Here is a 144,179-nt window from a genome sequence, read left to right on the forward strand (position 1 = left end):
TACTTCTCACACCAATTAATGAAGCAGTCCAATTATATTGTATTTGTATTATATCATTATTTTTTATTAATTTATTATTATATTGCCTTATAAATTAAATTGGACGCCCTACCTGCTAAACGATGCGCGGCACACTAAACTTTAGTATGTTATAGTATCCAGCGGAGTTATCTGCCCTGAGGTTGTAGCAACATTATCAAACTTTATGGTGTTTTAATGTTATTTAGCCTTCGAGTAGATGAACAAATATTGAATTATCGACGCTAACCACTTTGTTGGGCCGTCTATTCTTGCCGGTTTACTTTTCACCGATAAGCGTTTAAGGTTCAGGTGTAAGTCAGGAAAAAAAAAGAAAATCCATTATTATGGCTCTAGGAGCTATTACTTTAAAAGCAACGGTATACTTTTACTAATGTTTCTTACAATAAGTTTTTTCATTTCAAACTATGCATGACTAATAATAAACTAAAAATAAAACAAAGAATAAAAGCATTTATTATGTATTGTGCAATTTCAATTTACTAAAAATAATAAATAATACACACTTAAATATATAAAAATAAATGAATAAACAATTCTTCTCTAAAAGATAGATAGATAGAGATAGATAGATAGATAAATAGATAGGTAGATAGATATATAGATATATAGATAGATAGATAGACAGATAGACAGACAGACAGACAGACAGATAGACAGACTGACAGACAGACAGATAGAGAGAGAGAGGGGGGGGGAGGGAGAGCGAGTGAGCGAGAGTCAGACAGACGGAGTGAGAGAGGGTGGGAGGAACAAAGAATATTTAAAGGAAAAGTAAATAACTTTAACTATCATCTATAATAGTGGAAAGAGTAAACTTACCATTTAACATACGAAGAAAACTATAAATTAAAAAAAAAGAAGAATCAACAAAAAGCAAGAGTACTGATTATTTGAAAACTATTAAAAACAGAATATTTTTTTAAAAACAGGAGGCGATTTGGCATTTTTGACATAATATATTGGCATATGTTAACGATTTTGCGCGCTTTGATGAGGAGCAAATTTTGGAAAATGGTCGTTTTGTTTTTAAAGGGATAGAGTTAGGTAAACTACTGGAAGAATTAATATGAAGTTCTGAAATGGAAGAAATTAAAAGTCACAGTTTGTAATACAATTTTTTTTTGGAAGGACGTTAATTTACCGATTTGCAAATGGTTGATATGATTGTGTCCGTTTTCTGATCTTATCAGCAATACGGTTTAATTTAGTTATTACCACTACCTACAAAACAGTCTTCTAAATATCCTTACTAATCAATCTAATGTAAATTTCGATGACAGACTTTGAGCAATCCATCTAGATCTGAAGGCCATCAGCAAAGAGTATGTTGTTGCAAAACATTATTTTGTGCGGTAAATCATAAAGGGAGAAACAGAAAGGAAGAGGATCAGGACGGTACCCTGAGATACACCTCAGTTTACTGGCAATCGAGGAGATCTCATTTCAATTATACGAGGAACAGTGAAACCCCATTTATTTCTAAAGTATTGTTAAGAATTTTATAGTTTTGCATTTGGCCAGTATGTTTCTCTAGCTGCCCCGTTTCTTCTGGTTTAATGGCCATCTATTTGATCCAGTTTGTTAAATAAATAAATATTTTTAGTGTGTAAATAGTAATAGTATCATAAAATACGTACATTTCATAAAAAAAGGTTTTATCTCAAAAATCAACCTTTTCTTATTTTTTTGAATAACTTTGAAAGAAGGCGGAATGCATTTTTCACCCCGTTTATTTTTAACAGTCAACGTGAGATAAAATCGCCTAGAAAAATAGATATTAAAAACATTCTCCTTGTCGTCCGCGTCAAAAATAATTAAATGAAAAAAAAAAATGAGGGAGGAAATTCACCGGTTGAAGGGATGCCATACTGCCGGACATATATACAATATAGAATGACGCATAACCCCCGTCCTATATTCAAGATATGAACTCATATCAAAACCCCAGGGGTCGGACGAAAGAAGGGTCCCTCTTTTTTTCTCCTAAAATATCCTTTAGTCAATTCTCAATATCAAATATACGTTGGGGTGCTTTTAACCCTTTTTTGGAGGTCGATTCGTATTTATTGGTTATTCAAGAGGGTCCTGTATTCAATATCCGTAACAGCCGGATACAGAGTTGAGATTTTACCATTACATCAAAATAATTTATTTCTCAAATTGCTTCTCTTGATGCCGCATAAAAATTTTTCTCACAAGGAATTTTTCTGTCGGTCTTACAAATGTTAGAATAGTATTCCGATAATTTAAAATAAAAAAAATTATAAAAATATCGACAATAATTTTATAAAATTGGTTATATATGGTTATAATTAAACTAACCCCAAATCATTTTTAATTACATTTATTTTACAATTACATCTACCAATATTGTATTAGGTAAATATGTTGTTCATACATGTGGAATTTGTCATTTGAGTCTCTTGTCCCTTCACACCGAAACCTTTTCTTCACTCAATGAGAAGGTCTGAATCGTCCTTCAGGATTTTCGGGTAGGGTTGGAAGTGATAACAGTCGTACTTAATATATTATTGTGTGTGTCCAGTGATTGATGAAATTTGGTATAGCGGGTTTATAGCGGTGAGTTCATCTACAAATGGGATGTGTAGGAGAAATGAATGAATGTATGGTGAGTAAAATGAATAGTGTATTTTGAATCATGAAAAAAATATTTATAATTTGACGGAGGATTTTAGGCTGAATTTATTGGAGATGTTAGGAATTGGTACACTTGGTTGAGCCCCACACTCCACAACCCCACGCCTAGAGATGTCTTATGATTACCTTGTAAATTAAAAGTGTTTTCAATAATTGATAACGTCGGTATGTTTTTGGCTTTTCAGGTTTGTATGGGGATTTCAAGGCAAATCACATTTATAAGGTCGTAATGAGTGATGCGAATGTGCGAATTGTCGAAACTTGTTTGACAGCGTTACCAAGCGTGGATTGGCAGGCCAATATAATCGGTAACGACCAAAGTTTAGTCATATTATATACGACAAATTGAAGGGAAAGCTATTATGGGTAGAGCGTACGTATTAAAAATTAGTAAAATGATAAATTTACAAAAGCACCGTGCCATGTTTTTGCGCCATTCGAAATTGAGCTGTTTCTTTGTTATCGTATCAATTAAATAGAATTTATATTGTATTTAAAACTACCAAAATTGTGTGTATAAATTTGGAAAATAATGAAAGTATTATAAAGAGAAAAAGATAAATATAAGTACTCAATACTGTACAATTTTAAATATAAAGAGTGTATCAATTTCTATAGTCAACCATTTAATTCGAAAACGATTACAAAAATGTTCTTATACAACCCTATTTAATTTTGGCTTGGAATCGCGTGGTAGTAAGAGTTTTAACATAACTTTCTCATTGAGCTTGGAAATGACACTGACTTTGTTATTTTTAATTAGAATCCTATATTTTTATAGTACAATTCAATCCAAGAGCTTATTTTTAACCGCTGTATCAACATCTATAATCCACCCATTTAATTCGGAAACGATTAACTTTAGCAAAAAATGGTCTTATGCCGACCCCAAGTTAATTTTCGTTAGAATCGCGTGGTCGTAACAGTTTTAACATAACTTTCTCATCTAGTTAGGAAATGACACAAACTATGTTATTTTAAATTGGAAGCTGATATTTCTGTTGTACAATTCGATTCAAGAGCTTATTTCATGGCACTTTCTCTGGAAGGAAAGGTTTGATAGGATCGACCATTTCTGAGTTATGCTCGACGGAAGAAGCCTGAGGGGGTATTTTTTTTTTTTTTTTGTAAAAAAAGATGACCCACCCCGTTTTATATTTAAAATACGGGGGTTTTATACTGTGCCTTTTTTGCGCAGGGAGCGTATTTGAGCATCTATTATAAACGTAAATAATATAATAAATTTTTGTTTTCGAAATAAACGGGGACATTTTAAGGATATATATTTAAAATGTAGTATAAAAAACATAAATGTATTGGTTAACTTGTTGACGACGCATAATATCATAAAAAGAACTTTGAAATATCATGGTCTATTGTGTAAATTTGAACCCTCAGTGTTTCATGAAACAGGACATGTTAGATACTTTTATTAATTTTTAACATAATTTTTTTTTAATATTTCATTTTTTTGGTATTTTTAAGTCATCACAACTGAAGAGGGGGAGCGGGCAGCACCCCGCAATCAATATTTGTTTTTAAAATATAAAGAGTACTTTGTATGAAAGTGACTTTTCGGTTGTCTCCGTCTGTGGAATAGAGTTGATCAAGATAAAAAAATAAATTTTAATAACAACCTATAGAATAAAATAACAGTGATATTATCGATAGTAGGTAATATAATTTTTTTAAAATCAAAAACAGAATATTTTTCTTGATAATAAACAGTGTATATTTAACTTATACTATGGTTCTTTAAAAAGTTAATAAACGGTTTAAAGTAATTTTATTTAAAAGCCTCCGAAACATGCTAATAATATATACTTAAATAAAATATGAATAATACAACAAAACATTTTTTCTCTTAACTCCCTAACATTAAATTTATTTACATTTTTCATATTCAAATTTAAAAATGGTATTTTTTTATAATTTTATACACAATTATTATAAAAGATCTACATATGATATTTTTAAAAAATGTACAGATGGTACATTTTGTACGGAGGAATATAATAGCAGAATTTATGTTAACAAAACAGTGACAAATTAACATTTTAAAATTTTATAAACGTGATGAACATTAATAAATGTTCTAAAATAAATTTCTTCGTGATGCAATGGAAAATTACGAATGAAACTAATTGACTTTTGCATGCCGAGCGTAAAAAAAATATGTGTCAGAAGTGGGATTCGAACCCACGCCCACAGAGTGGACTGCGACCTGAACGCAGCGCCTTAGACCACTCGGCCATCCTGACTTGCTTTCAGCGTAACTACAAATAATTTACTGAGGGAAGAAATCCAATCTTGTAATAACAATTGAAATGTAACTATTAAAATTTCCTTTAATAAAATACATTCTTAATTATAATATGACCGACAAAATTTAAAAAGCTACCTATCACCCCATTAGACAAATTATAGCGGGAAGGTGAGTCAAAGTTTGGTAATCATTTTGATGTGCCTATCCTCTATCCGCTGATTTTTGTTTTGCTCAGACGCGTTTCGGCATTGCGCCGTTTTCAATATTTGAGAGATTTTTGAGGAATTAAGTATTAATTACGAGTTCGTGGATGGTATTGGGGCTGTTTATTTAATGGATTAAGTAGGGGTCGTAATGACACCGAATAGAAAACCACCACGAACCATCGGCAATACAAACAAATATGAAACTACTACACAACGCACAAAAAAGACAAAAACAGAACTTACTCGAAAACTTACTCGAAATGTATAAACATAACATATTGAACACTTAACAACTCATAAATAACAAATTAACAATCACAAACATCGTCAACCATATAAAACATTGCACGAATTAAATCCCCTACACACACTGAAAAAAAATCGAAATGCCGAAACGCGACCGATCCAACAAAAATCAGCGAGTATAGGCACCAAGATGATAGGTAATTATTAAACAATATGGTGGGCATCACCCCGCAGATCACAAGAAGTTAAACTTACCCTGCCTTTCTGAGGTATTAAACTGCAATTTCAGAAGGGCGACTATTTCAATATCGAAAGTTTATCGAAACACAACCGTTCTATGATTTTTAAATGTAGGGGGAATGAATTTGAATGATAAATCACGGTCATGTTGTGACTCACGAACGGGTCATGTTGTGTTCTTTGTACTTGTAAGTTGATTTTAATGTCTAAATTATTTTTCAGCGTATAGTCAATTCGCCAGACGGACAATAATTAGTCCACGGTTAATTGTTTGTGATATATACAGGAGAATTGAACGATTCTTCCATAATTTAGAGTATCGATAATTTTGATCGATACTATTCTTTCGATAATGTTTATGTAACGATCTTATTTGTTGCTATCATATACCTTGTCATTGCTATTCTTTATGACTGGAGCGACAAGTTTCAACTGATGCATTAATTATGTACTCTAAATATATTATTTTCAAAGCGGTATTTTTTAATTAACATTTATCTGGTACAGTTTTATCAGGACTACTGAAATAAATTTGCCTAATTCATAGTATTTTTTTTCGACTGCAAGTACGCAATAAAACAATCTTTCCGTACTGCGTATGAATCCGTCCGATGTGGTTGTAATATTGAAAATTCTCCGAATCGGGTTAAAAAAAAGAAATTTTTATGAGCGTCATTTATCACGTCGAAAGCTTCCTGTCGTAAACCCTATTATAAAATTACGCAGTAAATGAAGCTGACCAAATTGACACAGGCTGTTAATGAAATTTACAATGTTCCCGTTTTGTGTCTTAAAAAGGGTGAGGTACTTAATATGACCGGAAGAGTATATTTTTTATGGACCGATTAAAATTTCATGGCACGAAGTACTAATCAATTTCAGTAATAGAGTTAAGCCTGTTATTGATGATGTGATAACACTTAAACGACCCCCTTTCAACTAATGAACATGAAAAGGTGTTTGCTACAGTCAACATTTGTTAAAACATTTAACATGCCTCCCTAACAATTTTCGATATACCTTGATAATTCCATCTCGACTTCTTAATTTCAATGTATATTGTATAGTGATCTTAGGCCATTCTGTTACTGTTTTAAATAAATAAAATATTAGTTTAAATATATTGCACGAGATTTAATTTTTCATATTTCAATTTCATTGCACATACATGCACGCACGCGCGCGCTCACACAAACCCGCACGCACAACGCAAAGAGAGAGAGAGTGAGTGAGAGAGTGAGAGAGAGAGTGTGAAAAAAATTCGGGACAGTAATCTAAAGTGGAGTAGAATCCGGTAAACCTCATACTTTCATCTCAATTTGTCTCACATTCTTTTTTACCAAAAGTAAGAAGTTTGTTCTTTTCAAATGTGGTAAATTTTATTGTGAAAACAGTTTGCTAATTAATAATTTACATGCCCGATAAACTTTTGGGCCAAGCTTTTAATTCTCAGGATACATCCCGGACCATGTGTTCCCAACTTCCAACTAAAATTGCCCATCGAAAAATCATAATAATCGATGTTTCGAATAGATCGTTGGAAAGCTCATAAACTGCTAAATGTTTTGGCTGGTTTGACATTTTTAAAATCGTACTATAAGGGAGCTACTGTTAAATAAGTTGATCCGAAATTACCATTTCGCAATTTCATGATGTTTGTGCTGTTATTTTGTAAATATACCGGCAATTTTTCGGTCAAAATTGGACTAATCTGAAAGGAAATTTGGTGCTGAATGTCAATATGGGTCATAAATTGGAAAAAGTTATTAGAATGGAAAAAAATTAGGTTTTATGTAAAGAAATATGTTTTTCTTAAGTAAACAGTAAAAGATCGTATCTTTTGAAGGGATTGGAATAAAACCATCATGTTTACGACATTCTACACCACTTTAGATGTACTGTCACCGAATATTTTTTTAACACTACGAGCTGACCACCTTGTTTATACATATATATATATAAANTATATATATTTTTTTTTTTTTAATTTGTATTAGAAATTTTAATAATCGGAGTAATTATAAGATTGAAAAGTTCGATGTTTACGTTTTTGTAATCAATGCCGACCGCTTTCAGGTAGCGTGGCTGCGTGTGGACACTCAGACTATTCTCACAATCCACGGCCACGTAATAACAAAGAACCACAGGATCGGCGTGACCCACTCGGACCACAGGACATGGCATCTTCACATTAAAGAGATCCGACAGTCGGACCGTGGATGGTACATGTGCCAGATCAACACGGACCCTATGAAGAGCCAAGTCGGCTTCCTCGACGTAGTTGGTATGTTTAACTATTTTTTTTAAATCGAAAATTTTTTATTTTTAAGGAAACTTTGGTTTCAAATTCGCATAGTTATTGTAAAGTCGTCCATTATGTTTTTTTTAATTTTTATTTATTTTGCAACAAGCAGAAATTTTTTTAGTTGTATAATTTTTTTACAAGTGTAATGCATCATTCATTTTTAATTAATTTAATTTAAAACCTTATAAAATTTAGCTGTCAACAGCTAGGTCATTTTAGATCTTAACGCGTGCAGTTTTTAACAAGCGAAAACCTCACACTCTTCTTTCTTATTTTCATCCATGCACACCATAAAGATTTCCCCTATTACCCTTTACCATCGATGGAGAACTCATTATTCCACCACCAGCCCTAGATAGATAGATGGATAGACGCAGTCGGGGGTGCATATTATTCTGTGCCCTTTAAGAGTTTTGGATATACGCTTGAAGCACATCCGTAAGTCCTTGTTCACTAAGGAACCTGATTAGTAGTAGGTTTCAGTGGTTGAATCTCTTCTACGTTTAGGTTGTATGTCCCAAAACACTTCCTCCTGCGGGAAAGTGTAGCACCACTGTTTGTTAGTAAGTGTATTAATGTCTGCTCTGATGTTTTGCAGAACCTGCACGTGCCTCATTGGGTTATGACAATCTTCTTCAAATGTACATTTTGTTTTCTGTGTCCTGTTACGAATCCAGTTAGGATTCGCAGTATTTTTCTGCTTCCTTTAATACATTCTGTTACCACTTTCCTTTATTTGTTAGGAAATTCTTGGAATGTTTGTGTCCATTGAGCGAGTTCCATTGTTCCATCATTTTTTTATTGTTCTGTCTGAGGTGCTCATTCGTAGTGTGTATTCCTATGCTATAGGAGTGCTCGGATCTTATAAGCGGTATGCCATCATTTCTTCTTGTAAGGGCACCATCTTTCTCGTTGCCTTTTACTCCACACTTCCAGGGACTTTGTTTTGCATACCAATTTGCTTAGTTTAGTTTTGCAATTCAGCATCATCTTGGAGGTAATGATGTGTAATAAATTTAACGCTTTGATTGTTGCATGGTTAACTGACATAATAGCTATATTCTTGTTTTTGTAACCTTTGATTCAATTGAATTTGATACATCTTTCAGCTGTATGGACCTCAGATTGGAAATATTTTCTCTCTGAGTATTTGGTTCCAGGATCGAATACTCCAGCTCCCGTACGCTCTAGATCCGTCTGCGACTATTAGTAGGTACCATTCTTAAAGGAGGTGTTTTTCTCTTTTTCCCATTCCCTTTTGGACCACTGATTCTATCATACTATATATTTACTCTAATAAATACATTTATCGTCAATATTTACAAAATGGTACCACAAAATGAAATATCTATAATGCCTTACATAGAATAAAAACGTTTAATGTAACTTGTGATGACCGTTGAATATAATTGTGGTGTTCGTATCAGTGGTGATGGGAATATCGGTCAATGGTTGTTGTGGAAAGAAAACGACTTCGAATCTTTGCCGACGTTTCGATTTTATTCAAATCCTTATCAAGGCATCCTGTACATATATAGTATATTATTACATTATTATTTATTATTACAGAATTACATATATATTATATACAAGAAGGCAAAAAAGCTTAACTTACCGCTTGATCTCTAAGTTTTATCTTTTTTATTTATGTTTTATTTATTTATCAATTGGCAAATGTCCCATGTTATTGTTCTACTTAACTGGTTGCTACCACTAGGGGAACTGCGTCGTCAGGAGCACACTTAACCTCCGTCAGGGTTACCCTCTCACAGTGTCATCGCCTCGTACTTCACAGATTACCCCTATCTTATGTTTACAATTAACTTATTTCTATACATAAGTGTATCTTATCATTGTTGTTTTATGAGGCTGTGGTAGCAATCATTTATGAACTGGGAATCTTGTTTGTAATTGATAGCCCGTGAGTCGCTTTTTATAAAAATGGCCTCTAGGAATTTGCGTTTTTTGTTGTTTTTTTCTTTTTTCATGATTTTTATTCTATCAAAGTTTATTTTATGACCCAAAGTCAAGGCGTGTTGAGACAGGACGGTGTCATTAATTATCTTATTTTTTAAAGCGTATTTATGTTGATAAATTCTCCTCTGTATGTATTGTCCTGTCTCTCCGTAATAAACACCTTCGCAATCATCACAAGGTATTTTATACTTTTTATACTCTACGCCTGATTGGGAGGTTTCTATTATTAGATCTTTTAGATTAGAATAACATGATTTAAGTAAACGTTTATTCCTAAAGGTCACTTTTGTGTGGTTGAATTTGCTGTTTACTAGTTTTTTGATCTTATCTAAGAGTCCTTTTATATAAGGAAGTGTGACATATTTTATGGGGGGTCATCTGTTCATCTTGTAGCTTTGTCTTGAGGAGATCAAGACCTTCATCCTTTGTCATGATTGCAAAGATTCGAAGTCGTTTTCTTTCGAAAACAACCATTAACCGATATTCCAATCACCACCGATACGAACACCACAAAAAAAAAAAAAAAAACGTTTAATTAAGTGAACAGCATCGTGCAACTTTTCTTAACGTGTAATTTAATTCTTACCGATCATCTTGATCAGTCAGACAGGGATTATGACATTGGGCTATCTTCAGTGTAATTTGTGTCAAGTCACGTCTCCTTTGTAATGCCTGGGGGTGGGATAGGTCGGTATTTTCTTCTCTACATGCCAGGCACGGAAGTAAGTTTGTTTGTGTGCCAGTCTCTCATGCTCTATGCTTAATCGGGTCTTCGATTATTCAGGTCCTCCGAGGACACCAATCATATTCTTCATTGAATGTTACCGTCATAAAGGTCGCGATGGCCAAGTCCTATTGTTACTCTTGTTGTAATAGTGTAAAAGTTCTGATGAAGGGTATATATTCTTCAAAAGTTAGATAAAGGAACTAAGCGTGTTCGTTAGGCTTAGTACAGAATTTAATATTAAAATTAGGTGATACTAGTTAGTAAAAAGAATAATATGTCACAAAAACGGGTTTTCTAACTCAAACCGGTGAGATGATTTTTTTGAGGCACAAACAAACACACACACATGCAAACATCCAAAAAAATCGTCGTTACTTATGCATTGTTCATCAATATTGAAGTAAATTTGAGAATACAAGATAAATTTTTTAAAGAATAAGCCATCTACTGAGTCCTTTCAGGCCAAATGAGTACATCAGTAGTACATCAAGCGCAAGATGAGGAAACATGTTAGACAATGACTTTCAGTAGTAGCTGCAGTTGAGGGCTCAGATTAATAAGAACCTATCTGCTTTATTGTATATTGTTTACTTACAAAATAAGGCAATATTTTAAATTTAACTTTTAGTAATGTGTGATGATTAACTTTTAGTATTTAGTTTTACTTGTAATTATGTTTTTGTCATCTATTGGAATTAAATCGTCCCTTTCGCTTAAACCCTTGATTTTTCGGCAGCAAGCTTATCATTTGAAATGAACTGAAGCAGTTTTTGTAAAATTTGCCGTTCATTAGGAGGTTTCGTTAGGCGTAGTGAATTTGTTACATTCAACCAATTCTTTCAATTATATAGGTTTGTGCCTGCAAAATGGCTATCAGTTGGTCTGAAAGGGTTCAATAGATAATATTTCCTTCCGTGATTTAACGTAGATTTTGAGAATAACCCCAATTTTGACGAACAATGCATATGTAAAAAAGAATATTTTTTGTCACAAGTTCTTTTCTTCAAGAAAAAAATAAAAATCGGATCTTTGCGACAGCGTAAACTAGAAAATCCGTTTTGCGGCATTCTATTTCATTTATACTCTACTATCCCCCAACGTTTTACCCACCTCTTAGCGAACCACTCAGCATATAGCTAAGGAATGACCCTCATTAATTAAGTAGGACACTTACCCGGGCTTTGTCGAAAATTTATTATCCGGTGTCAAAATAGCGTAGCCGATTCTGAGGTGGTTTAGGATGATCCGTCTACAGCGATTTAGACTCCTTGAGGGTTTTGGTTCTTCTCAGACGATCCGGTCGACTAACGCAGACTCCTTTTCTTTAACATATTCTTATATTTTTTATTGACCCCGGCCCCATTTATTCTTTATACCTTAAATACACAATAATGAACAATAAATAAAACAACCATAAAAATCAATTTAATAGCATTTTTAATGACAAAGGTCATATTATATGAGTAGGGAGCCGTTTTTAGTTTCTTCTTGTTGATGTTTTCCGAAGGCCTTTTCCCAATTTAATTAATAATGTAACCATTATGTTTTTTACATCGTCGTTAATTCATTAGATTATTCAAAAAGTTTCTAATACTAATTTTAATAAAAATTAATGATTAATTTAGACCCTTGATTGGATGCATACTGAAGTTATTTTTAATTTATTTAGTTCTAATTTGGATTAAGCCTTTGTCAGTGATTATTTAACTTTCGAATTCATTTTGGAGAGCGATTGAACAATATATTATCAAATAATTAAATAGATAATGTCTCATTTTGCATCGGCAGGATTTTTGCCATGTTGCTCTGTCGCCCACTCGGATAGGCTCTGTTATGCAAAACAACCCGAATTAACAACATGCACAATATTTTCTTGACGAATTTACAAGTTATTAAACAAAATTTTGGCCACAGAGGAGCAGATTGTGGGCCGGCGACAGTTTTGCGCTTTTAAAATTGTATATGGTTAATTTTCGACCTATGTGATTCCATTAAAAGCCTTATTTGTGTTGGTTTCACCTGAACAATGTTTGATTCCTAATTAGTACTTCTGTATAACGGAATAGAATCAAATTAACATTAATCCCTAAAGCGTAAAAGAAGTGTAATTGTATAATTATGCTTTGTGATATCGGAGTTTTGCTCGACAGTTAGTTCATCAATCATCGTCTCTCGCCAGTTTATTCTCAGTTCTCAGATTATAATTAAAATGTGAATTACAATGTTAATTAATACTCTTTTTTTTTAAATAATTAATCACTTATTACGAATAAGTTTTTATTAACCGACTGTTCTAACTGTTGTTTTATGTTTAAACATAGTTTTCAGGTGGAGGAAATATATCAAAATAAAATAAACTCACCTAAAAGTTATAATCTGAGTAATTAAATATTTGTTTTTCGTAAATACCATACATTTAGTTATTAAGTTGACAAAAAATTCCAAATATTTTTAATTAAGATCGCACATGTGGTCGCGCACACGCACACCCACATTCGCCACAATTCCTTAATTTAAAAAAAGTTTTATCTTAAAACAAATTAAATAAAAACTAAATTTTAAAAAATTGCACCAATGACATAAATTGTTTTATCCTTGTGTAATCTTTTGAAATAAATATAGAGAGAATGATTAAGTGAGATACAGATGAAGAAAGAAAAAGAGAAACGAGGTGAGAAAGATATGTCGGTACGTACATTTATATTGAAAATAATGAAGTCAATAATTGCGAATCGACAAACGATGAATAATATTGGCTGAACCTATTTAAAGTAATCTAATACTTATTTGGAGATTGTGAGATGCGGTCTGGTGTGACGTAGGTTTTAGAAAAACGTTTTCTCGAAAACGTTTCGAGCTTTATTTGAGATCATCTTCATGGCCTGGAATTTATAAACGTTGTTTAAATTTTACAAATACATGTAGGATGTGAAAAAAATGAGTTTGTACAATGCTAGAAATTTTAAATTCAATCAAAGTATTTTTAATCATTCAAATTGTTTGTTTTCTGTGTAGATGTATCATTCTTGTGTGTCGTGTTAAAAGTGCCAGTGAGATATTTATGTTTTAGTTTTATATACGTTGGATTTTGAAGGGGTCAGGAAGGACGTCGGGATAGAAATACTGTGTTTATCTCAGTTGATGTAAACCATTTCTAAAAAGTTAAGTTTATGTTTGTGTGATATTTTTGGATTGTTGAAGTCGAAATTGTGTTGGTGTTCAAAATGGTGGGTAGCCAGTGCTGTAGGATTTTGTTTGGGTTTCTTGCAATCATAGATATGCTGCTTTACTCTCTTATCCAGATATTGGGATGTAATACCGATGTAAGTTGCCGGACAATTTAAACAATTGATTTTGTAAAAATCTAATACGTTCTAATATGTCTATAATCTACTACGTTCCTGACCTAACACTAAACTAGCCAAGGTCGAATCCTCCTTATCTTAACCTAACCTAAACTAACCAGTGTGAACTCTCTGGTATCGCGAAATCCAAGGCGCAACCTTGACCATACTAAACAATTTTTCAATTCACCCAAAAAATATCCCTGTTAAAATTTTTTTACATGATTTAAACAAATGAAAATGGAATAATATATTTTGATACATTTTGTAGATGTGATGTTAGTGCATTTTTTATTGTTGCTTCTTGTATTTCATCGTTTCTGGAACAGTATTTTTTCTGAATTACTCAGTAATACGTTGTTGAATAAAAATACCAATTCATAATCGTCTTCCGTAATATTCTATCTGTAGAAAAGTTTATAGACGAAAAAAAAGATTTAGTTAACTGTTAAGTAATAACAAATCGCATTGATGGCGGAAAAAAGAGTCAATCTTGCTACAATGAGGCGAGTTGAGCAACCACGGGCAAAAAACTTTTTCTTTTTTTTAACATCAGTGATTGATTAATCGGAGTTCCGGAAATATTGCTACAAAAGGGAATGAGTAAGGTTTGTTTGCTTCCCCATTGTTGACTTTGCACATAGACTTTTATTGTTTACAAGCAGGTTCAGATATAATGATTTTTTGGACATTTTTATCCAAAATAATTTACAACCATTTTCTAAACGATGAATGACTTTTCGTAACGGCAGCCTGTATGCAAAGTTGGAAAGTTGTGGCCAGTAAGCGTTGGACAGGCCGATTACTCCGCGCTTAGGATATACAGTTTGTGTCGAGTCAGAAGCCGTGATGGCTGTGTAAACCCTCTGCGCCGTTCCTCTAACAAATGTCATATTAAAACTTTTCGGATAGGTTTGCGCGCGGATGTGTGTGTGTGTGTGTGTGTGTGTGTGTGTGTGTGTGTGTGTGTGTGTGTGTGTNCTCTCAGTGAATAAGAGAGAGAGAGAGAGAGGAGAGAGAGAGAGAGCGATAGGTCTGCCCTATATTCATTTAAATAGAATATTTTACTGTAAAATTTTTATATTTGATTTTACGTGGTCATCCTCATCCAGCTATTGTCGTTGTTATGCCTTTTGCTTCGATATCTTTCCCTTCCCGGTCGGTTCGAAAAAATTCGATCTGTGTTTTCAAGCTCTGCTAAATTTCGAGCAGCAGAAATCCGAGTAAAACTTTTGGTCAAAACTTTGTCACTTTTGGTATATTTATGCTGTTAAATGTTAATTGAATTTTTTGCTTGTTAGCGCCGGTTGGATATTGTGTTCGTAGGATCCTTTTTTGTCTGTGCCTAGTTTTCATTTGTGTGAATCATTAGAGCATGATGTAGAGCAATTTATTCCTTCTTTTGATTAGTTTTATGCTGATGCACGGATTGTATATTCAAATTAACCAGCCTTTTGTACACTTTTGACCAACTCAAAATCTTTACTTAGTGATTAGTTTCATTTCTTCAATGATTATTAACAAAATTGCATTTCTTTATTATAAAATAAAATTTAAAGAACAACAATGAATAATGAAATTTAATACCACAGATTTCCTTTCTCATAGGATATATTTAATAGCTTCATAAGAAAGGCAAAGCCAACCACCAAAAAAAAAAAAAAAATGTACAGTTATTTGGAGGCCGTGAGATGCCTCTAGTATGACGTAGGTTTTAGAAAAACATTTTCTTTATAGTGCCAACGTTTCGGTCTTTATTGAGATCATCTTCAGGGCTCAAGTGTTTCTTTTCCGTGTAGATGTGTCATTCTTGTCAGTTGTGTTGAGTTTTCTCGCTATCGCACAAGTGTTGAATTTGGTTGTATTCCTCCACGCTTTCATGGAGACAAGGAATGGCATCCTTCCCTTAGGTGGGTCTAATCGAGCAACATACCGGAAACATAGGCGGGCTTTGGCCCCAAAAATAAGTGTCGGGGTAATCTCGTCCTTATATTGAGTGAGACGAATCCGCTTTTGGACAACATAATTGGCAGTTATGTCTTTCTAATAGGCCGTTGCATGAATAAACATTATCTTTAACTTGGTGACAGCGATGAAAGCTATGATTGTTGAGCAAGAGCGCAATTAAAGGAAATGGCTCTTAATGAAATGATACGCTAACGCATTTAGAGCTTGAGAATTCTAGCGTCGCCGTTTGAATCGGAATAGGAACAAGTTTTGAATAGATAAATGAATATGCCGAGAGGGCCAAGAAGTTATACGAAGTCATTAAAGGTCGGATCGTGTGTGCGGTCTTAATTATCATTAGTGTGTAGTCGGTCGGTTGTTAATCCGAGGGGCAGGTCGGTTTTGCCGTCCCAGTTTTCGCCCCGATTCCCCAATATAGAGCTGGAAGAGAAATACAACCGACCATGCTTTTCTTGCTCCTGCCGGTGTTATGCGTTCAGATTACACCGACCTATTAGCTTTTCCTGTAATCATCGTAGTTTAACACATTTTTTACAAGTATGAGAAACTCTTACTCATAACGTTTTTTATTATAAACGAACATCCTACACTCTATCTTTTAACTTATACTCAAATTATACCTAAAGTCCAACATATCCGTATTGTATGTAACACTTGTTTTATCAACCATTTACCCAATTATAGAGATATTTTATTTCATCCAAGTACATTCCTTATACATAAATAGCAATGCTTTTCAATGTATGCCTCCAGAACTTCTTACCTATCTTGCCCTACAGATCTAATTTAGCATTAGCAAGTTAATGTAGGTTAGGACAATAAAATTTGATATACCCTGTATATATATTNCACTGAGTACAAAACAATTCCGAAAAAAAATAAAATTTAATAATAGAGAGAAATTGCCTAAAACGTTTACGTATATATATATATATATATATACTCTGTAATCCTAGTACTATTCCTCCTTGTCGGAATAAACTAGATTAGTGATATGTGCATACTGTCTAGAAGAACGTGTTTCATAAAATCTCGCAATCAAGAAACAAGTGTATGTGATTATGCTTCCAATGTTGCGGACAGAATGCATGTTTCCATCGTGGGAACGAGCCATAATGCTAAGGGCAACGTTTTGTACTACCTGAAGTTTCTCAAAGTTTGTTTTGCACATGCAATATTTCTCCACACCAGGGCACCATAAGTTATCAAGGACCGTATACATTTATACATACAAGTTACGCCTGCACAAAACACTTAGTTCGGCGACAGATGATGTTGCGTCTGTACAGATTCGGAGAATGTTTGTAAGCAATGAACCGTTCCCTGTTCACTATTCACATTACACTTGTAAAGAAAGATTCAGATTAATCATATCCGTGAACAGGAAAGGTTCTACTCAAATTGTAAGTTGTGTTTAACTAATAAAGTTTTTTTTTAACACACTCTCGATTAGTCAACACACGTAACTGGCGCAGTCGGTAGGACATCGCAAATGTTTTCAAGGGAATATTGGAAACCAGTCGTGTGAACGGTGAATTTGCATCGGACCTGATGAACATGATGAAATTTAGTTTGTGAGTAGGAAATTATTGTATTTTATAACAAATTTATTGCTTTTAATTGTTAGCGTTTTGGGTATTGTTATAACTTCATTAAACTTAAACTTATAACTTTAATATAACTATATAATTATAACTTATTTAAATGGCCACTTTTGCCGAATTAAAATTCATCTTGGATGCCATCCCTAGCTTCGATGGCAATCCGAAAACACTGACACAATTTATATTAAAGGTAGAAGAAGCACAAAACATTGTTTTTGTTAGCTTCTCTAACATCTCCTATCACAAACACACACAAATCTATGTCCTTCATACACATCAAAAACAAGCTAACAGCGAACGAAGCCCTAAGGAACATGCAATTTGCAAACTGGGATGAGTTGAAGCAGTTTTTAATCAAAGAGTTTGGTGATAGGAAAGGACCGGCCAGCATTATCCTAGAGATAATGCAGATCGAAATAAAAAACCCTTTCAGATCTTTAAATATAATAAAAGAAAAGTTTGACTTGTTCAGAGCAAAAATACTTATGGAAAAGGGATCAGATGAACAGAAAGCATAATTGATAGAATTTCAAGAAACAATTATAGCTACAAATTTCGACTGTTCATAAAAAGACCCTTTGCGTAATAATCTAGCAACCAGAAACCCACAGACATTAACGGACATAGAAAAACTATTATTAAACGACTTTCAGTACATGCGCGAAAACAACAAAGACACATCGCAAAAATTTCAATCACCATTTAGCAAAGGGGCACTTCATAATTTTCCAAAGAATTTCAAACCTAACTTCCCCCAAACCAATTTTTTAAACCACCAAATCAATACAAACAAAATCAAAACTTTTCTAAACAGAACATTTATACACCAACACCAACGAGTATTTCTACTAGAAATAGTAATGAAACGAACTATCATCCACAACCGCATATGTTCCAGATGGGAACACAGGAACAGGAACCACATAGTGAAATAGAATCCACAGAGAATCATTTTTTAGGGCTAACTCAACTAGGAACAAATTTCAAATTATGAACTTACAATTTTCGGACAATGAACTACCATATTTTATAGATCCAGAGACGAAAACTAGAATATTAATTGACACGGGAAGTACGCGTTCATTTATAAAAAAAATTTATTGGTTTTGAATTATGTAAAAATAATATAAAAAAGGATACTTTCGAAGTGATCACAGCACATCGAACTTCAAAGGAATGCTATAGTACCGAACTATCCATCTTAGATAACAAAAATATAAAAAAATTTTTGTTTGAATTTCATAAGTTTGATTTACTCCTGGGATTAGACAACATTAAGAAATTAAACATACAATTAGATTTTAATTCTAACAAACTTTATTTTAAAGGAAAATACATTCCTATTTTGTAATTTAATACACGTTCCAGTCAAGAGAAGCCTCCAACAGGGAGTACACCGGTTGGATTTTAGATGCCTTGTTCGTTCTGGAGCCCAGAAGCGAAAAAACTTTATTAGTTAAACAGAACGTAGTACAATTCCTGTTCACGAATATGATTAATCTGAATCTTGCTTTACAAGTGTAATGTGAATAGTGAACAGGGAAGTGTTTATTGGTTACAAACATTCTCCGAATCTATACAGACGCAACATCATCTGTCGCTGAACTAAGGGCTTTGTGCAGGCGTAACTTACATATATACAAAATTGATTTGGTGTCAAGACTTAAATTTTTAATAAAAACCTTCCGCAAGGTGCTGATTTATGGCGAACATTTTGCCTTTGAACATTGTTTTTCAACATGCTATCCGAAATTTAATTTCACGTCTAAGTGCACGCCGAGGAACTTAATTGTGTTCATCTAAGGTATAGAGAAATAAGGAAGTAAGGTTAATAAAACTGCTTCGGTTTTGTCGTTTCTTTGTCTGGTTCTCGATTTTAAAATGTAGTACATGTTAACTCATTACTTACTGCGATGACCCTACAAAATGCCTTAAGGATAAGCATTTTCTTGAGGTTTGGCAAGTCGATTATATAAACATAAATAATATTTTTACATGTTATATTATTTATCAAATTATAGCCCAACCAGTGGGCTGAATAAAATCGTATTCGCTCCATTTCTGTAGGCGATTTTCTCGGCTGAATTAACTACTCACACTAACGATTTTAGATGTAGCTTTGCGGATATTCTCATCACTGATAAAGGTACTGTTCTGACCTCAAGTACTCTACAAAATAACTTCCACACCTTTCTCTATCAGTGGAAATCAAGGCTGGCGAATCGAAGCACATAGCATAGCTAATAACATCCTTGGTTATTCCCGATCATTTTATTCTGCCTATCTTCTGTAAAACGACAGCAAACTTCACAGATTTTAAGGAAAAACATCATGACACAGACAACAGATTAATTGGTGACACAATAACACACTAACGATAGTTGACATCAATAGTACATACAACATAAAATCAGACTGGAACACATGGCATCAAAGAATCAATATTGTCGTTAGTTAAGTTCTTTTCTCATAAGTCTAGTAAGCAATTTTTGTGTACTATTAAGTATTAAACTTGTACGGATGTTCGTAGTTTCTTGCTGTTGTCTTATCGGGGGCAAGCGCCCCGTCAACGTCTAAACCGTTGTGGCTAACGACGCCCCTCAATTGAAAGTTTAATATCAATTATTGTATATAGTTGTTTATTTACGATATTTACGTACAATATTACTGTTTTATTCAACGTTAAGTTCATTTCAATGCTCTTGGATAAATTTTTAACGTTTATGATGATTACATTTGGTATATATACTAACAAATCACTTTGGTTTCCAACACGGCAGCAAATAACGAATAATTGGATATATAGCATATCCAAAAAATTTCTACGATTGACCGTGTGATTTGTTAATCGTTATTGAAAAAGCCAGTTTAATTGAAATTGCGATAGTTCGAAAGGAAAAGCATATCTTTTGGTTCCATTGTTATACGTGGTATTAGCATATCCTCTCTTTTAAATTTGCCAATGAAAATTATTGTTTCGATGACATTCTTTAGTAATCTTTTGACTGCTAATCTGATACCATTGCAAAGACTGGGTGACTCAAAATTTCTAAGATGAATGATAGATTCAGATTATTGATGTATGGTGGCAATACAGATAAGTTAATTTAAGAATTTTGTATAATTTACTGCTTCATCGTGTTCTTCAACAGAATCTATTAATTTTTAAGTACCTGTTCCTGGCAACATATATTAGGCTAATATTGACCGTTCACTTAACCACTAACGACTTTCGTAATTTTGATGATTCAGTAGGCCGCGACTGCACCATATGAAATCTATTTCGTTGTGCTGTTTCTTCATCTGTTTCGTTTTGACTTTCTCTTCGTTTTCACTTGGCTGTATTTGTGCGTCAATATTTTGTCATTTGGTATAATTTAAAACAGGAGTTAATGGAATTCCAACACCAATTCTACAACAGCAGAGTCAAAAAGTCAGTATATAAAACATCAAAATTATGTAAACTGTAACAAGATTATGTGCTTAAATTCTACATGTATCTTCTATATGTGTAAGCGTGTCACTTTTGTTTTGGGCCCAACCCTGAATTCGGAGAACCGAAAACGAGGTCCCACAGGTTTTTATGATCGGACCTGACTACAATTATTTAATTTATCGATCAGGCACCTTTTTTTAATACACATCATTCGAACCAAAATAAATACGAGACAAGACATTAATTAAATTTAAATCTTTTATTACAATTTATTTCCAAATAAAATGACAATTTCTTTTATTAATTATTATTTTTAATTTAAAGAATATTTTATTCTATAATAAAACCTATTTCAAAATCTACAAACATTAATTTTAAAATCGAATTTAATTCTCGTTTTATAAAGAAAAGTAAAAATAAAAGAAATTATTATTAACTATTTGACCACCAATTCGAAAATGCAATTAAAATTTTAACACAACTTTTAAAATCAAATGTTCTCTTTTAGTTTTCTTTATAAAAATATATTTTTTGTTACAACCCTTTTTAAATTAAAATACAATTATTATTTTTTGTGTTGACGTTAAAATATAAAATTTACTCACTTGAATTGTGTGCACACCAAATTTTTCATTATTACAAATAAACAGTTCTTAACCCATGGAGGACAGAAAGGTAATTGTTTTTGTTTTTTTGACTTAAAAAAATAGCCCTTTCCTAGCCCCTAATCCCCTCACTGTCAGATGTTTGTGGAGGGGCATGGCGGTAGATTCAAATTTAAACGTGACAATACTCATTCAATTGCCCAAAAGAAAAAGAATATATAGAAAAAATTTCACTTCTGGTGAGTTGGTCATAACTATTTTAGATGCTGCATATCCTTCCTCGTAGGGATAATCGTAGAAATCCAACTGCTTGCAAGTTCAGCTGTGACATTCACAGTTTTTCCACGTTGATGACACTTTATTTCCCATTCTAGATGTGTCATTGCAATCTCCTTGTGATTCTTTTGAATTCTTCTCTCAGGGATTTCCCTGTGTTGAGTTCTTCTTTGTCCAGTATCTTCTTGCTGGATGAAAGCTCTTCCCCTTGACGATAACATTGCTATTGAGAGAGGTTACATCAACTCGTTGTAGGATGTTTCGCAAGGTCTTCGATGGGTGCTGGAGCTGGAGCTTTAATGCTCAATGAATGTGGCGATGAGTTGTGATTGGATTTTGAGATAGGTAGAATTTGCTGTTCAGATGTTCAGGTGTTTTGGGCTATCTTGTCTTCTGCAAGATTTGTAGAACTTGTACTGAACTTCTGGGATCTACTCAGGCGTAGTCATCAATGTTGAAATGAATGTAGGTAGATCGGTGTTCAGATTCTAGATTCTGGGTGATTTGATGGTCTTTGGATGGATTTGATAGGGATCTTTCTCCACACATATTAAACTATTTATATTTTATATTATTCCATTTTGTTAATAATGACTATTTTATGCTTTATAATATGTTAAATTAGTAAAAGATTCTTGAAATTCTTAAAGTTAGGTTATAATAAGATATAAATTTTGTATTTAATTTAATTTTGTGAATTAGGTTTTTTTTGAAAATTATTAATCACATATTTACTTAATTACATTTTACATTATGCTTGACAATATATTAAACTACTAAAAGAAAAAGATTCTTTAAATTTATAAATTTAGGTTATAATAAGTAGGGTTTTAAATTTTGTATTTAATTTGGTTTTGAGAATTGATCAATCAATTTTATATAATGCATTAATAGTAAATTATTTTCAAATTAATTTCCATAATTCTTGTTGAATTTGTTACACCCAAAATTATTTTCGTCGGGAGTGGGGGTAAGACTGGAGGGACAAATTACAAAATTAAATAAACAAAAAAAAAAATAAAATAAATATTAAAGACCAAAGAAATATTGGTGGGTTGGGCGCCACCCCATTTTATGCGTCCAGAGTAATGGGGAACTCCTTAACTAAAAGTATATTCTTGTTTGTACTTTAAATAAATTTGATAAAAATAAATAAAGAAAGAAAGAAATCAATCAATATATGAGAGGAAAGTAGTATAATATTTTCTATAAAAAAATACATGATTTACTTCATTCTATGGCGGGCACTCGCCACGGGGGGGGGGACTCTAGGCAAGGCCACTAGGCTTGGGCCAGGATAAAGCCAGCCTAACACGGCGGGTCCTGATCAGCAACTTTACCTTTTCCTTATCGCATTCTAGTTCCCTCTGCTTAAATGATTATTTATGTATTTACAAGGTACCTGGCCATGCAAAATAATCAAGCAAAACACAACAAACACACAAAAAACAAAAAAAAAGTAGATTAATAACGAGGGAAATAAAAAAAATAAAAATGAGAATTCTCTTAACAATGGGGCGATTTATTATTCCTAAACAGAGTAAAATTAAAATAGGTACTTGTTTCCTTAATAAGCTATAAAATAAACCATAAACCAGATCTGGACTAACTTAAAAAAATTAAAACTTAATAATCTAAATTAACAATAATAAATCGTTAAAACTAAAACAAACAAAAATTCCTTCTTCATGCAGTCTTTTCCGTAAACAAACAATTTTACTTGGGAATCGTTGATCCAGCCACAACCATCCGCCGAGTCCTCCTGGGTCCCAGTCCTGCCGAAATCCGTTCCAAAAAAAGAGAAAATCTCCGGAGAATCGGGGCCGCCTTTATATCCTTTCGGAAAACCACAAACGGACGCTCACAGTCCTCGCTCGTCGCCGTGGTCTGGTGAGGAAGGCGCCCGGTAGAAATTCCAAAAATGGAAATACCCACGTAGAAAAATCCGGACGAGCCGTTTTCCGGAGAATCTCCAGTTGCCAACTCGTAGGTGTTCACCGCACTGTTCTCCTCGGCGACCTCTGTGCTCGGTCCAAGCGATCGCGCTATCGCTTAATCCCCGGCACTAAATACACACTCTTAATAATAACACTCATTGTTGATTTTCACCAATTTCCTACGTACACTGTTTTTTTAATTAATAATAAAAATTTATCCATCTTATAACCTGGTTACATACCTCCTTACAAGAAAAGGAAGCTGATCGAGGCGAGAAAATAAAAATTTGATTTTGGGGCAAAAAAAAACACTTTCCCCTCTTACAATAATGATATTATAAAAACTTAATTTTTTTATGTGCTTTTCTGAGCATTTTATTATTGTTAAGATCTTGTAAAATTTGAGTTGTTTTTAATTTTTATTGTGATCTTCGAATTTGAACGATTATGTTTTATTTTTAATTAACGGTATATTTTTTAAATAACGGTATGTTTAATTTTGTTAAAATAATGCTCGGATCGGTTCGGATAGAATTTGTTTTTGTGATTAACCTCTCTTTGAGAATCGCTAGGCCTAAACCTCGCCGAGTAGTCGCTACCGGTACAATCTGGAAGATAACCCATATCACAAACGCTTTGTTTTATGCAAGAGCAACAATACTTTGTATTATAAGATTTTGGAAAAATCCTGCCGTGGTGTTCAGCATGACGTCTTTGATCCCTAATGCGATTAAAATTTTCTGTCCTATTTAATTTTTATACGAAAGGCCGTCTCTTGTTAGGATAATTCTGATACGCGTTCATATTATTATTGCTCCAATAATTATTATTAAATGGTCGATATGATTGTCTATTTGGTGGATTGTAATTTCTATTTATTTGATTTTGTAAAGCATAATTTCTTCTATAATTATTTTCCCCAAGTTGACTGCCTACTTGTGGTTGTTTATAATAAAAATTTCTATTCCAGGGCTTATCCTTCATCGAATTTTCCGCCATATCTTGTTTTCTAGAGTTCCTGGGTTCCTGAAAATTTCCCTCGTTTTGTAACGATTCTTGTTCTGTGTTAATTTTTCAACCGCGATCCGGCATGTGGTTAATTCCAAGTCCAGCAGACTTTAAATTATGTTTTCCCGCCTTTTTCTTTTTTTTACTGAAGTCTATGAAGCTATCTTCTGAATCCGACGGGAATAAAAAAATTTATTTGCCCTATGGGTTATTTGAAAAAAATTAATTCGACTCTAGAAATCTCCTGGTATAATTCGGGGATGTCATTAATTTCCATTTTAGTTCCGATCAGTAATATACTCCGGGTTAATTCTTTCTAGGATAATTTTTATAATCTCTTTTTCAGGAATATCTCCGAATATCTTTGCATATTGGACGCGTGTGTCGACGAAATTTCTGAGGGACTCGTTCTTGGGGCCTTAATAAAAATTTAGTTTTTAAAAGAATTACTTGTTGGGCTGACACGTGATATTGAAATAGTGAATCACGTAGTAATCGGAAGGTTTGATTGCGGCATTATACAAAAGATGGCTTACAGAACCCGTTGTCATTTTCGCAATAACGAAAAGAATTTCTGACGTTAAACTTTTATAGTGCTGTAGTAAGGGATGTAGCGCGCATAAAAGTTTAAAAATAGATTCTGGATCGTTTAGTAATAACATAAGTAATCGATTAATCCTTGTTAAAAGTGTTTTGTGTAATTTTGACGCCCGGATATATTTTTCTTCAATTTTACCTACCTGGCTTTCTTTCGAATCAGTCGTATTAAATTTAGGGTAAAAGTGGACTCCTAAATTAGTGTTATTTCCCGTTAGGGCCATTGCGTAACTTTTTCTAGGTGTTGGGATTGGTACTTTTCTGACGGATTGTTCCGATTTAACTGATAATTGCTCTTCGTTTTCATTTAAGATTTTGGGTTCCTTTTCGAGTATTATCTGCTCGTTCACGCATTCTTCAAATTTTTATATATTTTTGTGGTCAATTTATCAGTTAATGCTAAACGTTTCTTTTCTTCGAAAATGCAATTAATATTGTAACACAACTCTTAAAATCAAATGTTATCTCTTTTAATTTTCTTTATAAAAATATTTTTTTTACAACCTTTTTAAATTAAAATACAATTATTATTTTTTGTTTTGACGTCAAAATATAAAATTTACTCAATTGAATTGCTCATACAAATCTAAACGTGACATATGTAACTGCCTATATTTTCTTTAGCGAACCAGATTCAGTAGTTCCTACGACTATAGTGTGTTACGTCCTCTATATCGGAATTCATAAGAAGAAAGAGACTTGTAATTACACCGGAACCTGAAGAGGTCGCTGCCTGTCTAGAAAGAAAATAGACAGGATATGATACGAAAAATTCTATATATATTTTAAATTTTGATTTCAGATATAGAGGCGGTAATACACTACATTCGTAAGAACTACTGAATCTTTTTCCTCATAAAAATATAGGAGGATACCTATTTCGATGCTCTCAGTATTTTTATTACTACTGAAACAGCCTACTTAATCAACAAAATTACAAAAGTCATCAGCGTTAAGCCGGGAACACACTTACCCGATGCTACACCATGCGACGCTACCGAATGCTACCCGACGCAAATCCAAACTCCGTTTTTCCATAAGGTTGCATTACCCCCTTGCACATCTGCCCGATGCTATGCTACCCTACGCTCTGCGATCCCCACTGTCCAGATTTTCGTCGGGTAGCATCGAGTACAGTCGAAGACAAAATAACCGGACATTCATACTTTTATTCAAACTACATGTATTATTGCCGTTATATTAATTACAACAAACTTATTTTAATATAAACAAATTAACCGATATCAAAAATTTTATTTTATTTACTAACTAAAACTAATAAATAAACTTATTTATTAACTAGAAATTTTAGTTTTTATTTTGAAAAAATAATTTTAATGGTTTGGTAGAAAGTCAATCCAACCAGAATATCATTTTTTGATATAATGAATTTAACTAACAATTTATTACACGGTTTTGCTCATAAAATTTAACCAGCAATTTTTTCATGGTTTTTTGGTTGGAAAGCCGATGTATAAATCTGTTATAGTAACCCACAGCACCTAAAAATCTTTGTAGTTCTTTTAAATTTTTGGGTGGTGTTATATCCCTTAATGATTGAGCTCGGGCTGGGTCGATTTTTATGTAATTATGTGATATTATATGTCCTATAAATTTTATTTCTTTTTGCACTAATTGAATTTTGCCTGGATTAAAAGTCAATCCGGCATTACGAAGAGTTGATAGTACGTAATTTACATGTTTTAAATGACTAGTAAGATCTGAAGAATATATTAGCAAATCATCAATGAAATTCCACAAAAATTTAAATNGGATAGCCGCTTATCTCCTCCTTTTCCAATGTGTTTGTGATGATCGTCCCCTCTCTTCCACAGTGCAGATTCCTTTCATCCGAACGATCATCACAGTATTGCCATCATACAGCAATAACCTAAATCATCATATATCATTCTTCATAGTAACATTGAGTCAGCTAGTCTTTGCAATTGTATCGATTGGCAGTCAAAACCGTGTCAACGAAGCAACAATTTCCAATAGCAAATTTAACGGAGAGGATGTGCTAATACCACGTATAACAATGGTACTAAAAGATATGCCTTTTCATTTCAAACTATCGCAAATTCCAATTAAACTGGCTTTTGCAATAACGGTAAATAAATCACAAGGTCAATCGTATCAATTGTTTGGATTAATTTTCCAATTATGCGGTATATGCTGCTGTGTTGGCAACGCAAGTGATTTGTTAGTGTATATACCAATTGTAATCGCCATAAACATAGTTTATCCATGAGCATTACATTGAACTTAACGTTGAATACAACAGTAATTTTGCATACGTATATAATACAAATTCAGCCGGCCCATCTAAAGAGGATATCCTGTATACCCGATTTCAAGAATGCATGAATTTTGAACGGTGATGCTTTCGCAAATTTTACCTCTACAACTTTTGTTCCAAGGACTTTTTTCAAAATATAAACAGAGAAGCTACAATTCTTAATTTGATCTTCTGGGATGCGGAATGCTTATGCTGTAGATTTTTAGTTTTTTCTATTATCACGTAAATAACCACGTTTTTTGCCCAAAAATTATGAATAACTCAAAAAACGGTTGAGATAACGGGCAAAGTAAAAGGTGACCAATTAAAAACTTACTAAATTGTCTTATCAATTGCGATAGAGTGCCACTCCAAGGACGATTTCCAGACTCCACAGCTCATTTAAAGTTGTCGTAAAAAGGGAAAAATTAACATGTACCCGAATTTATGAATTCACTGGTGAATGGCTGGAGCTGGGGAAACATTTAAAAAAACCAACTTGTTTAACATAAAATTTTCTAAAAAATGAGACCTAGCGGAGGTCTGTGCATTAAACGGTTGATAAAACGTGCATTTCCAAATTTGGCCATTTTTTCGTGCAAAACCCCAGTGGCCGGTTTGTTTTTGATGAGCAGTATATGTATGTCACAAACAGAGGAAAAAATAGAATAAACGAATTACTTTTAAAATAAGGATTTATTAGAATTCAAGAAAGAAACCAAAACAAATTATTTAAATATTCTCAATTTTGTCTCAAACAGAAGAAAAATAAAATAAACAAATTCCTTTAAAATGAGGGTTTATTATAATTCACGAAGGAAACCAAAACAAATTATTTAAATGTTCTTTTGAAATAATAATATAAAATAAAATAAAATTCTTCTTTCTCTCAAATCCAAAATAAATTGAAAATAACTAATTGTCAAAATACAAAACTAACTATTACTAAAGGTAAATTAAAAAGGAAGGCTCACCTCATGAGGCCTGGAACACTTTTCCTATAAAATAAAGATTCCACTAATTAATTTGAAAAAACACACAGCTTGGCTCTTCTCAATATTATTTTTTCAGTCTGACCGCTGATTCAAGACTCTCCTTGTTTTTAACTCTTACTCCTTTGGCCCCTCCCTCTGTGCACCTTATTGGCATGTAGTAAGGAGAGAATTGATATCTCTTTGTTTATTTTTAATTATTTCCCTTTTTATTCGACAATTTGTAAGGTTCCATCAAATGGTAACGTTACATGTATATGTATATAAACACATTGCCAAAGCATGTTCTCAAGCGTGCTGTCTTTTGCCAATGTTGGGACTGAGTCGGTCATCAAGGAAATTTGAGATCGCCTGTAAAAAACGTAAATATGTCAATCTGTAGACATATTTAAGATAGTTTTGCCCTGATGATGACCTTAAAATAAGTCGTCACCTTGGCAGTAACAAATAAATTCGGTTTCTTCTTTAATATCATAACTTGATCGGGAGTGTTCATGAGAAGCTGTTGGCATGTGCAGTTTTTTTTGACAATTTTGAGAAATTGTATTATCTGAAAATGTTCACGAAGAAAATTTTTATAATCATTCTATTTGATAAAATGACTCATTTCACTAAAACTATACTTAAAAAATAAATGTAACTATCCTGTTCTGCTCATTTACTTTGTTTAATATTTCACTTTTTCTGCTTTTTTTTAGTGCCGCCTGATATTTTGGACTACGGAACGAGCACGGACATGGTCGTCAGGGAAGGGAGCAACGTCAATTTCAGATGTGCTGCATCTGGAGCACCCACACCAAATATCACATGGAGAAGGGAAGGAGGAGAAGCAATTACACTACATAACGGTCAAGAAGGTAATTATTTGCTCAAAAACCGCATCATCTAAATATCATATTATCTACTAGAAACGAAACATTTCTTGTTTATATTTTACATCAGAATATAATATTTCGGTATATTCTTGTCCGTAATAATGAACCTCGGAAATATTCTAAACTGAGTGATTTCTCCCAATATAACCTTCTGTGGGAAATGTGGTCTCATCTGCAGGGACCGCTTCTCAAGGGTAAAATTATGTATTTAGGACCAGGGGTAGGTGAGCCGGGAGGTGGCGGCTCGGAAAATTGTCATCGGTGCGACGCCTCCGCGAGATGACTTTCCCTGAATCTCACAAAGCTGATTGTCGTCTTATCGACGTTTTTTCCTGGAAAAGGACCAAGGAAAAAGACACGAGAATAAAGCGTCTGAATATGCTGATTGAATTTCGGTCAATAACTCTCTCTTTTCAAGAGAACAGAGTATATAATATTTGCCATAAAATCCTTTACTGATTTTAATTGTATTCCGAGCGATCCTCTATCACCAAGGCATTGGTATACAAAATAAAAATGAATGGAGTTCACAAATGTGTTTTTACATGTTAATTTTTTTCAAACACGATAAAACAAAAGGCTTATAACAATGATTTCAACGTACAGAGACCTTGCATTATCCAACGTTTACAATCCTATCAATCTAAAGTACTCAGTTCAATTAGAAATGTTCCGCATTATGCTTCAAATTCTACCCTCTACAAGGGTCTTAAAATCCAATTTATTCACAAATTTATCAGGTTCCACAATAAACCTTTTGATCACCACTATAGTCTTGCCGAAGCCTGGTCCAAAACCCTTTTCTACCATTCCATAAGTGGTCTCAAGCGTAATACGTTGATAATCTGCAGGGTCGTCTCGTGACCCATTCAATTGCATTATCAATCTTGTGGACTGATTAGTAACTTGAGTCATTTTCTTTTGACTAGGTCATTGTAAAGGAGCCTATGTTTCCACGGAGGTTTGTGGCGAACAGGATGGCTTTTATGATCTAACTTTTAACTTTCTCAGTCTTTTTTCTAACAGTTGAACAGCAATCGCAATCCGGATTGCTTGTATTTGTTGCATAAATTTGATCGCTTCGAGGGTCACTTAGTCATTATGTACCTTTTAATTGTAATGGCGATTCGCGACGTTCTTCAACAAGAATGGTATTTTTGACTGGTTTATTGCTGATTAATAGATTCATTATGACATAAACAATATTAATAGAATAAAGAAACTAGAGAAAAATTGTTACCCAGATCTAACAAAAGGCAAAATCTGACTGAAAGGAACATTGAAATGAACCAAGGAAAACGTGGGACCTTCGTTGGTCGGAAAACAGTAATTAATAATGATTTAATTACTCCCCGAAAATTTCTTGAGAAAAAATGTTATCACTGCTGTAACTGTGATACATGTTATTATTTTTCAAAAATTCGGATTAAGGTTAAAAACTAAAAAATACGAGCCGTACAGATTTTTTTTGCCGGTGTTTTTAAAAAAAGCCCATTTGTAAGGAAATGTAGGTCTTGTTTTTATTTATTTATTTATTTTAAACGAGGGTTTGCAACAGCACAGGTTATATCAATCCTCGGGGTGCCGGTGTTTTTGAAAAAAAAAAAAAAACGATTGCAGGGCCGTTGGATTCGAACCCTGGACCTTTACCTTACCGCGATGAGCGCCGTGTCACCGACGCCCTCGCTTACAGATATTGTGCTATTTTTGATAGAGAGCTTAGAATTTGAACAATATGTTTTATCTAATTTTACTCCTCTCCCTTTATTTTCATATGAAACAGTTAATATCATTAACGAAAGTTCGGTTAATATTGTTTGAAATTTCAACATGGGCTATGACTTTTATCAATTGTAATGTGATGATTGTACAATTTTAATAGTAAGAGGAAATTTAGTAATAAATGTTTAGTATTTAGTGACCTTTAATTAATCATGATTTTGAGATCGTGAGATGCGGTCTAGTGTGATTTGGTTAAGAAAAACATTTTCTTCAAGGCCTGGGATTAAAAAACATTGTATAATCCAAACAATGTTTGTAAATCCCAGGGCCTGAAGATGATTGAAATAAAGGTCGAAACGATGGCACAACAAATAAAATGTTTTTCCAAACGGACACCACACCCCATCTCACATTCTCCAAATATTTTTTTTTTAATTTAGTCTATCAGATATTAGGGTGATAGTCAAGTAACAGATCTTATATCTAAACATATTTTGACAAAAATTATTTTTGAAATCGAAAGAGATAGTTGCTAGTAGTGCAATCGCTTTTGCCAATATTAGCATAATTGTTTTGTACATATTCACTCTTAAATTAAATGCGGAAAGGTGGCCATAAAACATTTCCATGCTTGGAGGTTCTTTGCGATGAAGTTCATTTTCTACACATTTTATTTTCCATTGTTGAAAGGACGGTCCGTTTGTTTGGAGGGGAAGACTCAATTTTCCACCGAAGGGGCGAGAGGTGCCTGAAAAGAAAATTGAAGTCGAGTTTATAGCCAGTTATCAGAACAGGTCAGTAATCTCGCGCCGAGGGTTGGACGCTTTGTGTCTCCAAGAAGATATTGACCTTTGTCTGCGGGCTTTGTCCGCCCGAAACGCCCCCGCTGGACACTCGATGTCGCACGTGGTGGGACGAAGAAAAAAAACACGGTTTCGCTGTGGAAATGCTGAGCTGGGAAAATTGAAAACACGACTGCAAACAAGGACGTACAAAAGGTCAAAACGTGACTTACTATCGACTGGATATTATATTTTCTTTTCTTTGTCCATTACTGTAGATGATTCGAACAATATGACGTCGTCGCTTGGACATACAACAAAAAATTTTGATTAACTTTTTCAAAAATATGTTTAAATAATTGTTACTTTTACATTTTAACTTGATAGTAAATAAAACTGCTGTCAATGAAATTATTACTACAGATATTCACTTTCCTACAGTCAATAGACTGATTACATTATTAATGTTCATATTGTCTAAATATGATTTTTATTGAAATCGTAAGTAAAGCCAGTTCGACAAAACAAAAATCCCTTGTTCTTTTCGATCTTGAGAAGTGATGGGGTAAATTTAAAAAAATGTATAAAAATGCAAAGGTACTTTAATTATTTCGTACTTATCTTGAAACCCATACTTGCAAACTGTTACAGATAGTAGATCTCGGTGTTATGGATTTAAAATCAATATTTTTGCCGTACAGTAGTTAAGAACAGTATTAAAAAATTGAAAAGATACAGGAGATAAACCATAAATTGGTAAATGATTAGTAAATTAAAGCACTATCAATGGAAACCCAAATAGAATTGCCTAAGGGGTAAATAATTAATGATAATTAAAATAAGTGGCCCAGTGGAGTACTGATCTGTTAGGTAAAAAATAATGTCATTACTTGAAAAAATTCCGATTCCAAAATAGTTTATCCTAACTTCAGCATACTAAGGAGATTGTACCAGAAAATGCGTTAGATCTTTAGGAAAATTATAATTACAAAGGCAACATCTTTCAGCAACGGAATCTTTTTGGAGCTATGGTTTATAACATCAGTTTCCCTTTATTGTAGATTAAAAGCCAACGAAGATTAAGGAAATTTAGGTCGCCCGTTTTTTCAAAGATGTTTTTATCGGTAATATGTCCTATGAGTGATTTAAACAAGTGATCAGAAACAGAAAATTGTTGCCGAGCTTTTCATAGCTTTGGTATTCCCAGGAAGAAATATCATTCAAAGTCTCAGTAGTACTCTTGTGACAAATAATTGGCTTGAAAGGCTTGAAAGATCAGTTGTTTTAACAAATAATTCCTCAGGCAGAAACGGTGGTCCGGCAACTTTAGCATTTTCAGGCAGTATTTTAAATGAAGCTGGACGTAGACGAAAATAAGAGTTCCAATTCAGTTTCTAAAGCTAGCATATTTATTTTTTGAGGGAGCACCATTGAATTTTGCCCAAAATCTCCTAATGCTGAACTGTCATACACATATGTGACAACTGTCCTAGATACACTTTTATCATCTTTTATTTTGGAGTACCAGGGGACGATTTGTATGATCTAGTAGTTAACTCGATTTTCACACTTTTTGACAACCCACTTTTCATTTCGAATACAGTTGTAAACCCGCAATCAAAAATCCATTAGTTACTGGAATTTCTAATTTCATTACGAATATGTTTAGCTATTTTGTATTGAAGCTGAAATATTTCATTTTTAAAATGTTCAATTTAGATTGAACTAATAAAATTGTTTAGCTTGATTATTAAACGCCTATTAAAGTTATACAAACGGAGAGTCCTTGTTAACTGCTCATGTAACATTGTTGTAATGATAAAGATGAAGAGAGACTCTCACCAACGTACTTGTAACTTCTTAACACCTTGATAAGTCTTCTTTCGTAAGTCCAATTATTATTAACGGCACGTCGCCAACCATTTCGAAAGACTAGTAGTTTGGATATTTTCAAATTTAATCAAAGATTCCACCGATTATATACCATTAATTTTACCATTTACCATTTAGTATATACCATTAATTGATGGCGCTGGATTTGACAATTTATTCGGTATCATGATGATGATCACATCAAGAACCACATGCCCAATGAGTCCTCAAATCCAGTCTGTATCAAAGCAGGTCGGTAATTAAATAACGCCATTAATTGACGAAACAAACGATCAGGAGTGAACCTAACAATGTCTTCTGCATACGCTAGCACGTTAATTTTTACATTATTATCTTAACTAAACTAAATTGTCTTAATTTCTCCTTCTACAAATTCTTTAATGTCATTTATAAACCATGAAAACAACAAGCTCAACATGCAACCCTGTTTTACACCCTTTGTTACTATTTAATATCTTGCGCTTCTGAAGAAGAGCCAATAAGGCATAAGACGTCAGGTTATGAAAAGGATTGTTTTGGCTTTCTTCTCAATCCCACACCTGATCGTCATCAAACCAAAGAAATATACATTAACAGTCATCTTCAACACACTTAAATAATAGAATCATGGACTGTAATAGGTTAACGCCAAAAATCGCAAGCAAATTACTGTAAAAATTAAATAAGAAGTGCATTAATATAATAATTATTTGGAGATCGTGAGATGTAGTCTGGTATAGCGTAGGATTTACAAAAAACATTTTCTTTGTCGTGCCAACATTTCGATCTTTATTCAGATCATCTTGTGGGCTCAAAGTGTTTGTATTCCGTTGACTTTCAGCACAACAGACAGGAATGGCATAGTTACGCAGAAAACAAACTCTCATTAACTAACGGTCACTAAACACCACACAGTAATATAATAATTTAAAAAAATTGTTATTACACCAAAAAAGGTCATATAGACTAATTTATTTTTTGCTACTTTTATGCATTCACTTTGTAATTATAAATAAATAAAACTTGCTCTGATTATAGCACAAGCCTCTATAAATAGTGAAAGTGTTGTTCGTTACTACTAAAGAAAAGTCAAAAATATTGCAACAAAACTATCCAAATATTCCAAAGAAGAAAATGTATAGTCATAATTAATATTATAATTATAAATAGATCTCGGTCAGACGGTTACGTCCGATATTTTGGAATGTAGAATCACAAAAACGTTTGATCCAAATCCGTGATTCACAACTTGGTCGCCTTTGTATGTGCACAATGCCAACAAAGCATTTGAGGGGCAAACTTGGCAACCCTTACACACAAAAAAATTGATAAGGTATTTTCAACTTAAATCCTTTGTTTGAAAAATAAAATAAAATGTACAAGTATTCATGAATTATTTATAAATTAATAACAAAAATGCAAATGTATTATAGTTGTGCAGATTAAATAATAACTCATTACTGTAAGCTTGTCGTTACTGTTTAATAAACATTGAACATGGTTATGTGACACAATGTGCCACTATCCGCAAAAATATAATCTTCTATTTGTGTTGTTTAGTGACCGTTACTTAATGATTATTTGGAGATTGTGAGATGCGGTCTGGTGTGACGTAGGTTTCAGAAAAACCTTTTCTTTATCGTGCCAACGTTTCGATCTATATTGAGCCCTGAAGACGATCTCAATAAAGACCGAAACGTTTCCACGATAAAGAAAATGTTTTCCTAAAACCTACGTTACACCAGACTGCATCTCACGATCTTCAAATAATCATAATCATGTATGTTTTTACAAACGCCATTTAGTTCGACATACCGTTTTGATCTCACGACACTTTTCAGTTACAAAATATTTTGTGCCTTTTTGTTTTGCAAACATAACGAATTTAAAACTTATCAAGAATATCCAAAGTTCATGAAAGTTCACTCGCCAAACAGAATCATGAAGGACGACTGATAAATGTTCCAAAGAACTTTGTCAATCAAGACTGATAAAAAAAGACTTCCATGAAATGAATTAATGGCAATACATTAGTATGGACAAAGAAAGCGAGTTTCCAAGAGAACGAGGCAGCTAATACACGTCCGTTAATGGCCCAGAAAAAGCCGGGAGCGAGCCAATGATAAATTGCAGTATAAACTTCGGACCAAGCGAAGATGGACCTGTAAAAGCTCTTTAAACTTAGAGTAAAAAATAAGCCACGGAAAATCGCCATTACAATTATTTAATTTTTCCACTGTATGAAAAAAGAAATCAGGTAAACGCTTTTAAGATAAATAGCGTATGAAACAAACCTAATCACTACATGAATATTATTCTGACCTTAAAAGAAAATCAGTAGGTTAGATAAAACTTTTTTGGTTCAGTTACAAAAACAATATGTCTTTAGACTCTATTTTGACTCAACATAAATCTGTAATATATACATTTTTAGCAACAAAACAGTTGACCATGTTTCTTCTTTCACAATCACAATGGAACTATTAAACCATGCAGAGATTCAGCTTAATATCTGGGAATGATCTTAGATGCCAAGCTGAGATGGAACGAGCACGTGTTAAGACGCGGTTCCAACCTTACTATACAACATAAATCACTATTATACAAACCTAAAGCCTATTTGAACGTGTTCTATTCATCTATGGGATTATACCAAATACAGGAATTTCAAAATGGTAGGAACGCTCAAAAACAAAATCTTACGTAACGTGGTTAATGCACTTGATACTTAAGGAATAAAGACTTACATAGAGAACATAAAAACCCTTAGTTCACGGCGGAAATACAAAGATTTGCCGCTAAACACGAGTTTCGCCTCAACCAACACGAGAATGTGGAAGCGTCCAAGCTCCAACAGAAACTAACACCGGAGGCGAATATGAGTTGGCCCCCTTTTTTTGCCAACATGTCAACATTTTCGTTGCCTTTATGCCCCGAGTGCCTTCATGCCAGGGTGAGGTCATTAGTGTCGTTGACTTCCATCAGAGCCTCCATGCAGTTCCAAACACTCTTTACCTTCGCTTCGCATGAGCCTAGGGCCGTAACTGTACCTGGCTGTCAGAGAAAATGGCTATCTTCCGGGAATGTATGCTTTGCCTTTTTATTTCTCTGGCGCATTGTTCAATTGCTACGATTTCAGACTGGTTTATCGTCAGTTCGGTCTTTCGGATCAACACGAAGGCTCCAGCTCCCGAATCGGTACCCTTCGGTTTTTCACCAAAAATACATGCCATCAACTCTTGTGCCCAGGAAAATCCTAAACGAGGTTACAATGGTAAAAAAACCTCATAAGATCGGATAGCCAAGCAGCTATTAAAGCATTAGCATGTAAAATAATCACATCAACATTAGTCAGAGAATGCATCCAAAACATGGGGAAACTCAACAACCTGAGGAAACCTTGGTCGTGGCACAGACGAATTTTGGGTAACGAGAAAGCAGACAGACTGGCCAGTGGAGGATCTGCAAGACCATACATAGACCCCGAACCTATACTTGCGATAAAAAAAAAAAAAAATAGAATCCTCCATCGAAGAATGGATCCAAACAAAGAAAAAGAAGAAGTGGATAAACTCTAGCAGCGCTAGACACAGTATACTTATGAGGAAGACTGGCAAAATCACTGCTGCAATTGGAATGGGCAAAACTCAGAGGATAGGACTACTAACCGGTCACTGGCATCTGAGAAAACATTTATGCCATATACAAAGATGAGCCCATTTGCAGATCATGTATTGAGGAATAGAAAACAGCCACCCCTATCATCTTGGAATGCGAAGCAACAGCTCAATGGAAATTTAACCTGACATATCGGAGATTGAAAAGAACATAGGCATATGAACAAAGTAGTTACAAATTTTGTGAACAGTAAAATGTAAATTATTGTACCAATGGGTTTGTAAGACATTAAACATTTATTTAATTTTGTATACACATATATATCATAGTAATGGTTGGTCTAATAAGTCGTTTTAATAAACAAACAAATTCCTCAATCTTTCACTAACGTATATTCAGTGTTTAATAAATATTATAGAAATACGTATAGACAGTTACTGTAAAAACTGCAAAATCCGTAACTTAGACTGAATGATATTTATTCTAATTTTAAGAAACCTTTTTTTTATTTGCAAATAATTTTATCAATATAATTTTGTGCAAACATTATAACAGTATTTCATTGTTGTTACAAGGCTAACAATATTGGCGAGTAACGGAACTAATTTAATTTAATTATCCGCAGTCTTCGAACACATGTTCTGTGTGATCAAGACTAATTAATTAATTGAACAAACTATTTTACTTTGATAAAATTAATGAAGTTTATTAACAACTTCCTAATTCTGAACATAAAACATTGCCAAACGATTATGAATTTTCTGAAACGATGTATTTCCGAAACAATGATTTGATTGATGAAAACAGGTCAAAATTATGAAATCGAAACACTAATGATTTTGTGTTATTTGATAAATTACTTTACTAACAAATAGACTATAGTTTTTTCTATAGTCTATTTCTTTATGAGTCTTTCCAACTCGTTTTCTTCTCACTTTCTCAATAGTATTGTTGGCCACTTCCTGTGCACCAAACTTTGCAGAAATTGAAAGAAGCCAAAAACGCCGTCACGACATTGAAACAAGAATTTGGACTTGATGAACATTCGGCCATATTTACTAGGTTACATTATATTGCAAAATATCAATAATTAAAAACAAGTTATTGATTATATAATCAGATTAACCAGCTGATCGGTCTAGTAATATTGTGTATTAGGTGCTCTCTCAAATTTAGACGATTCAGCCAGAAATCAGAAATATTTCAGGCCTCTCGTCGCCGCTAGCGGCTGAAGGTTGCTCTCCCGGGCAATTTGAGCGTTCAAGCATAATATTTGATTCAGGTGAGTTCCTTTTATTTTATATTCATTGCTTGGCCAATGTCGGCTGTTGCCAGCTCCTCAAGTAGTGAAAACAATTAGTCGGAGGATTAAAAATCCAGAAAGTGTTTGGGCTGGGGGGAAAAATGTCTCTAAGCAAAAGACCTGATACTACGAACGATCTTCCTGCCTCCTCTAAAAAACGAAATGTTGGTAATCATCTTGAAGAAATAATAGACCAATCTGAAATTAGATCACGATCTGCGAGCCGTGAAAATTCAAAAATTGAGACAAATAGCCTATCATTGTCAGCTGTTAATAGTGATCTGGCAAATGTTAATAGAATAGCTTCTAATTCATCCTCCCATTTATTTATTATCTACAACACATACTCCTAATTTTAAATCACCAAATAAATTTGGAGTTCTCGCTGTAGATGACGAGGACGAAATTCAAAACCAACCAAAACAAATATGAACCAAATATGAATGCAAACTCACAAAATAACACCTCCAAACAGCCTCCCCCGATCTTCGTTCGAAACATAGTTAATTTTACCTTATTTTATAAAAGCATAAAAGAAGTTTTTGGGGAAAATTATTTCCAGTGTCAGGCAAGAACTGACTGCACCATTGTTCGCGTGAAAAGTTCCGACGATTATAGGAAACTAATACACATATTTAATGCACAAAAGTGCGACTTCCACACCTATCAATTAAAATAGAACGAACCTTCACCAAATAATCAGGATATATTTATGATTGCCCATCTCTACGGTTGTCGTATACGTGAGGAAGAACCGTTCAAAAATAAGAAAATTTCGCAATGTAAGCGCTGTCAAAATTACGGATATACCAGATCATATTGCAACCATGCACCACGGTGCGTGAAAGGCGCAGGATATCATTGGAGCGAACATTGTACAAAATCAAAAGAAACTACACCTGTTTGTTCGCTTTGTAATGGTAATCACCCAGCCAACTACAGAGGATGCATCACACACAAAGATTTACAACGGCTAAGAAGACAAATTCCTCCGAATCAAGACACCAGTCTAGTACTACACCACCACCACCACCACCACCACAGCAAGTAAGATCTGATTACGCTCGTCGAACCAGCGTTAGCTACGCCCAAACCGTCCAAGGACCATCTCAGTCACAACCACAGCAAACCTATATATTCCTTCTTTCATCTCTCCTCCTCCCACTTTTTCAGACCTAACTTCAATGATGTCCACCTTTATCAACGAATTCCGCTCTCTCATCAGCCCTCTAATCTCTCTTCTTACAACCGTCGTTAGAAGCTTGTCTCACCCGTTTCGCGAACACACCCTTAATGCCATCTCATCACCCTCTAACTCTCCTCTTATGGAATGCAAACGGCTTGAACTCCTGCTTCAACGAACTAGAAATACTTCTACAAGAAAAAAGAATAGACATAGTACTGGTTACGGAGACACACTTTACATCACGATCTAATTTTTACATTCGAAATTTCAGGACTTACAGGACTGACCATCCCATGGATATTGCTTGAGGAGGTACCGCTATCTTAATTCGCTACACGTTAAACCATTATCTAATTCCTAGCCAATCTTCTGTATCTTTACAACACACTGCCATTAAATTGTCCTCCACACCCTTCAACTTTACTATAGCAGCTGTATATTGTCCACCAAATCATAACATTTCACACCAACAGTTTCAATCCTATTGCCAGTGCATTGGCCTACGTTTCCAGTCCGGTGGTGATTATAATGCAAAGCAACCACAGTGGGGCTCCAGGGCAGCTAATCCACGAGGTCGTGTCTTACACAGTGTCCTCTCCGCCCAACGCCTCAACTTCATATCTCCCCCTGATCCTACATATTGGCCCACTGCTACTAACAAACGCCCAGATCTCCTAGACTTCTTCATTACATCCCAACTCTCTTCACTTCACCACCATATTTGTACATTGAATGATCTCTCATCGGATCATAGTCCTGTTCTATCAACTATTGACACCTATCCAATTCCAGCTGCCCCTACAGCTGCATTAATACACGGTCTAGTAGACTGGAAACAATTTGGAATACACTTGGAACATAAAATAAATCTCAAAACCCCTCTTAAAACACACCACGAAATAGATACTGCAATCGAAAAATTCACATAACTGAATCGATCAGTGATTCAACAATTCACACACATCCACAAAACACATATTCTCAGCACATTAACGTACCGCTTTATATTCGCTACCTTATACGATCAAAAAGAAAAGCTCGTAAAGAATGGCAAAGAACACGTTACCCTTCAGATAAACGAAAACTAAATAAACTAACACATCAGCTGACTACGGAATTGCAAGCATATCGCTCGATATCGCATATCGGATATCGCACCGATTCAGACGATTTACTGAATCACTAACAACAGAAAACAAATCTCTCTGGGCGGCAACTAAAAATATTCTATCTTGCCACAAAATATCTACCCCGCTTCGCAAAGTCGACGGCAGGTGGGCCAAGTCAGATGAGGAAAAAGCGAATGCTTTTGCCTCTTACATGAACACAGTGTTCACCCCACATGTCAACATAATAGACCATACTTATTCACAACTTATCAATGAATATTTACATTCCTGATTCCATTATCCCTCCCTCCAAAAGCTTTTTCATCTTCTGACGTTCATTCTACCATACAACACCTAAAATCCAAGAAAGGTCCGTTTTGATCTTATTACCCCACAAATTCTTCAACACCTTCCCAAAAAGGCCATAATATTCATTACATACATATTTAATTCTGTTCTTCGTACAACCTACTTCCCTATAGCAGTGTCACCGCGTGGTAGACATTATTTCATCCTCCCTTCAGATGGGACAGTACTGTTCCGGAGCCTTTCTTGACGTAAGCAAAGCTTTTGATCGAATTTGGCATCCGGGCCTGCTGTTCATGCTCAAGGGCATCCTTCCATCCACCTACTACAGTTACCTCACTCGTATATTCGAATGTTCCCTAAGCCAAAAAAAGCCAACAGATTGTACTACTTCATACAGACCAACAAGTCTACTACCTACTATGGGTAAAATTTTAGAACAACTCCTACTGAAAAGAATTCTTCCGATTCTAAATTCTCAACACATAATCCCAGACCATCAATTTGGTTTTCGCAACAGCCACTCAACTGTCCAGCAGTGTCACCGCGTGGTAGACATTATTTCATCCTCCCTTCAGATGGGACAGTTTTGTTCCGGAGCCTTTCTTGACGTAAGCAGAGCTTTTGATCGAATTTGGCATCCGGGCCTGCTGTTCATGCTCAAGGGCATCCTTCCATCCACCTACTATCTCGTACTACACAGTTACCTCACTGACCGATTCTTCCAAGTCATCGAAGGCCATTCCCTCTCGTCATATTTTCCTATCCACGCTGGCGTTCCTCAGGGTAGCGTTCTGGCCCCTACACTGTACCAGTTTTTCACAGCTGACATGCCATCTCATCCCGAAACCACCACATTCACATTTGCAGACGATAGGGCAATTCTCTCTAGCAACTCCGGCATTGTCATTTCCACTCGAAACCTCCAATAACACCTCATACTATTAGAGTCTTGGTGTAAAAAGTTAAGGATAAAATTTAACATAGACAAATCCACCGACATTACCTTCACTCTTCGGAAAAAGACCTCCCCCCCTGTTTTCTTAAACAATATTCCCCTCCCAACTGCGGACAAGGTGCGGTACCTCGGATTGTACATCGACAAACGCCTGACGTGGAATCCTCACACAAGACTGAAACGTCAGGAGGTTATGACACGATTTAGAGTTCTTGCACGACTTCTTGACAAACGCTCTAATTTACCTCTCAAAAATAAAAGGCTGCTTTACAACACCATAGTTAAGCCGATTTGGACTTACGGACTGGAAGTGTGGGGTTCAGCCAAACATTCCAATATCCACCGCATTCAAACTGCCCAGTCTATAATACTACGAAAAATACTAGATGCTCCATTTTATGTATCGAACCAAACTACACATACAGATTTACATATTCCTTTCGTACAAGATGAAATACGTTTCCGTTACCGTAAATTTCATAAAAACCTCCCAACTAACGTAAACCAACACATCAGAAACCTCGCATCCCGACGAATCCCCTCAAACCCTCCCCGCCGACTGAAGAGACAATGGCCGCGAGATCTCCTAGGAAGTGATGGTGATGACAGTGAAAGTGATAATGACACACGTATCAATTGAACAAACAATATTATTGTAACATTGGAGTAATACCAATGGGTGTTTTCTCCACTCTTGGTTTTAATTTTGTTTTGTTTCAATTACCTTGCTCACAGTTACTTATTACCTACTTTAAGGTAGTTGTAATGTACTACAAATTATAAAAAAAAGAAGAAAGATTATATAATGATCAAAGGATGAAATTAATGTTTAAAAACTCATATCGTGTCTAAATTTTAAATTGAATTCGTATAATAGTTTTATTTAACGTTAATTTAATTTTGTGATAAATTACAATCGGCTGTTAAAGCATCCTCACAATATTGCTTATCACGTCATAAACGTAATAACTTGCCGTAATATGAAAACTGAATCAGCTGGCACAAAATTACATGAAAAAACACTAAAAGTTAAATTTTTCAGTTCTCCTTTTTATGTGTGGCGATAACTGAAAATAAAAATTTTGTTTTATAAATTTATATTATGTTTTTTATCTTTAGCTACAACGGGTTATTGACTATGTTGCTTAGTAATTTTTGTGTTGCCCTCAAATAAAAAATAAATAATTCAAATATGATATTAAATTTTTTTCCTACGACCTAATAACCCTTTAAAACATTTTCAATGGCAATAATCGTTCTGGGGAAAATTATATTATTCCACACCATTATGTAGGATGTATGTGGGTGTACGTGCGTGTGTTATTTATTATTCCTGGAGCGTGTCAAGCCAAAACGTGCAGCAATGAAGGGGCTTCTTGCTTGAATTAACATTTCTATTTGTTACAAGTCAATTTGATTTCATCTAGGGAGTTTGAGTCAGCGGCACTTCTCTGTATGGCCACACTAATAATACAAAGGAAATGTTTTCCACGAAGGCTCAATTAACGTTAATTATTAATTAACTAACTGTATAATCGCGCTTATTTTGTTTTGAATTATGTAAAAACCAACAAAGTGCCAAATGGTGCTGTTACAAATGTATGATCTGAACATTCTCATCAATATGGGTTGTATTTTTAGTTTTTGTTTGCAGAAACAAGTGCTTTTTTATTAACCTCACTTCCTTTTTTGAAAAAATTGAGAAGGATCTCCTTATCAACGGGCAAATTTTGTTAATTCCCTTTAGCTTCATTTCTGATCACATCACTAGTCACCAAACCAATCACATTGTTGAAAACATGCTTCCAGCTTTGAACGCAGTGTCCATGTTTCTTTTTGAATAATTCTCAACATTTGATTTTTTATATGTGCCTTCTGAAGCAACCTCGGAACATGTGTACATCCACCTATATAAAACCCAAGGTTCTTTACATATGCTATTTATCCAATCAACCCTGTTGTTCCTTAAGAAAGTATGCTCTACTCTGCTGACCTTCTTCTTTATCCCTTTGTATTGGATGATAACACGGCTATCGTCTTTACCAAACTATTCCTGTCATAGCTTCTTGCCCCTCTCCAACAACAGCTCCACAGTCTGAACCATGACTAAACAAATCCTACCGTATAATATGGTATACCTTACTTAAATTGAACATAAAAAAACCTTCCCCCAGTCTTCCTCAATAATCTTATTATACTTATGCAAAACTCGTACTTTACTTAAGATTGTTTCTAGCCAAAAAGTTAAAAGGAATCCGACTCGACTAACGTGCAGACTGTAGATACAAGATGATCAAATGTCTAAAACACCGCTATTCTAAACTAAAGTTGCTAAAAAACTGGGCTTTATACAGCACTATTTGTACCCATATATACCTACCACCTATGTACCACCTATAAGGACTTATACGCTATACGTCATCGGAAAACCTGTATTTTTTTACGAAGGTTCGCAACAGCAGAGGTTATATCAACCATCGGGGTGCCGGTGTATTTAAAAAAAGCCCATTTGTAAGTATGTCGAACCCGGGCCTTTACCTTATAGTGATGAGCGCTTAAACCGTTGCGGCCACCGACGCCCCCCATGGGATTATTTAATGATTAAAAAGAGGAAGAACATATTGTTTGACAGGTCTTGTTTTCAACCAGTCTGTTCAACTATTCTGCAATCATTAAAGATGCATTTTTAAAACATCAAACTAGTGTATTGCAAATTAAACCAAACCTTCGAACATTTATTGTAAAAAAAGTTATCCCATTTTTTCACAGATTTTCTTTCAGTTATCTATATTTACTTTATAGGGCTATCCCCAATCACTGTAAACTTTCACCCTCCAGACCAATCACTCCGGGAGAATCGATGTCAATGAACACAAATCCCTCTGAATCGAAGTTACCTAGATTAATTTATGCGGGCATATACACAGATGTAAGATCAAGGTTTTTCTACAAAGTAAACTAAACTAACGTTGCAAAAAAAAATTTTAAACAACACATAATTTGCTTGGCCAATAATCACGGATCAGTTGTTTTCGAAAATTATAAAACTCAAATTTCAATGAACAATTGAAAACAACTCTTGTTAAAAAAACAAATAACTTTTTTCCAATATTTGAGACGTGAAAAAATTTGTTAAAAACACAGAGGGTAGAAAAACGTTGGATGTTTTCTTTATAAAATCGTATGTTTCAAGCAAATTATCCTTTTTCATTAAAATTTTTTAACTCAACATTACACCACACATAATAAACATTTAAAATTTAAGGTAAATATTTTTGTAACTGAAATACGTTGAATTTTGAATGACGGTCACTCATTAGGTTCATTATAATATATATTTTCAGTTTAATAATTATAAATTTTTATTTTTATGTTCTCCTTTAAAGAATTAATTATTAAATTTATTTATGTATAAATAATCTATTAGCACAATGAACAAAGAAATATACAATCGTAAAATAAAATATTTTAGGAGATTTTGAAATTTTTTTCATTTTTATTAGCGTTATTTTAAGATAGTCAACATTTTCTGAATATCTTTTGAAATTAAGCTTTCCAATAGTTCTGATAACTCAGAATTCGGAAAAATTCAGAAAACATTCACATTTTTAACCAGATATTGGTGGAAAAATTTGTACTCAACAATCCCATCTAAAAATTCTTAATATTTTTATTACTATGAAAATTCGTCATCAAGGCTGCGAAAAGGAGTGTTCGACAAAACCGAACAGCCTTCACACAAATAATTTATTTTTTGGCCTGCTATATTAGAAGCGACTTTTGCTAGTTGTAACTTTTCACCTACCTCGGTTTCTAGGCCCGAGAACGTTTAGTCTGTTGCCTAACAATTTTGATCTTGTATTACCAAAAAACGTTTCACATAAAAGTTAACACAGCAGACGAAAAGTTAAACATAACGTAATAGTTATTTGGAGATCGTGAGGTGGGATCTGGTGACGGCACTCTCAACACGACAAACAAGAATGACACATCTACACGGAAAACAAACACTTTGAACCCTGAAGATGATCTCAATAAAGATCGAAACGTTGGCATGATAAAAAAAAATGTTTTTGTAAAATCTACCAGACCGCATCTCAAGATCTCCAAATAATATTGGCTCACGGTCCTTAAACACCACACATAAAATAATAGTGTCAATGCGTCACGTTAACAATATATTTAATATTACATTTTTAGATTTCGACAAGAATAAGTTTTTGAGACAATTTTAATAAAAACTTTAAATGGACTCCAATAACTACTTCAATATTTTTCTTCTGCTAAATAAGATTATCTAAAACCTCAAAACAAATAAAAAATAATTATAGAGTAAAAAAAAGTAGAAGATTGTGAAAACTCGGAAGTAGGAATACTAAATTATCGCTTTTTTAACTTCAATCTCAATATTTTGTCTATCTGGATGAATGCACATTATTATCCTCTTTATTTCCTTTATAGCCCACAACAGATAAAACCCACCCTGTCACTAGCAAGTACTAAATCAAAGAATTCGTTTAGTCATTTATAATTTGACTTGGGTCGAGGTATATAGTTGAAAATTTTCTCGAGATTCATTTCATCATGAGCCACAAGAACAGTTACATTGTGTCAACTGTAATAAAACGCTTGACATAATATAAATATGAATAAGAAGATAAGACAATTGTATCAAAGGAAAAGTGAATACATTTAGCGGTACACTTTTCATTTTTAACGCAATGGCAATACACACGGTATTGCGAAAGTATGCAAAAATGAATGGTAAATTTTAAATGAATCTATTTTTGTCCATTAGATGTTCAGTCTTTTCAATTGATGTAGAAGAATCAACATCATGTTTTGATATACATAACATCTTTTATTTCGTATGACATATTCTGCAGCCTATTGCAATCCTACACAATAGCTCGTAACAACTGGCTGTCGAGGATTGATACAATACAAAGCATTTTTGCGGGACTTGATGGTTTTGCAAATTTTTTGTTACCGATTTTTACTTTTAAAGAAACTTTACTTTTTGAAACTAGATTCCTGGAAACTTAGATCGGTTGCTTGTAAAGTAAAAACAAAACAGGAGGATTTTACCTGTTTCTATTAATTCCCTACTTTCATTAGAATCGCCAATTAAAACTGTTAAATAAATGTCAAAACTTTCATAATACAGAAATATAAAACAAAAATGTGAAATAAATAACACCGCAAAATTTTAATATTAACAAAATTTAAATTGCCACAAAATGTCTTAAAACAGCAATAGTAAGTTGCAATATATTTGTATTTGGCTTTTAAAAATATATGCGAATGAATGAAGAAAAATTTACTCAGCGAAAGTTCATATTGAAAAAACCGTCTTGTTCTAAAACAAATAGATGCTGACTTCCATTCAAGTCAAATAGGACTATACCTTGACAGCAAGCTGGGGTAAAATTTCCACGCAAGTCTTTAAAGATAACAACTTACCATAAGACACGGACAACTTTGAAGACATCTAAGACCGAAATCCGTCTTGAGTCCAAAACTAACCCTACATAGGACTTTACTGCGACCACTTTGGACATATTGATTGAGTGGAAAGAGCCATCCAATATCCAGCACATCCAACCCTACAAATGAAAACTCCTCAGATAAATCGTAAAAGCTCGATACTCCGTTCTAACCTCACTACACAACCTCACCATACCGTTCGTCACCGAACTGATAAGTTCCCGATTCGAAAAGTCTCGCACTAATTTCTCGATACATCCTAACCTAACTGCCCAGTCTCTCTCAACACATTTTTATCCCGAGAACCAGCCAAGTCTGCTGAAGACTTCCTCGCCCCTTAAAGCGGGGAACACACATACCAGATGCAACGGTATGCAACGCTACCCGAAGCTATCCGACGCCTTGTCACGTTTGGTAGGGTATGCACATCTGTGCGACGTCAAGCGCACGCCACGTACTGTCACACAGCGTGTATCACAATAATCACTATCACAATCGCAACGCCCCTTTTGTTCTTAACGCACTATTTTGAGCAAAACCTTGTAATAAATTGTTAGTTAGATTTTATGAGCATAACCATTAATCAATTGATTGTTAAACTTAATTGTTTTAAATGAAGTTATTACGGTGTTTTGATAAATTTTCTTCCTACCATCATAACTAAATAATTTTTAGAAAAACTCAGGAATTTTTGATTCCGTTTAATTTGGTTTACACTAAAATAAGAATGTTGTATTAATATAACGACAAAATTATATATACATATAAGTTATCGGGTATTATCAGATTACAATGCTAAGATGCAGGTGGCATTCTCAGAATTGCAATCAGCACTCTCCCCCACCAGGGAAACGTAATTGTTTATAATTTAAAATGTAAGAACATTCCTTGCCTAGAAACCAGTGAAGTCACATCATTGTAATTGGTAAACTTAATTCATCTTTGTCAATTGTATTTCGCAAATAAAGTTTTTATAAAGGAATCAACCAGCGAAGTTGACTTAATTGGCGCAGTCGGTAGGACAGCACGGTCTTCAAAAGAACATTGAACACCAACGTCTTAACGGTTAAATTGCTGTCAGAACTTCAGGCTACAAGAAGAAGGAAATACTGGAACGTCCAAGGAAGGAAAAGGAAAGGACTACCTTGCTTCAGTGTAAGTCGGAAAATCAATTTATATTTTTACTGTTTTAACAATTTATCAAATAACATTAACATATACTTTGGGCTAGGTATAAACACATGTGTTGGTAAGATTGTTACAATATAAAAACTTTAATATTGTAAAAATTAAAAACATTAACTTAACACTTTGAAGTGCACAAAAAAAATTATTTTACTTGTAAGATGTCTGCAAACAGGATTCAGGAACTTAATTTCGGTTTAAACCAAGTCCCCGTATTCGATGGCAACCCTAACCTCTTGAATCTCAGCAGTAAAGAGATACAAATTCTCTTCAGGGCATTTAATCCCGCACTGACGGAATATGAAAAAGCGGTCTCTTTCTTGGGGATAAAATCGAAAATTATAGGGAAGGCCAGGGAACAAACAAAAAATCAACAATTTAGGATTTGGAATGAGTTAAAACATTACTAGTGACTAGGTTCCACCAAACCGCGAACATAGAAACCGTTATGAATGACATAGCGTATCTCCAAATTAAGAATCCTTACAAACTATTCGAAGTAACACAAGAAAAATTTCTTGAATTTAAGGGTAGGTTGGGACTAGAACCATACAATGACCTACAACAAGACGCAATAAGCGAAATTATTGAAAAATGGGTATCTCATAACTTTATAGGAAAATTAAATGAACCCTTTCGAAGCAATCTGGCAACCAGAAACCCGAAAACTTTACTGAAATCGGAAATCTCTTTCATTATGATTATCAATACTTAAAACAAAATTTCACCACGGCGAATGCACCAAAACCACAAATAATTAATAAAACACCAATGAATCATGAAACGCTAAACGACACACATCCACCTCAAATTCAAAAATATAATTTTCCAAGAGAGCCTATAAGCCTCCAACAAGCCCGCGATCAACAAAACACTTTTGCCCCCAAACAACAAGTAAGCAATGGACAAAACACACGTCCAACGCCTATGAACATATCAACGCGCTTCACGCAACAGAAACCAAACTCGAATCAAAACTTTAAACATTTTAATCAACCTTCACATCAAAGTCACGAATTTGAAGAATAAATAATGCTACAGCTGATGAAAAAATTAAGTTTGAAAAAAGGTCCATTGGCCAGACACAGAAAATATAAAATACAACAATCAACAGGATGATTTTTTAGAGTCAGGAGAGAATTACCTGAGCACCACTTAAATAACCACACTACCTAAAGTAAACTACCGTATATTTTATTTTCACACGGAAATCTAAAAATCCTTATTGATCTGGTAGCACAAAATTTTTCATCAACCCTAAAATTGCAAAGACCCACTTTAAGGCAAGATTTAACTATGAACAATTCAAAATTACAACAGCACATGGATCCTCTTTTGAAAGGTATGGCATTGTTATAAATTGTACTGAACTATTTAATTTGGAAAATCTCTTCTTAAAATTTAATGTCTTTAATTTTCAAAACTACTTCGACATCCTAATTGGACTAGATAATCTTCACAAACCCAATGCTAGCACAGATTTTAAAACGAACACATTAAGTACCCCTTATCAGGAAATTAAAATTTTGTACTATAAAATCCCAAAATCAAATTATGCCGTACAAAATTTTGAAACTCTAGAGTCACTTGTTGAATTAAAAGACTCAGAAACACTGGGAAAAATCAGAACTGATCATATGAACCTAGAGGAAAAGAGGCAACGGAAAAGATTATTAAAGAATTTAAGGAATAATTTTATACAACAAGCGAGACGCCATCTTTCACAAATAACATCAAACATTGTATTAGAACAAAGGATGAAATTCCCATTTACACCAAATCTTACAGATGCCCAGAAATTCACAAAAACGAAATCAACAGGCAAATTACAGAAATGATCAAACAAAAAATAATACGTCACTCATACTCTCCATGGAACTCTCCGGTATGGATTGTACCAAAAAAATTAGACGCATCTGGAGAAAAGAAATGGAGAATGGTTATAGATTACCGGAAACTAAACGAGAAAACCATTGATGATGTATACCCATTACCTAACGTAATTAACCATTACAGAACTGTTAGACAAACTAGGACAGAGACAATATTTTACCGTTCTAGACCTAACATGGGGATTCCATCAGGTAGAACTCGAATCCGATAGTATTCCAAAAACAGCCTTATCCACTGACAATGGTCATTTTGAATTTCTCAGGATGCCGTTCGGTTTAAAAAATAGCCCGCGGACGTTCCAGAGAGTAATGAATAATGTGCATTCCGGCCAAAAAAATTGCCAAGTGTACTTAGACGATGTAATAATTTATAGTACTAGTCTACAGGAACACGTAGATGATATAAGAAAAGTGTTAACACGTTTGAAAGGAGCTAATTTAAAAATCCAAGTGGACAAGAAGGAATTTTTCAAAAAAGAAGTCGCTTACTTGGGCCATATCGTAACCCCAGAGGGTGTAAAACCGAACCCAGATAAAATACAAGCGGTCCAAAAATTTCCAAATCCTAAAACAAACAAACAGTTAAAAGGTTTCTTAGGATTGCTGAGTTATTATCGAAAACTCATATCCAATTTTGCTCAACTCACAAAACCGCTCACACGAAAATTAAAAAAGGGAGCGACCATAAACCCCGAAGAAATCGAGTATAAAGAATGTTTTCAAAAATGCAAAAACATTTTAACAAATGAACCGATTCTAAAGTACCCGGACTTTTCAAAACCGTTTACCCTAACAACGGATGCTAGTAATGTTTCTTTAGGAGCTGTTTTGAGCCAGAATTTCGAAGGTAAAGGTTTACCGATAGCATATGCTAGTCGGACTCTGTGTGAATCCGAAACTAAGCTAGCCACTATAGAGAGAGAATTATTTGCAATAGTTTGGGCGACCAAATATTTTCGGTCCTACATTTTTGGTAGGAAGTTTCAGATTTTAAGTGACCATCGCCCGTTGCAATGGCTCTTTTCGATGAGAGAACCAAATTCGAAATTATTAAGATGGCGATTGAAACTAGGAGAATTCAATTTCGACATCAAATATAAAAAAGGTTCTGAAAATGTAATCGCCGACGCTTTGTCAAGAGTGGAAATAAACGCTAACGAAGCCACAGATATGGACGATTTAAGCGATAAAGATGTAGATGAATTATTAACAAGCTTTTATAATTTATTCCCCGAATTGCAAGAAGAAAGTCTACGCGAATTCGAACTATCAGACGCTGAGTTGGAACAACCAGACGAAATAACTGATAACGAATCGGTAATAATCAATGTTGACCTAGACGAAGTGAACGATCCGATCAACGATGACGCTACTTTCCATTCAAATGTTGAAGGCAATACCGTGATTACAGTACCCATAATAGAGGGACCAATCAATAAAAATGGTAACCAAATCATAATAGACGAAGTAGAATTTGGACCTGCTAAACCCAAATTAATAAAGTTATTCAACAACTCGAAGACACAAATCCTCGTACAGCTCTCGAGAAGTCGATTCGATCAAGATCTGATACATTTTATAAAAACATATATTGTACCAAGGACTAAATACGGCGTATACTTTGAAAAAGATATTTACGAAAAATTTTGTACGACACTGTCCAAATATTTCAAACATTCGGAACTAGATTTTAGTAGATACATGGAAAAATTAATAGACGTGGAAACTGAAGAAGATATTAAAGAAATAATTGCAAACTACCATTTCGGTAAAACTAATCACAGAGGTGTCGATGAGGTACACAATAAAATTAAAACTCTTTACTACTGGCCAAACCAAAGAAAGTCGATTCAAACTTACATAAATCAATGTGAAAATTGTTTAACTAATAAATATGATAGACACCCTTTGCACTTAAAATTCAACATAACACCAACTCCCACAAAACCTTTTGAAATAATTCATGTCGACACCATCACTCTAGAAAATATTAAATTTTTAACTATTATAGATCCATTTTCAAAATATGCAGAAGCATATAAGGTAAAATCAGGTCAAGCTTTAGAAATAGTTAACAAACTCATAAAAAAAATTTCTCGACACAACATCCCAAAACAAATAATCTCGGATAATGGAGTCGAATTTAACAACTCTCTAATCAAAGAACTATTACAACTGCATAAAGTTGAAATTCATTTTATTTCTTCCCTACATCCCGAGTCGAATGGAGCAATCGAACGGTTTCATTCAACTCTTATTGAACATATACGGCTTCTTAATAACAACTCTAACTTTAAAGATAATGGAGATGGGAAGTTGGTGTCCGAGTGGATCGAGGTCACGATAGCTCAAGTGGTAGAGCAGCGGCGTATCTAGCCGAAGATCGTGGGTTCGAATCCCGCTCGTGCCNCTTCAACCAATTCCAACAAAATATGAAAACAAACTTGTCACCATAATCCCTGAAACAAATTATGCTCTAAAATCAAAGAACAATAAAATATTAACTTATAATGGAGATTGTGTAAAGAACAAGGTATACCGATGTCCGAAATCCTTAACACCGAATCATCAAGACTCCTGCATCGAAGGACTATTGTTGAACGGAAATATTTCTACATGCAAGTTCACGGAACTAACGATTGAAGACAACCATCTCACATTTATTCCGGAAATCAACCAATTTCTAGCAGTATTCATAGTACCAGACAAAATCAAGATTCTTCTACACAATTTCATCGAAACGAAGACTTTGGAAGGAATATTCCTGATCAAAGCAAACAATGGAGAACTGGTCTACGAATCAACGACTTATGTGAAACCAACCTTGATACAGGACTTCGATCTAACACTTTCATCGAAGCAGTCTCCGGATATTAATATAAAACTAAAAACTTTCAGTATAAAGAAGATTAACTCGAACAATGTTCATCCGATAAACCAATCTTATAATGTAATAACCTATCCTAACATATGGACACTTATACTATATGTAATACTATTTGTAATCATACTAGTTTGTATTGTTAGCTATAAGAAACTAGAAAAATATGTATTCTCAAACTTAATGAAAAATAATGTAATTAATGAAATAGTTGAACCCTAAGGTTCAATCTGTGAAGGGAGGAGTTATCGGATATTATCAGATTACAATGCTAAGATGCAGGTGGCATTCTCAGAATTGCAATCAGCACTTTCCTCCACCAGGGAAACATAATTGTTTATAATTTAAAATGTAAGAACATTCCTTGCCTAGAAACCAGTGAAGTCACATCATTGTAATTGGTAAACATAATTCATCTTTGTCCATTGTATTTCGCAAATAAAGTTTTTAAAAAGGAATCAACCAGCGAAGTTGACTTAATTTATAGTTTGAAATGAACTGAGTGTCCTCTTCTGACGCCAATCAACGAAAACGGTGTAATTTTATGAGCAAAACCATTAAATAAATTGTTAGTTAAATTTTATGAACAAAACCATGTAATAAATTGTTATTTAAATTCATTATGTCAAAAAATGGTATTCCGGTGTTTTGATCAATTTTCTACCAAACCATTAAAATTAATTTTTTTTAAACTAATGAAATTTTGATCTCGATTAATTTGGTTTATCTTAAATAAGTATGTTGTAATTAATACAACGGCAATAATACATGCAGTTTCAATAAAAATATGAGTTTCCGATTCTTTTGTCTTCGACTGTACTCGATGCGACCAGACGAAAATCTGGACAGTGGGCACCGCAGAGCGTAGAGCTGGGTAGCGTTGCATGGCATCGAGCAGATGTGCATGGGTGTAATACAATCTTATGGAAAATTGGACTTTGGAATTGCGTCGGGTAGCGTCGCATAGCGTTGCATCGGGTAAGTGTGTTCCCCGCTTTATCCATTGTTTGGTTTTTCATGGAATTTGTCCTCGTGTCCAGGGCTGGCATTAGTGTTGCCACTGTGGCTGCGACTGTATACTAATACGTATAGGTTTAAAAAAATAAACAAAAAAACTTCAAAAATCATAGTAAAAAATATATCTAGAACAATTTTTTGTGATTTTACATGATGGATGATAACATTCGAAAATAAGGGTTTGTATTCAAGAGACATTCATTTTACAAACTAATCTTCCATATTATTGCATATATTAGGCTTCGTGGTCCGATTGACCAAATAAATTATTTTCAACTAATTAATCTTTAATTAAGGTTTTGGTTGAGATAAAAAAGTCAGTGTCAAGAGCGGGATTCGAACCCACGAGCTTCGGCTAATAACGCCCCTGCTCTACCACTTAAGCTATCGTGACATACAGCTTCCATATTATTAAAATCAAATGTAATTTTTGTATGGTTTTGGTCCAATGTTTCAATCACTTTATTGCAGTCGCTGGGTGTGATTGAAAAATATGACTTATTTATACTTTTCAAATAGTGTATTACTTTAAAAAAAATCGAACCTAATTAACTAGTAATTAATTTTTTTAATACTGACGAATCAATGTGTTATATAATAATATTATCCATCTTACGGGTTAAAGTGTTTGTGTTCTAGATTTATTTACGTCGGTTTTACTTGTAACTCATGATTCATTTAAAAACAAGAGTTTAATCCAAACAACCACGGGCTGTGTGCGCCAGTTGTTCTCTCATAATTTAGTCTGTTATATCAGTACTTTGGACGTTAATGGCCGAGCTTGTGGGGAAAAGCACAAGGGAGTTCACATCTTGGGCGTACTTCAATCTGTTTGATAGAAATGTGGTCGCTTCCGTTTTCCTAAACTAACATTAGCTATGTCCGTACAAAAGGGATTGCTGAATGAAAGCTCCAAATTAAAACCTGTCAACACGATGAGAAAAAATCAATCGATTTAATTAACCTCGTCCATTACCATCATACCAATCACCGATATTAATTCAATTAATTCGCCCAAGTATTGCTTACTCCGGCTACATTTCACCTGGATTAGAAAGAATATCTCGTTTCAGAGAGTGACGCCCTGGGTGAGTTAGTTGGGAGAAAATTGATAGGCTAGTTTATAAGCGCGAGACGGCTTCCTACGTTGACGGATTATCTTGCAATAAATCTTGAAGGCTTATGTCCGTGAAAGGACTCACGCCTAATATTAGACTTCTCGTCTATTTCAATACTTTCTAATCTCTTGAAGAAAAATCGATTCGTGTCAAAACTTTCGGAGCGCCAATTTTCTTAACGATATCCAATATGACGTTACATCTGTGTCCAATCTCACAGTAACAAAACAGTATGGGGATAAGGTTTTCCAATTATTTTATGTCTAGTTCGTTTCAGTATGATGGGTGTTTGCGTGCTGCTTTATTAATTTCCTACAAACTCTGCTAATAAATAACCAATCTGGCTGAATTTAATTGCTAATAAAAATAGATACAAAGAAACGTGAATAATATAGCCAAAAAATATGGGGAGGAGGTAGAAAGAGATGGATAACAGGGAGAAAGAGAGAGGGAAAGAGAGAGATAGAGATAGAGAGAGAATGATAGGGAGAGAGGGAGAATAAATGAATAATTTATTTATTGATTAAGAAAAATTTCGTCTCAAAAACCGCTCGTTCAATGAACGTGAAAAGAAAGTGAGAAAGAGGAAGAACCCGATCTTTTTCGCAATCTCTCTCTTTCACTTTCTCCCCCACTCATTTGCTTTCTCACTCTTCTTTTGAGATCTCAGATACTATATATTATTCATTGGTTTTAATTCTTTCGTGTTTTTTAATTGATCACGTTAACTTATAAAATGTTATTGATTAGAAAGCGTTATTGAATATTTACCTATTTTGTAGAGTGGTAGAGGAAAAAAAGTGAAAGAGAGTGCGAATGTGTGAGTGTAGATATATTATATATTAATAGAAAGTGAAAGGAAAACTAAGAGAAGCATGTGCAAATAGTACGATTAGTGTTTTATTATGCGTAAGCCTTCATAACCTATTAAAGTGTATATAATATTTGAGATATACTAAAACGGATTCAGAGATAAATAATAATTATAATGGAGAAATGGAGCGAGAGAGAGAAATAGAGAGGGAGAGACAAAATAAAGAAGTATATAATTGAAAAGATACTGTTTTGAGGAGAGAAAGGGTGATGGGGTGGTACAGATTTAGTGTTTATGTCATATTAACTTAAATATATTTGTATACAACATAAGGATCCACTACGTGAAAATGTGTAATACTCCTTAGAGTGAGGTGATACCTTTTGGCGAGCTTTCAGCTGTATTTTACTTATTCTATTTAATAAAGTGCATTTTTTCATTACACGTTACATACATTAAATTATAATGATTATTATCCTACTTACTTTGAAATCCTATTTTTAAAAACTTTATGATTAGACACGTGGTAGGTCAACGCAACCCAGCCCACCGGGAAGTGGTAACCACGTATTTCACACAACGACACCAATGGCTCACAAAATGTCCTTAAGTGACTGTTTTTTTGGTTATAGAACTTTATCGCGGTAAAATTCACAACTAAAACTTTGTAATTTAACAATTAATATTTTTATAAACAATAATATATAAATTACCATTTTTAATAAATAAATAATACAATATAACAACTGTGACAATTTGGGTAAGAATAAAACTATAACTAAATAGAAAATGCGAGAAGGTTTATATGTTAGGCGCCGGCGATGACCCAGTTAGCCGGCAATAAAAAATAAAAAAAATAAAAAATAAAAATAATAAAACTATAAATACTACCCAAATGTAAGATATCCTGTTCTAAAAATTTTTATGCAGAGCATTTCTTTGATTAACTTCCTCCCTAAGTTATGTTTTTATTAGCAATCTCCATTTCCTAAAAATCAATTTTGTGTTTGAATGACACAACAATGTTGGGAAAGAGCAAAACCCTGTATATACTTGTCCTTTCAATCAAATTCATGTCATTCTACATCTGTCTTCGAGTAAGTGGTTAGTTTGTGCATTATCACAATCCCTGCAAAAAGTTTTGAGGCAACATAACTACATAGTTCGGTAGGTGGAAACTCTGTTTTGAGAATCCGTGTTTCTAAGATTGTTGTTATATTTACATGCAAATTTAAACGTCCTATTCTTAACCAAAGATAACAATTTGTTTAAAATTCAACTTACATAAGTAATTGTTTATAGAAATGATGAATGATGGAGTGAGTGCGGTGTTCAATCCTTTTTTAAAAAAGATAGTTCCTACTCACAGTAAGTTGTTTTCCAACGTTCCGGATTTCGATCGGATTTCCTTAGCTCATCATCAGCTTGAAGGATTTCTACAACCACGTCTCTCGACTCTTAGCAAAAGTGAACCCGCCGATACCCCCGCCAACGCGACGTTCCACTGAGAAGCTGGTTTTTTAATGGCGTTCAATTTGAACGTGCGAAAAGCGGGAGTAAGTAAGTAATTACTATAATGAGAGTACTACTATACTATAAGTAGAGTAAGTAAATATTATAATAGTAAATACTGTAAGAAATTAATTATAAATTAGTTATTAAAGATAAAAGATAAAAAAAATTAGAATAATACCTTAATATTATTAAGTTATTATAAAAAAATAATAATTAAATGATTAATTTAAATATTTGGACGTTTGATATTATTTCTGTACACAATTAAAATTGGAATTATGGTAGAAAGCGGAAGATCAAAATCTATTATATTTATTTAATTTATCTCCATGTTCAATTTTACATTTTTTAATTTCAAATTTCTGTTGTATTTAAATTTGAATTGAAATTATGTTTTGTTTCTTTTAGATGGTCCTTAAATTCCGGAAATTTGTTCGATTTAGGCAAATGTTCTTTTACTCTCGTTTTTATTTCTCTACCGCTTTGTCCTATATATTTAATATCACAATCATTACAATTAAGTTGGTAAACCCCGCTTTTTGCTAAGTTGTCTACCTTGTCTTTAGGTTTTGAGAGGATGTTTTTAAGTGGACCCGTACTTCTAAAAGCTATTCTAAATCCTTCCCGTTTAAAAATTTTACTAACTTTTTCCGATAATTCAACAATGTATGGCAAACAACGGAAACCTAATGATTCATTTATGGTGGGGTGGCTGAGTCCTATTGTTGATTCTTTTAAAGTTAATTTTTTATTCTTTTAATTAGCAACCTATCAATAAATATTTCTAGATACCCATTGTCTTTTGCTAAGGTTTTAATAGTTTCTAATTCTTTTTTATTTTAGTTAGCTATTTTAGTTAGCAGGTTTAATGGAAGTTTTAACATACGGTCTATGAGCCAAATGGAACCAGCAGCCTTTTGGGTGGGAAAAATCCGCTGTCACCATAGTGTCTGTAGTTGTGGGTTTTCTATATACGTCTTTTTCTATTAGGTTGTTTATTATGGACAATTTAGGTCTTAAAAGTTCAAACAACCATCTTTGTTAATTTCCAATGTAAAATTTATATTACGGTGTAGAGAATTAATTAGTTGGAGGAATTCTTTGAGATCCTCTAATGTTGCCGACTTATGCATAAAATATCGTCTACATAGCGTTTTTTTTTTTTCATTTTTGGAAACGCTATTCAATCATTTGAGTTCTATCATCAATTTATTTTTTGACCGAAGGTAAAGGATAATTATTGACTAGAATATTGAACAGTATTTTTACCATCAGGATGGAAATAAGCAGCACTTAGTTTGAACACTGACTATTTAGCTATATACCACATTAATTTTTAACATAAAAAATATTATAAAAATCTGTTATCGAGAGTGTAAGAAATGGAAATTGGATAATAATGACAGAAAATATCAAAGTAATGTAATGTAGTAATATCTACCATTTTTTAATGAAGAAATTACTGTTGATTTGAAAAGTAACTATTTGATAACCATGAACTGCAAGTGGTGTAAAGTGATTTTAAAAAATATTGAAAATATATTATTTGTTTTTTATAAAATTATCCAATTGGTTTAAGAACCGTACTATCAGAATATTAATGAAATTTAAAAAAAAGTTATACATACATGGTCATGCCGTACGTCCGCCCACCAACTGAAATAAGTTAATGTTTCCAACCTAATATATTTTAGTCATTTGAATGACATGTCAGTTTGACAATGAACTTTTTTTGTTACAGTTCCGACGATTGAAGGGCCTGAGTTCAACTTGACGAAAGTCAACAGATTGCATATGGGAGCGTATTTGTGCATCGCTTCGAACGGCGTGCCACCGTCAGTGAGCAAACGAATTATGCTAATAGTCCATTGTGAGTTGATTACAAACATTCCCGCCTACCACATTAACAGCGTATTTCTAAGAAACGTCCGTTTTTCAGTCCCGCCGATGATCTGGATCCAGAACCAGTTGGTCGGAGCGATGGAAGGCGAACAAATGACACTGGAATGCAATTCAGAGGCGTACCCCAAGTCGATCAATTACTGGACGAGTGAAAAGGGAGGAATTATCTCTAACGGTATACCATTTATTATCCCGAAAATAGAAGGTAGCAACACTCTAAGCTTCGGCCTCAACTCGTGCCTTCGCTGTCGGATTCCCCCTCACCCATAGAAACTCGACCCAGCTTTCAAGAAATAAAAATAAAGAAACCTTGTATGTCTTTTTTAGAACTTATCAGGGAAGGGGGAGTTGTATAGAGAAAAGCTCGTACAAACTGTTTTCACTCTTGTTCCACTCTATATCCGAAGTTTTCTACTTGGTATCGCATTCTTCCTGCAGTAACATCCGTTATAATACTGTTTCTCTGTTCCGAACTACTTTCGGCGATACCATGTGCTTGTTACATTGAAAAATTTCTACAAATATGATGACCGCGTTTTATACTGATATAAAAAGGTAGAATTCCGTAAAAGGAAATTTCACTCGTACCAATGGAACTTTTCTCGCACCCCACGTCCGATTGGACGTCATGTTCCGTTTGTATTATTGTCCATACATCCTTCTCTGCAGCTAGGTTAAAAATTTATTTTTTTCTAAAGTGCAACCCAGTGAACTGAACACATCGGTGAAAAATGTTGATATTGAATATTACATCACGATTGTCGATTGTTCAGAGCTTTGATAGATAATGTCAAGAAATAATGAGTATTCTACTTTTTTACCATATATTTTTGCTATATTCCTAATAATTTGTAATTTAAGGTAACGTTAATACAATTTTGTAAATCAATGACAAATATTCCATTTCAATTGACACAATTGGTTTTCTCGAAAAAACGAAATGGTAAGAAGAAAGTTAAAACGGTAACCTCCCATAGTTTTTTCTTAACGATCAGAATTAACAGGTTTAATCGTTTTGTTTAATGCCACAGTGATAGGCAGTAGTATAGTAGTATTAGCTTCCTTTTCCAAATGAGCCCAAATTTTGATACATTTTCGAAATCAAATTATTTCTCCACGGTCCTTTTCTCGTGTATGCAAAACGGAAATGAGCAATGCTCTGCTTAGAAGATCGCAATCCCTAGTCAAATAATATTAATTATTATTCACTTGCCCAACTTGAAAACAACGAACTATGAATATGATTTATCTTTTAAAAACTTAAATAGACATACTCACTCCGCTTTCATCTTTTCTGTGTCTTTCTTGTTTTTGTTTTTTTGTATTATTTTAATTATTTTTGATAGAATTTGAACATGTTAATGACTAAATATTTTAAAGAATTGTTAACAGAAAATCAAACTTTTGTCGATTAAAAGTCTATAAATTTTTTTTATAAGAGTGATAACTGAACTTTGAAAAATAAGGTACATGAATTTAATCATTTTTAGTAGATATTTCTGTAAGTGCCAAGAACCAAGAAATCTTACTTAAAATTTAAAAAGAACTGTGGAAACTCGTAAAAGTGTCTTCTTAGCAATTGTTCAAAATTTCAAATAAATAACACAGATGAATATCTTAGGGTGGATAATGCTATTTTTATTAATAAAATATTAAGCTTAACATTTTATAAGATATGGTGAACTTCATTGTATAAAGTTTTGAAATGTTGAAGTTATTTGAAAAGTGAAATATCCCGGATACAAATTGGGATTCAGATATTGTACAATAAGGAATGTTTAGTCCAATTGGATATTTATAATAACCTCCTGAATTCACGGGACAGTCTAAGTATAGAATTTGGGGAATGATTTATTACAAATGTATAATAATAAATGTATAAAAAACTTGCCTTCCGATATATTTTTATTACTAGAATTAAAATGTTATTTTATATTTGATTTGTTATTATGTAATATATTTACCTATCTAAAATGAGGCAGTCAATTAATTTGAATCGGCGGAATACATTCCCATTCTGTCATTCCCACTTATCAGTTAGAAATTGCAAGAAAACCCAATACCAGAGGTAAATTATATTCATTCAAATTCTCCAATTCTGAATCGTTTTCTTGTGAAACTAATTTACTTAGAACTCAGCACAACATTTTGACTATGGATTGCGATCTTCTAAGCATAGCATTGCTCATTTCCGTTTTGCATGAACGACAAAAGGACTCGTGGGGGGGGGGGCTGGCTCGGCTTCATGAAATTGTTCAAGTTCCTCCTTCAGGTGGAACACAATCCATTCCACGCCGTTGGACTTGATTGAAAGACCTTATTTCCGCACGAGTTATGAACTGCTTCTGAGACCCCAGTCGTAAGTACTCGATTGGTCCTTCTCGACCCGATCATCTGAAAAATAATCGCTCAAACACCACGGTAATGCATAATGCCGTTTATTGTGTGCTAAATAGAGATTTTTTAAATTTTGTATATTTTTTATTTCCTAATCTGATGGACGAATCAGCGTTCAAGCTTGTAAACTTTTTCTAGTTTTTATATAATAGGGGTGTATTTGTGTTAACCCTTTTAAGTCTGTTAGGTCCTGGTAGATCTAGAAATATGATGACGTAGACTTGTAAGAATCGGCTAGTTAACATTGCTCAATCTAACAGGCCGGAGCCAATATTAGGTGTTAGTTATTAAATCCATTAGATTTCGTGGTCCGCTAGACCAAATTCCCTCTTTCAATTAATTAATCTTTATGTAAGATATTGGTTGAGACAAAATGTCAGTGTCACGCGCGAGATTCGAACCCACGACCTTCGGCTAAATACGCCGCTGCTTTACCACTTGAGCTGATATTCGGTTCTTACAACTAACACTCTCAAGAAGTGAGCTATTGCAATTCTTGAGTGGCTCAAATTCTCGGTGCTTGATTCGGTATGCTAAAGATGCTTGGAGCTTCAGATACGAATTGATTCAAGAATTTTTTTTTGTATTTTGCATTTTTAGGTATACTTTTTTATTTTTGTATTTTGTATTTTATTTTATTTTGTATTTTTTTATTTTCTTCTCTCTCTTTTTAAACTGCATATAATTTGTAAACCAATGACCTCTGGCAGGCGGATCGGACGATCCATGTCCATAATGCTTTCGTTCTTTAATATAACGAAAAGTTTTAATTTATTATTGTTACCTCTTGAGCTATCGTGACTTCAATCCAAAGTAAGGTCGAAAATGTAGTCACATTGCTAACCGTTAGGGCGTAGGTAACCAACATGGAGCCATGGATTTAACAGCTGTTTTTGTTTACACGTATTCTTATTCTTAGATACGCATTAATTAATTCCGACCAATACATTTCTTTTGTTGGTTTTGACCGGTCCTTATACTTTCATTAATAATAGATACATCCTATATCGTGAATACCCCTATTGCCTCTCGTATTTTATAATCATAAGAAAATTAAATTTTAATTGCTGTCTACACGTTCGAGATTTATTTGTTCTTGTTCACATTTTTCAATGAAGTAAATAGTTTGTGACGTTCATAATAGTTATAGTAAAGTAAACGTAAAGCAATTATTGTCGCAGAAGGGTTAAGGTCCAAGAACACATTGCTCGGGCGTTGGATCAAACCACATTACAATGACGTTAACAGATAATTACCAATTACATTTCTGTGTGCTGTGCTGGGATTCGGACCCAGAACGGCTAGCTAAAAAACACCTAGCGGAAAACATAGTAGGACGAGTTAATCACTCGGCCACTGCGGGCTAAAATATAATTCAGTTTCTTTCTCTCTGCCATCCTATCTTTTCTCATTTACCGTAGTCTTATTCCCACTCCAACTCTTCTCTCTCTCTCTCTCTCTCTCTCTCTCTCTCTCTCTCCCCCTCTCTCCCCCTTTCTCTCTCTTTTTGAATAAATAAATTAATAATACTCTACGGGAAGATCAATCTTGATCAATCTGAGAAAACTCTTTGTGACTGATATAACGGACAGTTAGCCATGCTGACAGATACAATAGCTATTTGAATCGACTTATACTTTTAATTTAGTTCGTCTGTTTCAGTCATTTTATTAAAGTTTTTAATTGCACAATTTAATTTACAAATTGATGGCGGAGAGACGGTAAAACTAAACCGTCGGGTTCTTTTACTTGATTTAGGGCTAATTGTTTATAGCCGGTTCGAACAGGGTAGAGTACTTTTTTTAATACGGATTGGCCGACGCAAAAGTCGCTCTTGGGAAAACTCATTAATTTCCACCGAGATCGGGTGAAAAATCAACTCCACCCCTCGCCTAGCCGTCATTGGCGGACCTCGATTGGATTACTAGAGTAATCGCCGTTATTAAGAGGAATAATCGCATCATTTGCCAATAAAAAAGTTAAAATCTTTTATTACTCCACCTTCCGTTAATGCCCCAGAATTATTCTACACGCAAAATTACAAAAACAAATCATTTGATAAATCGATAAGTTCTTACAATCATTTACTGTAATTATCAATGTCTGTTTCTTTCACTCTAATACTTAGTTTCACCTTTTACTTTCTATTAATCTTTCTATTTATAACTACCTTTTCCAATTACGTACTCTCAATCACGCAATCGATTCACTTACTCGCCTTTGCTTTACACCTAAATGAAAGGTTTTCTCGAAAAATTAATAGAATAAATAGGCAAGCAAGACTCTGCTTTTCAATTCATCCGGCCATTCTTTACTATCCATGTACATTGTACATTTTACAATTTCCACATTATCTCTTTCTCTACATACCATTCACCCTATATGCCGTTTTCTAACTTTCCCTCCGTTAAATTAGAATAAAATCGGGTAGTCGAAATGAGAAGTTTGTGGCATGGGCGATCGAAGTCACGGTAGCTCAAGTGGTAGAGCAGCGGCGTATTGAGCCGAAAGTCGTGGGTTCGAATCCCGCCTGTGACACAAATTTTTCATTTCGAAAAAAGTGTGTATAATTAATTGAGTATTTCCCTCCGTATTAAATCAATTTAGATCACCTAATATTTTCTTGTTTTCCACTTTTCATCCATCTGTAATTATCGTTCTCTTTTCCCTCTTCTCTCTCTCTCTTTCTCTCTCCCTCACTCTCTCTCTCTCTCTTCCTTTTCCTCCACCTCGAAAATATAAATGTCATCTCTCTTATTCTCACGTTCTCTTTTCTCACTTTCTCTCACATGTTTACGTATCATTATTCTCTTCTAGGCATCTATCTTTATATTCCCTTCTCTCATCGCTCTTGTGTCCCTCATCTCCTTTTTTGAACTCCATTTTTTATATCTCACACTCACTAAATCTATGTTCGTTGCTATCTATCTCTCTGTATATCTATTAATCTCTTTATGTTTGTATGTCTATCCATCTGCCTTTCTTTCTCTTCTTTCTCTCTCTCCCTCACTCACTCACTGCCTCTCTTTGTATTTCAATCTTTCTCTCCGTTTCTCTCATTCCCTTGTTCTCTCATTCTCATTCCTTTTTTTGTCACTCTCTTTCTCCATCTATTTTGCTATTTTTCTTTCACGATTTGTTCAGCACATCTTACTTCATCTCTCACTCTCACTGTATCTTTCTTTTCTACTGTCTTTTATCTTCTACAACCTACTCTATTACTAAGAATTTACTTTTTTCTCTCACTGCTCTCACAATCACGCAGTCTCTCGTTCTCTTTTCACTCTCTATCTTTTTCGCCTTCCTCTCACTCTCTCTCTCTCTCTCTCTCTCTTTCTCTCTCTCTCTCTCTCTCTCTCTCTCTCTCTCTCTCTCTCTTTTCTTGTTGCCCATTCGTTGTCTTTCCTTTCAGTCTAGTGTGTGTGTGTGTGTGTGTGTGTGTGTGTGTGTGTGTTCTCCATATAAATATTTGATTATATTCAGAAGTTAGCAGCTGATAGAAAGCATTATTTTATCGTTAACGTAAACATGAACATTTTACAGTATGTATTGCCTATGTACAGATTATATGTAAATAGAAATGAGACCACAACAAATGATATCTCTCAAATTTCATCAAATATAAAATTATAATAAAAATAAAATATATACAAATAACAATTAATTAAGAAAAACAGGAAAACTATTTTAAAATAATTGACCATAGCGATCTATTAAATTATAATGGAATTTTAATTTTATAGGGAACAGGTGGGTGAGGAAAAATTGATTGCGTCGTTATGCTTAGGATGTCATGCCATGTAACTCATTTAAGCATTTATCTTAAAATGCCTTCTTATAGAAACTATAAAATATACTGGGAGGTATGTGAGTACAAATCAAATGTTATCCGATACAAAGTGAGAATTTACGACCGTTAAAATGTAACAGCGTCGATAATTTACGACATGATTGCCACAGGCATAAGGCGGAAAAGATAATCGACGGGTGTTCAACAACAGGCCTCTTCCAATATGGGAAATACGGTTTCTTTCACCAGGGGAAATCAACCCGACGCCTTTTATTAAAGAATTTTTAACCCTAGATAGGCATCGTTTTGCCATGGCAACAGACGTGGGGCGAGCGGTACTCCGCGGACCGCAGCCGGCGTGCGGGTAACACTACTGGAAAAGTAAACAGACAACTTCCACCGCTGGGATTAAGTACGATCGAGTCGACCTTATTTTTCAATCACGGATGGATTTAACGGATTGAGAGGAGTCGAAATTTCAAGGGGAATCAAGTCCGGTTCTACATGTGAAAGTTTACCAGTCTTTATTTGTGAAAATGTATATTTTCTCCGTTAAAGAAATTCCAAGTGACAAAAGATGTCGTGGATAACATAAAACTCACGGAAAGCGAAATGACAAGAACCGAAAACATCTCAGCAAATAAATCTAATTTACATTTTAGTACGAGATTTTATGAATTTCAATGGCCGTACATAAATTTTATTCAAATATTATAACATTTTTGGAGTTTATTTATAAGTATTTTGTACTAATGCTATGACTAATACCTCTATTATCTGCTCCTTAAATATTTGATTTTAATTCGACATTATAAATTGAATCAAGGATGAGATCTTTTATTCATACAGAGGGGGGATAGTTTATGGATGGAGAATCAACAATTTTAATAAAACTTTTTTTTTGTAATACTAGGTCGAAAAATATTAGAGAAGCGTATGAGCGATCTTCTTAATAGGTACAAATAGCCGAGGATTTTTGTAAAGTAGTATAAATAGTGGTTTAATATGTTATTTTTACAAGATGGGTTTCAAAATTATGATTTTTTAAAAGTATTTTATTTGTATACTATTCATATTAAAAATGACGATACAAATTAATACTCTACATATCATAAATGAAATTACAAAACGTTTTTGTCACACTAACACCCTCGGAGGCAACATGACAAGAAAACGACGAGAATCATTGCTGAAAATCGTTGTGAGGTTTGGAGGGATTAGATGCGCTGGATGTTCGATTCGGCAGAAACGCACAATTCTCCTCCTTATGTCCAAAGTAGTGTAGTAAAGTCTTGTACAAACTTAGTTTAGTTTTGACGGTCAAAATGGGTTTCGGTCCTAGAAGTTCTCTTAGTTGTCCAAGTCTTTTGTTAAGTAATTATTCAGAAATCGTGAGAAGCGGTCAGGTGTAATGTAGGTTTCAGAAGAACATTTTCTTTATCGTGCCAACGTTTCGATCTTTATTGAGATCATCTTCAGGGCCTGGGATTTACAAACATTGTTTACATTTAACAAATACATTTAGGATGTGGAAAAGTGAATTTATACAATGCAAAATATATTTTTTATATTCAATGAAAGAATTTCTACTTACTCAAAGTGTTTGTCTTCTGTGTAATTGTGCCATTCTTGCGTGTCGTGTTGAGAGTGCCAGTGAGATTTTGCTGTTTTATGTTTATACGTTGGATTTTGAAGGGGTGGGGAAAGAAGTCGATATAGAAAAGAAATTTTTGTATAAGGCGTCGGCTTCTTTGAGGTGAAAAGAGCCGACGACGAGAAAAAAGTTGGTAATGGTTCGGCCAGATTATCCTTTTAGGATTTTATAGGAAGGGCTAAATAGGAATAGGAGAGCTAAATTTTTGAAAAATTAGACTATGTGAAAAATGTTTAATGTGTGGAATGTGATGTGAAGATAAGTATGTTATCTATATTGAATTTGATTAATGATATTGGCGTAGCTGCGACTGAGTTTACATGTATCTGTTCTGTATTGATGCTGTGTTTATCTCCGTTGATGTAAACCATTTCTATGAAATTACGTTTATGTTTGTTTTGTTCTGTATGTAATATTTTTGGGATTTTTGAAGTCGTAATTCTGTTGGTGTTCAAAATATTGGGTAGCGAGTGCTGTAGGATTTTGCTTGGGTTTTTTGCAATCATAGATATGTTGCTTTACTCTTTTGCCCAGATATTGGGATGTAAGACCGATGTAAGTTGCCGGACAGTTTAAACAGTTGATCTTGTAGATTACGTGAGATTTATTTGTTATCGGTGTGGGATCTTTAATTTTAGAAAAAAGTGTTTGGATTGTTTTATAATTTTTGAAAGCTATTTTGAAGTTATCGGATGAGAGAAATGTGTTTAATTTATGTGATAGGCCTTGTATAAATAGCATGGAAATGTATGCTGGTTTGTTTGTATTTGATAGACTTAATTTACTATTATTAGTATTGGTGGATGGTGTTAGTGTTGAGTTGTAGTTGTTGATTATTGTTTAGGGTAGAGATTGTTATGGAGGATCTGTTTGTATATCTTTATGTTCTTGTGGTGAAATGATTCATGGCTTAGGGTAATCATTCTGTGTAGTAACCCTTTGGCCGTGTTTATTATTGTATGAAGAGGGTGGTGAGATGTAAAGTTGAGGTAGCGATCTGTGTTTCTTGGTTTTTGATACCAATCTGTGATTAATGTGCCATCGGGTTGTTTTATTGTTTTGTTGTTTTCGATTTCACGTGTAAATTGTAGGCGTGGTGAAAGCTATTAAATCTATCTAATGTAGTTTGAATTTGATCTGTTGGAACTGCTGTCAATATATCATCTACGTATTTAGTGAGGAAGGGTAATATGAAAGGAAGTTGTGGTATGACTGTATTTAAGAGATGTGTCATGATTATGTCAGCACGTATCGGGCCTAGGTTACTACCCATGCCTATACCAAATAGTTGTTTGTAAAATTGATTGTCGTATGTAAAGTATCCGTTAACACAGCAGTGTCGGATCATTGTTACGAACGTGTTATTTGATAGACTTGTGTGTGGTGTTATGTTGGGCCTTTTATCTTTAATAATGTTCAGTGTTGTGTCTATTGGAATGTTGGTGAACAATGATGAAACATCTAGGGATATGAGAGAGTAGTGTTAGGGGATGTGGATATTATTAATTTTGTTAATCAAATGAAATGAATCATTTACATTATATGTGTTATCTGTGATGTTGTTGAGTATGTTGGTTAGGTATTTTGTCATATGTGTCATATATTGTTATATGTGGGTGAGTTTACGAATTAAATTATGGGTCTTAGAGGGTGATCGGGTGTATGTGTTTCTAGAGATCCATATAGTTTCGGAGGTGTTGGTGAGGTGTTTTGAAGTGATTTGTAGGTGTACATGTCAATTTCTTTTTGTTTAAGTGTTTCTTGGAGAATTTTGTTTGTCTGTTTGATGAGAGAAGGAGTAGAGTCTGATTTGATTATGCTGTATGTGTTTGTTTCTGTGATAATTTTGTCAATTTTTTCCTTGTACTCTTTTTTGATGATTGCTACTGTTTGTTTGGTATTATCAGCAGAAAGAATGAATATGTCAGGATTATTTTTGAGAAAATTGTTGGCTTTGGTATATGTTTGTTGAGATAGGTTGTGTTGATATGTAGTGATAGTGAGGTGTTGCAAGTTTGTTATTGTGTTATTTTTGTTAAGTTACTGTCTCTTAAGACTTACGTGACGTCTGTCTGCTGTCTGGGTATAGTCATTTGACTTGAATGGAAGTCGGTATATGTTTGTTGTGGGTCATCCAAAAATTGGAGGGAAAGACTTTTTCCAATGTGAACGTACACTGAGTATATATATATATATATTAAATATTCAGTCTTCTCCAATTTTTGGACCAGTTTTCTACAAGCTCAAATTGTTTTTGGTTGTTGGACGTAGTTTGGATAAGATTGGAATTTGAGGACATTTTGGTATGAATTATGAAACGTAACAAAAGTCAAAATGCTCTTCCAATAAATATGGTTAATTTTTTTATGTTTTGTATTGTTTGTTTTTTTTAATTTGGATTAATTTGAAAAGCATTCTTTAAAAACCCATAAATACTATAAATTTTTATTATAAAAAAGAATTATACTTTATACCCAACGCATATTTGTTTCCCAAGGGTATTTGACATAACACAATTCAAATGAGCAAATCTAGCCTTCTATGCTTCGATCTCTAACAGGTATTTTATATTATTTACTGTGGTTATTATATATTATAAATTACATTATTATATATTGTTTACGGTATTAAGTACCGTTTTTAGTATAAAAAATTTATATTCGTGAATTATTTAAAAAGATGGCAGTAAATAATTACAATAAGTTTTTGCTTCGCGTCGATATATTTGTTTTGTCTGGTATTTGTATTGATTGACCGATTGGACGATATTTCGATACCCGTATTTTTCAAGCTTTTATCGATATCCTGTTCGCACAGACATAAATTCGTCATCCATGTCGATTTAAATTTTCAGAAGATTGGCTCAAATGTACTTTTAACGTTCCCTGTCTGTTCAAATAGTTGAGTTAGCCAAACATGGTCTGTACTCGGCCGAAGTTTACCGTTCACCTGATCCATCCATTAAAAGGTGCTCCATCTATTAACAGCATCTTCTGGAATTTATAAAGTTTAATACAAAAAGATTGTATCTTTTTTTAAACTTTTTGGATAATAAATATTAATGGAAAATCAACCCTCGTTTAAAGTTGAAAGCTAAAGGACATTCAGATGAGATGATCAATTTTGTTAATTGAAGACCTCATCAGAATCTCATTTTTGTTTCTCCTATGGATACATTATAAAATTTTACCCGAACGTTATTTTAACAGGGTTTTGTACTTTTGTTTAAATAATATGAACAAGAAGTCTATTCAAGCTTTCATAGAATACAGAAAGAATCAATTGTAAATTCTTTTAGTATAGTTCATAAAAATTCATTTTACTCTATAATTTATGATGATTACCTAGCAAAACTCAAACCTTGTTCACTAAGCAACCTATTTTTCTGCCTTTTAGTACATTCTCTTGCCATTCTTTCATGAAAAATTAGCTTGGGATCATAAAAATATGACGTTTCATTTTTCTTCCTTTGGGGTCGTAGGAGTTTTTCGTATTTACTTTTAAATTTTTTTTATTGTGCCCTCACTTTTCTTAATGATTTTTGTATGCGATTTTCAATTTTTTAATGATGTACTGAATTCTTCTTATTTTATTTATTTGTTGTGCACATTTTTTTTTTTGGGGGGGGGGTGATGCCGAAGAAAGATCTTTCCTCCACTACGACCTAAACAGGTCTATTGTGGACCCCTACAGCTTATTGCCATACCTTGAATATGCGCTATTCGTTATAAAACTGAGCACCTTTCTTCCTTGCCGTCTCTTCGTGGATCTCCTTTCGAAAGAGAATGTCCTACCAAATTGGTTGGTTATACCGTAAACGGGCCAATCCGTCACCATGACAAATGATATGGGTCGATACCTCTGGTTCCTCCTGACAGAGCCACATGCTTTCGCCTTAGCTTTTTTTACAGTTCCAATTTAATCACACACTTCGGAGTGCTTAATTGTGGTTCTGTTATCATGAGTGAGAGGGTTACCCCTTTCATGGTTACTTGATCAGCCTATTTATTCATTCCTATCTATGCCTTGATCATTGAAAATTAGTTCCATGTGGGGCTCTAAACATTTATAGAATGATTCCCTTTTTCCTCCTGTGTTGCACATTGCAGTTGGTGCAGGACTTAGGTAAAGAACATCTGCATACCGGTCTTCATATTCCTCCACCGAGGGCGGAATTATTTGTACGACTTCTACTATTACTTTGAAGTCTTCAGTAAGTTTTTCTGGAATTTACCACGTTTTCCTTCACAACTCGTATAGTTAAATCTGTCTTATTTCTGCGGCTATTAGCCAAGGTTCTTCAAACACCTCTTTAAAAATCTATATTTAAATTTAAAAAATACACTTTCATTATTTATTTCAATCTCCAAGCAGAAAAACGGCTATTTCATGTTAGCTTGTACACGCTACGTGGCATAAAAATTATGTGTGTATTACTATAAGCAAAAAAGTAAAATTATATTCAATTGACTACTTTTCTTACTTTTACGTCACAATTTAAGTCACCTTTGTTCACCTGGCGAAACGTAAAAAAAATGTTTCACAACAAGAGATAAGATTGTGTTTGTTTTGACGGTTTAAAATTCTTGTTAACGAATGAAATTTAAATGTTTCTAACAAACAGTTTCTAAGTTATTCTATCATGTATTCATAAGGTAATATTAAACTAGATAAGCCAGTTCCCGCCTGACGAAAGCTTAAATGATTTAATCAGGGTCTATTGAGCCCACTTTAATTGCCAGAGAACAAACCAGCATTCCGACGTGGGCTCGTGTCCAATCAGCAGATCTAGGGTATATGTGAACACATACTGTTCTAATAATGCAAGTAAAATTTAAAGCGGAAAATCCGTGATAATTCTAGACCGCTGTGAAGCAAGCAGGGCCTAGATAAGGGTGAAATCGTGGGCAATATGTCCTTGTTCTTACCCAAAGACCCAAAGGGAGTATGAATTAAAAAAAAGTTCTTTACAACCACTTCTCTGTTGGAGTTGGCCTTTATTTCCATTTGTCTTTCGGTGCTTTTGTTCATTGTATAATTGACAATTATGAACCAAACCACATTATGTACTTTCCTCAGTCGTTAAATACTTAAAATTCACCTACTCATGTTTTCATTTGTTTCAGCCACTGTAAAATGGCTGAAAACAAATGCAAATTGATACGACTTAACGGACAATCCATGAACTGACGAAACCATCGTTATTTATATAAAAAACATCATGGATAAATAATTTGAGACTTTTGTGAAATTTATTTCCTAATCAGGACTCTGTAAACTAATTTCTTCGAAATTCGAACGGTTTAAACTAATTGTTTTGCGATGGAAAAAGGTATCAGCAGTACTAAGTACAGTAACGGGCAGAGGATGCTACCCTGCGTCCTACTAGAATATTGTTTCAGAATTAGAATATTGACACTTTATCCCTCAAGAACATACTGGATCGAGGTATGGTCGTGAAGAAGAAAACAAATTCACTTGTTACTGCCAAGCTTTCGACATATTTTAGGTCATCATCACAGCAAAACAATCTTAAATATGTGTACAAATTGGCTCATTTAAGATTGTTTTGCCCTGATGATGAATTTAAAATAAGTCAAAAACTTCGCAGTAACAACTGTAAATACATGTACACCGCCCATAAAAAACATGGATTTTTAATTTGTCATGGAAAAGACCGCTCTCTCTCCCTCTCTCTCTCTTTCTCGATTTGCAAATAATGGATAAATTCTGAACTACCATGTTTTAGCAAATTTTACGCTTTACAACTTTTGTTCCGAGGACTTTTTCAAAAAGGTTAAAAAAAACAGGGAAGCAACAATTCTTACTTTGCCCGTTGGGATGACGAATGCTTCTGCTGTCGACAACGACTTTTTTACCTCATCTTGGAAATCCAACATTTTTTCCTATTTTACAAGTTTTATGACAGTTTGGGTTCGAATAACGTATTGAAATGGTTTATGTAAAAGGTTGATGAATGGAAAAATCGAGAGAGAGAGAGAGAGAGAGAGAGAGAGAGAGAGAGACGGTNGAGAGAAGAGAGAAGAGAGAAGAGAGAAGAGAGAAGAGAGAAGAGAGAGAGAGAGAGAGAGAGAGAGAGAGAGAGAGAGAGAGAGAGTGATCGGTTTTTTCCATGAGCTCGTAAAAAGCCACGGTTTTTGCCCAAAAATTTGGAATAACAGGAAAACGGTTGAGAAATCGGCCAACGTGGAAGCTGACCAATTGAAACCTTATTATAATTTTCTATCTTTGCAGAGCCCACTCGAATGACGATTTCCTGGTTCCACAACTAAATCTGATGTTTTCGTAAAAAGTGCAAAAATTCCGCATTTTTGAATTTACTGACGAATGACTGAAGCTAGGAAAACATTAAAGAATTGTTCAGCGCAAAACCGTCTAAAAAATGAGACAGCGCAGGTATGTGATTTAAAAGGCTGAGAAAATATACATTTCCAAATTTGGACATTTTTTCTTTCAAAAACCAGGTTGTCGGTTTTTTATACTATATATCTGAACATAAAATTCAGATAAAAAATGCCTTCTAACGGTGAAATTAAATCTAAAATCCTTTATTTCCATTCGTGGAAACAACCACTGCTCACATCAAATTTCAGTTAAACGAGGCTGCATCGTAATCAGAAACTATTTGCATATATACCAAGTGAAAGTTTACGAAACTTAAACAACAGTCGAGCTCCACTGAGTCCAACCCGCTGAGGTGTGTTCTATAGTACAAAAGGGAACCAAGTCGTTGAAGTAAGCAAGACGCTCCGAACTGAGATACATCTGAGAAAATCTCCGTGAAGATTTTAGAAAAAACAATTCATTTGATAGAATTGAATAACTTTGATAGTAAAGAACGCGGTGTTTTTAGTATTATAATTCATAAAAGCAAAAAAGAAGAGGATACTCATTAGCATTGGAGAAACTGTTATTGCTGTAATTGGAAAACATAATAATGTTCATACTTATTTAACTTTTCACGATGGCTTTTACGAAACATGATACTAAAATTTTCAAAATTGGCCGAACGCTAAATTAAATTAGCAAATGATTTTCTGTGGGATAAACACTTTGGAAGCTAATGCTAAAATATTCATAAATGCCGTATATAACGTTATAGAGATTAAACGGTGGGAGAGTATTGAATACAAATTAACCACGAATAAGGCAGACAGACTAAAAGTATTTAATGAGCAAAGTTTTTCACATTTCCAGTTATACATAAATTTAAAGAAAAGCGCGAGTGGACACCGTGTTGGAAAGGGGTTAACCCCCAAAGAGGAAACAGTTATCCCGCAGGACTACAGAAATGATGGAGAAATTCTTCTCAGAGAAAGTTTTCCCGAGGGGAACTTAAGAGTCTGACACGAACCGTTTAGGAACTATCGGGTTTCCCGAATTTTATAGCCAAATGAATATTTAAAATTATTTATTTCTGTATTTTCATTTTTATTTCCATCGAAATTAATATATCAGTATTTCCGTAATAATAATACGAAAATAGGTATTTTACTAAAATCATTTGAATTATAAACTTTGGATTATGACGACTATTCCAAAACGGCTCCGATCCGAATAAAAAAAGGTTTGTTCACTAGTTAATCATATACGAGCAACCCCATTACTTCAGTGTTAAACAATGTACAACCGATCGGGTGAAGATTGCTCAACACCTGTTTCCTCGGCCTTAAAAAATTGCTTGTCATTTTAAAGCTTGTGACGCCAAAGAAACCGTTTTCAATTTAGTCTGATCCATACCTTTGTTTTTCCGTATCTAGTGACGTGCGATACGAGAAAATATTCGATACAAGTAATCGTTACTGGTATCGAAAAAAATATTCGATACTACTTAAGTATCGACAGACATTATCCGATACTATCGAGTACTTACTCATATGAATAGCTTTTTAGTTTATTCATAAATGATCAACTTACTATTGTGGACATTGTTTAAAATACTCTCATGCGTTAAAATAATCAAGAAATTGCAGTTTTTTAATATTATTTATTTTTTTAATTTAATTTATTTTTTTAATTTAATTTAATTTTTTATGTAAGTAATTTTTCATACAGTGGGTACATAGGTAAGAACAAGGAAAAGCTGCCAAGACATTTCAATTTTATCGTTGTCGACTTTTGAGAAAATTTATCAACGGGTATTTGGTTTCCAAATGTTTGAAAAGATAAAACGTATTCCGTCTGTAATTCCTCAGAGTTTACAAGATACCGACAATTTAGTTTTTTTAGTAAAATAACCTCTTGCCTTAATTTTGGGATGTGACATGGTTAGGTATCTACCTACCTACGAGATGGAAGGCGAACACATTTTAGGGACTTGAAGACAAAAACATTTTATAAGAAATTACTGAAATTGAAAGTGCGAAGCGGGAAAGAATTATGAATTACCAGATTTATCATCAGAGTTACCAACCACCAATTAAAATTCTAGATTAACTTTGTTGACATATGCCGCTAGTAGGCGCTCTTAACAGTAACTAGTCAATTCCCAGTTTGATGAGAGGTAAGTTTCGAACGGTAAATAACAATTCAATATTACTTGAACACTCGACCAAAAATCTATTTGAGCATATTTTCCGATACTACAAAAAGTATTCCATACCAAAGTATTCGGTATCGAAAGAAAATACTCGATAATTTACTCATATCGATTGGTATCGCTCGTTACTATCCGTATCATAATATCATGCACCATTTTGTAAAAAATATGTACATAACATTATAAAATTATAAAACTTTACGTTAATTCTAAACCCAGATGTCCAAGGCCAAATTGGTATAAAAAAATTAAAAATAAAACATTTTCTTCATTAACATTTTTTACTTAATTTTTTTGTTATAAACGAAGCTGTGGTTAGTTCATCACTAACGATGGCGGGAAGACAAGACATATTAATTAAAAACAAGCAAGATTGCAATCTTCTACTAATCCTAACAGCCTTCTGCCTTTGGTATTTAAATTCTTCGAAAGACCTTAAAATCATTCCTCCTCGGTAACCTGTTCCTCAACATTCCACATTCCAATATGAATTCAAAGTGAAAATCATTTCCTCAATTCTAGAGGGTATAATTTGAACCATTTCCTGGGAGACGCCTAGGATTTTGAAAGGGTTTGCATCAGGCAAAAACTACGCAAGCTTTTAGGTCGATTGTGACCGTCAAAACACAACTACCTCAGAATAACTCAATCCAAGACAATCACTTCACACATACGGAATAAAATTGTGGAATTCCGCCAAGCCATCGAATATCCATCCCACCCGATCTTTCTAATTAAAGTCCTTCGATAACCTCATTATCCAACTATTTCAACATTCCATTTGCCAACGAACCTTTCCGACCAAGCTTACAAAGTTCTACATGTACATTTCCATATTTTCATTCCAAACCCTATTACCCAAGGTCACTACCATTTCCTATCGAAATCCCATACGTCACCTTGCACGATGTTTCTGCAACGTAGATGTTTCTGTAATACTGTGCAGGCCAAAATGCCAGTGTTATTACCGGGAGACTTTACGCGAAAATCTGTAATTTGTACAAATAAATCATTATTTTAATAAAAGACAAGACAGACAAGTAAATTTATCAGCGTCAATCAGTTAAGCAAGAGTTCCTTTCCTCTCGCAGACCAACCAATACCACCAAAAACTCTTGATTATTTTAAACCAAATTTTATATGTCAACTGGAAGTATCTTTGGAATTTGTTTACCTACATGACTATCCAGAACCAGCAATTCCATAAAAATTGCTTATTTTGCCTACGACTTGGCAATAACATCAAGACATGAAGTACATTGTATTATAACATCAAACTTGTACGCTGGTAAATCCTGCTATGGTCAACTCGCCTAAATCAAGTCTTGTGTAAGATAAAAATAAATATAATTCCTGCGATTCTTTAATTATGTGTTATTTTTCATGTAGTTTCATAACCACTGCAAAGCACCGCTATCGTTTGTGCACTAAACAAAAACTTGAACGTACTCTCTAACACACCTCTTATTGAGTACTGTTGTGTAAGTAAAAAAAATGTTATACCAAATGTTGATTTCACACGTACGGAAGTATGGATGTTCTATCTAGGGTTACTCTTTTAGAGTAGAAAATACAAATTACGCAAAATAACACAATGGGACAAATAGTAAGAGCACTTTGTCCCGTCCAACGTAAGTAGAAAACTGACAACCCCCGATAACCTAAAGACTACAGCCTGCTCAAAAAAAAAAAAAATAAATAAATAAATTAAAAAAAATAAAGTGTTCACCTTGAACAAGGAAATTCTGGGACTTTATAATTAATTAGATGGACAATTTAGTCATTAGAATTTTAACTGATAGCACGTATCACATTATATTTTTCATGTTTCACAAAAACTTCATAAAACACATTTGATATTGTAGACGAAACGCCCCCAGCAGTTAGCCACTCAATATTCGCAATCCTCAAACCGTTCGAGTTGTTTGAAAAACTAAATGAATGAAGCACTTACGTTATTTAAAATGTCAAAAGCACACCAGACGTGTTCGATGCCCGAAAGTTGAGATAATTTCCTCCACATACGAGTTTATCCGTAACGTTCTTAGACGAGATTTTATCGATGCACTTCCAAATTTTCAGAATTGAGCTAGAGTTAATAGGAGAACTTGGTTATCAGAAAATATCGTCACTGATAAACTTACGTCCAGCATAAATTGCCCATAGCTACAACGCCTATCTGTTTTTATCAATTATTAATGAAGCACGATGTTATCTACGTTTAAAGTTTTGCCTAAAAAGAGTAAAGTAAAATTATCCTGAGAAAACCTTTTAAGATAATAAGTTGTCAAACTTCTCCATAGAATCCATTCCAAATTATAATTTTCCTATAACTTATGAAATAATATATTAGAATTGTTTCAGAACATTTTTTAAAAAAGTTTCTTTTCAGGCGCTAAATACGAGCCCGAGCTGCAAAACAACGCGTACAAAGTATTCATGAAACTGACGATACACTCAGTGACTCCGTCCGACTTTGGCTCTTATAAATGCGTCTCCAAGAATTCACTAGGCGAGACCGACGGAACTATAAAATTGTACCGTAAGTAATAATAAACATTTATTAACTGTTTTAGCCTCTTAAGATATTAAGAGCCCGGAAAAGAAATTTGGGGCAATAAATAAAATACCATTTTCAACGGAAGTTGGTTTGAGGTTTGTCGGTCCTTAAATAATAATTAAAATCCATGTTTAATTTGGTATGAAGATATCGAGTATTACAAAAATTAATTTACTTTTTTATAAAAATCATTGAAAGTAAGTAAGTTTTTGGCACGATTCGTTATCTGAGGGTTGCAATTTTTTAGAAATAGGATTAATAATAATAAGTAATAATAATAAACAGCACAATAAAATAACGTGAATTGCACTTTGGCCAACAAAATATCCGTTGTAAATTAATTTACCCTGTTTATCATTTCTGCGTACGAATTCCTTCACAAGCACTTCAGTTTCTCTGAAATTGATACCCACCAACCTTATAAAGCCGCCCTTTGGCAACTTCCAAAAGCCAAGATATATTGTATGGGGATCGTGAACACATACCGACAAAGTTAATAAATTCAAATTTTATACAAAGCCCGTTAATGACATTGCACGAATTGTTCCCCGACGTAAACAACGAATTCAAACGAATATTGTTAAACAAACCAGGGGAAAGTTTGATTTTAAATTTTTAAAAAAGTTACATTACAAGGCCGGATTATGTTAAATTATAAAATTATTTTTTTCGTTTCTTTATGAATAAATTAAGAAAAATACATTGTCTTTGAATATAATTTTAGTGTATAATAAATATTAAACTGTTCACACAAATGCGTTGATAAAATATATATATTCATTTTGTAAAGTTTCAAAGTAAAGTATTCTGCCCAACTCTTACTCTTCTGAAATTCATTGAATTGTTCATGCAAAATAATTTACCATTAAGGAAAAGTCAAGAAATTAATTTTGTATATTTATTTCTGACCATAACCTGCAAAATCACTTTAAAAATAATTAATAAGTAAAATGTCGAATAGGTATTAATAAATATTAATTTAGTTAAGAACAGTGAATCGCTTTTTATTGGACCAATTCAATTCTAAGTCGTTAACTCGCGACCTGAATATTTCATCTATCAGAACACCAAGCCACGTCGGTCTTCCATTTTTATTTCCTTAGAAATTCATATATCAGCATTTCCGTAAAAATCATATGAAAGTAGGTATTTTATTGAAAACGTTTGAATACATAAACTTTGGATTGTGACGACTATTCCAAAACGGCATCGATCCGAATCACAAAAAGGTTTTTCATTATTTAATTATTTACGAACAAACGCCATTTTTTTTTTTTTTTTTTNCGGACCATGGACAATATGAACTTTTTTGTTCATTTTAGGGTGAAGAATCTACTGGAGAAGTTTGTAGCACGAGTAGCAATTCACCCTGTATATCATGCACCATTTTGTAAAAAATCTGTACGTAACTAATCTATAAGTAAGGTATTGGTAGAGGTAAAAAAGTCAGTGTGACGAGCGGGATTCAAACCCACGACCTTCGGCTAAATACACCGCTGCTCTACCACTTGAGCTGTCGTGACGACGATCCACTCGGAACCAACTTCCCATCTCAACCCACCTTTTGAATTTTCGCTTTTTTGCCATTTTTCAATTTTTTATCTCAACCAATACCTTACATAAAGATTAATTAATTAAAAAGAATTTATTTGATCAATCGGACCACGAAACCGAATCGATTATGTACATAACAAGAAAATTATAAAATTTTACGTTAGTTTTAAACCCAGATGTCTAACGTTACATTGTTTTGTTTTTTCATTACTTTATAAATAAATGCAGAAAAACAAAACCAAAATGTCTTTGACTATACTTTTAAAATGTGTAATATTAAACCGATCACACAAATTCGTTTATAAAACAATATATATTCATTTTGTACAGTTTCAAGGTATAGTATTCTGGCCAACTCTGTTTAAAACTCTTTTAAAATTCATTGAATTGTTCATGCGAAATAAATTACCGTAAAAACGTTAAGAAATTAATTTTGTATATTTATTTCTTAGCATAACATGCAAAATCAATTTAAATAAAATTAATCAGTAAAATTTCAAGTTGTTATTAATAAATATTAATTTAGATAATGAAAGGGAATCGCTTTTTATTGGGCCAACTCAATTCCAAGTGGTTAACTCGCGTCCTGAATACTTCATCTATTAGAACACAAATCCACGTCGGTCTTCGAGTAAAGTAAAACTTTTCTCATTAACAAGACAGTCACCTCCAACACTGGATAACGCCAAAGGGCCGCATTTTACACAATTCTTCGGTGAAACGGTTGAATTTCAGTTCCGACCTGGCTGAAAAGAAATTTTATTCCCTCTCGGGGCCTTCTTAATTACAATACTTGTTGCGATAACTCACTCAGGACTTGCTTGTTTGTTTCCAGGGATTCCGAGTCCATCTACAACTACCACGACCACTGTTACCACAGAGGAAGTGACCACGCCCTCCAAAGGTAAAATCATCATTCCTACAACCCCAGGTAGAGTACACACAATATTTGTTTAAATTATGTATATTAGATATTTATAAAAAACAAGTTTGTCATAATGCATTAGTTAAGTAATTCCCTGTATACGTAGATTATACGGGTTAATTTTTTCACATAATTTGCTTGTTTACGACGAGTATGAATTTATTTAAAAAATATTCAATTTGTAGGTTGGTCATTTCCGATCACTTTGGTATACCTATCCTTTGTCAAAATTGCGAGGAACACCGAAATGATTGGAAACAACCAAAATACACGTTCATCATCGTGCGCCGCAAGAGGAATTTTCTTTAAATTTGTCACCTAATAATAATAATAATAATAATGAAGAAGTAAATTTATTGAACTTTATACATTTTCGTTTTTACTTTTAAATTTACAAAAGACAATGGACATTAGACCGTCTGCCAGGTTGATGAATTTTTTAAATCAAATAATTGTACATATATCGAAAATAAAAACAGAAGGGAATAGTTTAAATTTGTCACATTTACAACAGCATTGATCATAATCTAATTTAATCTTCTACAACGTTTTTACAATTATTTGTGAATATATTTGTGTAAAACATATGTACCGAATTGTGTAAACTATTTGAGTTATAGCTTATCTTTCTATCCATTATTTATACATTACAGTCGGAAAACGTTTCCCCAATAATACAGATAAAATTTAACTATTTCGTCTTGTAAATCAATGAAACCGACATTGAACAGTATTCAACGAATATGTCAAAAACAGAATTGAGTTGTTTGTTGACTTTCTATCTGTGCGGATGTGAGATACGAGAATTCGTCTACCGCTATCAACAAGTGCAGACCATTTGCTAAAATTCAAAACTTTTACAAAAGCGTTTGTGATTTTACTCAGTCTAATTAAAATGGTGTTTCTAATTTCGCTCCTTCTCACTTTCTTTCCCATTAAAGTGCCGGGTCTGAGAGAAGTAGCGGAAAACATCTTGTTCACTAATTTATAACTATGTCGTTCAAGGAGAGTTCTAAAACTTGGCTAATGGCTGAAAACTCAAATCATGCGAACTTCGAATCAAACGGTTCAAATGCGGAAAGGAGGAAAAGGGTTTCTTATTAATTTTCTGTAAGTGTAGCTAAACTACTTGAGGCTAAACTGATAAAGATACTATGGACGAGGATTCTGAACCTCAAGAAACAACAAACAAACCTGTTCCTCTTTTTAAAAACACATGAAAACTGCCTCCTATTATAATCTAAAGCTATATAAAAAGAATGACCCAAGTGCTGAAACGTTTAAGGATTTCTTGGTGTGGCTTTTTTGTCAAATATAGAGGCAACAAATTAACATTTCTAGTTATATGAAAAGAAGATGATGTCACAATTCGCTTTGAAGTCAGCCAGAGTATCCATATCCCTAGACAGAATCAAATAACCAATGTTTCTTGTCACTTTCGGCAATTCCAATAAAATAAAATAAATGAGTGAAAATAACGAAGTTTTTAGTTGCATTGTTGCTCGCGAAAGGCACAAAAACTTTTTTGGACTGACCCAATGTAACAAGTGTCAAGTGTGCATTTAACTTATAGGCAAACATTGTTACCTGAATGCCTGAAATGTGTTGATTCACAATTGTCTAGTCATTGTAATGACGAAAACACCTGTGTAAACTGTGGTGAAGGTCACAGACACTCACAAAACACACAAACCAATCTGACTCCACAAGAATAGCACCACACTTTATGCCCTGAAGATGACCCGGTGACTATTGACACCTCCCACAAATAAGAATATTAATTATAATTGTAGCTCGCTCAACTAAAAGTAGAAGAAAATTAGGCATATCGTATTATAATTTAATCTATTAGTAAAGATTGTTCGGAAATCGTGAGATGCGGTCTGGTGTGATGTAGGTTTCAGAAAAACATTTTCTTTATCATGCCAACGTTTCGATCTTTATTGATATCATCTTCAGGGCTCAAAGTGTTTGTTTTCCGAGTAGATGTGTGGCACTCTCAACACGACAACCTAGAATGACTCATCTACGTGGCAAACAAACACTTTGAGACCTGAAGATGATCTCAATAAAGATCGAAACGTTGGCACGATAAAGAAAATGTTATTCTAAAACCTACGTCACACCAGAACGCATCTCACGATATTCCAATAATCATTGACTAACGGTCACTAAACACCACACAAAACTGTTAGTTAAGGTTTATTTTATTTTCTCTCCAATTGGCTCCAATTTTTTTCCCCAATTTAACTTAGTAAATAATGTCAGCTTAATATCAGAGAGTATCAGCTACAACCTGAAACCTCTCGTTAATTTTGTACGTTTGCATATATAAACAAATATTATGAGTGCAAGTAAGTATTATTATTATTTAAACAGAGTTGATCTATTAATGTAATTTCAAATAAATTGACTTTCGCCTCTATCTCTATCTATCTATTTATCTCTTCCTCTATCCTCCTACGTAATATCTTTCTATCTCTGCACTTTCTTTCTTTCTCACTTTCTCCCACCCTTAACACCCACAATATGTGTGTGCATTGCCGAGCTAAACGGCGCAACAGCTATACAATTCAACACAATCAATGTGCTTTGACGGTTTAGCCTATCGCAAGATTTTAAACGTGCAGTACTAATTAATGATATGTTCCCATTAAATTATAATAATTGAAATAATAAAATATTTTTAACTACGTTATTTAGGGAATTTGTGATACCATTAATTATTATAAATTATAATTATTTTTTAATTTATCTTTTTTAAGTTTTTTTTCAGATCATAAGTACTTATTTTTAGCCTATCTTATCAGTTATGATCATTATTTCGAGAAAAATTTATTAATTGTCTCTAGTTTATAAACATCCGATATAAAAAAAGGCTGTTAATACCAATTGTACATACTTACGTAGAATGTAAAATAATGAAATGCAGAATAAAATAATTTTTGTGTTATTTCAGTTATGAATATTTATTGAAGCATATCCATTCATTTGTTGGTTAATAATGAAATATTATAAAATATTTATAACTGAAGTCGTTTTTGCATTTTGGCCGAACCAATTTCAGTACATTAGTGAAAAAAAGTTCAGTGTCAGTTCAAACTGCGCCTTGCTTATCAGCCAATGATGTGAATATTCCAGTGGTTTAAAGCCAGCACAGGCTCGGCGGAAGGTGAATTATGTATTAAAACATTCACGACTATTTTTCTTTCTTTCCCAGTGGTTCCGGAAGTGAAATCAGAGCGGAAACGGCAAAAAGAGAAAAAGAAACTTGCACAAGTCAACGATATCCCGCCGTTGCCGGATATGAGAGGAGGGGACGCACCAAAGCCAGGTGAGATATAAAAGGAGAGAGCAAACCTCCAATTGAATAAATAGGTGACAACACAACAGGGTTAATTTAGAATTACCAATTATTTTAATTACCTTTCTTTCAATTACTAGAAATAATGGATTGGGTTTTGAGGAAATTAACGTTTGTTTTGTGAAAATAACAATTAATTTAAAGAAACTTGATTTTAATCAGTCTTTTATTTTGTTTNCTAATTTAACGATGTACTCTCGTCAAGTTCTAGGCAGGGAATCGCTATTAAAAAATACAGAATTAAATAAGTAGGTCTCTTGGGAGGGAGAAGGTGCTGACCACAATACTAGGAATGACACCTGCATCGAAGCGTTGTAAACAGATAATTCCACATTACTTATATATATATATATATATATGTAGGATGTTCACCGTCACTACGTCAACGGAGGCCCTACATGGCGGGAACTCTGTCTCTCCCCTCTATCTGGACCCCAGCTGACAGTTTTAGTTGTTACCACCACGCGGTCCTACGAACACGTTTCTTTTTACGCTAATGTATTTTAATGTTAACTAGTTATCCTTTTACTTTTGTTTATGTGTTCTTTACCAATAAACTTTAAATCTTTATCTTTTTATTTGTGGGAGACCTTTAATTCCCTACATATATATATATCTTATATCTTGGAAAAAGCTCCAAAGAGCATACAATAATAAATAAATTTTTGTATTATTTATTCTTAGTAGTACATAAACTTTGTTTTCTTTATAAAGTTATACATAGTTTTAAACGATAATAAACCCTTCGTATCAAATGTAGTAAAATGTATGCTTGTAAGGGGGAAATTCTGCCAAAGCACAATAAACGACGTTTCTTTCTTTCTTTATAATGTTCTATTGTTTGTTTTAAGCATGATAAAACCACTTAGTTTGATTTTAAATTCATCGCTCGTCAAAAAAAAAACTTTCTAATTAATCAAACAAAGGAATTAGGTAGTTTCAATTTTTTTCTTTTTGGGCGAAAAGGATTTCTCGAGTGAGGTCCGTAACTTATCATTCATGATGCCACACGCTTTAAAAATAAAGTAGAAAAAGGGCAAAAGGTCGAGTCGGATGGAGAACTTTCCCGCTTGAACATTTCCAATCAAACTGCAAGTCCTCGTTGAAAAATCTGAGACAGGCCGTCAGTCAGAAAGTGACGAAAACCCATTTCCTAGGGAGGAGAGGTCCAACGGTGCGAAATTAAATGGACATCAATTTGTCTTTGGCAAGAAACTTTCGAAAAATTAATTGAGGGATATCGCACGTTGACGAGATTTATCCCTTCTCGAAGTTTCTCGCGTTGGCATCTAGAAAACTGAAAAAGTTGAATTTTGTTAATCTTGTACATAACGGGTTAAAAGGAAAAAGTATCATATGCCAGAAATATATAAAAGCGGGTAATCTTAGAAGCAAAATCATCCACGTCGATATATTACATTTTATTGTTATTGAGTCAGGTTTTGTGTATGTACCAAATTTCGATGGAACCAAATGTTTTACGTCAAATTTAGTCAAATTAATATCCATTTGTTGTATAATACACCGGCTCTTCCACCTTTATTCTATCGAATAGACGAAATGATCATTTTCAAAAGGTATTCGTACTAATTTGTTGAAATTGGTCAAAATTAAAAGAGGAAAAGACCCGGACTGCGTCCTCGTGAGAATTCCTGCCTTTCTCGTCTCTAAAGGCGCTTAATTAATTCAAGCGCAAAGTAACCGGGAATTTAGCCCTGCCTCCATTAAAACACAATTTGTCTAATTGTAAGATATAACCTCGTGCGAACCTTCCGACCTTTTCCCGCAGGAGTCGAGGAAAGGATAATTCTTTCCCAACTAATTGTAGTTATAACTCCGCGAGGCTCATTTACAACTTTTCGCGTTTTTTCTCTACTTCCCAACTTCCTTTTCTCGTTAAAAACGGCACTCTTCTCTATGGAATAATAAATAGTCGCAGTTGGAAAATTCCGCGAAGGAATGATTTCATTGGAATCAAGATGCGGAAAAGTTAATAATTTATTTGATGCAAATTTCTCCTTAGTAATTGAAAAGAATAGTACAATTTCGTATTCGATATGATTATAAAAAATTCCTTCATTACTAATTTCATCTTATCCCATTATTTTTTCATTATTTGGTAATGATATATAATTATTACTAAGAATCACCCTTGATCGAGTACTAATTCTGATCTCATTTTTCTAACAAAGGATTTTTACATTTATTATTTAATGAACCGCATGACCGGAGACCCGTCTGAGTTTGGTGGATTTCAATAATTATCTTTGAAACAAATGTATAACCGCCGAACCAGCATGACCGATCAACTAAAGGATATAAAACCATCGGTCTGATCATCCGGAGAAATTGGTAAAAAGGAAGTCGAATACTGACCGTCAGGGGATCTACCATACTATTCTGGCTTATAGGTTTCCCCTCACCAAAAAAAAAGGAGATGTGGCGTATAAGTGTCAGTAAACCAGTGCGAGGAATTGCGCTCCCTAGAATAAAGAAAGGGCAGGCACGGTTAAAAATTGTAGAATAACTCGCAGTGAGCAAATATGTTTGTTGCAATATGGAGTATTCAAGACCCACCGAAGTAGCACTAGGTCTTTCAGTATTATAAATATTGACTGCGTGATAAGTGGCAGTCATTGGCAAAATATCAAAACCTTGGTGAATACCCGATTTTTTGAATGTATTTATTTGCGTGAGTGTTTAAGTTTGAATAGACACCGAGAGAATAGAATACCGAGTATTCACGACCTGCCGAACAAATCAAGTTAATTAGGATAGTGAATGCGTGAGTTTTACATTGCTCGAATATTGTTTTGAGTGACACAATTTTATTTGTAGGGGTGGGGTTTCAGCAGTTGAGAACACTTAATTCTTTACCTTCAAATTTAGATTTGCTGATCGTTCGAATAGTATGAATGATTTTAATTGAAAAATTAAACTTTAAAGATAAAGCGGTTAAAAAAATGCAAGATAGAATTTGATGGAGAGGTAATGGCTCCAGCAGGTAGCTAATACTAATTCCTTAATCACAATTCCAAATACTAAATACATTAGAAAACAGGACCAGTCAAACCACTTAGGAGGATATGTTTTGATAGAACTTATTTAACTTTTTAAACACTTGATCTGTGTAATAATTAAATATGCCAAGTGGAAAGTGTCTTCTTGTTACAATTCACACTGCTGGTTTGAATTACGAGCGTATTCATTCCTAGTCTTATTGTTAGTTTGATTATGCTTCAGATATTGTGTGAACCTCTTTGTTTGAGAATGTAGACAAAGGAATGAGGGAAGGATTTATCGAAAGGTCCAAATCAATGAACGCTATCAATATGATTTTATTAAATACCACAGATTTCTCGATAATATGATTAACGGCTGAAAATAGTCGCTCCAGAACACCACCCGGCTTTTCCAAATTTAAATTTTACGAGAGGTCCATATTTTGTGCTATTTTCAAACCCTTAAGTGCGTTCTTCAATATGTTGAATTAATTAAATAGCGGACAAACAAAAAAAAAAAATTCAATAGCAATGCTGAATTAAGTAGAAAGTAGTGGAGATGTGTTATTCCTTTGACGAAAATAGACTTATTTGCATTTTATAATGTATTAATCGATTTGGAATTTAATGGTTCTGACCTGCATCACGGGGCACGTTTCCAAACTCGGGTTGTTAAATTTCTAATGCCGCCGGGGTAAAATAGTTTTATTGACGTATCAGAAACAACAAGTAGCGGTTCTTCGAAAGCACACATTTCTTTCAGATTTATACTTCTTGCGAACTTGGGCTATCCGCCTATCTAATCCATTTCTCTGGCGGTCTTCTAGGGGAAAAACGTGAATTAACTCCATCTGGGGATAATGTATGCGAAACGCTGTAAATTTTCTGTATTCAGCATACTTCAAAATACAGTGGCAATTTCAATAAACAGAGGGCGTCGGTGGCCGCAATGGTTTAGGCGTTAATTCGGCTCTCATCACTGTAAGGTACATGTCCCGGGTTCGAATCCAGTGGCCCTACATTAGGTCACGACATACTTACAATTGGGCTTTTTTCAAAAACACCGGCACCCTGAGGGTTGATATGACTTTTGCTGATGCGAACCCTGGCAGACACCCTGTAGAACTGGAATTACTTTAATTTAATTTGAAAACTTATTTTAAAGGTGATGAAGCAACAATAAGTACCCGTTCGAATACCACATGAATATTTTGGGAGCTAAAATGACAAAGCTGTTCCAATCACAGAATAGATTCATAATAATACCGGGGTGGCCGCAACGGTTTAAGCATTGTAACAGCGTCCCGACATTCTTACATATGGGTATTTTTGTACCAACGGCACCTTGAGGGTTGATATGACCCTCGTTAAAAAAAAAATTGTAAAAATGGGGGGATTGGCCGGTTATGTTATATTTATATAGAGAAAACTCTTTGTTTAAACTAGTTTTCATTTTTTTGGAGCACTTTTCATATATAAATACTTCACATTTGTTAAATCGATACTAGGATAATTTCAAAATTGAAATGTACCAAGTAACAAAGGTGTTGAGTGAATGAATTTCCATTCTCCATAAAGTTTAATTTACTTTTATTACCAGCAATATATACTTTATATTATCTTATGTATCCTATATACATTTTACAAGAGTTCAACGTTTATTCTACTATGTAAAGTAGTCTGAATTGATTTGTTAGTTAAAGTTGAGTAAAATGCTTTTACTTGAGTAAAAAGACTAGTAGAAGTAACAGGCTTGCGTATATGCTGAACTTACAGAAATCATCAACGATAAAAATGCATATTTCAAGTTAGGAAAATTTAAACTTGCTCCTTTACAGCCGACTTTGAATTAACTTTTAAACAAAATAACAGGTATGCGGTAGCGTTCTAAGGGAGAAGCGTAATTTTCTATATGGTTACTTGAACGCAAACATTTGTATTCCGTTGAGATATTCGTTGGAGTTGGTCTTTGGAAACAAAAATCGTTTAAAAAAATGAGCATGCTTCGAAATAAAGGAAAAGAAAGGTTTAAACCTTTCGTTTACTCGTAATTTTTAGTTATGTCTATCAATCAAATAACTGCATGTTGCAATTTGCAAATGCTTCAAATTTCTACTTTTTACTTACGAGTTTATATTAACAAAATATAACAAACGTGAGTCGTTGTCTAATTTTCTATACAGTGAAATATGGCAAGAATTGCAATGTAAACAGACAGAGCAGAATTCAATTAATGCTGTCGGCCAGTTTAAGGCTTTTCCGGAGAAACTTGTTTAATCACGTTTTATTAGTCACTAGATTTATGTTCATTGAAAATTCAAGCCTGCCTCGGTTATTAGAGAACAATTGTTAATTGTACAATGTTTTCTTTTACCGTAAATGACATTAGTACAAGCACGTATTACACATCCCTAACACTAATTGTATCCAAATAGCAACGTAATCCATAAAGATTATTTGAAAATTTATGCAAAATTGTTATAAGTAATAATCAAAAGTAGTAGTAAATTACGTTTATTATTTTTCAAAATAGTTTATATATGTTAACTGTAATAATATTATTTGTACGTTTTGAAAGTTATATATATGATTGAGCGTAGTGAAACAAAGTTATCGTAGGAAACTAGGAAACAAAGAAACAAAGGTGCAGCAGTATCATAAAAATATATACTTTTAGTAGCTGTATTTTACAATATATTTTATAAAAACATTTATGTTGTTATATATTGGTTTTGATAAGGTTTGGTTTCTGCGGATATTAGAAGGTTTGTTTAAAAATGTTTGTTTAAGTAATAATTTTTACAAGATAGTTATAGAGTCTAGGGAAAGTTCAGCTCTGTAGGCTAGAAGTGTTCAAAGAAATCGGTATAGTAATGTTTTCGGGAAAGGGGTAGGTTTTAAATAGATTGAGAGTGAACTGTGGCAACAATGGTTGAAGGTTATAATTGTCATATCAACCCTCGTGGTGTATGTGTTTTTATGGCGGGGGGGAGGGGAAACATTTGTACGTACGGCGGCCCTACTTTCGAACATTCGCTCCTTTATACCATAACCGTGTGCGTTTATATAATATATATGTAAATTATAGCTTTGAATGAATTAATGGCGGCACAGTAATAAATCATTCATTTGCAGTAAAGATAGAATAGATGAAAATTTTATCAGCATTTTTTTTATAGTTAAAAGAAACCGAACTGAAGAATAATCGTAGATTTTATTTTATTTTTTATTTTTTGCGAAAAGGTTTTTTTCTTACATATTCTATATTCACCACGGTTTTTTTCTGCCAAAAATAGTTTTACCATGTTTTTGGTAAGAGTCCAAGTTTGCGCCCGTGTTGGCATTGTGCATTTATTTGGGTTAAACAATTTAGAGAGAATTGTTAATATATTTTTCTGGTGATAATGTTCAGACGTTTTTCACGCTTTAACTGTTCTTTGTGGTAATTCTCTTAATGTTTTATCGCTGTGGATAGTCGACTGACCGAGATCCATTTTCACTTTTACTTGAAATTTAAAATTCCTCTTGACTATATAACCTTACTTATAACTTATTTTATAACGTCTGCATTTTACAATTGAATATTTTTATTAGATATTTTGTAAGGTAAGCAATTTCAAACGACTAAAAGTTGTGGAAACAACAATATGCTTAACTGAATTAATTTTTTGTAATACGTTAGTTTGTGCAACGTTTCCCTATTAGGTTTTAAAAATATTGAACTGTATTTAAAGATTACTGTTTTGTTTTTAATGTTAACTTTCGCTTTTCGACTTGCCTGTATTTTGTACATAGCTCCTCTGATGTGGTATATAATGAATTTGTATATTCTTCCTGAACCACTTCTAAGCGAAAACATAACAAAACCTCACATAAAAACATTGAATCATCGATTTGTAACTTAACCCTGACCATAACTCTAACAAAAATCCAAGCTAACCATATCTGTCCCAAACTTTAACCGTAACCCTAGCAAAACCCTAATTCTTACCATGAATTCTACCTAACCTCACCTATCCCTAACCATGATTCTAACATAATCCTATTTTTAACCCCAAACCCTATATAATTTTCCTAACCAAAACCCAATCCAACCTAACCTAGCTCAAGCGCACTCCCCAATAACGCAGGACCGATGACCCAAAAATGGACACACAAAAAATATTGCTAAACCCAGCACTAAACATACTCATGTTAACATCAACTCTCACTACTTATAATGGTTCCTTTTCGGAACTTGTGCTATAATAATTACCAGTTTTTTATTTATTAGTACAAATTAAATGTATAATAAATGCAATAAAATGAAAAGGTTAAATAATTGTATTTAACATTATACGTTGCTTAGGAATGGGTAGGGTGGTAATGATCAGGTTAGGTGCAATAAAAATTGTAATGAAAATGGCTCAAGTGCCGAAACTTATTCTTCATAATTAGGCAGGGTGTTCTGAATACCTAAAGCAAGCCTCAAAATGTAATAATAAAGCTAAGCAATCAAAGAACGCTAAACAAATATTTATTAATATAAGAATATAATAGTCCTGCAGGTAGCAAAAACCCTCAACTCGTTTGGCAGGAAAAAAAATGTGAAAAAATTAACCGTCGAGTTTTATGCTCCACAGATCGACAAAGGCATTTTAAAAGCAATTGCTTATATGAATGTTTTTATTTTTAAAAATTTGTTTTTAAGGTTTTGCTTGCTAGGAACACAACAACAAAGGTAGAAATGAATCCTGGACAAAAAACAACAAAAACTAGAATTTTGTCAGAAACGAGCGTGAGCAGGCGGAGCGAAATTAGGGCTCATTCATTCATAATATACCAGCTTTTATTTTGCACATGAATTCCAACAGAAAACCGTCAGATGTAGAATGGAAGGATAACAGAAAATTGGACGTATTTCATAACCTTCCGTCAACTTTAATCTATCAAATTTCACCGGATTATACCTGTCCGTGTGATATCGACAGCGCTTATTTGGACGTCCTCGGTTATCGACATGTGTCATCGATATCTGCATTGTCGAAACATCAGGCCGAGGGCTTTGCCAGGAAGATAAGCTGAATTAGTTTTCGGAGCGGCCGACGATCCTATCTCGCCATCGTCTTCCAAGCAGTTGGGGCGGAATTATTTGATTACCGTTTCCGCTATCGGGAAAATCATATAAACAAGCCGTCAATATCATGCAAATGGGAGGGAATTTTTACCGGTGCTTTCCTCTGAATTGGAATAATTTAAAATGGGGTATCTCAAGATTTTGCATATCTCTACATCGCCCTTTATTTCAGAAAATCGGCGTCTTTATGCTTCGACGAGCAATTTTAATTCCGTTCCGGCTCCCTTATTCATGTAAAACCGCAAGCCATTTGCTATAAATGTATAAGACTCCGGGTTACAAAAATATCGGAAAAAGATTGTACCATCATAGCAAAAAAATGTCAGAAGTGAAATAACGTTTTCTAAAATAAACGATATCATTTGAATATTCATGTCGTTTAAGTTAAAGTTATAATTTTTCAAGTAATTGTACATTTTGGCTCAGACGATGCCATCTGATTTCCTTCGTTAGCGTAAGAAAATTAACCAAAGTTAGTACAGAAAAGAACATTTTGTTCATTAAAATAATCTTCATTGGCTTCAATGCTCTCTCCCAACGAGAAGTACGATAATAAATCCTTTAAATGATTCTCGATCGTTTTGCATCAATGTTGTTTTGTACTTTCATCTGATTAGTGCAAATGGTTCTGAAAAGGTTATCTGTTGTCAGTAGGTCCGGCGAGTTTGGAGGAGGATGTCAAAGCTAATTGTCCCTTGTAATTTTTATGGTACGCTGGTGAGCTTTATCACAATAGAGGAATGGGAATTATTTAGGCTAAACAAACTGGGTAGAATTTTTCTAAGTTTTAAAACTCACCGTTCCAAAATGTAACTGGCTTCTGCTGTGATGGTTGGACCAGGTGGCAACAAATCATCGTGCAAGATATCGGTTTTATTTATTGAAATAAACTACATTTCTTACAAATATCCTCTTCAATTGAGAACCATGAGAAATGAATTTTAACAATGGTTATTAACGTCACCTATTCAAAATGTCATTAAACGGGTCTCATGTAATGGTATGACTTGGAGGCAAAACGTCATATTCCACATTGATATTTTATATAAAATTTCGAATAGCCCTAGGTTCTTTAGCAGTGGTAACTTGTAAATCATTATTGTATAGGATTCATTGCTGATCACAATTCATAATTGGTGGGTCTATCTCAAAATAAATTTGCTTTTAGACAAGAAGCTATAGATAAATGAGCAAGATTTTTGATATCAATTAAACTATGCAATGTGTCTGGGTTATCGATGCAGGTAATTCCAAGTTATTAGGACGCTTTCCTGAGCAGGTTTTGTGGAGATAGAATCCAATGTCAGTACAATCATCAAATTTTGAAAATCAAAATCGCCAACCGATCGCAATTTTTTACCAATTATAAATTAGTATTTTCATCCTGATAAACACATTTTTTAATTATATGATTTTTAAAATACTTTTTTGATACATTTTCATGATAAAAACCATTTATGTCATTCTTCTGGGAAGGTAGACATGCGTTTATTAGGCTGTGTCAAACAATTAAGAAAACCCCACTATCATTATGAAGATAAGAAACTTATTTGGCAGTATCAATGCTGCATTATGCCAACCAAAAGATTATCATCAAGAAAAGAGAAGCCACCATATTGTCGCCACCACAAAATCAGTTTTGTAGAAATTTAAATATTCATGTAATATCGAAAAATAAAAAGGTACGTTTTTATTAAAAAGTAAGAAACACAAAACTGTATATCTTCTTTCAAAATAGCCCGTAAAATCCGCTCTATTTGCCAAAACCCTTCCGATTTCTTTTGAAAATAGAAAGATAGTGTTACAAGCAAGAAAATGTCCTAAAATTATGTCTTAAAATTATAAAATGACTTATGTGTAGTGGTCATATTGACCAAATTACTTTTGTCAATTAATCTTCTTTTTTTGTTAGGTCTTGGTTGAAAAGTTAGTTTAACGAGCGGTATTCGAACTCACGATCTTCGGGTAAATACACCGCTGCTCTAAGCACTTCTCTTTTTTTGCCATTTTTCAAAGTTGGTGGCCGAGTGGATCGACGTCACGATAACTCGAGTGGTTAGAGCAGCGGCGTATTTACCGGAAGATCGTGGGTTCGAACCCCGCAAAAGATACTAACTTTTTCATTTTCACCAAGTCCTTACATAAAAAGAATGATATTTTGGCGTAAGATATTTATTTTGGTATATAATAACTGAATGTTGATCGGTTCTCCTGAGTTTTAAAATGTCAATCAGTTACCATTGAAGGAACGCAATATGTAACCCTTGAACATTTTTACGTCCTAGAATTTTACGGTGCATCGTTAACCTGTCTCCAACCTCATGGCTGTTTTCTAACACAATAAGGCCGTCATTAGATAAATAGACGCCATAGATAATAACGCAATAAAGATAAGATGCCTAGTTATCAAGTAATGAGAGGCCGGCTAAACACGCTAATAAAGCAAGTTAAGCCAGTCAGTATTAATTCTGTAACAGTCTGTAACCGATCTCTCACAAGGTCTTGTTTAAATCTTAACATTGTCAGTATTTCAATAAAAACAAATAATTAGTTCATTTGGTATTTTTCTTGTTATTCGTCAAAATAATAATACTGGTTTTGCTTCTTCTATTTAAAATTCTATACATATTAGAACAAAACGTTTTTCAAAATTATTTGAATGACTTCGTGGTCTTCTTTCAATTAAGAAATCTTTATGTAAGTTATTGGTAGAGATAAAAATGTCAGTGTCACGAACGGGGAGATGGGAGGTTGGTCTCCGAGAGGATCGAAGTCACGATAGCTCGAGTGGTAGAGCAGCGGCGTATTTAGCCGAAGACCGTGGGATCGAATCCCGCTCGTGACACTGACTTTTTTATATAATACCTTACAATATATTACGTAAAGATTAATTAATTAAAAAAAGTTATTTGGTCAACCGGACCACGAAATCTAATGGATTTAGTAAGTAAACCGAAGTATAACATGACTAAAGCTCTCCGTGGCCATTTCATTTGTCACCGAGATTCGAATAGCAAATGGCAAATAGAGGGAAAATTCGAAAGGTGGATTGAGATGGGAAGTTGGTGTCCGAGTGGATCGAAGTCACGATAGCTCAAGTGGTAGAGCAGCGGCGTATTTAGCTGGGTTCGAATACTGCTCGTGACAGTGACTTTTTCACTCAACCAATACCTTTCTTGAAAAGTATTTAATTGAAAGAAATTATTTTTGAGATTGTAAATATTTAGTTTAAGCATGTGCAACTCTGTTTTTACTAAAATCGTAAATCTAGCATGCATAAAAATTTTATTATTTTGGTTGTTGTCATAAATTGTAAAGGGACTGTTGTTTCTTCTTTAGAACGGTGTGCTTTTGTTTATTTTCCAACTATAACAACCCAAGACTCAACGAATTCATTCGTTTCGAAAACGCTCCTGCAAATTAAACAAAACGACCACAAAAGGAAACCATTTTAAGCTGTTACAACATGCGGTACGAAACACGGCTCATCCTCCCATGAGAATCCGGTTGCAATTCGTGTATTAAAATTTAAATTACGTCCTCTAGTAATTACAAGCTCACTGAATTCTCGGGTTTTCACACCATTGAAATCTAATAGTGACATTCAACGCCTTTGTTCGACGCGAAAAACCTGCCACAAAAGCCGCCCAGAACTTAGTCGTCTCGGTTCCTAATTAAGGTAGTCGCCTTCTGGAAAGGGTTCACATGAAATCCAATTATACCGGGCAAATTATAAAAAGGTTCAGGCAAAATGCGCTTTTGGTCGTTCGGATTTACAGACATTTTGGGTTGAGTGAACAATTAAGTAATCCTCACGAACCAACAGCTCGCCACATTCGTGTTCAAGGTTTTTTCTTCACCCGAATATACTTTCTTCTTGAATAACGAGGGGATTAACAGTGTCAAAAACACGCAGCTTTCAAAAATGATTCCCGGAAAAGACGGAACAAATATTACAAAGTAAATCAAGATTATCCGAGATGTTTGTAATTGGTTTTTAGAAATTAATTTTATGCCCATCCATCTTGTTGATTTTGTCATTTAACAGCTCCTGTTTTCAAAATTTTAATTAATAAAAGAAATGCAATGTTTGGTATGTTTTTCAAAACTGTAGACCGCTAATAGTTACTTACAAATTTAGTAGTTTGCGATCCTTCTGTTTTCCCATTGAAAACTGTTTTATTCAGATATTGTGTATTATAGTTAATAGTTACATTCGTTGCTATTTCACTTGTATTTTCCATCGTCAAAAAGGAAAATTTCAATGAATTTTAAAGATTGTAATCCCTGCCACCCAGGAAAGGCATCAATCAACCTATTCGTCGTTGCGGACCAGGGATCAGAACTACTAGAAAATATATCTTTAAACTAATCTCAACTAAAATTCGATGGATAGTTCTGACTAAATTGAGCATCATTAAGATAGAATTTTCGACCAAAATATTTTATCCTTTACCCGAAATTTAAACATACCCTTATTTATGCCTTTACCTTAAGTACCGTCCTAAGTATAACATTTAGGATAACATTACATTGTCGAAAGTTTCCAATATACAAACAACCCTACAAATAAATAATTATTCAGTAATCGTGAGATGCGGTCTGGTGTGATATAAGTTTCAGAAAAACATTTTCTTTATCGTGCCAACGTTGTGATCTTAAATGAGATCATCTTCAGGGCCTGGGATTTACAAACATTGTTTAAATTTAACACATACATGTAGGATGCGGAAAAAAGTGAACTTATACAGTGCAAGAAAACATTTTTTTACATTCAAAGTATTTGTATTCACTCCAAGTTTGTCTTCTGTGTAATTGTGCCATTCTTACGTGTCGTGTTGAGAGTGCCAGTGAGATATTGCTGTTCTATGTTTATATATGTTGGATTTTGAAGGGGTGGGGAAAGAGGTCGGTATAGAAAAGGCATTTTTGTATCAGGCATTGTTGAAAAATGTTTGATGTGTGGAATGTGATGTGATGATATATGTATGTTATCTATATTGAATTTCAAATTCAACACGCACGAATGGCACAATTACACAGAAGACAAATACTTGGGGTGAGTAGAAATCTTCAATTTCTAAAAAACTAAATCTTTTACTTCTACAGGTAGATAGAGCAGGATGGTGCCGACATGTACTTCTGCCCATAAACTACAATGGAAACAGCATATTGCTTGTTCTTTAAAAGAAAAAAAAATTCTCATAATATTGAAAGCAATATTTGGAAGAGACAATAAGAGACAAGAACAAGTCACATTGTTAGCCGTTAGGACGTAGGTAACCAACATGGCAGCCATTAATTTAACAGCTGTTTTTGTTTACTGTATTTTTATTTTTAAATACGCATTAATTAAATCAGACCAATACATTTCTTTTGTTAATTTTCGACTTATCCTTATACTCGCATTCATAGTAGATACATCCCCTATCCTATAAAGATGTAGGCTGTTAGACGTTAGGAGACTACTTAGGTATGTCGACACGAATTGAAGCGTGCCATTGGTTATTACTTTTCGATTCCTAGATAGCATTTTGAATGAAAAAGTTGATTAATTTTGCTTTTTTGCTAACTTGTAGTATCTTACAATTTAACACAAAACAAAACCATAACCAAAAACGACAAGCCTTCAAGGACTGTAATAGCTTTATTTTTCGCCCAGGCGCCACGTGCAGCATTGCGGAAAAATTAACACTTAACATGCTGAGAAATGGGGGCCTTAACGATCTTACTGGGCATTTCTCTATTCGCGTTAACACGAGTTAACATCTAAAAAAAAAATCCTGAATACCCCTAATGTTTGTTACCAGTCTCTCATGAAGTCCAATGCTATAAGTGTTCTTATCATAAGGCATAGCTAATATCCAGTAGTAGTTTTCAGACCTATCCAAGTAGTCATCTCACCTAAGAAATTTTTGGCGATGGTTTATCATCTGAAGACAATGAGTCTGTTGTGTAGCCCTGTCATTCTTCAAGTTATACCGTCTTTTTTTTTTCAATTCTGTACTTAGTCGATTGATCATGCATATATAAACGTCTGAAATCCTGGAATATCACCCTGAATATTTACAAAAAATAACCAAAGTTTGGGTTTCAATAAATAACGTTATTGTTTTAATATTAATGCAGACTTAAAGTAAGAATTAATTTTATTTATCTGTATAAGCAGATTTTAATAAATAAACCAAGTCGGTTAAGAAAAGAGAAAATCAAAGAGAGATCATTTATTCACTGTTACTACAGGTTGGTTAAGGCCCGATAAACCGTGAACAGGTTGAAGTTGCGATCAAATGGGCCCCCGCGGCTAATGGAGAAGCATTGTTCCTACAAAGATCCGTCAGCTATCGCCGCGGCAAACACCGGACTGCCGTGAAAATTAATTAAGGAGCGGATACACATTCGCACAAAGGAGCTACAGACGAAAGTACCAATTAATTCCAGGGAGCGATGTTGAGCATCAAGCCACTTACCCAGTTGGAAAACTCAACGTGCCCATGTCGGTCAGCGAAAACTTGGGCCATCTTCTTGATTCTTTCCGATCCGGGCCTAATAGACTTGATGCCGGTTGAAATATATTATAAAACTATGTATATTACCATGCTTCGATTCCTTTAAAGCAAAGTTTTCCTTACAAGAACTGGTTTTCCCTCAATCTTCTACCAGAACCACCCGCAGTGCTGGGATTTCAGTTTCCAGACTTTAAAAGCAATTCTCTAACGCATCAGCAACTACATTACGAACAGACGGTACAAAGAAATATTTCGAATGCAGTCGACAAAATTTTGCGGACTAGTAACAAAAATTGAAGTTTCTATTTACTTTAGTTTATTGAACTACATTTAGATGGTTCTTTCAGTCAATAAAAAAAACCTTGTAAATTATTTTTTGTGGTGTTCGTATCGGTGGTGATGGGATTATCGGTCAATGGTTTTTGGAAAGAAAACGAAATTATTTTTTGGTAATCGGATCAATTCCACGCAGTATGTATTTTAAATGGTATATTGGGGCAGAATTAAAACAATTGAAACATTACAAAATGATTTCACGCTAGTATTTTTCTTCTTACCTCCAAGAGCGATCATACAACCCTTAGTGGGAAAATTTTTGTTTAATTTCTGGTCAAGCAAGAGTTGGGCCTTTTGAATAAATGTGAAAATGATTTCGATAATAGTATTTTCTTTACACAACTCTTTCAAATCACAATTACTGTACAATATTTCTTTGTGTTTTTATTCAACAATTCACATATCTGAATTAATGGTAATTAAACGTCTCTAAGGTTATATTAACGCATATTTGCTACAATTACAACCATCCGTTATACATGAAACCCATCTTTTTATTTATGTTAGAATTAAATTTTTAAGAAATAATTAATAACTTAAAACCTAATAAATTAATGCGAAAGACTTGTAAATGACTTCGAAATGAAAAAAGCCTCTCATTAACGATTTCTAGCTTGGAAAAATTACATAAAAGTGCGTCATCAAATAAGCAGACGAGCTCCAATGAAAAAAATAAAACAGAGATTTTTTATAATGTTAATGACTCGAAGTAATTGGACTGGAAGCGTACCTTTGAAGCGTTTTCAGTGGGGGATTTCAAATACTCTTACGAATATAATTAATTGTTCCATTTTACCATTTGCCATTTTCTTAATGGTATCTTTTAATTCCTTTTTACAAAATCATTTCATTTTTTAAATAGCAGGCGTATATTCTATTTTTGGACAATCCATCAAAATGCAATATTCCTTAATAGATAGGTTCTGCACAATGAGCCAGAATTAAAATACTGCAGATGCGACAAGAAAAAATTAGGTTTCTTCTGTGTGATTTCAGGGATTCTATTTAATCCTGTTTTTCCGTTATTTGTATAGCGGATAACTTACACATTATGTGCCGTGATTAGTGACCGTTAATCGATAATTATTCAGAAATCGTGAGATGCGGTCTGGTGTCACGATTTCTGAATAATTACACATTATGTATCATGTAAAGTAAATTAATTCCTGTCGTTCAGAAAAGGTTAAAAACCAATTACGGTTGGGGGTCGAGGATGAAAGTTCTACCCAATTTATAACTTTTCGAATTACTATTAATTAATAGGGGTATTCACGGTGCCTGTAAAATGTTAACTTGTGTTAAATCGAATAGAGAAATATCCGGTAAGATCGTGAACGTCCCCTTCTTTTCTTAGCATGTTAAAAATTAATTTTTCCGCACTGTTGCGCGTAGCGATTGGTAGAACCAAAAATAAAGCTATAACAGTCCTTGAAGGCTTGTTGTCGTTTGTTTGGTTTTCTTTTCTGTTAAATTGTAAGATGCCAGAAGTTACTAAAAAAGGAATATTAATCAACTCTTCCATTCAAAATGCTATCTATGCACTCGAAAAGTACTGACACATGACATGGTTCAATTACTGCAGACATACCTAATTGTATCCTAACGTCTAACAGCCTACAACTTTATAGGATAGGAGATGTATGCGAGTATAAAGACAGGTCAGAAATTAACAAAAGAAATGTATTGGTCTGATTTAATTAATGCGTATTTGAGAATAAAAGTACGCGTAAACAAAAAAACAGCTGTTAAACTCATGGCTGCCATGTTGGTTACCTACGCCCTAATAGATAGCAGTGCGACTTCATTTTCGACGTAACATCAAACATTGGCCCTGGCCTAACAGAGCAATGTTAACTAGCCGATTCTTAGAAGTCTACATCACTTTTTTTCTCGATCTAACAGGACTTAACGGAGTTGACAGGATTAATACAAAGATCGTGAATACTCCTAATATTTTCATGGGCTATATCGGGATTAGAGCCCAGGTCTGCTTTAATTCATTCCAGTCGGACGACCTAAAGATTTGGACAACGTTGTTGGCAATAGATGCTATGAAATTCAATGAAAAAACTGTATTTATTCATTTTCCTTAATAACATGGTAATAAGATTAATAGTTGACTTAAAACACAAACACAATATTAAAAACTTGTTGTTTACCTTTAAAGAGTGTTACCAATCCTTTTACAATATTTAGATTGAAAACAAAGAATATCTGTTCAATTTCATCCATTCCAGAGCCGAACAACGAGTTATTTGGATTTTCAAATTGTTTTCTTTGTTGAAACAATAAATTTGAGCAAAAAAATATTATAAATATAGCTTTAAGTCAAGAAAGTCTGGCCTGGGATAAGCTTTGCGTATTTTGCGTTATGTAATGTAAGTATGTGTTCTAAAACAGTCGTCAGAAGGCTTCATGAGCGTAGTCCAGACCCTAGACCCAGTGTCAGGTCCTCTACTGCTGGAGGAGCATCGAAAACCAAAGCGACTATTCACATACCAACATCTCGCTCGGATACTTGAAGTCTCAATTTCACAATTGAGTTCCGTTTTGGGTTCTGCACCATACGACCGAACCCTTGTATGGAAGAGACTTGGAGGACGCTTTGCTTCATGTACGATGCATGAGCGTTTCCAAAGACAGTCAGTTTTGCTATTGGATGGAATCAATGCCCGTACCGAATTGATTATAATCAGAACTGATCTTTGGCTGCACTAAGGTACATTGAGGATATTCTTGTAGAAGCTGTGGTCCCATTCGCTCACTTTATTGAGAACCACATCGAGTTAATGCATTAACGCTCGACCGAATTTAGCTCGAGTTGTTACCCATTACTTTGAGGTTGTGGGGTTTACCACAACGAATTGGCCGGCAAGTTCTCCTTACCCGAATCCTATAGAACACGTATGGGGCATGATAAAGAGACAAGTTAGACCATTTTCGCCGCTTCCAACAAGCGTTGAACACCTTCAAACCGCTCTTCTTGGAGAATGGGATTCTGTTTCACAAGATGAAATCCAATCGCTTATTTACCCGATACCTAGGAGACTTAGGACCCTCCGCAAGACTACAGGACGTAATACGTGTTACAAAGCATAAAACCATGTAATAAATTGTTAGTTAAATTTTAATCTATCACAAAATGATTTTCCAGTGTTTTTGTGCATTTACTTTCTAAACATCTTAATTAAATAATTGTTTTTAAAACATAAATTCCTGATATCATTTAATTGGTTTACATTTAAATAAGTATGTTAAAATTATTACAACGAAAAAATGTATATAGTTTGAAATAAACAACAAAATACGAGTGTCAGTTTTTTGACATTAGAGTATTTCTATTGGCAAAACACCGTCCTATTTTCTGTCTTGCTTCCTATAACAACTGAATGATTTTTGCATTTTTATTCGCTAAATAAATACTGACAGAACGTTTGGCATACATTATGTTTAAAAACGATTTACTACTGTGCTATCGTTTTTATATAAACACATAAAATTCATTTAGAAGATATTTTTTCTTCCATTGAGAAGAAGGGTTGCTCTGGAAAATGATTGTGCCCTCTACATACATTTTAATCCTTAAGTTCTATCTATCTGAGAGGTACTATAGAGTGTAAGTCGTTTCCTGTCTTTTCTCTTTTCCAGAAGTCCTTACCTGAGACATAGGATTGCATCAATTACAGTAATCAGTATATTACTGTTGATATCCTTCCCCATTTTTACTCTATGTAACAAACGCTAAGGACACTGTTCTTCTATCCTCCAGCTCCGACCAAGTTTTATCTCACCGAAAGTTCAAGATACACCTATATTGTTTAAAACAATGTTTAAACAATTTTGTGATACACTCAACATTACAAATTCCTGAAATATTAACTTCAACATCATTGCTTTAGCTCATCAAAAATCAACTCGAATGTCTGCCACTAAGTTCCAGTTTTGAAAGTCAAGATTTCTTAACTATTAATTTGTTTAGATGTTTTGATTAAATTATTCAAGTGATTTCTATGAAAGTCATTTTAAATGTTAACGGTACACATTTGCAATTGCATTTACATAAATCTACTAGACATTTACATAATGAATATGCAATCTACGTAATATTAATATATCGTGATAAATCCATCGAACGTTGATGTGGTTGCATTGATAATGTTACTCGAAAGTAAAATTTTTCATAGCGCCTTGAAATTTGACGTTATAATAAAAACTGCAGTGCGCTCGATTTTTTAGGGCGCCTGAGTTGAATTATAAGATCTTGACAAGTTTCACATAAAGGTTGCTGACTCTGGATATATTTTGAACCTTTATTGCTGCATACTTTCTAATTTACCAAGTAGTTGATAATGTGTAGATAAACTGCTTTTCATCATAATCGTTTTATTTCACTTGATCAAAGTGAAATGTTGTTAGGTAATCTATCGAAAAGTATGTAGGTCAGACTGAATCTTTTTACCACGTTCATACAAATTCATTATTTCATAGGCATTCTTTTCTGGATTCTTATATTCTTTCGTTTTTCCGCTTCACAATATCTTCATTCAAAAACTCGCAAGTGTTGATTAGTTCTACTCTTGGTTCAACCAACATCATAAACCTTCATAGTTTTTCTATTAGGTGGGTGGGGGTTTAAAAACAAGAATTAAGATAGATTAAAGAAACAACTCTTTACCAAAAAAACTTCAATCATCATTAATTTAAATTAAACGACAAAGAAAATAATGAAAGAGACCCTTTTTCAAATGCTCCAAATGTTTATAGCAACAAATTAAAATAATGTATATTTACAATTAACTCAATTCGTTTTACTACAATTAACTCATTTCCAAGGTAAATGGTTTTTTTTTTAGTAAAATCGCTATATAAGACAAAATAATTTTATTCAAAGTATTTACCTTCATTTTCTACACATTTTTCCCTACGCGTGACCAACTTTTTATGCCAAAACTGAAGTGTTCTAAGCTTTGAAATTAAACAAAATCTGAAAACGCTTTTTGGATGTGAACATCATTTTCAAAAACTTTCCTTTGACGAAGTCTAAATTCATAAACAGGTTAAAATCTGTTGGAGACAAGTCTGGAGAATAAGGTGGATGTTGAAGTACTCGTAGCCAAGCTTTTTCAATTTGTTTAAAGTATGTTTTGTAACATGAGGCCTGGCGTTGTCGTGGAATAATAATATAAGACCTTTCAGATTTACCAATGCAAGTTGTTTTTTGAGTAATTGTTTATGCTTGTCGTCTATTTCCGTGCTGTACGATGTAGAGGTAATAGCCACGCCTCTAGGGAAAAAAGAGTAGTTAATCATTGTTTTGGGAGTACATTCAGTTTTGGTATATGTGCCGGTCTTTCGTCGGTGTTTACCCACTGCCCTGACCAACGCTGGATTGAAAAATGCAATCCATTGTTCATAGCAAGTGATTATTCTTTCAAGACAAGGTTCGGTTTTTTGCCTGGCGAGCAATGAAACGCATGTCTCAAGGTACTTTAACTGCTGTCGCTCAGTGAGCTCATGAGTGCCCTATAAATCAAGCTTTTGGACTTTTCCCGTGTCCCCTAATTGTCTTGACACGGTAACTGCACTTGCATTTATTTGTGCTGCGAGTCCTCTGACTGTTTGATAGTGGTTTTCATCCACCTGAAGCTTAAGGACATCGTGGTCAATTAAATTCGGAGGTCTTCCGCTGGGCTCGTTTTCCAATTCGGTATTCCGCGAATGGTCCGTTCATTTACACTCCCTTCCCCAAACGCCTTACTGACGTTTCTTGCAGCCTCAGCTGCCTAATGACCAAGTTTAAACTCGTAAAGAATGTGACACGAAAATCGCGTGTTTCCATATTATTTGGAGATATACTAAAAAGTGTGTAATGGATTGGGGATCACCATTATAAACAAAAGTGGAGGATTAATAACTGATTTATTATAACAGGTAAACAATTGGAAGTGAACAGGAGAAAACCGCTATATCCTCTCTGAAACAACCCAATACAAATAGTCGAAGTTTATCCTTCCACGTCTCGATTATACATGTTTGACTGTTACACGCCAACTTCTCCTACAGTAACTTCGCCCCCGGACGCCTCCTTGTGTCACCCGGAAGTATTTATTCCTGATGACATACTATCTTCTTAGGTTTAATAATGTTTGATAAAGGGGACTGTATGGGTTTAAAATTAAACTAAAATAAAAAGAATTATAAAATAAAAAGGAAAAAAAACACACATCCGGTGACGATAGTCCAGCTACCTCAACTGTGGTAAAGGGGGATGCAAGGAGGAAAATGGTCGAAAAAGACAGGAAAAGTCGGGACGGGGGACCTTCACCAAGCAGATGTCTCAGGAACCTCACCAACCGGAGCGATGACGACGATAAATTCATAAAATGAAGACAATAAACGAAATAAAATAAACTTTAAGCTGAATCACGATTTATAAAAAAGTACAATTACTCAAGACGACGACACGACGAATTCAAGCCTCGATCTGGCGGACGACGAGGCCGGAAACGTGGCGGGGGGTTTTCCGAAATCTTATCCGAGTAATCCTTACGGCGTAAACAAATAGTATTCTTGAAAAATAAAGATATCTCAAAACCTGTTTTGATTTTTGATGGTTTCAGCCTCTATTTATTTTTACCCGAATTTTATGTCCAAATTGTAGCCGATATACCAATCTTGGTTACACTGTACACTCATAAACCACCATCGACCACTAAAGAGAGAACTAAGCAAGTTTTATCGTGACGGAATTTGTTCTTTTCTTCAAATTTTTATTAAATAGCAGCACTTAGTTCAACGAAAAAGCTTGTAGTCGTTTGTTAATTTTATTTATTAAAACTTGTCCAAAATGCTTGCAACAATTTTCCCAAAATAAATAAAGCTTTTGAATTTTTTATTTTGAAGTGATCTATCAAGTTTTTAATTTAGAAAACAAAGAACAAACATTGAGATGAATTATACATAAATAACATAAACCCTTATTATAATAATCAGTAATATTATAATATACTAAATTTAAATAAATAAAAAAAATCTTTTTTTATATAAACATCTTATAAGTCGTTTTTGTAAATCCAAAACTAAAAATTTGCTTTTGTACAATCAAAAATTAATTAAAAATATATGAATTATACATTAACAATATAAACCCTTATTATAATAATCAGTAATATTATAATGTACTAAATTTAAATAAATTAAAAAAAAATTTTTTATATAAACATTTTATGTGTTGTTTTTGTAAATTCAAAACTGAAAATTTCCTTTTGTACAATAAAAAATTAATTCAAAAATAAAATGTAATACTCATACAATCAAAATATAATTATAAATCAAAATTTAATTTTTCTCTCTAATAACAAAACAAAATAGATTCCCCTCTTTTGAATGGGTATTTTTATGGCACACCGTTGATAAATGTGTTCTCTTATTTTGGCAGATGTTAACCGCGTACTACATAGGAGTGCACTCCTTTTCTTTTTTTCTCTCGATCCTGTGGGTCCAGGACGGCAGCGTTGCTTGACTTTGTCGTTACGTAACAAGCTCTTTAATAAAAATTTGAATGATATATATGATTTATGTTGAAAATTATATAATAATTATTCTTTTTATAATCCATTGTTTTATTATTGAATAATGTTTAAACGATGCAAACATCTCTGATTGTGTTTGTTTATGTCTAGGGAGGGTGAAGGTGGAGGAGAATAGGTACGAGACGAAAATGGACAGGTCGCAGTACTCGGGCTGCGGAGCAAGTTGGCCGACCCGATACCTTTTGGTGTTGATGCTAACCGTGTTCAGCGTTTAGTTCGTCGACCACCCGTTAGAGATCAGCACACTGAGGATTTCCAGCGGCGACTCACTCAAGTTCACGTTCTTCCCTCCATAAATTCGAATATTATGTAATACCGATGAACTTACATTTACTTCTTATTTTGTTTTTTCCAGTCTACTTCTTTTTATATTTTTGTTTATGAAATCCAGTACAAAACAACCTTTTGAGTATTTTGTTTGACTTGACCGAACGGATCGGTGCTAACAATGCCAAAATAATAAAGTTAACGCTTTCCTTCTTATAGTGGAAAATAACGATGTATATAATAAACCTGTACCCCCAAATTCTAATCTATGTATAGACGTGCTGTGTATATATTGTATTTGTATATAAAGACTGTTCAAAGAAATGTTTTCTCCTCCTTTGTTAGCATTTTCTTGTATTTGGTGTTTATTTGATAATTTAATCTTGAAAAGCAATGGTTGTGCATTGGGATTTTAATATTTATCATTTTTGTCTGTGTGAAATTATTATAATAAAAATGTGAACTTTAAAACTAATTTAAACATATGGGTTGCTTTGTATAGTGTTTGCCAACCAAATATCCAGTAGAAAGCCTATTCATTTTTTTTAGAGTAATAAAATAAAAAATAAAACGTTTTTTGTTTTGAAATTCCATATAATATTTGTAAATATAAGTTCCTCCTATATTACCTCATCAGTTTTGTTTATGGTGTAATAACTAAAATGTAAAATATTTAAAAATAACAATTATAGTGATGATGATGTGTTTATTATTTCACAACCAATTAGTTTTTACAAATATTTCTGACTGTTCCGAGATGCATCTTAGACTAGGTTAGGTGTGTGAAATTTAGTTCAGAAATACATGTATAATTACTTTAATTGTGTTTCATTGTTTATTTCGAATTGTGTGTACTGTCTGATGGAATTTTTTAAATTCACTTTGTGGAATAATTTTAGAAAAAATATATCATGTACTACAGATTTTTGTTTTTCTCTTTGAAATGGTCGTTTCAATGTTTTATTTTTATTCACTGATTTCGTGGTCCACTTGACCAATTAATATATTACAATTAATTAAGGTTTTTAGTTGGAATCAAAAAGTCAGTGGCATGAGAGTGATTCGAACCCGCTATCTTCGGCTAGATAAGCCGCTGCTCAACTTAATTGGTCAAGCGGACCACGAAATTAGTGAATTTAATGAATTTAAATTAAATATACTTCACTAAAGCTCTCCGTGGTCATTTCATTTGTCGCCGAGAATCCAATCCGATTACACGACATTTGAAAAATGGCAAAAAGGAGGGAAAATTCAAAAGGTGGAGTTGAGATGGAAGTCAGTGTCCGAGTGGATCGAGGTCACGATAGCTCAAGTGGTAGAGCAGCTGCTTATCTAGCCGAAGATCGTGGGTTCGAATCCCGCTCGTGCCATTTACTTTTTTATCTCAACTAACAACCTTAATTAATTGTTTTATTTATAGTAAAAAAATAACACCTTACAGCTTATTGAGTGCAACTGGGAGTTTGTTTGTGAATTTATCTGAGCACATTTTCTTTTAATGAATAAATGTTAAAACACATTAAACTACGCCTTATCCAATTTGAGAAGAGTGTATAAAAATGTTTAAGGTGAAATTCTTTCTTGTTGAGAATAAAATATAATACAATACACTTTATTTTTCAAGTAAGTTACGACAGTTACAATTACAAGTGTTTCCAGTTGCCGGAGTAAAAACAAAAGGGAATAGTAACATTTATTTAATAAAATAGTTAATATGAAATAGATAACATTAGATTGGTGAAAAAGTTTAGTTCGAAGTTTTTATATATTTTTTATATTCTTTAATCAGTTTATGCCTATATTTCCTTGCATGTCACGCATATTATCTTTTAAGAAGCCTGTTATGGATATATATTTTTATTAAATAAGGGATGTTTTAATGCTGTTTGCTGTACAATAGATTCTATTATATAACTACAACAATACTAATTACAGTATTGCATTTCGCATATTAAAACATAGACTGTTATTTTTTATGAACGAACTTGTATAAGATTCAATACTGGTTGAAATATCTAAGATAGAGGATCAGGTTTTATTGTTCTAGATATGTTATGCAGATTCTTATAAAACTATCTGTTATACTTACATTGAATTTGGATAATTACGTATTTCGTGATGCGAAGTGAAACCGATGAAATTCATACATGAAGAATATAATGTTGAACTCACTCTTCATTTCTTTTAGAAATTGTTTAACTAAAGCAATTATCTTTGAGTATACTTGAACTTGTGAATGCTTCCGCTTATTCACCGTTGAGATACATTTTTTATTTGATTACATGAAGAAATGTATTTACAAAATTTAATTTTAACTATAACTCTAGCTTATTTTTTCCCACCTTCGTTTCTTTGTTTCTCCTTCACTCACATCCATCCTTCACTATCTCTGTTTATGGAATATCTTTTTTCCTCTTAATTTTTCTCTCTCCGTCAGATATCTGTCAGTTCCTGCCATTCTCTCTCCTTCTTCCATTTTTTCAATCCTCACTTCTTCTCTATATATATCATCCTATCACTCTGTATTTAATCATCAATCGTTCTATTTTTGTGTTTAAGTGTATAATTTTGTCATCATTTTTACATCCTTCTACTCTTGAAACCACCTTACTCAATCTTTATCGGAATCTAAGTATGTAAATTTACGTATCCATTCATGTATCTTTTATTTTTTATCCACCATTGCTTTCACAATTATCTTATTGTGAGAGACCGAGAGAGGGTGAGAGACCGAGACAGAGAGAGAATTGTAGGCAGAGAGAGTGTGAGAAAGAGTGAAAGTGGGAGTGGAAAAAGTGACAGCCTGCCTTTCTCACTTACTCTCTCTCTCTCTTGCTCTGAAATGAAATGAAATGAAAATGTACTTTATTCAATGTGATTAGTTACAAAAAACTTAAGTTATAATAATAAAAACTCACTACAGCTATGGTTGACAAGTCTGCCGGAAAAACGGGCAAAACTTTTTTTTCTTATTATTATTATTATTACTTTTTAATAAACAAACACATGAAACTTACTATTATTAAATTTATTTACACTTTATTTTCTCAATATATTCTACTCTCTCGCTCTATCTCTGTCTCTTTCTTTCATTCTTTCTCCCTATCTCTCACATTATAACTATTTTATGTCATTCTGCATAATTTGTACTCACTCATCACTGTCTCCGTGCTATGCCTCTCCCTCCAATCCTTCTGTCTCTCTCTCTCTCTCTCTCACACCCTCTCTCTCTTTCTCACTCTTGAACTTTTTTCTTTTTCACGCTCTCACTTTCTCTACTCCCTCTTTCACTCTTCCTCACATTCTCTCTGCCCCTAATTCTCTCTCTGTCTCAGTCTCTCACCCTCTCTCTTTTCTCTCCACATCTCCATGTTATCCACGTTAAATATTAATATCTCAAATCAATATCTCACTTAAATACTCACACGCGCACGACGCCCCCTACCCAAACAAACTCTCTACATGTCATCTTTATCTCCCCGCTGTATTATTTTATATTCTGTCTTCTCTCTCCCTCTCTCTCATTTTCTTTACCTGTCTTTTTGTCTCTCATTTCGTTCTTCTTTCTTTCGTTGTCCCTTTCTCTCTTTGTCTATGTTCCTCATCATTTAAATATCCAAATTTTCAGACACCCACAGAATCTCTGCTCTCTGCCAACTTCCTCTCTTCACTCCTTCTCACACACTCTCTCTCTTTTCCTCTCTCTGTCTTCTTTCTTCTCATCTTTACACTTTCAATGTTTCTATATATATCTGTAAATATTTTCTATAGATACCTTTATTGTTTTAAATATCAATATATTTTTATTATCCTAATCTACCTTTTCTTATGTGGGTCCTGTTTCATCATGTTGAAAGGAACTAGTAGTAATATTTTTTAAGGTACGTAGAAAAATGACTGATTTATATGTATACAATTGGACAAAGGAGAAGGAAAAAAAGAGTGAAAGTGAGAATGACGAAAATGTGAGAAAGAGTTGGACATTCATTTTCATTCCTTCTTTTTATATGTTGCAACTTCCACAAAGACGTAGAATAATATATCTAATAGTACAACTCAAATTAACTACTTAATTGTATTGTTTTGTATTTAAAAATTCATAAAATGTTGGTAGTAGAAACAATAGATAAGAACGATTTCAGGAGCGTTTTGAAGGCAAAGAGGACTAGCTAGAAAGGTGATTTTCGTGTTTCGTCTTGAAATATCTGTTTCTGTTAATTTTTCGTCAGTTAATAATAAATATACGGAAACATAATTGAAGAAACTCTTCGTCTAGAACATGAGAGAAACGATTTTAGTGGGTTGAGTAAATGTGTGAGTTCTGCCTATAGCGATAAAGCCTAATCGCTAGTGCTAATCTGTTCACAATAAATTTGCATTTAGCATAAATTCCAGCTGAACTTCAACTCAGTCGATATTTGAATCACTTTCAAGCGTTACAAACAGGCATAATTTGCATTTCAATTGACTACTTTTTATTGTAGAATGGTTTAAAGTGAAATTTCGCCATATTGCCAGCCTGTCTGATGAGCAAGGCACTTAATTCACTCTGAAAGCGTACTCAACTATTTAAACAGTCGTCTTCCGGCAATTCTGGCTTATTGCACGCAGCTGTCTCCCGAGTGAAGCCTAGGGTTTGGCATTCCGCCAGCGTCAGCTTAAATCATTGAACAGCCATACATTTGCCCGTGTAAGATTAACGCACTCTCTCGGCTAAAGAGTATCTCCTACGATTGGAATCACCGAACAAACTACACTGACAGGCAAGAAATTCCACCCATTTGATTTTTTTTTTTTTAATCGATAACAGAAAATTCTGCCCTTAATTTGTCTCATTCCTTTTACCGATAAATATTTGTTTATGCTATGTTTTAAATTGGGAATATCAACTAGACATAAACACTCTTAACCCTTAATCCAAAACCAAGGATTTTTCAATGTTTACTTTTTACGGTATTTAAAATGCTTATTCAGTCTCATTTGAATTCTGAAGTAATAAACTGTTTAGTTTTCATCTTTGTTTTCTTAATTTCAATTTATAACTTAAAAATGCCACTTAGTCCTGAGGATGATGTGCGTGGTGTGGCACTTCTTGATGATGAACGTTCCATCAGGTATGCGGGCTATTGCCTTCGGAGTTCCCTACGAAACACTACAAGATGCCGTTAGACGTTTTCGAGAAACTGGGTCCTACCATAGATGGCCCGGTTCTGGACACCCTAGGGTAACAGAACTACAGGATGACCGTTTTTTGACTTTGAGAATTTTGCGAAACCGGCACCTTACTGTTGTTCAACCGATTCATCAGCTCCAGGAAGTTCGAGATGTCGAAATTTCTGAACGCACTGCTCAAAGAAGATTAAATCTATGTAGGCTGATCGCTTTTCGCACCGTATGAGGACCAGAAATGCACGGCTCGCATTTGCTCGAGAACAGCCATTGGTCTTTGGACGATCGGTCCGCTTTTTACAGATGAGCGTGAAAGAGTGTGAAGAAGGCGAACTGAAAGGTACGAAGCCGGGAATTTTTCACAGAGCCAACCTTTTCAGTAGCTCAATGATAGTATGGGCGGTAATTTCAACAGAGAGTCGCACAAGGTTGATTGTTGTTCGTAGAGGGTCTTTGACGGCCACGCGCTAGGTGAATGATATTTTGGAACATCATGCGTTGCCTATACTCGATGAAATTAACGGCAATCCTATTCTAATGCACGATAATGCCCGTCCACCTGTCGCTCACATATTACAAACGTACCTTCAACAGCGTACCATCAAGGCCTTAGCCTGGCATACAGTCTTGAATCCCATCGAACATTTAGGGGCTAACCTCAAAGGACGATTAAGAGCAGGTCCATCACTTCCTTTTACACGGCATGATCTTGAATCGTCTATTCGTGAAGAATGGGCTAATCTCAAGATGGGCAAAGAGACATTTCCAGACTGGCAGAAAAAATGCGGAGGCGTCTTTGAGATATAATTAAGGCAACAGGAGGAAATACGCAATATTGAAATGTTAAATAAAAATCTAAAACAAATTTTTTGTTGTGTTCCTATCATTGAACTGTTTGTCGCTTCTAACGATGAATGTATGTTTAACGAATGTACTTTAATCAATGGATCAACTTCAATTGCATACCAAGTATGAAACTTTCATTGATTTAAAATATACTTTTTTTCTCATGACAAAAATCAAAAATATTTAAAGTACTTTCTTAATTCCCATCTACGAAAAGCATAAATTCGTATTCTGTAATGTTAATGTAAATGTTTAGTGATTAGTGACCGTTAATCGATAATTATTGAGAAATATTGTGTTTAAATGATTAAAAAGTTAATATGATTAAAAGAAAACGTATTATGTAAAAATTGTATACGTTTCTTTTGGGTTGTTGTAATGTTTAGTTATAGTTTTCCTGTTAGAAATGTTTTATTTCACGATAATTACTTATAAATGTACAATATTTAACTTATATATATATATATATATTTACTCTGAGGTAAAAAATTCCACCCACTTGTAATATAACTTGATTTGTATATATTTTTATATAACGTATATATTGTATATATTACGTATATATAACGTTTAATAATTGTGTCTTTGTCTAAAAAATTGATAAGGAAAATGAATAATAAAAAGTAATTTAAAAAAAGACGGACAGATACAATTTGTTTTAGATTTTTAATTANTTTGCGAAATACAGTTGACAAAGAATAATTAAGTTTACCAATTACAATGATGTGACTTCACTGGTTTCTAGGCAAGGAATGTTCTTACATTTTAAATTATAAACAATTACGTTTCCCTGGTGGGAGAGAGTGCTGATTGCAATTCTGAGAATGCCACCTGCATCTTAGCATTGCAATCTGATAATATCCGATAACTTATATATATATCACATTTAGATGAATATATTTATAACATTTTTTATAGTTGCTGAATTCCGATACTATTTCAAATTTAGAATGAATTCCTTTCAGCGCAGCAGTTTCTGCATAATTTCCATCCATTTATTAAATTTATATTGATGATTCAATATCTATGTAATTTATCCTGCCATAATGGATTCGATTTGAAAGGTTTTCTCTTGTTATTTTTCCCCCGACACTAAAACCAAATAGTGTGAAATTAAACTTATGAGATAATATTCTTGGATCTAATTTCCACTTACCTGGAGAAATATACCTATGTCTATAAATTATTCTTTAATTAACATTGACTTCACTCTTTACTGTAAATTTCTAACGACTTGTTGCTAATTGGTCGGTTCAAAAGGTAAATCATTTGTAATTTTAAAAGTAGAAAAGATAAGCTGTGATATCTAACCATCTTGATTATGGATGAAAAATCAGCCTAAATTACAACCTAAATTTTTATCTGATGTACCAAACTTGATTGGTATAAATTATTTCAGCCGAATTTCCTTTCAAACTGAAGTAATTTACATGAAAATGTAATGGATTTATGTAATTAGTTAACTGATTTAATAAAACCATCTTTAATTTTTTCTGAAATTATGCCTGATTTCTTGCATTTTCGTTTCCCCAATGCTTTTACCTCTTCAATAAATTACGAAGGGCTCTGCTTTTGTTGCTATGAAAGCCTTTCTTTGCGATGTTGCCCACATGCTCGTTAGAAGGCGCAGGATCATCAATTCTTGATTCCAATGAATAAATAAACCCGTATGTTTATAAAAATTATAAATTTATATACTTAAATAAAAAATATTCATTTTTATTACTGGAATCTTTATGATTTGCTTGAATTACGAATATAAATACATATTTAATTTATAAGATAAATTTATATTTGATTTATAAATAATTAATATTATTGAAAGGAAGGCAGCTATTTTCAGTTATAAAATTTTAAAATGGGAGCGCGAGTGCACCAGAATTCGCTTGATGCGCGGCGGCTCCGGCAGACGAGGAACGCGTGGCGTTCTGAGAGGTTGCCTCTCGCCTTTGCGGTTTTGCGCTCTCGCCTTTTTCCCCGGGGACGACAAAATATATATTTCTGGTTTCAACGGCCTTTTTTTCTGGCACATCGGACTGGGCAACGTCTTCGATTGAGTTCGACAACTATTTATCTTCGACTTTTCATCGAGCTGCACTGGCAGGGTAATCACTTGTCCCAAGAACATTTTATTTTTATTCTTTTATTTCAATTTTATGTCAATTGATTTTTTTTTTATTATTGCCGGCTCAATGTCATTAATTTTAATTAAAGAAAAAGTATTGATTTAATATTATTAATTTTTCATTTTTAAAAAGGTTTTAATCGGAGTTATTCATTTTAAATATAGAAAAGGTATTTATTTTGTATTATTTATTTTTAATTTAGCAAAAGGAATTTATTCTGTATTATTCATTTTTATTTTCAAAAAATAGAAAAAAGGTACTTGTGTTTTTGCTGTGGTTTATTTTGTATTTCTTCTCACAAGGTCTAAAACAACTGTCCTGATCCCACCATTCAATTATAAGTGGTAGCAGAGGGGCAGGACATTGTTTCAGATATAAATTTTTGTGCAATAAATTAACTTGTAACTGAGTCAAATCAGCGAACTGGATCACGCACCAGACTCGCACCAACAGGCACAAACGCATTCCACCACAAAATCAAAAAATATAAACGATAATTTTATTTTATTCATTTTTTTCTCCTTTCATACAAAGAAAAGGTTATTTCTTAATTTTTTACAATCACAGTATCATGGGTAAAACAATAAGACCAAGCATATATGAAAAAAAATATAGAACCAGCAATTGAAAATAGTCTTAAAGAATATTATGCCAAAAAACTTCACAAACCATTAACACTATGCTCAATAATTTGCAGCAAAAGCTCGGGCATATATTGGGGGAAGAAAGCGGAGACTTATTTAAAGACATTTTGGAACAAGAAAAAACTGCATCTATTAAAGAAATTAATTCTGAAACGAATAATCATAAACATTTCTTCCCACAAAGCCCTGCAAAAGAGGCACAAATAATTCAAGACATAAATATAACTAATTTAAAAATAGCGCTTGGCGAAATTGATCTTCCTCCGGAACAAGTAATCTCCATTGTAAATAAATTTACAGATTTAAACACAACCACTCCATTTCATTCTACCAAGGTTTCTCCAAATTTAAAAAAGTACGAAAAACATTACGCATGCAAACAATAATCATCCTAGTACATCACTATATACAAATTATTCAGAAATCGTGAGATGCGGTCTGGTGGACACCACGATTTCTGAATAATTATCGATTAACGGTCACTAATCACCACACATTACTATATTCAAACAATGACAATCCTATTTCAGTATTTTGCTGGGAGCAAAACAACAGACACAATTACAATCTAATTCCTCTGCTTCCGATAACTCCACCTTGTCGTCCAATATAACGTGTCACAAGTATAAGTATTTGAAATTTTCGAGAACGCTGGAAAGAAAAATAAATCAACTTCCACATTTTCAATTGTTTATCTTAAATTCCATAATTAATTTTCTCATACAAATGGCACAAATCAATTTCTGCAATAAAAACAAATTGAAGAAAATATTACTAATATTAGCGGAAAGAGAAACTAATCACTAACTGCATGCATTAACATATCCACGTACCAACTTTGATACATTTGCACAATCCCTGTTACATAATGGATTATCTCCAAAACAGTTCATTAATGAAAAAATGAACTATCTTTTTGCTCCCCAACAATCACACGAAAATCTAAGAGATTATCTTGACAACCAGATCATTTTACTTAGACTATTCGGAGAAAACAATGAGTCCTCAAATATTCAACATATCAAATCTAGTATCCACCCCAACTATTTACTCTTATTGGGATACTTAGAAGGAGTACAAACTTACATTCAATTGTACAATCAGGTAAAAGAAGTTGAGAATAGATTAAATGAAAATTTATCTACACATAACAGACCGTCTGTGCCTTTTTGTTTTGCCGCTCCTAAGCCATACCTGGCTCTTTGCAGCTTCTTGGCTTGCGCTGCTATATAGGTTTTTGTATTATAGATGGAAGCTATTATCTTTCTTTGTCTGTTAGACGGTCGCATCTCTACTCCACCTGGCGAGCTCTTTGTCACAGTTCAGTTTACTGCGTCTGGGATGGGCCTCGCGGAGGCGGCTCGCTCGGGATGTTCAGGTGGAGGAGGTATAGGCTTGTCTGATTTCTGATCCATTGCTGTATTATATTGGCCATCCTTTCTGTCTCATAACGCTTTTCCGCATCTTTTGTGTTGCGTTAAGTCCCGCCCGAGTGGCGACACATAACAGACCGTCATGTGCGCAAGTTGTACGAAATCACTCACCCAATTTCAAGGATTCACCGGTAACATGCATTACAATGACTATTCTTAAACCCCCAGGAATTTTACATAACCACTAATTAAACCTTCTAATTTTCACAGACCTTACAGCGACACATACAATTATCATATCGCGAACGGAACACCATATCATAGTCGCCACAATAATTTTTATAGGAATACACAAAGCAATCCCATTTATAGACAAGCCGGATATTGCTTCTTAAAAAACAGAGCACGGAATTTTAAATTTAATCAACGTAGAAATAATAATGGCAACATAAGTAAATATAACAATCATAGCAATATCTCGTTCGGGAATCCAAATAGAAATAATCAGAGAGGAAAGAACCTCACTTACCGGAATTCCAAAAATAAACAATTCAGGAGCCACAATGGAGAAAGCAACAAGCCTAACTTTGCCTCTATTGAGGACAACATACAACAAATTATAAGAGTAAAAAAATTATTGGCAGGTCAAAATTTACAACAAACACTAAATAATATCCAATCCTCGTCTAACCCCCAAAAAATTAAGCTTCGATGCTGTGAACATCTTGCTTTCATTAAAATTCATGTTGGAACTAAGGCAGTACCAGCGCTGATAGACAGTGGCAGCACATTAAACGCACTATCGCTTGAGTTTGCAAACACTCTAAACAAAAAAATCATTACAATAACAGATCATCAAAATCAAAACAAAGTCATATCAGTCGGAGGGGATCACATAAAATTTGCGGGGATTGGAACATTAAAGTTTAATTTTTCTTTTTGTTCTTTATTTTGGACAATTCAATTCAGTATCATTATGATGATACCGTGTTGTTGGATTTCAATTTGCAAAAATTCAGGGCTTCTTTTAGACTCTCGTAATGCCACAATTTCCTTCCAACATAATTTCCTTAAACATCTCCACTAATCAAATCACATGATTTTCAAAAAGATGATCGATCTACAGAAATAGAAGATAAAAAAATACTCAATCATTCCCCATCCTTCCAGGCACACTCTAACATTGATACATCAGGTCTTCAATATAATGACATCGTATCCTTACCACCAGATAATTTAAAAAAAATACTTTATAACTAAATTTCAAGACGTTCTAACAGACAAGGTGGGTGAGGCAAAAATCTACCAATTAAAAATTTAGACCTATCAATCAACCTCCTTACCCTATCAACCCTTTAGATTTAGAATACATGCGTGATATCACTAATCTACCCTTAGCACAAAATGTCATTCGACCTAGCCATTCACGATGGGCATAGATAGCCTTTCTAGTAAATAAAAAATCAGAAGGTGAAAAGCGATTAGTAATTAATTATAAAAAAGTAAATGAAAACATGAAATTCATCTCAAGGCCTTACCGACCATTCAAGATATTTTCAACTTTATTCATAATGCCAAATATTTTACAGTCCTAGACTTATCAAACGCCTTTTATCAATTGCCTTCACACCCTGAATCTAGGTAAAACACGGCCTTTAAAACCCCCTATGGGACATTCGAATTTAATAGAGTGCCAATGGGTCTCAGTCTAGGATCTCAAGCCTTAACAGAATTTCTGGAAAAACTTTTTGCACCCATCAAATACAAATTCCTGTGGAATTATTTAGACGATCTTTTAATTTTCTCCGAAAATAAAAAACAACACATAGAACGTATAACGGTGGTTTTACAAATTCTGCGCGTTTAACGTTAAAACCAGACAAGTTGAAACTAATGCAACCATCTGTAACATATTTAGGTCACCGAATCTCACATAATTCTATAGAGATAGATCCAACCAGGATAGAAGCAATCAAAAAGTTAGAAAGATCCAAAGCCTTAAAACAAACACTTTCATTTTTAGGCATGTGTGCATTCTTTGCAAGATTCATTCCAAACTTTTCACAAACATCGGCACGATTACACAATTTAAAAATACTAATGCACAGTTGGTATGGACACAAGAATGCGATAACTCTTTTCAAACACTAAAAAATCTTTTAATATCACCACCGGTCTTATCCACACCAAATTTTAACGAGCCCTTTTTGCTATACACAGATGCATCCAGTCATGCTGCAGGCAGTCTTCTAGCCCAAGCAGATGACAACAATTCTATTAAACCCATAGCATTCTACTCCAAAATGTTTTATAAGCATGAAAGGAATTACTCACCTTACAAGAAGAACTGTTTGCTGTTGTTGAGTTTTGGACCAGCAAACCTCTGATCTCGTTCTATCAATGCCTATCCTAGCAGTAGCATCCAAAGTCTCGATATTAGATGCGGTTGTAACTCGTTCATTTGCAGCTATTTCTAATGATAACGAGTCATAGAAAAAAGTTAGAATGGTAGATGTAAGTTTACTATAAGTTCCAAAATCCAAATGAAGGTGTCGTTATAGGCGCTTAAGTTCTAAAATTTGAGATCGAAATTTTTCAAAGGTGCTGTCAATGCGAGAAAGTCGAGCTCGAAAAGCATTTTCCTGCGAAGGGTCTGTCTGCGCATTAAGACCGATAGTGTGCGCGTGTTTAATGTCATCTGCAAGATCCATTATCTCCTCTTCAAGTTCTTCACAACCGTTTTTCATTGTATCTTGCTTGGGAGCATATATAATGTTGATCAGGTGATAAGGGCGATGCAACGAAATTCAGAACAGATGAAGAGCGAGCCACGAATGAAAAGGTAGTGCTGAAAAGGCCAATGTTATCTGTATAGTGAGAAATATCAAAGTTTTCAGTTGAAGATGAAGCTGCCAATGAGGAAGTGAGAAATAAGATCCGGCCCGGAGGACCAAAATGTTGAGGAGAGGGGCGGGTCGTTTTGGACCAGCAAACCTACGATCTCGTTCTATCAATGCCGGTCTTCTTTCTCACTACGATATGACTACGTAAAGGCGGGTATAAACCTTCACGGAAAACATTAAAAATAAAACAATTAAATTACAATTAAAATAAATAGGTATAAATCAATCAATTGATTTTAAAAAAACATATAATTTTAAGTAATAAAGAAAAAAATATAAATAATAGATTTCAACTTCAAATAAATAAAGTAAAATAAATTGTCAACTTCGAATAAAATGAAATAAACTATTGTAAACTTCAAATGAATGAATTTAAAACAAATCCGAATCCAAAATAAATAAAATTAAAATGAACTTAAATTAACGATCGATCGATATTACACGCTTGCAAACAGTACAAATATTTAATAAAGTGGTACCACTTCCCTCATAAAACGACGATCCAACGATGAACAGGTTGGCGATGATATTAATGACGATGATGAGGAAAAATTGTGACGATGTGATGAGAAAAACGGAAAAAATTTACTTCGACGGAACAACTAACGAAAGACGACTGACTCTTATCTGCCGTAATCCGCCGACGCCGACTCACTGAGCAAAACAATAAACAGGTGCGGAATAACGTAACGCGATCTTTTAAATAAATTCAATAATTAATTGGCGTTAACATACCGCCCACCAAATTTTGAGCAAAATTTACTCTCTCGTTGATTCCTCTGTCTGGGGGAATAAAGGTGTCAATTTTGTCCCAAGGAGGTTATCAACTGTACAACCCGAACAATTCCATCGTTGCCTTTAATGCAGTCGAGTACTCTTCCCACTGGCCAGGATAACACGGGTGCGTTGGGTTCCTTTAAGAGTACCAAAGTTCCCGGAGTGAGGTTGGGGATATGGTCCGTCCACTTTAACCGATTTTGGAGTCAGTGAGGTAGTCCAATCTCCATCTAGCCCACAAGTCTGAGATACATTTGCGGAGAAAGTCCCATCGGTTCCGCAGATGGAGGCCTCGTTCATACCAATCCGGCTCAGGTAAATTTAATAGCGGGGCACCTATTAGAAAGTGCTCTGGGGTAATAAGGACGTCAAAATCTTCAGGATCCGATGACATAGGCGTCAGAGGTCAAGAGTTCAATACGGCTTCAATCCGAGTTGCCACGGTGGTGATCTCCTCAAAAGTTAACGCCTGTTCGCCAAGAACTCGTGTAAGATGGAATTTGAAGGACTTCACCCCCGCCTCCCCCAATCAACCGAAGTGTGGTGCTGAAGGCGGTATAAAATTCCACTCCGTTCCTTGCGAAGCCATTCTAATGGCAATTCGTCTTTGGTGTCGTTCGTTGTTCCACCATTGATACAGTTCCTTTAGCCCTCGTTGGGCCCCGACGAAATTAGTGGCATTGCCCGAAAAGATTTTCGATGGAAATCCTCGTCGAGCGATAAATCTCTCCAGGCACGCTAAAAACGCTTCAGTGGTCAGTTGAGACACGATCTCTACGTGTACGGCTTTGGTCCCGAAACAAACAAAAAGACACACATACGCCTTCCCAATTGCCGCCTTACGCCTCAACGACTCTTTTATTCGTAGTGGTCCAGCAAAGTCAACGCCCGTGTTAAGGAACGGTCTTCCCTGCTCGAACCTCGACCGAGGAAGGTCCCCCATTAACGGCATGAACGTGGCAGCTCGTAGACGAAGGCACTTGAAGCAGAGATGTACACGGCTCCTTATTACACGGCGGGCCGACAAAAGCCAAAATCGTCTCCTAATCAAGGATTGTAATAACAGCGGTCCTGCGTGTAAGTATGCGACATGACGATGATCGATAAGCAAGTTGACGAAGTGAGATTTGCGTGGAAGCAATATGATAATACGATATTTTTGTAATAAACTGTGAGTAGTATAAGGGATACCACCAGCACCCCTCACCACTTTCCTTCCCATGGTGTCCCACGGTGTTTTTCCGCCTAAATTTAAAAACATGGGATCTGATTGGTTCTGTTTTACCACCGTCATTTAAATCATCGGGTCTGGTGGTGTCCCCATGGAAGTCCCCACCTCCACCCCTACGTACCCTCCCCCGCCTACATCCGCTTGCCGCGATAATTCGAACCGGGTAATCTCAATGCTTTTTTTTGACAATTCTTTTGTAAATCATACATATTTTTTCTTCGGACATACCGTATTCATCAATTATTTCTTTACTCATTCCTTCGGCGCAACGTTTCGGTAGAAATACCTTCGGTGGATGGTTTTCGCTGTATAGCCTACTTGGTCCATGATGACTTACATGAGCTACTACGCAATCGCCAAATTTCGTCTTAACAATTTCAAATTTTGTGATATATAATATGCCTATCTGTAAATCGGCCAATTTGCCGTTTCAGATTTGTTGATCTGATTGAGGAGAGCTGTCAAAGACTGAATTATGAAGATCGCAATATTTTTTTAAACGCCTCACTGATTTCTTCCCCTGTTTTCCTTTTCAATTCAGACGCCCATATATATTTTGAAAAACAATCAATTACTACCAATATATATTTAAAACCTTTATTTTGTTTTTGATAAGGTGTCATCTCTATCAGATCTGTTTGCCATAAATCGTCTATCCCCTTCAGTATTACTTTACGCCTTGTAAAATTTTTTCTCGCGGAGCGATGAAATTCTTCTACGATTTGCCGTTTTATCTTAGACATGTTTATTGTATGAAGAATAAGGAGGAAATGATCAATATCGACATTATGCTTAGTCTTATGCTATTATTCGAGCATCTGGAAGGTTGGCTTCAATAAATTCAATTTCCGATTTACTATTTTCGTCTTGAGAGGACAATAATTGTTTTAATCTTTTTATCATGTGGTTGAAATTTATCGCCCCAAAACCACGTTTGGTTTGAGCCTTCTTAAAAGGTTCCGGTTTCGTTTTATGAGGTTCTTACTTTAAAATAGAGGAAATTAATGCCCACTTTGGATGCGTTCTTTTGATATTTATCTCTCCGCTGCTACTGTACCGTTTTCTGTGAGCGTTTGTACTTGATAGAATATTTTTATATTTTTTCTATCGTCATCATCCACAATCGTCATATTAGGTTTTTTCATGAATATCAACTCCATAAAGCCTGGTGTGGCGATATAGCGATCTTCACCAATCTCTAATTCATTCATATCTCTCATAGTGACTATACTGCCCCCTATCGAAAATTGTTTTCCATCGTAACGTCATCCAAACCCGAAAGGTCGTTATTTAAAAATTTCATAACATACTTCGATGGAATCTCACCTACTTTTTCTAGAAATTCAAAAGCCATTTTTATTCCGTCGGAGTTTTAACTTCTTCGCTTCTGCTCAAGCAAGGGTTTGGACGGAGTGTATTCGAACAAATCTGGCTGTGCAAATTTTGCGGAAGAATAGTGCAGTTGTTCATTTTCCTCTCCTACATTTTCAATTCGTCTCGACGAACCAAAACTTTCGTCATCCGCACATTGATCATCTTTACTTGGTAAAGTTAAATCATGTTGTAACTGTGATCTAAAGATGTTCAATACATCTTCCCTGTAAAACCTCTCGTATTGGCCCAATTATACCATGAAACTTTTGTGCAGACTACGTGATCAACATCGTGTGAGTTGTGAGCATCGAGCTCAGGTCTCCAACAGGTATCTTCTCTTGAAGACCCTAGACCACTCTAAGGAAACCTTTAACCTAAAGGTTCAAGATAGTGAGTCTATAAAACTTCCGACTCTTCGATGGCTTCTTAAACTCAGATGCGAGCAAATGTTCCTCAATTCTGTGCCATGGAAGGAAGACGACGGAATTTTCTTGTGCACGCTCTGTAACCTAAGAGTTAGGGAAGATATCTTTCATTTTGTCGCCCAGTGTCCCATACTGTCTGAACTCCGTATCCTGTATCTAGGCTATAAATCGCTTTCCAGGTCTCAGCTGCTTGATCTGTTAAATATCGTGGATATGGATAAGTCGAAAGGTCTAGCACACTATGCATGTCATGCCTGGCAATATAGGTACGATTATAATACCGAGTCATAATTGTTTAACTTGTATCTAAAATCAGCTAGTTTTTATAATTTAGTTTTTACATATAGTTTTCTATTATTACCATTATTATATAGTTTATTTTTAATTTTCGCTCGCCTGAAAAAGAACAGCCAACTTCCGGCAGACGGTTAACCATCCATGCTGTAAAATGATTTTAATATTGTATATTATGTAATGCTTCTCTTTAATGTAAATAAAGCATGTTATCTATCATCTATCTATCTATCTACATCTTCCCTCGGTTTGACCATGGACTGTAGGAGTGATCGTTTAGGTTTCCGAGGAAGATCTTCTTCTGCTTCTCCTTTTTGTTGGTAGAAGGGCAGATTGACGTTAGCATCTTTTATTGCATTGACGATAAATTTATATTTAACTGTATTGTAGAAATCATTTTCCTCCTTCAATCGTTTAAGAGCGTTATATTTTTGCCTAATATTCTCTCTTATCTCGTCTATTTCACGCGTCAAACAACGAGTTGTTCTTTCTTTCATCGTCATCTAACGAATGATGTATATCATTTCTTTCAAAAAATTGTATAGGTATCGAAACCCATGCGGTAACGTCCATTTTTCAACGGGGAATCTTTGTTAATCACAAGAAATCCGTGATTGTTTTTGTCCCACCATTTTCGGAAAATATTGTAAAATTCCTTAAATATCATGTCCGTGTTTAAATGATCTTCGTATATCTTTTTCATATTTAGTAGATAGAAAACGAACATGTTTTTATTTTATTTTGTATCCTAAAGTTCAAAACATCAGAATAGGTGATAAGCAAGCATGAAAACAAATCCAATACGAATTAAGCTGCAATAATATTTACTTTCGTATCTGCGTTTTCCTGTCCTATTCGATCTCCATTTAGTATTGTTCATGCGATCATACAGTAACAATTTCCAATAGGTGTTATTTTATATCTCAGCGTTGTATGTGGTTTTTTTTTGTGCTAATAAAAAAAGTGCCTAATATAAAAAATATATGTATGCGTATTTTGTTGCTCGGAGTTTCCTACGTTTGTACTCTTACAGCAGCATTGTACCGATTTTCATCTTGTTTGTCCGTGTCCACGAGTAAGTACATTATTTTTATTTTTTTATTTGTCATATATGAGTATAAACAAGATTGTTATACATAATTGTTACCTAATTTATATTTGAATGTTAGTTTAGTGGTTTCCGTTGTGGTTTGTGCTTTTCCCTATTCCCTTCATCGCAGACGATGGGTATGCATTGGAGCTATTACCATAATATCAACGCTTCTGTTTGTAATTACATTAGGCATTTGTAAATTCAATAACACTAGATGTAAATATTAAATTATATGTTTAGGATTAAACGATTTTTCATCTTCCTGGACGAAGAATATAATTCAAAACTTCAATCATTCACAAGTTTGTTGTTTTACGCAGTAAAAAATATTAGGTTTTGAGAAACTTTTTATCATAATTATTTTCAGGATGACGAAAGTTTTAATGGTGAAACATCAGAACGTTTTGTTACAAATATCGGTGTAAACAGCGAAAGTGATTCGTACTCGGCGACGTGCCCGTCAGTTTCCTCTATCGAAGAACAGGGCAGTGGTTCCCATAACTTATGCCAGTCAGAATTATTTTTAAATATAACTAGTGACAGCTCGTCTACTAGTTTTGATGGTCTTGACAGCAACATATCTTAAAATACTATTATTGTCTGTTTTTCTTTTTATTCGTTAATATTTTTATACTGTTAGAATTCTTACATTTATCAATTGTTTAAATTGTAGAAGGTACTAAACCTTCCAAATCCAGCACATTTTTTAGAAGAGAAGAAAACATATTCAAACATCAGACAATTAGAACATATTTCCGACACGGAGTTCTCTTCAGAACAAGAATCGGTAATAATTCAAACATAAAACATAACATAAAAAAATAAAATTAAACATATAAACAAAAAATTTAATTATTTATAATATAATTTTAAAAGAATTTTTTTGACATGTTTTAGAGTTCAGAAAACGAAACACTCGTGATTGGAGGTTCATGCCCGGAATCAAAAATTCTTATAATCAACGAGAGATCAAAATATGTACGTAGATTTAAAACCAGAGCAACCGAGACTACTTTTCGATTCAAGGAACCTCCTCCAGACACTTCTGGAATTGTGTTCATCGAGGAAGCGCTATGTGAGATTGTTGAACATATTAAGATGGGTCTTTCTTCATCCGATCTTATAGGTGTGACTTTACATTGCGGAGAGGGGGTTACAGAACAAGGGTGGATGAACTTCAAGCCTGTTTCAGAATTTTCGAGTAATGATTTTTGGGACATTATTTTTAAACTGAGCCAAAGTAATGCCGACTTAATTTCATCTAGTAGTACTTTGAAGATAATATCGACTGTTGTCAGTCAATACGCCCGAAGGTTCAGGGAGAAGACCGGGAAATTAATATTCGACCTTTCAGGAAGAATGTAAAAAAAGAAAAGGTATCGTTTATATAAATAATAATGATCAATTGTGCGTACCGAGAGCTCTGGTTGTGGCGAAAGCTTTTGCAAAAAAAAAAAAATAAAGATTACGATAAAATTCGAACGGATTGCGAAAACGGATTACAGCTAATTATTCAGATATCGATTAACGGTCACTAATCTCTACACATTACAGCTAATGAAAGCCCAAAAGTTAATGAAGAAAGCAGGTGTTATTAAGATCCCTGATGTCGGTGCTGGAATAAAAGAAATTCTAGCATTTCAAAGATATCTAAAAAAATACAATATCAAGGTTTATGAATACCAGTCAAAAGGTAGAACACTTTTATACGAAGGGACGAACAATTCGGCTCATTTTACTTTAAATTTGTTGCATCATAACAATCATTACAGTGTAATAACCAATTTAAAAAGTTGTTTTGCATGCGGTTACTTTTGCGAAAAATGTAACGTATCCACAAACAACAAATACCAACACATATGCCCTCATTCGTGTACCTTTTGCATGAGTCAGACAAAATGTTTAATTTCATCTCTAGAGCCTCAAAAATTGTGTGATTACTGCTCTAGAATTTTCCCTAACAGTCGTTGCTATTATCAACATTTCACAAACAATATTTGCGGAAAAATATTTTTTTGCAATAAATGTTCGTCATTGATTAATATCGAGGGAAAAATAGAAACAAAAATATTCATAATTGTGACAAAAAATTTTGTAAAATATGTCGTGTGGAAATGCCGCGAAACCACCGATGTTTTATGCCTGTTGCCAAGCGTGATCCGCCTAAAGATAGTTTTTTATTTATTTTCTATGATTTTGAAACTTCGCAAGATAACTCGTATTCAAGGTCGAGATTACCTTTTTGCATAAACCTAATTTATGTGTGTTTCAGGAGAAATGTGACAAGTGCATTGGTTTCGGAAAATGTATATTCGGACACAGCATTATGCAAGTGTTGGGTGGTGACACAATTTTAGACGGTTTTTTCGCTCACATCCTACAAGTAAAAAATAAATTTACAAATGTAATTTGTATTGCTCACAACTCGCAAGCATTTAATTGCCATTTCGTTTTAAAACACATAATTGAACATACAGATATTGTTCCGAAACTAATTATGAGGGGTCGAAAACTTTTACTTTTAGAATTCAATAACGTAAAATTTATAGATTCTGTTAATTTCCTGCCTTTGCCGCTTGCCAAATTGCCTAAAGCACTCGGTCTTCCGCTCTGCGTATATGAGAAAGGTTTTTTTCCGCGTTTATTCAACACTTTTTCCAATGCCAATTACGTTGGTAAAATACCAGATAAAGATTTTTTTGAGCCTGATAATATGTTTGAAGAAAAAAGAGCAAAATTTCTCGACTGGTATGAAAAACAAGTTCAAGTGACATACAATATGAAGGAAGAGTTAGAAAAATACTGCAAACAAGATGTATCGATATTGGCAAATGCGTGTGTTACTTTTAGGGAAATGTTCATAAACCTCTGTAATGTAGACACGTTTCTCAAGCCTATCACCATTTCATCAGCTTGCAATCTTGTTTTCAGGAGAAATTTTTTAAAACCATTTTCCATAAGCGTGATACCTCGAGGAGGGTATAGAGAAACGGACATAAAGTCCCGAGCATGCCTAGAATATTTGATTTTTGAAGAAATGAAAAGACGCTTTGAGATTGTGCACGCAAGGAATGGCAAAGAATTTAAAATCGGGACATACAAGGTTGATGGTTATAGCAAACAAACTAACACAGTTTTCGAATTTAATGGGTGCTTTTTTCATGGATGCACAATATGTTTTCCTCATAATCGATAAAAACCTATACAGGGAGACTTAAAAAATACAATGAATTCTCGTTCCCACAGAACAGTTAAAAAAAGAAATTACATAAAAAGTAAGGGCTACGCATTTGTTGACATGTGGGAGTGTGAATTCAATTGTATAAAAAACTCCTTATTTTAAATCAAATCGGCACATCATTTCGAAACACCCCACACTGAATTCTGTCCCACTAAACCCACGCTTCAGTTTTTACGGAGGGAGGACCGAAAACGCAGTACTATATTATAAAATTCGGGAAACTGGGGGGTTGGGAAATTTTTCTATATTGACGTATGTTCATTGTATCCTTGGGTCAATAAATATGGGAAGTACCCAATATCTCATCCGAAAATTTACGTAGGGCATAACAACTGTCTTAATATTTTGGGAGAATTAAAATCCACAAAGTGTAACGGGTTGATAAAATGTAAAGTAATTCCGCCATCCGACCTTTTTCACCCAGTCCTCCCCCTTAAAATCAATGATAAACTAATGTTCACATTGTGTAAAACATGCGCTGAAACATACACCATAGGCAATGCTTGCATAGTACGGAAGATAGAGCATTTACCGGAACGTGGGTTATTGACGAGGTAACGAAAGCGGTACACATGGGCTACCAAGTGGCCGAAATTTATGAAATTTGGAAATATGCGGTTACACAATATAATCCTGTTTCCGAAAAGGGAGGTTTGTTCTCGCAATATATCAACCAATTTTTTAAAATTAAATTAAAACCATCGGGTTTCCCTGACGGTGTGGATTCCGTCAAAGAAAAAGAAGAATACGTTGAGAAGTGCAAGAGAAGAAAGGACTCCCCTTGATATAAGCAAAATTGAGAAAAACTCTGCTAGAAGGTCAATAGCAAAATTAGCGGTAAACTCGTTTTGGGGAAAACTCGGGCAGCGAGAGAATTTGCCAAAAACAACAATTATAAACTACAACGACACTTTTTTAAAAATCTTAAACAATCCTGCAATAGAAAAACAATATGTCGTTCTTATAAACGATGACACTTTAATTATGAATTGGAATTATTTGGAGGAAGAAGATGTGGTTCCCAATGCGTACGTAAACGTCGTGTTGGCCGCATACACAACATACCAAGCTAGGTTAAAATTGTACGAATATCTGGAAAAATTAGATACTAGAGTTTTATACTGTGACACAGATAGTGTCATTTATAGGCACAAACCAGGACAATTTAAAATCAAAACAGGGCATTCAATCGGAGAAATGACGGATGAACTTGATATTTTTGGAAAAAATAGTTTCATTACTGAATTTGTATCGACTGGTCCGAAGTCGTATTCTTTTAAAGTTTTTGACTGTGAAACAAAAAGGCAGCAATTGTAACGAAAGTAAAAGGGCTGAAATTAAATTTTTCTACATCTCAATTGGTAAATTTTGAATCTATGGTCCAATTGGTCGCGTATAACAAGGAAATTAATGTACCCGTTAAAAACATTAACATAACACCGAAATTTGACATTGTTACAGCTATTGGGAAAAAAGTATTTAGGATGGACTCCCAAAAACGAAAAATCGTCTCGGGTATTGCTACCGTGCCTTACGGCTTCAAAAAACGCAAGTTTACATGAAATACATTTTACTGATAATTTCTGTTTTTAGTTATCGTATTAAGATTATCAAACTGTTACTTAGAAGTTTATCTGTATCATTTATACTGTTTTCATACTAATTTGATCATGTACATCAACAATAAAATAATTTTTCTAGCAAATTCTTTTTAATTTTATTTTTATGAATAAACTATACATTGATACCTAGCAACTATATATTTATAGGACCTATTATATAATAGGAAGGGGAAGGAGGGAGTAACCGATGTGAAAAAGAGGTATAAAGAAATGAAATATAATTTTTTTTTAAATCATATTATTATTATTGTTTTAAAATCAAATACATAATTTCAATATAACTAAAAATTATAATCTTTTATGAACTAAAATTAAAATTAAAAATTTGAGAACTTTTATTCTTCGAATAAATGTCGTAGCCAGTTTATAAAATTGGGACAAGAACATGCATGTTCATTACATTTCAATTTATTTAGCCGTGTCTTGATAAGCCGGTTAATAGCTTATGCCTTGTTTTTTTTTCTGAAAAATAATTAATTACAAGATCTATTGCTATTTCTATTATCGTAAAAACTGTCTACTTTTTCGACACTTTTTATCCTTTGGTCTGTTTTATTTTTTTCCTACTGTATGTGAAAATTTCCTTTCCCTTTCTCTTTCCCTTTTTCATTATGTTTAGACTCAATCACGTTTTAGTTATTTCTCTTAATTTTTTTTCCGCATGTTGAATAGCTTCTTCGAAATCCTAAAATAATTTTAAAATTATTATATAATTATTAAAGTAATCTATAAGAAATTACTGTAAGATTGACAGTATCATCCCACAAGTTCTGCGAATTGGCTGCACAAATTTCCTTTTTCTCGTCGCTTTGCTAAAAATAAAATATAACGCCCCGTATAATAGAAATAATTACAATGTTATATAGGAGGTAAGTAATTATTGTTCAAAATTTTGAAGTTTTAATATTTTTACTTTTTTTATGTTTTTTTCTAGTTCTCATCCGATCTGTTGGATTTTTCTTCCTCTTCAATTTGAACCGGATTTTCCAACGTATACACCTTTAAGATATCGTAAATTTAGTAATAATTTTAAAATATACTTCAGCCCACAAAACAGAATAATAAATTAACATTTCTCAACGTAAATTAAAATCTGCAGAACCGACATTTTACTCAATAATATAAGATTGAGAAAAATAATATAAACTATTATATTAATTAATTAAATCAAAAGTACTCACATCACATTCCGCATTTGCTGACTAAAAGTAACCATATTGGTTTCCACAAATTGCCAAACAACGTTAAAATTGTCCAAATCGGTCGGATTTTGAACAAAGACTAACTACAGAAATTCGAATTATATTAACTTTTTAACCTATCTATCAAAGCTATTGTAATTTGCGTAAACATTTATTAAAAATATTACTTGGTTGTTAGAAAGAAGATATTCCAACATTGATGCTGAGCCGACGTGCAAGGAATTGAAGAAAGATCCATTCTAAATTAGATTGCAAATACATTTAATTAATTTCAGGATTTGTGTACGTAATTCACCGTTTCTATCATTAATAAACATATATAAAATATTTAATTACTTACTTGAAAATTTCTCTTCTTTCATACGGTGATCCTTCCTGCTTTCTACTATTGAATAAATAATAACTTCGTAAATCACGTAATCCTCACAATATTTGTTGATATTCGTAAAATCTCCGTATTTGTTTACTTTGAAAAAGCAGACGAGCGGTACGAGACACCTTGAGATTTCCCGGCTCGAATTATCGCGGCAAGCGGATGGAGGCGCGGGAGGGCACGTAGGGGTAGGGGGGGGGACTTCCATGGGGACACCACCAGACCCGATGATTTAAATGACGGTGGTAAAACAGAACCAATCAGATCCCATGTTTTTAAATTTAGGCGGAAAAACACCGTGGGACACCATGGGAAGGAAAGTGGTGAGGGGTGCTGGTGGTATCCCTTATACTACTCACAGTTTATTACAAAAATATCGTATTATCGAACAAAGACAAAGGCATACAATCTTCTTTAACGCCTCAATATATTGGTCCGTTTATTGTCAAGAAAATATTCAACAAAGTGTCACATTTAAAACAATTTACCTTCTCCGTTTTCTTGATCAAATTAAAAATTTCTTTCTTACAATCTTAAAAAAAAAATTCTAATACTTCATTTTATAATCATTTCATCTCAACTGAATCTAATTTAATTGTATTTTATAATAAATAATTATTTACACAAACCATATTAAAATAAAACACCTTTTTTTAACAAATGTATACATCATTTAGTTAATCAAAAATAAATGTTCATAAATAATCAGCACAATAAATATTTTTAAAAAATTGATAAATATATAAATCATACAAATTATATTGTAATAAACCCTGATGCCAGTCTGTGCGACTCCAACTAGGAGGATTCCTTGAAGAATTCATAAACAGCCAATGTGGACTTTTGTTGAATAGGAACTCCTCAGAATACTTCCTACCGTCTGTTTCCTCACGTTGACTTCGGATGAACTGGGAACGTCGCTCCAATTTAAGAAATCTTATCATCATGTGGTGGACTTTGTGTGGCTTACGATTTATTATCAAAATCATCATATATATATAAGATCATGCAAAATTAATTAGCTACCATCTCGCGAGTTAAAGACTTTTTTTTTCCTTTTGGGAAATTTTATAACAATTACGAGTGAACCAGAATTCGCTTGATGCGCAGCGGTTCCGGCAGACGAGGAATGCGTGGCATCCAGAGAGGTCTCGCCTTTGTGGTTTTGCGTTCTCTCCTTTTACCCCGGGGACGACAAAATATATATTTCTGGATTCAATGGCCTTTTTCTGGACAGAGGAGATCTTTCTGACACATCGGACTGGGCAACCGTCTTCGATTGAGTTCGACAACTATTTACCTTCGACTTTTCATCGAGCTGCACTGGCAGGGTAATCACTTGTCCCAAGAACATTTTATTTTTTATTATTTTATTTCTCTCAGTTGATTTTTTTAAATTTTTTTATTATTATTGCCGGCTCAATGCATTAATTTTAATTAAAGAAAAAGTATTGATTTATTTTATTTTATTTATTAATTTTTAATTTTTATAAATGTTTTACTCGGTGTTATTCATTTTAAATATAGAAAAGGTATTTATTTTGTATTATTTATTTTTAATCTAAAAAAAGGAATTTATTCTGTATTATTCATTTTTGTTTTCAAAAAAAAAAAAAAAGAAAAAAAAGGTGTTTATTTTTTTATTGTATTTTATTATATTTCTTCTCTCAAGGTCTAAAACAACTGTCCTGATCCCACCACTCAATTATACAGTTAATTTTAATATAAAAATAATTATGTCAAATTATAAAAGGAATAATATTTATATTAATATTATTGTTCTAAAGCTGGCTACAGATTATTTATACACTGTCAAAAAAAAGTTCGATTTTTAGGATAAAACTGCGATTCTACATATAAAAAAATCTCCGTTATTTAAGCATACTAAATCAAAATCGAGTTTATTTTTTTTATCATTTATGTTAATAGTCAACTACCTCGGTCTCACCTTTGATTCTAAACTTAGGTGGCAGCCGCACGTTCACAATACGCTATTCCAACCAAGCAGGTCCTAAATCTAATGAAGTTCTTAAATAACTTCAAATGGGGAGCATCGAGAGAAGTATTGCTTCAGATCTTCAAGTCATTGCTGTGTACGAAACTGTATTACGGATGTATGGTGTATTCCTCAGCGAGGAAAACCACTCTACGAAAATTGGACAATGTATATATCGCAGGATTAAGACTGGTTACAGGAGCTTTCCGGACTAGCCCAGTAAGTAGTATATGCACAGAAGCCGGGGCAATAAAATATAAAGCAATAAAATAATAATAATAATACCTCCCGGCGAAAAAAGAATTCAGTTAATAATGAACTACTGTGCCAATATCTGGGCTAGAAAAGAGCACTTTTTATATAAGGTACTGTCCGATCCGGCCTGCGACGAGGAGTACACCATCCTAAGTAGCCGTACTAGGCCATTAGACATCAGGATGAAGGAGATTCTGGCCTGCAGGAGAGCTACAATTCCTAAAGTTAAGGAAATCAAAGAATCCAAGAAGGAACCTTGGATGCTCTCCTCAATTCCTATACGGGTAGATATGGCGGAATTGCAGAAAGAAGAGACCCCCCATATGTATTCAAAGCCAAATTCCTGGCCCTCAAAGAAGAATACAGTGAAGGAACCTTCATTTATTCAGACGGTTCGAAGGTCAGTGAGAGGGTCGGCAGCGCAGTATGCTGGGAAAAACACACCAAAACAATTCCTCTCCCAAAGGCTGCAAGTATCTTTACCGCAGAGTTGACCGCCATATCATCCGCGCTGAGTGAAACTGAACACATTGGGTGCAACCAATATGTCATATGCACCGACTCACTCAGTGCGGTCTTAGCCATCCGTAATATCTTCACCATGGACCCACTAATCCAGGCAATACAAGAGAAAATCAGGGAAATACACCAACAAAGAAAAAAGGTAGTTATTGCCTGGATACCGGGCCATGTCGGCATAGAAGGTAATGAAAATGCCGATCAAGCTGCCAAACGAGCAGCGATAATGCCACATGACCCGGAAACTCCCGTGAGCCCAGCGGATGTCAAAAAATATATGAAGAATCTTTGCTGGAAAGATTGGCAGAACCGCTGGGACAAAATGACCGACAAACTAAAAGAACTAAAACAGTCGGTCAAACCCTGGGCCATGGATAGTATGAGCAAAACAGAGAGAATAATTTTGACCCGACTGCGAATAGGCCATACTAGACTGACGCATAGTCATCTCTTAGCGAGGAAAATTCCACGGAGATGCCCATTGTGCGGCGCACAAATAACTGTTAAACATTTACTAACCGAATGCGAACTATTGACGCCGTACAGAACAAAGTGTGGCCTTTCCTCGAGCTTGAAAGAGGTTTTGCAACACTGCAATGACAACAGCAAGAAAGTAATCAAATATCTGAAGCAAATAAATGCATATGGTCGCCTTTAATGCTTCTCCACACGTGGTTTCATTTTTCCTTCCTGAAGTGAGTGTATTTATTGGCGAGAATGTGTGAGTGTATGGGCGGGTAGTGGTCGGAATATCGAGTACCCCACAGACCCACCAAACTAGGATAGATATTTCTTTGTGTGTTTTTGGTAGAATGAATGTATTTATTGGCGCGAAAGTGAATGTGTATGGGTGGGTTGTGCAGGAATATCGAGTACTCCACAGACCCACTGATTTAGGTTAGTATTAGGCTATAATATCTTTTAGAGTGAATGGGCGGAAGCACTGTTGTAATATTAAATGCGCCAGTAGCTCCGCATTTTTTAATTTGTAAATACAGAATGATTGGTTACTGTTTGAGTGAATGTATTTATTAGTGCGGTAGTAGTGTATGCATGGGTGGGTCTATGGTGGAATATCAAGTACCCCATAAACCCACCACCTAGGTTAATGTTTTAGATTAACTGTAATTTTAATTGTACATAATGTATGGATGTATTTATTAGCGTGAACGAGGGCGGGTCTTCAGAGGAATATCGAGTAAAATCAGTGAAGGCAACTGGAACCATAAGGGAAATAATATAGGTCACTCGAAAATTCTACATTTATTGAGTAAGGTCAACAACCAACTACTAGGCGTAAGCGATAAAAAGGTGAAAACACCTTTAGGGAAAAAATACTTTCAGGTAGTTACTCCCTGTGACTATAACTATAGGTCTGATGATGACCATCGTAGCCTAGACTGCTTCACCGATGGCTCACTCATTAAGGATAAGGGAAGCGGTGCTGGAATACACATACCTAAATTAGGGATCAGCATCTCCTCCCCTCTTGGTAATAACACCTCGGTCTTTCAGGCAGAGGTCTGGGCCATCAATGTTTGCTGCAGAACACTTATGGATAACAAGATTAAGGGAAAAGATATTAAAATTTTTTTCGACAGTCAGGCCAGTCTGAAATCATTACAAAAAGAACTATCAACATCTAGACTGGTAGAGGAAACCGTTGAACTCATTAATAGGATTATTACCAGGTATGAGAATAGGGTAACCCTCATATAGATACCTGCTCTTAAGGGGTACTATGACAATGAGGAGGCGGACAGCCTGGCCAAGGAAGGATCTTATACTGCGTTTGTCGGGCCACAACCGGTATTAGATTGCCCCTTGAGAAGTCACCTCTTCATAATGGGTACTCTACCAGACCCCTTCTGCCACTTCTGCGAAACAAAAGAAGAAACGGCTCGACACTACCTTGCAGAATGCGATAGGTATGCTAGGAAAAGATTTGATACTTTCGAAGGAGAGGACATAACCAAAACACTCCCCAGGATAAAATGGTCCACAATCCTGGGGTTTGTGAATAGGTCCAAAAGGTTTATGCAGGACTCGTGAGCCGACCAGGTCCCGGACCTTTTATGGATGGGGTGCGGGCCTACCCAGCCTTTTACCCCCTCGGGTCCTGGTCGCCCGCCTTGCGTAATATATATACTCTGAAACCCGCCTATAGGCTAGACTAGGATTGAATGTTAGTGAATGAGATAGTTTCAGAGCCTTTTCACCACGTGTGGGAGGGCTAAAAATGTAGAAATAACGTCCCAGAACACAACCAGAAAGATCTCCAGACTTCCTACAGAAAAGCTAATTTAAAAAAAAATTGAATAAATAAATAAATAAAAATAAATAAATTTATAAAACGTGAGGTGGAAGAAATGTGAGGTGCCGGCAATAGCACAGGCAGCTAGCAGGCCGGAAAAAAAAAAAAAAAAAAAAGTCAACTGCTGATGCCTTCCATTCCAACAGTTAGCCGGTTTGTTAGTGCAAGCCTTTAAAATGTAAACTTTGAAAGATATTTCAAGAATTACTGGTGTGGTAAACCTTCATAAAGATTGTCGAGTTAATTAAACAGCTCTAGATATAAAATTTTAATGGAATATTTGGTAACATCCTTTTTTATAGAATTATGATAGATCAAATTTTCAAAAATATGTAACATTATCCATGTTTTAAATGGATAGGAAGTGTAAATTTGTATTATATTTTCTTAAACTATTATTGTAGTATATTCTAACCCGGCATCACTTTTTTTCTTTTATTTTATTTGTTCCCTAGCGCATTAACAAATGCGGACTCGCGTGAAGGGAATGTGTACAGAGGGCTGGAATAGTAGGATTAGGATGGATCGAGAGGTCAATGTGAAAATTTTGGATCGGGAATGGACAAATTCGTTGACTAAAGAAATGTTGAGGTCATTGAGATTAGTGGCGTATTAAGGGGCTTTGAAGACTTGTCTGAGGACATTTGATTGGAATGATTGGATGCTTCATCAAGATGAGAAACTTAGAAGGTCAATGCTTTTTGCGTTCGATACAAAGAAGAATACAAAGTGTATGCTTCTATAATAAATTGCTCAATTAAAAAAAAAGAGGTTAAATAAATAAGGTTAATCTGAGCAAAGCAATTAACCTGGAATCCTCATCTGTAGTACGTCATAATAAAAAGTGAAAAATCACTAATGACTACAAGAAGAACTCAAGATAACCATAAAGATGTGGACCAAAATCGAAAATGGACTGTATACGCCAGCAAAAAGACCCAACATGACTTTTAGATCACTATCTCGTGGAGCAAAAGTCAAACAAAAACATGCTACAGAAACATTAAGCTGGATAAAAAAAAAGGTGCAAACCTATGTATCACAGGGGCAATGAAAACAACGCTCTCAATTGCACTAGAAGCGCTGCTCAATCTACCTCCTTTCGAAAGAGTTATACAAGTAGAAGCAATGAAAAACCCATTTACGCTCCAGAAACAATCAAAGTGAATGGGAATTAAACACTTGGGGCATGCAACAATAATCAATAAAATCAGTCACCCATTCTTAGAAATGGGAATTGACTACACAGTCCCGGAAACACTCTTCACAACATCGTATAAAGTCTCAACAGACTAAAAGGAGAAGAAGAATTCAGAAGATTATCATATACAAGGATACAGTATATAGATGAAAAGGAATGGAGAAAAACACATAAATGAACCTGATCATCAACATGCCCTAAAAATGAGCAATCAAACTCATTAGGAAAGTACATCCAGTCGTTGAAGCTGAAATACATGCCATCAATGCTTGTGCCTTGGAAAATCTTAAAAGAGGTTTCACTGGCCACAAAATCTTCGTAAGGTCGGGGAGCGGAGTAGCTATTCAAGCAATAGCGTGTCAAAATCACATAAAACTAGTCAGGAAATGCAATCCACAAAACCTGGGGAAACACACAACCTGATGTTATATTGCGTATCAGGAACAAGAGAATTTTGGGTAACGAAAACGAAGAAGCACTGGCCAGAGAAGGATCCACAAAAAAAGGGAAGTAGAAAACTCGAGGGGCGCAAGACACAGTAAACTAACCAGTATTAACTTGCTAAAAAAAACCTCATCAAGACTGGCAAACTCACTGCTACAGTTAACGGAGTGCTTAGGATTATATACCAATCTCTGACATCTACACAACGTGGGACTCATTCAATGATGCTCTCCATTTGTAAATTTTGATAAGAAAAAAACAGCCAACCATACCATCTTCGAATGTGAAGAAACAGACAGTTACTGACCTAGTACTTCTTAAAAGAAGGAAAGTAAAATAAGCCAGAAAGCTGCGCTATTTGCGTGAAAATAAACCACCATTTCTTAGTTTATCATCATCATCAGTAACATTTACTTTCTTGTGTTATTTATTTTTGGAACGATGCAATGTGATTACAGTGTTTCGACCTTCTTACCTAGTTTGGCAAACAAGGTATAGAGGATTTTTTTGCACTCTGTTGTAGAATTTTTTAATTATTTATGACGTGTATTGCGATTGTTTAATACACTGTAAAAAAACCTGAAACAAAACACTTTACCAGCTACAAAGTGAAAGAAAGAAATTGTGATCACTGAACAAACTTTATGCTCTGTGATCAGTGTTTTTACATTTAATGGAAACTGTATGTTTATTTGTGGAAAAAATGGTGAAGGACCTATATTGAAAATTAATGTTACGATAAGTACATATTTTATTTACAAAAGTTTACTTGCATCCGGGTGTCGTCACAGTCTAGAGTACAAGAGGATTTCAAATACAATCAAGCATTGGGAATATCCGAGCCTTTATTTAACATGAGTAGGAACACATATATATGATCAATAATTAGCTATTTAGAATAATTATCCCATACAGCCCCATAGAAGAAAAATGGGATTTAAAATTTTATTATTGCAATACTATATAATTTCTTATAAATTAAAAACATCGGTTATAAATATATACATTGTGTTTCTTACAATAAGTTATTGAAATTACTTTAATGAACTATCACTTGTTGTTTTAATATATAAGAAAAAATAAATATAAGAACAAGACACATGTAAATGTTTGCCTAAATAAGGAAAACTCTTAAACACAAATAAATAAAAATATCCATTTTCTAAGGCTCGACAATGTTTATTTTACTTAACTTACACTACATTAATTACATGCACGCTTGTGCGGCCTTAACACTTATATTAATCTTAATATTACACAATAAATATATAATAATTACGATATAGCAAAATATATCAGAAAATCATTTGGACTGACACTCTGACTAGTTCAAGCTACAGATCGTAGCAAACACAACTAATATGTAATAAAATATTATTGCGTTCGAAATCGCAAAATGAAAATCATTTCCGATTTAAAGCTTATAATATGGATAATAAATAAACATTTCTTAAGATAAATACAATTTTGGTCGGGGTTGGAAATGGCACGAGCCACAATGTCGTTAAAGATCATTTCTGATTGTATTGTCTCGACAACCCACAAAAACCCATGATAAGTTATTCTAGATAATGATTCTTTTATGTGTAATAAAGCCCGTTTTTTTTCGACATGTAAATAAGGAGAAATCATTCTAGAATAAATTTTAAATTAATTTTTAAACTTTATTTACAGGAAAACGTACTTTTGTCTACTTTAAAACAATACTTGTGTTACAAAATGAATTGAAAAAAGAAAATATTGAGCGATTACGGACTAAACATGTTTTTAAATTTTGACGACCATTAAAGCAAGGAAACTCTTTTCCGAAATAGTAGAGTAAATAAACGTCAATATAAAATTTTCTTGTATCTTTATTTAATAATGTTGTGTAACAGGAATAAGTTTTATAAGAAATAAATGTATTTATTGTCTAAAGTTTAAAATCTAAAGTGTCTTTAAAAAGTAATATTAACTAATCTTTTTAATTTTGTAGTAGAATATCAGAAATAAGACCAATTTGTAAAATAAGATACAGACTCAGTTCCTTCCTCAATGTTTCTAAGAATACATCCCCATTATCCGGAAATTGTACTTGTTGTTGCTGGTAATAAAATATTAAAGTTTGGTGAAGTGGATATATTTTTCGAATGCAAAGGAACTACGTGTTTTATATTTTTTTACATTGCCTTGTCAATTATATCGCGATAACATTTTCAAAGGAAATACAATACAATTTAAACTGTCAGGTATCTATTTTCTCATGTAAGTAATTATAAAATAAGTAATATAAATTTCGACTGAAACCAATATTCGAGCCTTTGAAATACAATATTGGAGAAATAACAATAATAAGTGTATTTTTTAAAAGTATTAATGTACTGTAGCCTAACGCGAATTAACATGAAGTAAAACGGAAATGGGATATTTTTTACTTTTAATAAATATTTGTCTGCACACACGTTTTTTGTATGATAAGGATTCGCTAGAAATCGTTTTATTAAGTAGAAAGTAGATAAAAATTTTCGTTCGTTTTAGTTCAGTAGTATTGGGTAACATATAAAACTCTGATGATGTAGAATACTCTTGGCAAATAATAAACACTATTGTATCTCAATACATTTGGAATAGCAGAAAACGGTCATCTTTCTTTAATGGAAATCACAAATCAATTTAGCGAGAAATATTTGTACCTAATAATAATTTAATTACACCCACATATAAAACTATATTTACATGAAATAGCTTTATAAGATGTTCACCACGTAATTTTTAATTTAGGTAGGATCTCCATTTCACCATCCCCATGGAAAATCACATGAGAATCGCCCACGTCGACAGTCTTTAATATATCTAAATTATATTGAAATCACCCTAAATCTTTAAAGTCGTCGCCCCATTTAAAATCGAAAATGACCTTTTACTGACACACCGGCGCCAAAACGGCGAACCCCTCTGCCAGAGAAACCGCCCTTTAAAAAATAACGGTTTTTACATCCTTCTCGATTTTAAAACCGCCGGGCTTGTGTTTTTAACGGAAGAGCTGGAAGGAAATGGCGATTAGCAGCGTGATAAGGACCGGACATTCCTCCGAGCCTGAATTGTCCTCATCGTCGAAGTCCTCGTAAACTCCGGGCTTCAATTCTGAAACACAGTAAACATTAAATGAGACACATAATAAGTAAATTTAATAAACTGCTTAAAGACCCGTTTATCTCGCTTTTCAGATTTTAAGGCAATTGTACACGGAAAGATAATATAAAAGGTCAGGTAATAATGTACAAGCCCTAAACAGTTACAAAGCTTGTTAAGAAATCTCATATTTCAGTAAGGTTTAATATATTTTTACACAAGGAGAAATAAACGGGTCTCTTTCTGTTTACAAGTAATACAAAGAAAATTGTTCAGAATTCCTTTTATTACTTCATAATCGTTCTATTTTTCTTCAGAAAGATGAAACTTCGAAATTAAATTTCTTTCATACCTACATATCACATAACCTGTTTATTAATTAGCTTGTTTAAAAACAACATGAATATCTGAATTATAAATTGTATTACAAAGAGTTGTGTCGACTTTCATTGTCGGACAACTTAGACAATATTAAATCCATTACAGTTCGTGGTCCGATTGACCAATTAACTTTTTTCAATTAATTAATCTTTATGAAAGGTATTGTTTGAGATAAAAAAGTCAGTGTCACGAGCGGGATTCGTAAAATGTAAAAAAAGAGGGAAAATTCGAGAGGTTAGGTTGAGATGGGAAGTTAGTGTCCGAGCGGATCGAAGGCAAGATGGCTCAAGTGGTAGAGCACCAGCGTATTTAGCCGAAGATCGTGGGTTCGAATCTCGCTTGTGACACTGGCTTTTTTATCCCAACCCATGCCTTACATAAATATTAGACAATATTGTTATAACGATGTAAACACAGATCATTACCGAATACCGAGGATGTACCTAATTATACAATGATCAATACATGCTCATGTCTAGTGTTATTCCTTAATTATTTTCCAACGATTTTACCCTCACAACAAGCCTCCCGAAGTGAATTGTAAATTGACCCGCCGAACCACCGACAACACCGCGCCGCATTAAGAAGCTGGTTTTTATGCTAGTCACTTTTGAATGTACGAAAAAACTTAAATTGCAACACAACGAAATATTCATTTGTGATGAAAAAGTAAAAAAAAATTTGGAAGTGTACACACATTTGAAGAAATACTAAACCCTCATGGTTTCGAAGCCATGACGGACTGTTGCCATATTGCGCCGTCACAAGGCAGTCTCATTAAAATTTGTCTGCTTGCGGTTACATTCACGTTATATTTCATTATATATTACCTTAATAACTTAAATAAAAGTTCACACGTGTTGTTAATTTGTAATTACAATACTGCCCCATTTTTAATTTCATTAATTTCTTAGTAAATAATTCGTTTTTAAACTTTGTTGGGTGAACTTAATGAAAGTCGTGATGTTTAAACGACCAGAAAAACGATCCATGGTGACACTTCGCTTAATTAAAAAGTATTGCTAAATTCAGATTGCAGAAATGTTCAATCTGTAGATAATTATAATTAACCTTTACACACCACCATGACCCACGTTCTTTCTAAATACTTTTTAATCAGGCCAACTCTCAATATATCGCAATGTTTTTGACACAATTTTGAGAGGATTTTTTTAATGATGATCTTTGGTATTATACGACAAGAGTGTATGACTTATTATTATTATTATTTTTTTTTTGAAATTAAAAAGATTGTCTTTTCTTTCAATCTCAATGTTAGAAATAAATAAAGAGGATTTGTGTCTTGTTTTCTACCTTTTATCGCAAACGGTTATAACAAAAATTAAAGTTTACATGTTATTGTAACATTTTCCTTTAAAATTTGA

The 144,179-nt window shown here is 34.0% G+C and overlaps 2 protein-coding genes, 1 long non-coding RNA gene and 1 other non-coding gene across 4 annotated transcripts in view; 2 read left to right on the top strand and 2 right to left on the bottom strand.

Annotated features, from left to right (window-relative positions):
- The first annotated feature begins 4,807 nt into the window (after window positions 1-4,807).
- Window positions 4,808-108,761, top strand: LOC106670331 (neurotrimin-like). The gene is made up of 9 exons (XM_024230222.1): window positions 4,808-5,029; window positions 7,735-7,942; window positions 29,411-29,569; window positions 60,094-60,222; window positions 60,292-60,429; window positions 79,048-79,197; window positions 81,605-81,673; window positions 84,915-85,028; window positions 107,704-108,761. The coding sequence occupies exons 2-9, from the start codon at window positions 7,885-7,887 to the stop codon at window positions 107,826-107,828; spliced, it is 942 nt and encodes a 313-aa protein (XP_024085990.1). The 5' UTR covers window positions 4,808-5,029; window positions 7,735-7,884; the 3' UTR covers window positions 107,829-108,761.
- Trnal-cag lies at window positions 4,879-4,961 on the bottom strand. The gene has a single exon. It is a non-coding gene; the product is annotated as a tRNA-Leu (tRNA).
- An 18,052-nt stretch (window positions 108,762-126,813) lies between the features above and the next one.
- LOC106670333 lies at window positions 126,814-127,097 on the top strand. The gene is made up of 2 exons (XR_002910920.1): window positions 126,814-126,922; window positions 127,033-127,097. It is a non-coding gene; the product is annotated as an uncharacterized LOC106670333 (long non-coding RNA).
- A 12,955-nt stretch (window positions 127,098-140,052) lies between these two features.
- The window catches only part of LOC106670365 (lachesin-like), a 163,918-nt gene continuing 159,791 nt past the window's right edge, over window positions 140,053-144,179 (bottom strand). Inside the window, exon 9 of the mRNA XM_024230223.1 lies at window positions 140,053-142,425. Coding sequence (XP_024085991.1) covers window positions 142,313-142,425 — 113 coding nt within the window. The 3' untranslated portion in view covers window positions 140,053-142,312. The remainder of the gene's footprint in view (window positions 142,426-144,179) is intronic.

The sequence above is a fragment of the Cimex lectularius genome, unplaced genomic scaffold (genome assembly GCF_000648675.2).
Source record: "Cimex lectularius strain Harlan isolate CLEC.00 unplaced genomic scaffold, Clec_2.1 scaffold348, whole genome shotgun sequence".
Lineage (NCBI taxonomy): Eukaryota > Metazoa > Arthropoda > Insecta > Hemiptera > Cimicidae > Cimex > Cimex lectularius.

What these genes read in the sequence shown, in the direction of transcription:
- LOC106670331 (XM_024230222.1), top strand. Translation starts at nt 7,885, where the DNA reads ATGTGCCAGATCAACACGGACCCTATGAAGAGCCAAGTCGGCTTCCTC. An exon ending in CGGAACTATAAAATTGTACC is followed by an intron (nt 79,198 to 81,604) that starts GTAAGTAATAAT and finishes GTTTGTTTCCAG; the next exon opens with GGATTCCGAGTCCATCTACA. An exon ending in AGGGGACGCACCAAAGCCAG is followed by an intron (nt 85,029 to 107,703) that starts GTGAGATATAAA and finishes GTTTATGTCTAG; the next exon opens with GGAGGGTGAAGGTGGAGGAG.